This window comes from Oxyura jamaicensis, chromosome 1, assembly GCF_011077185.1.
Source record: "Oxyura jamaicensis isolate SHBP4307 breed ruddy duck chromosome 1, BPBGC_Ojam_1.0, whole genome shotgun sequence".
NCBI classification, from domain to species: domain Eukaryota; kingdom Metazoa; phylum Chordata; class Aves; order Anseriformes; family Anatidae; genus Oxyura; species Oxyura jamaicensis.
Window position 1 is genome coordinate 198,473,460 of NC_048893.1, and position 144,179 is coordinate 198,617,638.

General features: G+C 42.4%; 3 protein-coding genes across 12 annotated transcripts in view; 1 reads left to right on the forward strand and 2 right to left on the reverse strand.

Moving 5' to 3' along the window:
- SYTL2 (synaptotagmin like 2) overlaps positions 1-21,400 on the reverse strand; it is a 55,776-nt gene extending 34,376 nt beyond the window's left edge. The window contains exons 1-2 of one of the 2 annotated variants that reach the window (XM_035329715.1): positions 21,250-21,400; positions 6,664-7,086 (exon numbers count right to left, since the gene is read on the reverse strand). In XM_035329715.1, coding sequence (XP_035185606.1) covers positions 6,664-6,764 — 101 coding nt within the window. In that variant the 5' untranslated portion in view covers positions 6,765-7,086; positions 21,250-21,400. Of the gene's footprint in view, positions 1-6,663; positions 7,087-8,849; positions 8,861-21,249 lie in introns of those variants that run through there. The other variant, XM_035329724.1, reaches the window with a different exon arrangement.
- Positions 21,401-24,582: 3,182 nt separating this feature from the next.
- Positions 24,583-44,411, forward strand: CCDC83 (coiled-coil domain containing 83). 4 transcript variants are annotated; one of them, XM_035329769.1, is made up of 12 exons: positions 24,583-24,623; positions 26,475-26,592; positions 27,742-27,856; positions 32,219-32,303; positions 34,195-34,363; positions 35,048-35,215; positions 37,913-38,004; positions 38,875-38,943; positions 40,849-40,970; positions 42,055-42,140; positions 42,736-42,917; positions 44,150-44,411. In XM_035329769.1, exons 3-12 carry the CDS (start codon positions 27,774-27,776, stop codon positions 44,333-44,335), a joined length of 1,242 nt encoding a protein of 413 aa, XP_035185660.1. In that variant the 5' UTR covers positions 24,583-24,623; positions 26,475-26,592; positions 27,742-27,773; the 3' UTR covers positions 44,336-44,411. The 4 variants fall into 4 exon arrangements, with proteins under 4 accessions (XP_035185660.1, XP_035185668.1, XP_035185639.1 ...); XM_035329777.1 differs by lacking the exon at positions 24,583-24,623 and having other exon boundaries at positions 26,462-26,592; XM_035329748.1 differs by lacking the exons at positions 24,583-24,623; positions 26,475-26,592 and adding an exon at positions 27,516-27,626.
- Positions 44,412-50,016: 5,605 nt separating this feature from the next.
- On the reverse strand, positions 50,017-114,235 carry PICALM (phosphatidylinositol binding clathrin assembly protein). 6 transcript variants are annotated; one of them, XM_035329820.1, is made up of 23 exons: positions 113,825-114,234; positions 86,397-86,539; positions 84,234-84,309; positions 82,851-82,953; positions 80,616-80,709; positions 80,004-80,115; positions 78,732-78,838; positions 77,613-77,654; positions 76,828-76,913; positions 75,662-75,785; positions 75,139-75,275; positions 72,916-73,016; positions 67,849-67,998; positions 65,893-65,973; positions 63,318-63,425; positions 62,303-62,434; positions 62,183-62,213; positions 61,297-61,396; positions 59,805-59,828; positions 57,568-57,627; positions 56,105-56,209; positions 52,400-52,502; positions 50,017-51,476 (listed from the first exon to the last, which is right to left on the reverse strand). In XM_035329820.1, the coding sequence occupies exons 1-22, from the start codon at positions 113,952-113,954 to the stop codon at positions 52,410-52,412; spliced, it is 2,139 nt and encodes a 712-aa protein (XP_035185711.1). In that variant the 5' UTR covers positions 113,955-114,234; the 3' UTR covers positions 50,017-51,476; positions 52,400-52,409. The 6 variants fall into 6 exon arrangements, with proteins under 6 accessions (XP_035185711.1, XP_035185720.1, XP_035185737.1 ...); XM_035329829.1 differs by lacking the exon at positions 59,805-59,828 and having other exon boundaries at positions 113,825-114,235; XM_035329846.1 differs by lacking the exon at positions 67,849-67,998 and having other exon boundaries at positions 113,825-114,233.
- Positions 114,236-144,179: the final 29,944 nt, after the last annotated feature.

Here is a 144,179-nt window from a genome sequence, read left to right on the forward strand (position 1 = left end):
GATAAGGGATTTAGTTTGTGTTTGGAAGCTGATCCAAACAAGCCATTTTTATGCTTTTTGCAGGACCACTCATGCAGGGACAGGAGTAAAAGGATATTAGACAGGGCACTGTAACTGTCAGGACTGGTGATTCGTTTTTCCCCCCTTCTGTGAGAGGGTAAAATAGCCATAAAAGGCTTCCAAGTCAAAAGGAGTAACTGCACACACTACAGTCTGCACAAACACGCCACTTTGCTCATATCTCAGTAAGGCACAGAGAGAGAGAACTCTGGCATTTGCTAGAGAAATGCACCCAAAACTTTTATAAGGGCCAAGCCTGAGCAGGGAATAGGGATTTTTCTTTTTGCATAGCAGCTACACACAGGTAATTTTCAAAAATCAATCCTTATTTGATTGGTATACATAATGCAATAGAATTTTAAACTGGTTGAAGGCTGTAGTAAGAGTCATGCAGCAGACTAGTGAGGTTATACAGCCTTTCCCCACCCCTGTTATGATACCTGATCAGCAACAGCTTAATTCCTGCCTTTGGGGTTTCTCTAAATAGCGATGTTTTGGGTAGGATGAAGTAAGCAGGGGCATGAGGAAAAGGCAGCCTAGTTCTGATTGTGGTTGTGCACGTTGTTCTGTTTTAATACAGCCAGGCTTCTGGATAGGCAGAAGTCTACTGGCAATACCCTGATGAAAATCTCAGCTACCACCTTGCTGTGGGATCCTGGGAGAACGAAACTGGCTGTGGCCAGCACAACTCCTTATGGCTAAGGAGACAAACTGGCATTTATTCTGAAGCAGGAGAGGAAAACAAATTCAGACCTGGAATGTCAGAATGGCTGTACTACACACTTGTGAGACAAGCCTGATTTTGGAGAGAAAGGAGTGAAAGCTGGCAATTCTGGAGTTACTCACTAAAACATGGTCTTTGGAACCAAAACGATGATCCCAGCTGAACATCTTCTTGTGAAACACACAGGGCAGAGTAACCCTGCTCCATGTCATATTTCTCCTAAAAGATGCCAACAGCTGGGACACCAAACTAGCATCTTGTGCCTGTATTTCATTTAATATATGTATATATACACACATTATGCACTGAAAACCAAGTTCTTCATTCTTGTATGCTTTTCTACTACATCTCCTGCAGTCAACACACATTCTCCTACTATTAGTAGCACTGCCAAGCTCAAAATAAGCTTCATTTTACAAGTAATACCTGATAAAATATGTAGATACTGTCCAGACAGGCAGAATGCCAGTTTTCTTGTGCATTTGTTACTTTACACAAGCCTAACTTCATTCCTTTCAGGAAATCTGTAGCAGGGCTGTTGAGGTTGCAGAGCAGACGGCAGGTGTTTCAGGTCTGCCAGCCCTCATGGTTTCTGTTAGCTTCCACCTGCCTCATTTCTCCTACTGCCTTCCAGTGTTTGGTCAGCCTGTTTGCTTTCAAGGATTTGCATCGAAGCTCGCAATGGCCTCCCCTCCCTCTTCATACACAACCCAAATAAACCTGGCAGGGAAAACAAACCTCGAACCCTTCACAATGAAGGAGCGGCTGTCCTGAGACAAGACATCCGTGGCTCTAGAGCCAACAGTACAAGATGACCTGAATCTGAGGAGGAGAGTTTGCTAAAAGTACCTGCATTCTCACACAGGATCTGCCCAAATGCCACATTCCTAGTATGTCATAGGCGTTAAAAACCGATGTATAAAGCCTAAAAAACGACCTTGACCAAATGACAGACCACAGGACTCACACAGCAACTGTAAAGGAACAAAGAACCTGCATTATTGGAATTGATACCGTGTTAAAGCCTGGATTTCATTTTCGGATTTCAGACCAGATACAGCATCAAGAGCTATCTATGCAAAGACAAAAGTTTCTGTTTGGTGCTCATTTGGTCACATCTGATGCTAAAAAAAGTCACATTTGGTGCTAAAAAATGCCTATGAAGCAGGATAATTCCAGAAGAGATGAGCCTGTACTCTTTCCCCAGACAGATGCACGTTACAGCTCCAATAGGATCTTGCTCATGTCACTTTATTCAGGTACTTAACGTACTCAAGAAAGCAGCAACTGTGGGTGCTGCTTGAGAGCTTTCTTATTGCAAAAGGTCTCAGAAATTCTGCCCTGTTAAATCAGAGGGGGTTGGTTATATTAAATTGCCAAGGATAAAAATAAAAAAAAAAAATGTTAAGAAAAGAGAAAGGCCAGGTTTCATTTATTTGAACAAAAGTTATTGGTGAGTTGATGAGCTGGATTCCCCTGTATCTCTGGCAATGAGAAATGCCTCTATGAGCAAAGGAGAGGAGGGTGTGTGCAGCGGGGAAGCGTAGTCTTATCCTCGAGCTCCTTTGGGTGGAATACTCCGGGTTGTTCATAGTGTGATGGATTTCCTCCTGCTTCAGCTGGCCTGCCTGGCTAGAAAGTAGAAAGAAAGGACCCGAAGAGCACTGGGAAAGAGCTTTCAGAAGTTCTTGCTTTGGCTAAAGGCATCTCCCATGCAAGGAGCAGCTGGCCAGTGCGCACACACTCATGTAGACACCCTCACCACCAGCACATCGTGCTTCCTAATGAGTAAAGCTGTTAAAATTAATTAGAGGTCCCTAGTAGAACCAATAGATCCAGGTATATGATTTCAGTACAAATTAGAAAAACAGCACAAATTTCCATCAATAACTATTATTTTCCATTTTTTGCTGTACTATGTCTGAGAAGTATGCGAGAGCAAATTCTATCTAAAAGGAGGAGATACTCAGCTCTCTGTTTGCATTTTCAGCAAGAGTTCAAGTGACCCAATCTTTAGTATCGTACAATAAATCAATATATGGAGGTTTTTTAATCACTAACACTGGAATTAATTTTAGATTAAAAACCTTTTTTCACTCAATAAGCAAACTCCTTGTTGGCACAAGAGTATGTCCTAAAATACAAGAATTAAATTCACTGCAAAGGGAGTTTGGCTTTGTTTCACGTGCTTTTAACAGCTCCACAAGAACTGTAGGTTTTATTTTCTTATTAGTTGCACTTGTTTATTACTAGATTAGTTTGAATCAAAATCCACCGAGGCCTAGGGATGACATCAGTCCCCTGAGAGAAACCCCAGAATCACATTATTAGATGGCATTCCTCTGGCAGGATCTTAACATCCTTATACATAAATGTAGGGAAACTGAAGGGATGTACAGGTGACAGCACTGATCCAGAACCCCAGAAAGCTTTCAAAGAAAGCTCAGTGTGGATCAGAGCGAATGATGGCTAGCCCAAGATACCTCAATTAAATATACAAGGTGTCCCTCTGTTCACTGGCCAGGGCAAAAGGGAGAGCATGTACAAACACACTGTGCTCTTGCCTTGCCTGTGAGCCACATGCCTCTTCCAAGTGTTATTTTTCCAATAATTTACAGACACCCAAGCTTTTATCATGAAGTAGTCCAAAGATAACGTAAAGGGATTTATAAGAAAGAAAGGTGGTGAGCTGAACATCTTTTGCAGAGACTTAGCTTTAAAAATGATCTCTAGCTATCCTTAAAATATTTGGAAGACATACCCTGGAGGCAGAGCAACAAAAACAGGTAATTCTTTTCAGAAAACAAAAGATTAGTTTGGCAGCACCTGAAAGTCAACATCTCCAGGTTCTTTTGTCTTTAACCAGCCCTTTAAACTTGAACTGGTACCCATGTTCAAAACCATTTCCACTGAGAACCGTGCCTCTGTTAAGCAGGCCCTCAAAATTTGTGATATCCATCAGAAAAGCACTTGTGAAGCTTTTAAGACTGCATTCTGATGACAGTCACTGAAAGTCCTTTTCACGTTAGTCTGGTTCCACCAAGGCTAACAGCTCGCACTAATACCTTACATACCTCCCATCCTTCAAAATAAATACACCAAGAAAAACTACTTCCTTCTGACAGCCTACAACACAAGGAGCACTGCCTTGCGAAGCGACTGAATAAAAGGTCTGCTAGGGCTGAACAGGAACTAAACCCCATTTCTACGAGGGATTCCACACTCCCACTGACCTGTAGGAGAAAGTTAGGGCGTGTAACACCCAGCAGAACCCTGAGAGCCCTGGAGCCTTCTCTGAGTGACATCCAGCGCCATACCACCCAATGCATTACGGGGTGCTCTGCAGTCACCGCCCTCCTCACAAACAGCTCCACGCCAGTATTTCCCTATCGTGAGCCTCCCTCATTTACACAAGGAGCAAATAACCCCAACCACAGCCCACAAAGGTGTTTCCAGGAGCTTCTGGGGGAAAGGAGAAAGAGAGAAAGAAGGGGGGAAAGGAGGCGCAAGGCTGGCAGCACCTCCTGGGGTAATGGAACAAAGAGAGGCTTCTCGTCCTAGGCCAAGAAGAGGATGAAGTGTCTACTGATTTCTTTGCATCACACCTCTAGGAATTGGATTTCTCCATCAGCCTTTTGCCCATGAGAAAAAAGCATCATTATCCCCTTTCCTTCTGGAATGGGGAAGCAGGCATGCTGTTCCCCAAATTACCAGCTTAACTCAGAGCACCACAAAAGAAGCTGCAGGATGGGGTGAGCACCCGTTACAGCACACGATGAGCCAGGAATTCAAGCTGTCAGCCTGAAGAGGCTGCGTGGGCAAGTTTTACTTTCAGCCACGCAGCAGCAGGAGCTGTGAGCAGGAAAGGGACTCATCAGGCGACTTGTAAAATTCCACTACGAAGGTGCTCAAAGAGGATTTTGTCATGTTACCGGTTTGACAACACTCCAGAAGACAGCACACAGGCTCCATAGATGGAACAGGTTATTAGAACACCCTTCAAGCCTCAGAATTTCTTTCTAGAGGGGAAAAAGATCACATGAAAAGGGTTCCATTATACATACACACAAACAGCACTTTGTCAGGGTGTGATACTTGGATAACGACATTCGATCCCAGCTCTTAGAGTCCTCCAGGTGTGCAAGGCTGTAGAATTCCAACCAAAAGATTACATCTCCTTGGCTGGAGAGCTAACTGACAGAGTGTTTTAACGTATACCATATTTAAAAGCAAGCTCCATGTGCCACATTTACACAGGAAAATTGGTTTCAGATGTAAGCTTCCAGAAGTTATAATATTTGGAAACCAGAGGAGACATTCAGTTGTAGAAACATGCTGATTACAGGCTACTGCAACCTGCAGCCCTTTGCATTTTCCACCACACCCTGTCGAGCTACAACTACAAATGGCACCAGCCAAGTCACACAGACAAAAATACTTGTTGACAGCGTTTCTGCAGACCACAACTAAGAGCGCCCTTTTGGATTTGCTGCTCCAGGAGGATTCCTTTTTCCCAGATGTTCTCAAACTCATGGCTGCAATTACTTCTGAGCACTTTCAGACCTGGCACTGTGGTGCCATTCCAACAGTGAAGCCAGTATTTTCCTGCCGGGAGCAAAGAAAAGAAAATACCCCTTCTGCTACAATTGTCTCCCACTTCAAAAAGCAGAGAAGGGAGTTAAGTCTATGTGGCAAAAACATCTCCCTCTCAGCTTGCATTAAAAAAGTGGGGAAATGGGAACATTGCTAGTAAGGATTTGACCTCCAGACTCCAGTGAAGCACGTGCCTTGAGCAAAGATGCCTTTCTAACCAGGAGAAGCTACTTGTCTTTCCTTTAATGTTCTCGAGAGAAGAACAGTAGGGGGAATAAGCTAATAACTTGCTGAGTGCAGCTCACCAAGTGCCACCAAGACTGTACAAGCGTACTTAGCAAAATAAACACTGCTTTGGGAGCAAGTGGCAGGCTGCCGTTTCATTTCCTTTTGGGATATACCAACACAGATGACAATCATCAAAAAATATTTCTCTGCAGACAAGAAGCATCGCAGTTAGAGTAATTTCAAAAGATTAAATTAGGAAACATCTCTCCATTGAGAACATCACAATGTGAAAGAATCCTAGAGAAGATTCCTGAATTGATGAGAGAAAATCCAGCCTCAGAACAGAGCTGTGAACATCAGCTTGTGTTACAGCGCTTTGACCTTTCAGCGTGTAAAGTTCCTTTTTTGTTGTTGGGCTTTTTTTTTGGGTACTGAGTCTGATCAGAGGAAAAAAATAAAATTAAAAAGACTAACTGCTAAAATCCTGAGCAGTTAGCTGCCTGCGTTAGCTGAAACCACCATTAAGCTGCTGTTTGTACCAGTGTGAGTGACTTTCCCAAAGCCATCTAGGCAATGCTGTTTTGATGCACACATCTCTACTCATGGTAATTACCCTAACAGTAGCTCCAGGAAAACCTCCCAGCACACAAAGCATCCACAGTACAGCTTCCCAAACAATCCATTGCTCCCTCTTTGCGTTGTGGTGTCACAGAAGGAGCAATTTTCTGCATTAGCCATGGCCTGCAAGGACTTCTTTTGGCAATGAAGCATAGTGTCAGTTCCTCCTCTGGACTGTTACACCAATGCTCCAGGTATTTGAAGTGTAACTCCTTCACTCAGGCATTTTGCTGACTGCATCTACACCGACTCCTTTTGTTTGGGACTCAGGTGCTCTTTTTCAGGCACATACCCCCACTTACTACACAGTGCTTCAGTTTGCAGGTTTTGATACTTGGAAAGTAAATTCATTCCAAGGAAACTAACACAGAAGTTCTCTTCAGATGCATACCAACCGTGTAAGGTCTTCCCAGGACATCCCCGGGTGACAAGTCCCTTACCTGACTCTCTCCTCTTCAGCTTTTTTTAGCTCTGCGTCCCGTTGCAGCACCTTCATTATTGCCTCTTGCTCCTCCTCTGTTAGGAAGCTTAGGTCAATCATCTTGGTGGGAGTAGGTAGGGTTAAGGGTCCAGAATGATCTTAAAACCTGCCAAGGCTAGTCTTGGAGTCCCTTTTAAGGGTATAGAAAAGTCTTTTTCAGCAGGCACTGAGACAACTGGATCCTGTTACAGTCTGTGATTTAAAAAGCCACAGATCTGGCTTCGTTGCCGTGGAGTGAGCACATGATTCCCTAGACGAGAGACTCTGGGGAAGGCTCCACATTGCTGCTCGCCATTGCATCGATGTCTTCTCAGCTCTGCTTTCTGGAGTGACAGGTCATTGATCCAGCACATCCAGTGTTTAGGAGCAGCCTAATCATTCCCTAAAAAAAAGAGACAAGGAAGAACAATCTGTAAACATCAGGGAAGTTGTTTACGTATGTTTTTTTTTTTTTTTTAATTAAAAGAAACAAGTTTTTCAGTGTGATTAAACCCCTTTGTGAAGTTCAAATGGTCACTTCAAGTCAAACTTGTTTTACAGGCCTCCTGAACGAGGTGGTCACAATATATTCCTCTTCAGTATACTGAGTCACGCTGAAACTCAGAACCAAGCGTCATCCAAATGACAAAATTTGGAAATAAGTGCATTTTAAGCTGTCCTTTGAGTCAGCAGAACTCAGAAGGAAGGATTAAAAACAAAAACAAGAACACTGGGGGCTAGAAGTTGGGGGTTTGTTTCAATAGACTGCCCAAACTCCAGGAGCAGAAAACCAACCAAACAAAAGCCAACAGCAAAACAACAACAACAACAAAAAAGCAACCAGCAACAACACCCTAACACTTGAGCTAAAACTCCTGAGCTTGCCACGCTGGTTTCCTTATCATTAGCACATTTCTAGGACACCATTTCTGGCAGGTCACCAACCAAAAAGAGCACAAGATCCATCCCGTAAGGACAAGCCATTGAACTTTTGGACCCTGCTCCACTCCTACCACACTGTGCGCGCCTTGCCCTCCACACCTATCTTCCCACTCCGAGTCTTCAAAGACTCCTTCCTCCTTCCAGGAGATCAGAAAGGCAGCAGTCATCACAAGCCCCGGAGGAAAAATCCTGAGGAAGTCATCAGCAGGCTGCCAAACACAACATGTTGCAGCAGCGAGATGGGAGGAGGCTGGGAATGCATCAGAGGAATTTGTGTGCTCCAGTTCAGACACAGGGAGCGTGTTCCCCAGCGACTGCAACACCTCTTTTTGCAGGATTTTGTCTTGTCTAACAAAAATATTTATCACCCAAACGCTTCTCACTTCTAGTCACAACAACAAGCAACAATTTTACGAGATTCTTTCTTTAAATTCCTCCCAAATGGGAATTTTACAACAGCCTTTTGACCAAAATACTCTTTCCCCCAAAACAAACACTCCTCCTGCAGGGTCAGGTACCACGTTTGCAAACTCAGGATCCTTACAGTACCACGTGAAAACTTCTGGAAGCTGTTGTGACTTCCTGGAGAACAGCTCTGTCATTCTGACCTGCCACCTTGGGCTCAGGAGGAAGGGATGCATTTCCAGAAGACACGTATTGAAGTTTGAATCACTTCCTTTTCCTTTGCACCAGCCCCCGCCTTGGGAAGGAAAATCAGGGTATCCATGGGTGCCACAGGCTGCAATACAACTGAATTCACAAGATATAAATTTGGCTTTTGCTCTCAACATTTTCCTACTAATAGTGTGTAATTCTGTCAGGAATACGTGAGGGCCCAACCACTGTTCTGCAGAACATCTGTACTAAAAGCAAAGTAATTTCACTAACACGAACCTCACTGCTTTGTCCAAACCAAACCGCGTCCTTAAGTAGGAATTTCAAATGCTGCTTTGACCGTGCCCGCTCCCGAGTCTGCGAACATTCAGCCAAGAGGTCAGAACAAGGTACTGGCACCACGCAAAGGGAAACTTCAGCTCTAAAGGTCACAGCATTTCTTACAGATGCAGAAGGAAGCCACGAGCGGGTTGACGGTCATACCCCACTCACCCTGAAGAAGCCCCACAACCTTCTGCCCGTGGTTGTGGTTGGCTGCTACCTGAATCTTCTCCGTGATTCTCATTGGGATTTTGTTCCATGAAGTCGACATAATGGTATCTCAAACACCCTGCCATCAGTAACTCTGGCCTTTTGGAAGCAGATTCAGAAAATAACGATTTATCCCCGAATTAGGCAGAAGAAGCGCTCACTACGGAGCCACGAACACACACAACCCTGATTTTGTTCAGAACCTACAGCAGGTATGGCTATCAGCCTTGACCGTCGTGTGGAACTTTCCAGAGCAGCTGATAAAACACTCAGCATCTGCAGGGCTAAACAAAAACCCTGGATGCTTCCTGGCTGGCATGTGCACACGTGCCACAGTCCCAGAAACCCACATTAAAACCACAACCTGGGCAGCTCTGACTTGGAATCACCGAGGATTTTTTTTCCTTGTCAGTCAGGCAAGTTGTTTGCAGCTGGTCCATGAAGCCTGTAAGGAAACTGCCGCAGGAATAGAGCTTTTGTCTTCAAAGGAGGCTGATAGAGAGAGTTACACCTCTCCATTTAATTCAAATCCCTAAAAGAAACAGCAGGGTAGCCTTTCCATCCAGGCCCGGGGGAAGCGCAAAGCAAGGCCCGCTGCTACGAACCCTCCCGGATAACATCATTCTGCAGAGAAGTTTCCACAACTAACTTCACATTCCCACTTCATTTTTGGGGTTTCTCTCCACCAATTCACCTCTCACCCGGTAGATATGAGGGGATACAGCTCCTGGACTGAACATGAGCAGCACGGTGCCATGTTTTGCTAAGCTTAACACACCGTACCTGGCTTAATCGGGTCATGTTCTCCTCCCAGCTCTTCGGAGGAGGAAAACCCTATGTGAATTCTGTTCCACTTACCCACTTGCATTCATCCTGTACGCAGATTTGCATGGCATTACATTAGCTGGTTTTGCTCCTATCCTAGGTTAGGACAATAAACTTCCCAAGTCTTAAACTGCAGCCCAGGATCCTTTAGGTTCCTTTGCAAAGATAACACCATGATGCTTCAGTTAAGGCATGTCTGAGTACCTGAAAAACTGGCCCCTAATCTCTCTGGATAACCAGCTGGAGAAAAATAAATACATAAAATTCCCCCTTCAATGTGTATCATCCATACAGTGCAAACTATATCACATTTCACTGTGATAACAAGTCTTTAGTCACTGGAACCGTGCCAGTCACAAACAGAAGGCAGGACCTATTTCAGTCTCAGTATAAACGAGACAAAAACCTCTTTCTGTGCAGGGTGTACCTGGGCAGCCTCGGGAGACCTGCTGCTGACACACGCTACTGCAAGGCTGGCTTTCTGCAGAAGATTGCAAGCACAGACAGTAAAACCCTGTTGGCTTTGAATAAAGCACCTGTTACGGGTCAAAGGCCAAATTTCAAATTCAGCGTCTCCCTCCACTCCAAGTCACCCACCAGCACCCCGAGCTCAATTCTTCTGCTTTCCTTTTTCTTCTTCATCTGCACCTCTTTTACACGGACTTTTTCTTAAAGCCCCTGCAGGTGCTGAAAAGAATTGAGAGGTCTCAGCATTTTCTTTGGAACCACTGTAATGGGAAGTTTTCCTTTGGCAGGAAAGCTTTCAGACCCAAGTCCCACATACGACCAAAAGGTCCCACAGAAGACTGATTAAATCAACAGAAACACCACAGTGACTGATTTCTGGAGAAAATCAGTCATCTCGTGTTGTAGACTAGCATTTATAAGTCTTGATATATTTAGCATGATTTTTTTTTCTTAAATCCAAGTGAAACCACACCAAACTGCTCCCTTTCATAAAGGTTTTCTACTCCCTGTAATAAAAGGCAATCTGAAGTCATGTTTTCTGTAATTCCTGCATGAAAGCTTTTGTTTTTGCAATTAAAAAAAAAAAAGGCCTGAGATGCAGTGTTTCTCTCCCCAGCCTCAAGTTGCTCACAACTTCCAAGTGCTTCAGGCCTGGCAACCATCCAGAAATTGTCTTCTAAATGTTTCCCAGAACCTCCTCAAGCGGTTTTGTGTCTCGATGCCTTTAAGTTAGGCTTTACGTTCTTCTAGTACACAAGTCATAAGAGACAGACAACCTTGTTTGCCCTGCACCGAGCCTTATTTTTTCCCCTACCTTCTCCCCAGTAGGGAATGAGAATCTGAAATCTGCATTTATGAGCTACCGTATTAAGAGGTACCACAGTTATTGCTCTGGTTGTTAAGTTTTTACTCCGTGCATACATATGGGATGAAATGAGGGAGAGGCAAGGAAGAGGTCGGAGTTGTTTGCCACGGCTGACATTAAGTCATCACCAGGATCAGAAACCAACCGGCACAACCCCAGTCCAAATCAACAAGACTTCCTTCTGCGTGCAGCAGCCTCGTAACGTCGTATATTTACATTGCAAAGTTGCTTTTCAAGGGCTCCTCAAGCTGCTAACGCTTTGCTTGGGAGAAGCTGCCTTGCATCCAACGCCTTCTCACACGAGGAAGGCGGTGACAGCCAACCCTACGCCTTCGGCTGCTTTTTGCACCCTGGTTTGTGCCAGCTCCTTCAGGTGAACACACGGTTACCCTGGCTGACCAACTCTCACCTTCATCATCTTCACGCCGTAAGGAATTCAGTTTCAAGCAACCTACTGGCTCTTAACTGTAAGCGGATTTGGTTTCCTGACTATTTCTTCACTGCTCCAACACACCAGCGCTGGCAGCTTGGCTGAGCTGGAAGTCCAGACACAAGGCAACAGGAAGCTGAGGAAGACAGATAAACAGAATCGTGCAACTCAATTTGCATCTGCAGAGAAACTCCTTATTCTCAGAAAAGGGGTGACTGCGTTTGTACTCAACACACATGCTCAGGAAATAATTAATCCTTTATTTTTGGAACAAGGAAGCCCAGAACAGTAGGAGCAACGAGAGCTTTGCAGGACTGGCTGCCATCACCCTGGGGAGTAACATCAGGCAGGAATGGGAAAAACTTTTTTACTTTGGGAAAAAAAAAAAAAAAAATAGTAATGCTTTCCTGAACAAATTTGATTTTCCACTGACAATTAGCCAGTACAGTCGCAAGCAACTCAGCACCATCCTAGGCTCAGGGAGTATAATTTCTCTAAATATGATGCAAATCCCTTGGAGGGAGAACAGCTCATTAAGCTAAATGCCAGCGCTGGCACAAGCACAAGTAGTTTAAGACAGTCATGAAGATACTTGTGCAGGAGGTCAGAGCACTACGGAGTTAACTTCGGGTAATGGGGGGAAAAAAAAAAACTTTTACCTTTCAAGAGGGACTTAAGCTCTCGTTCAGGAATTTAAAACATGGTTGGCTGTAGTGGAACGAGCCTGAGCTTCAACACACAGGAGGAGGCCTGTTGTCATTTTCATTCTTGAGGGGGCAGAAGGGAAGAGATCTCCCAGTCAGATATGCATATCTGCAGCCAATCCAACTGCTCTTTCAGGAGGTGTTATCGGAGTGCTTTCAAAACAGTAACAGCTACATGTACAACATAGATCAGATTTCCAGCAGGCCCAGAGATTATCTTAAAGGGCTGTGTTTGCCACCATGTATGTTTAGTCAGTGGGAGGCAGCGAGGTTTTTATCTAGCTGGTCGTGAAGCAGAAGGTGGCGGTGGTACGGGGACCTTTGCAGAAAGAGAGGGTATCTGCAATAACAAGTTGCTCTTACAAACACAGAAATGATTTCTTTTACTCCAATAATAAACCTACATGCTCCCCTGTAGGATACTCATTACTATACATTTAAGGGACAGAACCTGCTTATCTGCAATTATAGTACCAGACAGCTGCTCAAAACAGCCACAATAGGAAGCCAAAAAAGATACAGCACAAACCTTGCTCACACCTTACCCTTCCTTGCTCACCAGTATCAAGATGACTCCAGTTGGCTTTAACCTGCAAAACAGCTGCAACCCTAAAGTATTCTTACTGATGGCCTCATACTAATAATATATAATAATTTTCCAGAACATTTAACATTACTAATTGCTGGGTTTGTAGCAAATGCAACTAGAGTAACACGAGCGCTTGAGGAAAACTCCACTTTTCTCCAGTGATACCTGCGTTGGTGGTCCACACTGCTCTGCCTGTGATTTGCTTTTTCTTGGGGTAAGAAGTCAAGGCCACCATCGCGTTGATATTACACGGGCAATTGTTCTGGTTTACGTAAAATTTACTCTGAACAAAAGAGCAAAGCATTAACAACACGAAGCAAAAAGCTAACAAGTGGAAATTGGAAGAAGAACAATTTGTTTTGGTTGTGGCCTAATCCCTTTAATAAGGCATGGCAGCTTGCCACTTCTTTTCACAGGGCTTGGATATTGGCAGCAGCGCCTAAGAAAGAGAATCTCTCTGCCTACCACGGTATACAGTCATTAGGCCAGTGGTTTCAAAAAGTCATAGTCTCGGGAATGGGAGGTTCATAAATTAAAGAGGAAGCCATGAGAAATACACCTAAATTGTTTTTTCCCTGTGACCATTGTTCAGCAGATTAACCAGAGATGCCAAGCCATTCATTCTAAACTGTCAAACGTATAAAACTACTCAAAGAACTTGAGTTCTTTACTAAACAGCTTCAGAATTACAGATATTCCAGCAAGCTAACATCAACATCAGTATCTCTCATAAATTCTGAGGCTCTCCAATTCTGGTTGTTTTTCCTTACGCATTATACCATACACGAAGAATATGTTCTCAGGACAAGGGGTTGAAATGCAATGGTGAAAAGGGCCCAGTCCTCCAGATCTCTGAAGGCAGAGCCCTGTCTGCTGTGAAACAATTGTTCTCCTCTCCCTGCACAGAAGGAACAGACTCCCTCCAAAATCAGGAGAGGGAGGGGGACTCACAGAACACAAGCTCCCATCAACACTTTTGTCCTCCACGCAAGCACTGCCATTAGATCCACATGGGGTCCTGCTGAAGAGTATTTTTGTCTTGCTTGAAAGAAGATTAAAATAAAACATTGTTATTTAAGAGATCGGAAGCAAACTGATTATGTGGTGGGAAGTTATCTCCTAACCGTACAACGCTTATCTGGCACACTTCTGCATTTGATGGGTAGCTCTTCCTGAACTTTTCCCCAACATAACAGGACGAATTCAAGTCCTAGCTGGGGAGTTTGACAAGGCAAAAACAATTTTCCTCAAAAAAAAAAAAAAATATCAGTCTCATAGAGCAAATAACCGATGAAGTCCTTAAAAGGTTTGGTTAAGATGTTGACACCTTCCTTTCACTTTAAAGGTGGTTTGTTTTACTTCCTTGATAAATTCTGCACTGGAATTGTAGGATGTGTTTTCTACGTCAATTCCCTCAATGATCCCCTTGGATGACCAATGAACAGTGATAAATATCCTGTCAACTGGGTTGACAAGTTCAGGTACTGGATAAATAACCTTGGCTAAACAATCTTTTCTACATGAAAAGAAAAAACACTGAGCTGCAGTTTCTGCAGTCATGGTGCAGGCCAGGCTGTTCGCTGACGGAGAAGGCCTTCGAACAACAGGACTTGACTAAAGGGGCTAGCAGCATCAATGCAAAGAATTCATGTTACTGATAACAAGCACGGATTTGCATCTCAATGCTTCCTTACATTAATGTTTAGTCAACAGAGCTGACAGCAAGACATTTTGTAGAGAGATTTCAGTCTTGGAAACCAGAGAGAAGACCCTTAAGTATTCAGTTTCTGACGAAGCTTGCAACGGGTTGACTGCAAAGCCTGTCCACATGTCTCTGATAATTTTAGCTCATCAATCATAGAAGATTCCAAGCTGGAAGGGACCCACAAGGCTCATCAAGCCCTACTCCTGGCTCCACACAGGACCACCCAAAAATCAGACCCTATGTCCGAGAGCATTGTCCAAACACTTGAACTCCAGCAGCTCAGTGCCTTGACTGCTGCCCTGGGCAGCCTGTCCCAGTGCCCAACCACCCTCTGGGTGCAGAGCCTTTCCCTAACCCCCAGCCTGACCCTCCCCTGTCCCAGCTCCATGCCGTTCCCTCGGGTCCTGTCGCTGTCCCCAGAGAGCAGAGCTCAGCGCCTGCCCCTCCGCTCCCCTCGTGAGGGAGCTGCAGGCCGCCATGAGGCCTCCCCTCAGCCTGCTCTGCTCTGGGCTGAACAAACCAAGGGACCTCAGCCCGAGCTGTCAGCCAAGCATTCACCCACTGCATTATGCGTTTATCTAGCTTTATGTGCAGAAGGATGCTGTGAGAAACAGCATCAAAAGCTTTGCTGAAATCCAGAGGGATTACATCAGCAGGTTTCCCTTAGTCAGCTAGGTGGGTAACTCTGTCATAAAAGGCAATTAAGTTTGTTAAACAGGACTTTCCCCTTGAGAACCCATGCTGGCTGTGACCAACAACTGCGTTGTCTTTCAGGTGGTTCTCAACAACCCCCAGAATAATCTTCTCCATAATTTTACCGGGCACTGACGTGAGACTGACAGGCCTGTAACTCCCAGGGTCTTCTTTCTTGCCCTTACTGGTAACTGGGACAAGGTTTTCCAGCTTCCAGTTGACTGAGATTTCTCCAGATTCCCAAAAACATTGAAAAATAATTGAGAGAGAGATCTCATGATGGCATCAGCCAGCTCTCTGAGCACCGTGGGAGGAATCTGATCGGGCTCCATAGACTTATGCATCCAGCTGGAGCAGCAAATCCTGCACAAGTTCAGAGACAGATGGAAACTTATTCTCACAGTCCCAGTTGTCCAGCTCAGGGCTCTGTGGGTCCCGGGGCCCACCACAAGTGCTAAAGAGAGGTGAAGGAGGCATTAAACATCTCTGCTTTGTCTGTGTTCACCTCACAAGCAGGGACAATCTCACCAAGAAACAGACCAATGTTATTATGGGACCCCACGGGTCCCAACGAGCAGGGGCTCTTTCCCAACCCTCATTCAAGTTGAGTTTATCAGCTGTGGAGGTCCATAGTTGCACAAGGACAGCAACCATCACTGATGCACTGATTTTTCTCCACTGTGTTTCTAAACCCAGGAACTTCAGGCTGCCTCTTTTACGCATCACAGAATTGCTCTAAAGTGCTCTCGCTGCCAGGTGCTCAGGTCACGGGTGGTGTAGCACATCTCTGCAGGAGGGCACACCGTGCCCTTGACCTTGTGCCTTGACCTTGGGCACAAAGCTGCCAAATCAGGAGGGCAACTTTTCCATCATCGTCGCCTCCCGAGGTAGGCTACTGACCTCATAACTTCACCAAGACAGCTCTGCCAGTAGCCCAGCACAAGCCTGAGATCACACAGAACGCTGTGCTCTCAGACACGATTAACCGTATAAACAAGCAGCTGCAGGAGGCAAAGTCAGCCCTTACTCACCCAAAACTCCCAATTTAATTTGTCACTGTAGCCCCCCTACTTTTCAGGCACCAGCCTTGTTACTGTAACTATGGCTTGGTTTAATGACTACTGTGTGCAAACAGCCAGCAAACAAACCAAGCCCTTTGGCTGTCCTTTCTCATGAGCTGACGGACTAACCACAAACCTCGGACACTGCTCAGGCACATTTCTTAGCTTAAAATTACCTACCTAACAATTGATGTAATCTGAAGGCTACTGAGAAAGCTTGCGTCAGTTAATCCAGTCCTCGCTGGAAGACACACACGTGCCCGAAAATAGGCACAGAATCCAAATACCAGCAGAAATCAGGTGCCAGCAGAAAAATAATGGCCTTTAGGAGTCCTGCAGCCAGAGAAGCAATAAGCGAGCTAAAGAAAGAGGTGGGAGAGGAAAAAATACTTTGGAGAAATTTACAGTTAAGTTAAAAACCTAAGTGATTAAAGAAAAGTTAGCCTACAGTCCACAAACTGAACACAGTCAGAATCAGGTCTCACCGCAATCACTAAAAATAGCTCAAGCTTTGCAATGAAGTTTTTAATAGAATCACAGAATGGTTTGGGTGGAATAAACCTTAAAGGTCACCTAGTTCCAAGCCCTCTGCCATGGGCACAGATACCTTCCACTAAGGTGAAAGCTTAGTGGGGTTTTTGCTGTTTGTTTTTAAATACATGAATAAAAAAGCTTGCTGTAGCTCCCTGTTAAGAGGAAAATCACTCATCATCCAGCTAAAACATCATTGTGCACTGGAAATCAGCATAACATAAATATTCCACCTGCTCCCTCAATCCTTCTGGCTAAGAATTCGAAACCAGCCAGCAGCAGCATCAGTCCTCCTTAATAGAGATACTAAATTGCCAGAATAACAGGAAGTCTATCAGCCATGAAAGCTTCACTCATGAGACAGCCCAGCCCGGCCGTGCAAACAGTCACATGCAGAAGCCAGTCTTTTCCCGGGTTGGCACGAGTTTCACGGAGTGCCTGCAGGCAGCCCCAAACTGAGCACCCGGGAGGATGGCTCTGGGCAGCTGGCACTGCGATACGAGAAGCCTGGAAAGGCAGAGCGGGAGCTGAATTGCTCCAGTTGCTACACGTGGGAGGTGAGGAGCAGGGAAGAGCTTCTGTAGCAGCCTGCCATTGCACTGGATGGGGCACAATGTCAAATTGCACCGCCTGAACGGGGTTTCTCACAGAAAGGCTGCTGACAAGCACACAGATGGGAAAGAGGGAGCCAAAGGCTGCGATGGAAATTGTTTCTCAGGTACAGTTAGAAAAATCCCGAGTTTAGTTTGTGAGTATAACACCTGTCCCTGTACAAGGGTATTTGGTTTTGCAGGAGTGGCTCATTCTTGAAGAGGAGAGCAATGCGAGGCATGAACTTTCTCCTGCCCAACGCCTACAGCACACTCCCAAGAAGCCCAAAACCCAAATCCAAGAGGATTCAAACTCACATCCCCTTGTTTACCAAGATATGACAGCCTACGGTTTCCTTTACTTCACTTTTAACCCTCCCTGGGGCTGTGCTACTGAGAATTAAACTCCCCAGCCAGCTGAGGATTAAACTGAATGATTCTTGAAGTTACATTGCAACCTTGCGAGCAGGAACAAGCACCCAGATCTACTTCCCAGAGTTGGGCCACCACGTCACAGACCGCGCTTTCCCTCCTGACTTCCATCCTCACGCTGCCAGCCCTGCCCCATTTTGCTGGGGGATTTGTTTTTAATCCAGGTCTCTCCATCTGCAGAGAAGTCCTCTAATCACTACGAAAAACAAGAAAAATGTAAAGGACGTTTCCACCAACAAACTACTGCACACTTCCAAAAAAGCAACCAACCAAACCTCATGCAGCAAAGGCAATCACAACTGAGAGAATGGGATGAGTATCCCTAGGTGGAGCACAGGGAACCTGCAAATTCAGCAAGGACCGTGGCAGTTTTGTGTGGGCAGAAGCACAACAGAGAGCCAAGGGCTCACTGCTTCAGGTTGTTCGGTTTCTGTCTAGGACTTCAACACATACCTTTCGCTTAAGGAGCCCAAAGTGCAATTACACAACCTTTTTCTGGACCACCCTTAATTCTTCATAACTGATGTCCCATTTTTAATGCTATTTCTGAAGGACATAAATCATTTAAACTTAGTAGATAAGAAAAGTATGGGGGGGGGGGGGGGGGGGAGTTTTAAGATTTAAAAAGCCAATTGTTTCAGCCATTTCTAACACAGAAGCCTTTGAATATTCTGATCTGCTCCTGGAGCTCCAGTTACACAGCTGAGATTACATTGTCTAACTGTAGTCCCCCCCCAGCCTGCACAGGAGGAAGTCACCGACAACTTATCAGTCGGAATCAGGCTGTTAGTAACACTGGGCAATTCCATACTGAGTTTATCGATATTCAGCTTGGTCCTTTCACAGGACAAAAGCACCTAGTAGCAAGTCTAAGGCATTGTTCTGCTGGTTACTCTGCAAATCTGGGTTCTTACTTTTATTTTTATTGATATACACACATGCATGCACAGAGAGGCAGCAATGTAAAATTTCTTTGACTGGGAGAGAGAAAGAAAGAAAAATATACTTTATAAGATTTATACTACAAAGAAAAAGGAATACAGTAAGGTGGAGAAAACCTTCCTCCCCCTGAAGTTGTTTGTTCATTTGGTATATATACACAGAACACCAAGCAGAATTTAATTCAAAATTAGTCTGGCATTACCCAGACTGATAAAGAGCCATAAAATAAGAAGGGATGAAAGAGGAGTTTCATTTCCCCCTCTACACGCTTCCCTCCCTCTCTCTCCCTGTTGTCACTGCAATAAGCAGTCAGGTTACGTGTGGCACAGCAGCTTTACACCATGAGGCAAGAATCTAGCACAGCCAGTTGCTGTACCCAAGTGAATTTGAATGACTCCCAAACACAAGAACGAAGCATGAATAAGTCTGCTAAAACCAGCTGTCAGTCATTTCATGTCCCTGAAAGCTAAAGACCCAGAGGCTGCTCAAACAGCAAATGCAACAGCATTGGCTCAATGTACAGGAAAGCCTAAGTGTTTGAGCACTGGGAGACCAAACAATTCAAGGAGCCTCCTTAAATTGACTTAGAGCAACCTAAATCTAACCTTAAATATAACAGCTGCTGGACTTTGAGCACCAAAAAAGTTACCTACTGCTTTTAGCATTTTTTTAAACTTGGTCATATTGAATTAAGAGCACTTTCTGTACAGAGAAAAATTCTTTACAATGGTACAAAACAAGTCACTACTGAATGAACTGAAGACTGACTTCCACAGGTCAGAACCCTCACTTTTAATTGAGGAAAAATACAATTAAACATTTTTCCTGCTGAGTGACTCTGACTTACTTTTCAGTTTGCCTGCAAATAATGTTTTATTGGTAGGATTTTGTCTGATGTTTCTCATCACCTTTGCAAAGCAGATTCATTTTTGTAATGAGCACAAGAACCACAGTACAATGTAGAAAACAAGCAACTCCTTTGACTTCTTACGCTTTTTAGCCTCCTGGTTAATCTTTCTTTCTAGATGTAACAGCTAATACCTGTACTTCTGTGAAAGCATCAGAGGGTTCCTCCAAGTACTAAACTGTAGCAGTACTTCCACCTGGGAATTCAGCAAGTGCTGCCTGCAGAACGACAAGAACTTATTCCAGAGAATGTAACTGTTCACGGTCCCTACTCCAGCAAAGGGACAAGTTCACACTGCTGTCATTCATTTTGGGGGGCAAAGGAGTGTTGTCTATTTTGGTCTTTGTCAGCATTGGTAAATAACGGTGATCTGTTTCACTGAATTTTAAGAGCCTGACAGTGAAACCGATACTTCATTATTCTCGGCTGCAAGAGGAAGGAAGTTTCCTTCACATGGGTCAGGTCCAATGCCAGGTTTGGAAAATTCCAAGACGTACTTTGTAGCCAAAGCAGAGGCCTGCTTCACCCATAAAGTAGAAGCAGACTAAGCAAGATGCCTTAGCGTTGCCTTGCTTTAAACCCATGCATAAGCACTGTAAAATATGGCAATGGGTAACAGCATACGTGCATCTTGTAACACTGTAGCATCACTAGTAGTATTTTATAACACAGGTATGCATAAATATACAAAAGCAAGTAACTGCAAACAGAGGAACAGGGGTTTGGGGTATATTTGCCCAAGAAGTGCACAGGAAAATACGTGCAAATAGTAGAATTTGCAAGATAAGAGCAAAGGAGGCAGAGCAAGCAGGAAAGAGGTGTGGTGAGAGCAAAACAGACCTGCAGAACAGAGAGGAGATAGCTCTGATGGAACCAGAACAACCCTGCAAAATAAATATGCTAGCACAATTAAGTTAAGTCAAACTTCCCAAAATAATATGAACTATGTAAAAAGCAGATGAGATCACACCCGGGGGGGGGAACATGACATTAAGCAAAAAAGATGGTCATTAATGAAAATCACAGAATTCTCACTTTGATTCCAGCACCTCCTGTCAAAGAGCTCTCAAGCACCTTACATTGACCTCAACAACTAAAATCAAGACCTGTGATTATCAGCTTTAAATACAGGGCAACAGTTCCAGGGTACTGGATATTCGTAACTTCACAGTTTTAAATTTCCTCTCCTTACACCTCTGAGAAAGCTCTGAAATAATCACAAGCGCATTTGACGAACTGCCCCCAGATCTACACGACCTTCATCCTGCTGCGATGATCCTACAAGACAGATCCACAACTGAGATCCTTCTACTCACAGAACTGAGCACCTCAGATTTTAGGGTCAGGTCCATCCCTGCAAGTCCCTCTAGAGACGGATTACAAGATGCAGTGAACTGTTTCAAAGCAAGTTTATTATTTCCACAGAGGCCACTAGCATCTCTCTCAGAGAGCCCTCTCTGAGCAAAGCGAGCCCTGCTTGTAGGGAAGTGGGCTCCTGCAGAGCTAGGTCCGGGGAAGTTGGCACAGTTACTCACCGCCCATGGCCACAAGGAGGTCTCAGCACACAGGGACAAGGTTCTCCACACCGGCCCCCAGCCACAAACCTCTCTTCCCCTCAGCCAGCCAAACCCCTCAGGCTCGGAGCGAAGCTCTGACTCCAGACCCCGCCGGGCACCCACAAAACCCCTCCGGGCAGCCCCAACGGGGCACCCCAACGCCTCTTCCCCGTGGTTTACCCCAGCCCTCCGCTCAGAAGCAGCCCAGGTTCCCTCACCCCGGCGGGCAGCCGCTTTCCCCGCTTGTCTAAGGAGAGGGAGGCGGCGGCGAGAGGCGAGGCGGCCCCGGCCGGCAGCCGCCGCGCCAATGGCGGCGCCGAGTCCCCTCAGAGCAGGGCGGCTCCCCCGGCTCCGGCCCGCCCTCACGGGGCTGGGCTCGGCTCTGGGGCACCTGTGGGCACCGCAAGGGCGGCTGGAGGAAGTGGGGACGGTGTCAGGGGTGTGGGGGACTGCCAGGGGTGTGGGGAGGGTGTCCTGAGTGTGGGGACTGTGCTGGGTGGGGGAGGCGGGAAGGAGTTTGGGGAGTGGGTTTGAGAGGGCACTGCTGAGGTGGAGAGCTGTGGAAGCTGGCTCCGAAGCTGGAATTTCACATCAAGACCACACAAATCACATAGAGTTTTGCTTGACTGGCTGCCTTGAGGGAAAATTATCCGTATTTCATTTTATCTGGTAATGAGTAAGCTAAGAGGCGCTAAGATACGCCTGTTTGCAGTAGACACATGCAGTGATAACAGAGGTTTCAGTCATCTGTTTGTCCAGGAAGCCACTGTAAGTGGATTTCTGTTTAATCGGTGGCACAAAATACACACACTGCCATTTGGTAGGATGTTCCAGCAGGACCTTTCCTCTGAACTGAGCCTTGCTTGGCTGTCAAGGTGCCAAGACTAAGCTGGAGTCTTTCTGTGAGCAGGCTGACAGCACCGACTCCATGTCCTTCAGATAGCCCTCATGGTACTGCTTTTGCCTTACATACAATCTTCCCAAGACATTTGTTTTATATTTTTAATTCTGTCTGGGGACACCTGGAAAACTGCAATCCCTGGAGTGCTGAAAGTAGAGCCTGCGGTGCCAAACCTGCAAAGTTGCTCTTGGTTTGCTCTGGCCACGCTCGCAGGACCCCACTTTTCAATGACTTCCCTCTTGCGTCCGCAGTTTGCATCAATTCACTCCTCAAATCCTCCGTAATCAACACTGTGTTCCTACTCTTCATAAAGGCTTAAATTTCACCTGCTACTCAAACTTAGGTATGGTGGAATAATTTAATGCTTATTAGAAAAGAAGAAAAAAAATGTGGCATTTTTATCAAGAGTCAGTAAATTACATGCATTTTCAATTTTGGCTGTTTTATGTGGGGCTTTCTGTCAACAAAAAATAGAGAATAGAGCATGCTTTATGCATTATCTGATAATATTCTGGATTTTAATGGGGGTTCCTTTCAGTTCACATGGATCAGAGAGAACTGGAGACCTTGTGAAAGCTTAAAACTCAGTTACTCCCTGTAATAATCTCCATTCAAGTGCCTCTTATCCACATACCCTGTTTATTTAGATTAATGCAGAGTACTAAGCTGCATTTATTCAAACCCACGCTGAACTCCAGCTCTGTACACATCGAGAAACGCAGCTTGGTACATTAATTAGACGTGAGGGCCGTTTTGACACTCTTGGTACATGCAATGCATTTTTCTATTGTGTTGAATATCTTTTTCTCCCCGTCAGCCGTCCAAAAGTGGAAAGAGGTAAGCAGTGGTGAGTCTGAGCCTTTTCAGAGCAGACACACTTGTATCAGCCTGCAGCTGTGGGTACGCCTGGCCCCTGCCGGATGGAGCTGGAACTGATGGGCCTGGTGCACTTAGCATCCCAAGCAATCCCCTTTTAATCAAGGGGTTTTGACACAGGGTTTATGGAAAAGCATAAATCAATGGGATCATGTATGCAAGGGCTGTCCCATCTCAGGCTAGTTGCATGTTTATATGTTTGCAATAAAGAGCAAACTGAAAATACGTGAATGACATGCAAGGCCCCTCAGACTGATCCCTCAGTAATCTGAAATGCTAAGAGCCTGCAACCAGTACACAGCCTGTCCCCACAGTTTTTCCGCCCTGGGGTAGTAGATCTGAAAATTCTGCTTTTTGTATAAATGTTGAGTGGCTGTTTTTCATGTCAATCGAGCCTGAGCACTCTTCAGGGTGGCAGTGAGAAGATGAAAACTAGTGCTGGAATGACATGCCCTACCAACCCTCCTTTCAATCTTCCCTAGATAGCCAGACTTACTAAGTTCTCAGCACAAAGAAAAGATATAAACATGCTTTTGATTGCAGTATAATATAAAGTGTTATGACCTCTTCAGGAAAAACAACAACAAAACTGCAGGTATTTTTGTGCAGTGATATTCCTATCAGATTCAGAAAGTGGATCATTCTTCCTTCACCCCCTCAATTCAACAAGTCTTTTCCTCTAGCCATTTTCCAAAGCAGAAAGGAAGGCATCTCCTCTGAAGGAAACATAAACGAGTGCTTTGGTGTGGTTACAGAGCAGCAGGTATTAGCTGAAGAGCCATAACATCCAGTGAAGCGAAGTATCTAACTGATACAGCTTTCCTTCCTCCAGCTTCATCGAGACAGAATCTGTCTCCTTTGCACAATCAGCTGCTAAAATGTGAACTAATGTGAATCACACCTAACTCAGGTCATAAAATCCTAGAATCATTAAGGTTGGAAAAGATCTCCAAGATCATCTTCCCTCTGTCATCTTACCGACAGAAGGCATTGTTTTACATATTTAAAAGCTGTCTTCAAAAACCTTTCAAAAATCTTTAAAAAATCTTTTAAAATGTAACAATAAAAAGTATACACTAAGTGTAAACTGTGAAAGGAAACAGGTAGGGTGGGTAAATTGACTGTATATGGTGCTTTGTGGTAAGGAAGAGATTGGCTTGATAATCATGATCATAAAATAGATGTCTTTAACGATCAAGTGCATGTAGATAGGACCTGAGAGTTTTGCTACTCTTTTGCTCTAAGATGAAACAAACATTAGGCTTGCTGCCATGGATGAGGGCATCTTTGAATTGCAGCTGTGATGCAGCATCACCCTTAAACCCCCAGTCTAGGTGTTGAGGGGAAGCTTCGTGTGCTGCTTGATTTCTAGGAGTTGAGGAGTCTTTCCTCAGGGACTGAGGACAACCCCCTTGTCTCTCCCAGTGCTCTCCCCTATTTTCAGCCCTGGTACTTATTTCTAGCATCCATGCTGGCTTCTTAGCCGTGCCTCCCCCATCAACCGTCCTCCCTCAGCTCCAGGGGGACGGCCAGGGGGACCATCCCCGATGGCCGGGCAAGAGCAGGAGGACGGCTGCCCCTCCGCCTTCAAGCCCTGAAGAAGCTCCTACAAGCCATCTTGCCCTGGGACGAGCCAGGAGAGCTTTCCTCCTGTCAGGATTTTGGCCGCTTTCCTTCCCCGTGTGCCCGCTCCCCGCTAGAGGGCTCCGCCGCTCCTCAGAACTCCGTCATGGCGCGGGGCCCCCGTTGTCCCAGCGACCGCCGGCGGCGCCGCGGGGTAGGCGCTGCCCGACCGCCGCCGGGTTTGGGGACACCGTGAGGCTTGGAGGGGACCTGGGGGGGCGGGAGCCTTCCGAGGGGTGGCTGAGGCGTTGTGTGGGTGCTGCCCAGCCCCTGATGCTGAGCAGGTGCCGGGGCTGAGGGAGCGGTGGTGGTTTACACAGCCCCGGGGGCGGCCCCGGGCCGTGAGGGGGATTTGGGCGGGCGGACTCGGAGGGGTGCCAGGGGTGAGGGTGGGATGTAGCCGAAGGAGGTGTGGGAAGGGGCTGAGGGCGCCGGGGGTTGTGTTTGGGGACTGGGAAGGAGGTTGTGGTAGTTGGTTTTGGGGTCTGCTGGGAATGCAGCTGTTTGGGGTGGAATCTTAGAATCATAAAGGTTGGGAAAGCCCTCCCAAATCATCTGGTCCAATCGTCCCCTACCACCACTATCACCCACCAAACCATGTCCCCAAGCACCACGTCCAACCTTGCCTTGAACACCCCCAGGGACTGTGACCCCACCATCTCCCTGGGCAACCCCTCCCAAGGCCTGACCGCTCTTGCTGAGAAGAAATGTCTCCTCATTTCCAACCTGACCCTCCCCTGGCACAACTTGAGGCCATTCCCTCTGGTCCTGTCACTGGTGTAGGTGGTCACTGCAATGAGCATCTGGGAGTTGTGCCACTTGGGCTGCAGTGTATGGGTCCCTCTTGCTTCTAAGAATTAAGTGGCAGCATTAGTGATTGAAAATGTGCTGCTGACAATAGCAGGGGTCTTTAAAGAATTCTGATTTATTTGTCTGGGAGAAGAAAAATAGATCTTGCCTTCTGCAAATGGTTTCCTGCTGGTTTAAAATCTGCAGTCCATTCTCAGTCCCCTTAAACATGTTTCCTTCTCTCTCTTCTGTATTTTCTGTGGTTTGCAAAATAGAGCAAATCTGTTATAATTGTGTGTTCTTTACGTTGTCCTACAGCTTGGAGGCTTGCTGCTCCCTGTACAGGAAGAAGTTCATAAAAACATTGTTGGAGCTCACCTGGGTCTTGAGTTCCAAAAATCAAACCTTTCCAAAGTACTGTTGCTCAAAACATTTTCAGTTTGTATCCATTTTTAAACAAGGGATTCAATTATCCATTTAGTAGAAGAGACAGAGATCATTTTAAAAAATAAAGCTAGGAATTTCTGTAGTGATCTTCCATGTCTGAGGAAAACCCACAAAACTGATGTTCAAAGTAGAATCAATACCAGAATTAACCCAGTTAATTCTGGACTGGAGATGGCTGTCAGATTATTTGTTATATGTAAATACGTATCCAACACTTGTGGATCTGATCTGGAAATTTTAAAGAGCTTCAGGGGAGTTAAGTACCTAACTCCTTGTCTCAGTGAGATTTTTTCTTAATTCACCTGGTCTCTTGAAAATCTCAGCCTGAATGTTCTAACTTGAATGTTGTAACAATTTTTAAATGTTTCATAAAAATATTGTATTAAATAAACTGAAGCCTAACGAATCAATACCTGTAAAAGTTGTGTTTGAATGTTAAGGAATTATATGGCTTCAGACTTGAGTGGCTGCTCAGATACAAAAGGATTTTTTCTTGGATAATAAATGTTAATCATTTTTACCACAGTCATGGTGATACTGTGACACAGGCATGATTGTAATGAAGTTCAACAATAGAAATCTTTTACTCATATGTAACAACCATTAAAACTTTGAGCTGGGACACTTTGGAAATTCAGTATATTGCTGGTGGGAGTAAGATTTGTCCAGGATTCTATGAATGGAATTAGCACTGTTTGTGACTTAAATAATCAGGTATTGCAGAGACTGCTTTACACAGTTGTCCCTAAGAGTGTGAATTTGTCTTCAGCAGCAGAACAGACAGAATTTGCGCAAGATTTCCAACAGAGTGGGAATAAAATTCGTCTGGATAACATGAAGAAGATATTCTGGGGTCTGGGGAGCTGTGTATTCACCTAGACCCCAAGGTATGTTTTCCCTTTCTTTCACTTGTAGAGCTGCCCCTCAGTGAGCATTTCTATTACAGGCCTTTCTCCTGTAGACTGGCTGTTCTCAGCACACTCACTTATTTCATCAGCAGGCATCAGCTACTCATCTAGGGTAGAAAGCAATTTGGTATGCAGCAAGCTGACCTTGTCTTGCTTCAGGGTATGCTGAATGCATCGAGAAGGCATGTGCCAGTGTATGGATTAGAATGCATGTGTCAATAGTTGGTTTAACTTGATTTTAGATTGATTTGGCAGGCTTTCTGTGTTACTTTCCACTATTTTTTTCCTTGTGCTCATTTTAGTGAGCTGCATATTTACTCACAGAAAAAAAATTGTTGCAATCTTAGCTATCCGAATGATAAAGGAGAGTTCAGAACTTGAACAGAAAAGCAGTTTCAAATGAAAACAGGTCATGTATGATGTTTCTAGTCATTCAGTATAATATTTCCTACATTATATGAACTAACCTGAACTTAACATTTGATGATGTGACTGCTAAAAGTGAGGAACCTTTGTAAGTGCCTTTTTCTTAAGACTTTTTTATTCTATATAATATATGCTACCAGTTCCATTACAGAACTATTCATTGTCAGTTGAATTCTGAGGCCGGTAGTTGTGACAACATACCCAGGGAATACTGCTGACACAAATATCCCTTCAGAGAGTGGTTTTGTTCCAGCTCTGACAATGAAAACTGGTATCAGAGTTGCAGTGAATGGCAAATATTCATAGTGCTAGGAGAACAGAAGGAAAGGGAAAGAGTTGCATATTAACAAGTGAACTTGATAAAACAAGCCTGACAAAGAAACAGAGACAAAGGACTGTAAAAGGAACAACTGCTTGTTTGATTTGCAAGAATGTAAAACAACCCACAGTGAGGGATGCAATAAGTAACTAGTGATAGAGGCCCCTGTTCCTGAACATCTCTGGGCAGGACAGCGCTTCAGGATGTCCCCGGAACATGGACCTGAGTTCTGACACGGGCAGGATTGTTGCTGTCAACAAAATATCTTTTTTGTTTGTTTGTTTATATCAGAATTCTTCACCAACCTTTGATGTTTGTAATATATGACATCATTCTTTTCTCATGTTGTTTCTTCCTTTCTGCTTGCTCTGTCCTCCTTTTAGGTCTGGCTTCCAGCAGAAATACAACAAAAAACATGGAAGAGAAGAAGAAAGAGGAGAAACCAGAAGAGCAGCTTTCAGAAGAATCAGCTTTCCAGGAAGCCTTACTGGAATTTCAGTAGGTTTAATATATTTAACTTTTCACTTATATGGAATATATGAGTGTATAAAGCAGACAGCAAAGAGAAGTATCCAATTCAGAACCTGAACTGATCACTATATTGGTTGTGGCAATTTTACACTATACTTTTATTTCTTATTCTGAGTTTTCAAGGCTATTTTAGAAATATACACTTTTTCAACTGCTATACTATTCCCATAAGAAAGCTTTTAAGTGGATCAGAAATAATTTTGTGTTATTAGGATATAACTTAGGACACTGAGTTTTAATAAAAGCTATAAATGTTTTTGTCTGTTAGTAGCAGATGTTTGATCTGCATGCTCTGAGAGTGCAAGATCACATTTGATTGTACTTTCTGGAATTCCCTGGTGCTCACAGAGGTATGTAGTCACTAGCCAGAACCTCAAGACCTCCAGTTTGTTCCTCTGGTGCAGCTGAGAGTGGAGCACAAACGGATATGTTATGTGCAGTAGACCCTAAGATTAAAATCATGGCCTTAAGCAGAGGTTTGCAGCTGCTCCAGATTGTTCCAAAATCTCTAAAATGACCGTCACTGTAGGGAATCGTCCAAAGAAAGGCCATCACCGTTTTTCAGTCCCGCATCTTGTATGAAAAGTTGTTGTTGGCAAGTTACCTGTACAACAGGAAAAGAAAACCCTGCTAAGATCAGTATTTGATGCAATGTCTTCCTTCGCTGAACGCAGGCACCTCTGCTGCAGCAATACATATTTCTGAGTCGTGTTCTCATTGTGCTCTACCTAAAGCAAGAGCTTTTTAACAAAATTGAAAAGCATTAATAAAATTATCTCAGAGCAAGCTTTTTATCAGGAACAACCAGTCACTGCTTTCTGCTCTTATGTTGATCCAGAGGAAACAGAATCAGTCATGATAGAGCTATAACGAAACATCCTGTGGACTTTATTAATTCTCAGAGTCCCCACCCAGCCAAACTACCTAGAAATTATTTTCCAAACAGTAGTTTCTGTGCTTTCCATGAATTTATATTCAAAATGACACTCAAGCTACTGTTGCCTCAGTGTTAGTCCTTCACATCTGTAATGAATCAGTGATAAAAGTCTGGAAACAAACACAAAATCCTTTACTATCAGAGTAGTTCAGCATCATCTGTTGGGCTGGCTCCCTAGGCAAGACTGACATATATAATCACCTTAATAATGCATTTAACTCTCCCTCACTGGTCTACATACAGCTGAATGGAAGCAGTTGATCATTTGGGGAGCTGAAGGGTTTGTTTTCAAGAGAGTGTAGGCGCAGCTAGAAGAGACCATGTTATTTCTCGTTATGCACACCCAGACTGTAAATTGTTTCTAATTAGCAACTCCTAACTGTGCAGTTCCTTGCTGTATACATTGTTTAGTTCTTGTAAGTGGATAGGAATGCTTTTCTGGCTTATTTGCTTCTTAGTCAGTAACTCTTGCTCTCCTTTTTTCTCTAATAGAATTCAGAGCTGCTGTGAAATATCATCAAAATGTATAGTTGGTGTATGTTGTTGCAAATCACAGGCTAAGTGAAGTCAGAAGTGCAGCTGAGCAAAGCACTGTCCCCAGCTTCTAATGGAGGATGTAGGTGCTTAGTGCTAGGATAGACTCCATACACATTGCACATATTAAGTGATAAAACTGTGGACCCAAAACAGGAACCTTACCCACATAATAGTAACTCTACCCTCACCTTCTTACCTCAGTGTTTAAAATCACAGTTTTAGAGAGGGCCACAGGAAAAATCTCACTGTAAGCTTAGACGGGGAGAAAATTCTGATTTTGACCATCTTTTTGACTTTGAAAACAATGGGGAAGAACCTTAAAGCTTTTCTAAAATCAAGCAGACAACAGAAAGAGCTAAGGGGAATATTCCAAGAAGTTATGTAATAGTCCAATTGATTTGGTCTCCAATCTCTTGGGAAGATGATTGAAAGGACTAAAATTAAGCTCCATGATTTTTATCAGAGATGGAATTTGAAAGAGAAAAACCCCAGCATCCAACATTCAACAATTGTCATCGGTTTTCAAGGAGCAAGGAGCACTACCTCCGTGTAGAAATGAAAAGCAGGGTGAGCAAATGAAAGAGCAACCACGTGCAGTTCTGGTGACACCTATAGGAGTTTACAGGATGTGGGGTTTTCTGTTTCAGTTTACGAAGAAGAGAATAGAAACTTCCACAGTGAAACAGACCAAGGTTAGCTGAATCCTATCACAAATACTATCTTCCAAAAAATCAGCCAAGAAAAAATATTTTGCTAACAAATTAGCAAACTGTATTACAAGGCTGAGGGGGAAAACTGGCTTCTGGTAAACTTACTGTTGTGCATATTCAGATATCCAAGCAAACAACTACTTTATCTGAAGAGTCTTCCACTGAAATGCGGTGTTGTACTGACACATATGTTTAGTTTCTGAAACAGTAGTAGAGGAAAAAAGGAAGAAGATTAGTTTTTTCTTTCTGTCTTTCTCCTTCCCTCTCTCCCTTTCTCTCCTCCTTTGTTCCCTCCTTACCTCCCTTTCTCTCATTCTTTCCTTTTCTCTGTCATCTATAACTTCTCTGTACTGCTATATAGTGCAAAGCAGCCTAATAATACAAGCAAACGTCCTTCCCATTCCTCCTTAGGAATTTTCAGGCATATAATACTTTTTAATTTCCATCCCTTCATTTTCTTTTGCACATCGAAGAATGGTTGCTGTTTACAGTGAGTGTGTTATTTTGCATTTTCGGTACTGTTCTCTAGTTTGGGATTGGATAGGAACAGCAGTCCTGTGAGTTACTTGCCCCAGTAACATCCTATAGAAGATGGACAGAACTCTGATGGTACCAGAGAGGAGGTGGTTTTTTGTTTGTTTGTTTGTTTGTTTGTTTGTTTTTTGGTAGATGAAGAAATATTTCAACTAGCATGCAGAGTAGAGAAAAATAGTATCAAAGGAATCATCAGTCTAGCTTTTGGCTTTTGGAATCCAACAAATACCATGGAAAAAAATCTTCAGAGGAAAGCTCCAATATGTAGTAGACAAAATAGCATATATTTGTTCTTCTCATATGTGTGTTTGACATTAACAAAGTGACAGATAAATAATTCCACTTCATGAAAAATCTTAAAGTAGCAGAAATTAATATCCACATCAGTATTCAAAACACAAAAATTGTTTAATGTGGCAAGTGATTTAGGAGGTCACAGTGTGTGGCCAAGCTCTTACCTTTGTCTGATAAGTAATGTATTTTTGCTGTAGCCATCACCTCCATGTCCCTCCATGTAGCCTCTCTAACTAATATCCTTTGACTCGGTGGAAAACCTGAAGCACACCTGGGAGCACACTGAGAGCAGAGCAGACAAATTTGGTAACCTCCAATTAACGTGACTCAGTCCCTGAGTGATCCAATTTTAGCCAGGAAAATGTGACATTCTTTTAAATATATATATATCTTGGTAGAGAGAGACAAAACAAAACAAAATAACAACAACAAAAAAGAAACAATAACAGTTGAAACAGTAAAAGATATCATGATAATTGTACCATGCCTATTGTGCTGTATGGTGAGTGAATTTCAGGAAGGTAGAGAAAGATTACAGAGAATTTTGCAAAAAAAGACACCATTTGCAGTCCAAAGTTTCTCATTCTAGAAGAGAGATCATTAGAAACAAACAAACAAACAAACAAACAAACAAAACATTTCTTCAGCAGCTGTGGCAAAGAGGATCACAAGTGGTCTAAGAAAACTGTGAAAGCAGTGTGCTAGTTCCTTGAAAACAATGTGTAGATTTACTGAACTACTGCAGTCCCCATTCCCTTAGCACTTCTTAGAGTTACTTAACAAGTTATTAAAGTAAATTTAAGTTCTTGGTGAAAAAAAGTGGTTTCAGGCTCACCAAATCAAAATTTTGGAAGAATTGGATGCCATTTAAGGCTCCAGTTTGGGATTCACCCGGCCTATCTCTGAGTGAGCTGTCTAGGCTTCCTCTGTAGTGAGTGATGAGAAATAAATATTTACAGAGAACAAATTATCTTATCTTAAAAGAGACCTGGACAATAGGTCATCTGAGCCACAGACAGAAAGGAAAGAACCTGCTTCTTCCTCTCTGGTAGCCGCTCTGGTAGCCAAAGGGAGGGAATAAGCAGAGAGTCTGCTTCTCACTATGAGCATGAGATCCAAACTGAGGCCAAGGTCCAGATCTATATGGGAAGGCATTTCTTTCTGCACAGTGAGTAGTCCCAAATTAGTTAATCAATATGATACAAAAAATACATCCAAGTAGCATTTATGTCTAATCTAGCTTAAACATTCCTTTTTCTTGTTTTTTTTTTTTTTTTAAAAAAAAAGGATTTCTCTTTCTTTACTCTTTCCCCACAGAATTGAAACAAAAGAAGCAGCAATTGACCGGGTTTTGTTTTATCTGAAACAAGTGGAAAAAAAGAACAAAGAATATCATGAAAGAGTAAGTGACCGTGCATCCTTCTCCCACCATATTTCTTCCTCCCACCGCATTTTATACATGGTATTTTAACTCACAGATTCAATTTTATTTTTTTTTAATCCAAGTACTACATTTACTACAACTTGCCATTGCAGTGAATCTCTTGCAGTCAATGAAACAAGAGTTAGTGAATCACTGTATAAGGTGAGAAGCTAAAAGGTGTTATAAAATGTAGCTGTCCTAAATACAACCATGCAAAAAAGGAGCTGCAGGAGTAGAGGTGCAGATTTGGACGCAGGAGTTAGTTCAGTTAGGATGCAGTGAGTTCAGTGAGGGTGATTTCTAATGCATATGAGGTACTCAACAACTAGCTACGTATTTACAATTACTCTGCATCAAACACAGGGCAGCAAGCCCACCTTTCACTAGGTATCTTTACTGTATTATGTTCAGATTTGCCTTCTCAAACAATCCTGCAAATATTCCTCAAGGTAAAGAGTACAGCTTAAGCATAAAGGAGAAGCAACAGCATTATCTAAGTGTTGTCGGTAGTATTAGCAGATCTGACCACTGCTAGAGATTTGCTGACCTTCTCTGATTCACTTCCAAGGTAATGAAATCGCACAATTTCAAATTGTTGCAAACTACAAGAGTTTAATTATTCTTTCAAATTTAATTACAATCAAAATTGAACAACAAAAAAAGAGCATCACACTGTTGTCAAGGTTTAATTTTTAGCACTACTTGATGAAGAGACCCGTTCTTGTTGGTTAACAGTTGTGTTACTAGGATTTTTTTTAAATGAAGTTAAGTAACCTCGTTATGATCGAGGCTATAATCACACCTGAGTGACACATATACATAATAGTCTAAGTATGGCACCTGAGAAATGAGACCAGTGGGCTTTGAGAGTGGATATATGTGCAGTCATCTAATGAAAGGGATTAAAATCTCAAAAATTCTTAAACTGGATCAGGTTATCAAACAACGTTGCCTCTTGCACTACCGAGAGCAGTGAAACAGTGAAACAAACAACCTTCTGTGTCCTTCCCATGCCTGGTTGTTCCTCTGCTTTAAAAAATACCCATCTCATTAGTTTGCCTTGGTGTTTGTTTCAGACTTGAAGCCTAGTTCATGGTCCCTCAAGGACTTCTTCATTCTTCAGACTGTACAAAGTGCTTCAGGACATTCTTGTAGTGCTATTTGGGGTCCCTTCTCTTTGGGCTCCCTTCTTTGTTTCCTGCTTAATGTTTCTGAGCAGTTTAGTGTTAATCCTTTTACAAGTGGGGAAAGTTTGAGACTCTCTACTGCATTGTTATTGTTACAGTTTGCCTGGCATGGTTGTTTGCTCCTTCTTGGTGTCCTTTGGGAGCAAACATAAACAGTAATTTCAGATTTTCTGAGTGTTACTTAAAAGGGTGATGGCAAGGGGACGTAATCAGAGTTGTGGAATCAGTAGGTATAACTCATTCCAGCTTTGGCAAGTCTCTCTACTGTGCTTATATGCAAGTGACTTGATTGATGACATTTCTACATGAAGGTGGTAAATTGTCATGAAGAATGTTGAAGTGCAGAAGTAAATAACTTGTGCGTGTGAACAATGTTATTAAATCGACCCACCAGGAGCTTTCTTTCCAGGCAATGGAGATTCATGTGCTGCACCAAGTAGAAAGAATAAGGCAGTCATTTGTTTCTCATTTCCTTGTGGTAATGGACTTGAAGTTATTGAGAAACTTCTGAGACTTGCAAACTCTCCTCTCCCCTCTGTCCTTTTCAAACATGAAGAATAGCTGAGTGGTTTTGCAGTGTGTCCTGGCACCGGTACAGATCTGACTTTTCTTCATTGCTTAAGTTTGTAACTTTTAGAACCAATTTGAAAATGTTTCAATATTCGCCTTTCCAACTCTCATAGAACGACCATCTGAAGGAAGAACAGCAGGCACACATCAGGCGTATACTCAGAGAAACAGAAGAAAAGGAGAAAGAGCAGGACAAAAAGGAGGTTGTAACTAGGGATGACGTGGAAGAATCACTGCAAGCCACATGGCAGTACACTAAGGACAAAGAACAACTTTTGAAAGGTACATTGTGAGTAGCAGAAGCATGGTCTGTAATTTACACACTTGGGATTAAATACTTTTTTGCAATTTAAATAGAGATTCAGTGTCTGTGTTACATAAAAAGCATACAGCATTTCCTCCCCAAACTTAATTGTGGAGGCCTATAAGTAAATCTGTTAATTAAGTCAAATTAAAATTCAAAAGAAGTGGGTCTTTTATAGAAACAGACCTAGTATATTAGCCTGTTTTATTCCTTCCACGTGACATGTATTAGTGTGCAAGTACAGAGGCTTCTTATTTTCCATTACATTGAAATTCATGAGAGCTTTATACCCTGGCTCCGCCGGAAGCTAAAAAATCAAAAATGATGGCAGCAAAAATGACTGGGTTTGGTTGTTGAAAGCTGTGGCTGCCATCCCCATGATTCTCAGTCGGAGTGAAATCACGTGTTTTTACTTACAACATGCCAGTGAGCACTGTTGTCTCCTTAGCAGAGTAAGAGCTGGCTTTTTTTCAGCAACAATGGTGGCCCTTGACACTGTGTCATCATGTTGTAGTGTGCTGTAATGCAGAAGAATCCCCCCTCTTTCCCCAGTCCCACAGAAAGTGTCTTTATTAAAGAAATTGAGAAACTCATAAGAATTATGAACTGTCAGTTTAAGAAATCGGTAACAAACTTGTCTTCTTATGTTCTTATTTCACTAGACCTGCGTTCCCAAACAGAAGAAACTGACCAACAACTTTCAGCAAAGCAGAGTGAGAGGGATTACTGGTTGGAGTACAAAAATGTGGGAAGTAAAACACATGCCAACAAGATTAAGAATCTGAAAAAAGACATCAAGGAAGTCAAAGATGACCTTCACGAGGCTACAGGTCAGTTTACAGCTAGTGTAATGCATATTACTTGCATTAATTAATTAAATTATAAGCTTAGTTTGAGGCCAAGTTATAGTCATTTCTGACAATTTTCAAAACTGTGTACCTAAGCTGGGCTGCATAGTCCTCCTGTAAGACAGAAGAACCCTTTCTATCTCCATGAAAGTCACTTTGTTAACAAGATTAATAAAGTTACAGAAATGATGAGCATTTAAAGAAACTGATAACCTTCTCTTCCGACTATTTTCTTGTAAAATACAAGCAACCAGTTTTTTAAAAATGTTGCTGTGAAGGCCAGCAGTTTTTTTAAAGTGGGTTTATGAGTGTTTAGATCTCCTACACGCACGTCTCCCTTAGCACTCCTATTTGAAAATGTTGACTCTGCTCTTGTTGCTTCTCGTCACGCTTGAAGCACTTTGCATGTTGAAAACTTCTTTGACAGGCTCGTGGTATGAGCTCATTCTTGGAACACCGTCCTTTGAATTGAGCACGCTGGTTTAAATTCAGGACTAGAGGGAGCTGTACAGCCAGTGGTTTCAACTTGGCCTCCTGGTTGCATAGTCTCATGCGTGAGGCCCTGCAAAACTGCCAGTGCAGACATATACAGATCCTGGCAACTGTTTCAACACTGACACAACAGGGGAATTAATTTAAGAGCTCATGTATTCTGCTGCCGAGTGCTTTACGAACCCATTAGATCTCTCTCCTACTGCACTATTTTAAAATCATTTAAATATTTTGCTGGTATGTAACCCGTGATGCTAACAGGAGAAGGATGTCCCGGTTTTCTCCCTTTATGACCCTCTCAGTATGCATGACTACAGCCAAGCAGCTGGTAGTAACAGGCAGTGACACTGCTCTGACAGTCTCCCTATATTCCGTGCCAACCATTACCAGGCACCAGCTACTGGGGATCCGAGCCAGCCAGCTATCTTTTTTTGTCTCGCGAAACATATTTTATCACGATTAACATCTGCATTACGCTTTCTGCGTTGCCAGATAGCCCGGCAGAGATCGAGCTCTGTATTCAAAGAGAGGTCGGTGTTTTTCATTGTGTGCTTTCCCTGTTCTCAATCAATTGAAAACTTTTGCTATACAGCTGCTGGTATATGGAACGAAAAAGATAATGGGCTCTTATATAGAAGGCCAAAACCAACCAATAGCAACATTCAGTCTGACCTCCTGCATAGCAGAGGCTGCAGAGCCAAAAATGTGTGACTAAACAGAAGTGTGTTTGTAGAAGGGCTGTCGCCGAGATACCTGTAGCAGTTGCCTGATTAACATCCCGCAAAATGACGCTGCCAGCGCGGGATGTTAGCATACTTTTTTACTCAGCTTCCTGAAATCAAACTTGTGGCTGGGGAGTACCATCTTCTGGATGAGTTTACATCCAACAAGTTCCTGGTGTGATGCTGCAGCAACCTGGGCTCGTTCGGTTCTCACATGTAACAGGCTTACGGAGTAAGCATAGGTAGGGAGGATCCTGTTTTTTTATGTACCTGACACTGGCATAGTTCTTGTGGTGCGGAGATGACATCCCTAAAGGGTAGAGGCAGCAAAAGGAAGCCTAACATTTACATGAGGTCTGCGGAAAACAATGTTGCAGTGAGACTGAGGGTAAATAGCCTCCCTAGAAAAAAAACGAGCATGTCTGAACAGTTCCTCCTTTGCTTATTCTTCCAATACATCTCAGATTGTTTTGCTGTCTGAAAGAATGAAGAGGTGATTTAATTACAGCATGTAAGCACTTCTCAGTTCGTTCTGCCAAGTCCAGATGGTGGATTGATTAAGGTAGGCCAGGTTCCACCATGCTAAATTAGGAACTAATGCACAACTAATGCACCTTTCTTATTTGACTGCCTTTGATTCCGCAGCGGGTCCATGACCAGACACTCATTTACAGCCAGGTCAGCAGCAGACTGTCTGCAACACAAGTGCAGAGCTAGGCAGAATTTCAAGCTCCTGGAACAAGTGTGAATTGCCTTCCTTCAAAGAAATTTGCTACAATCTCATTAATTCTTTCACAAGGAGAACATACCAAGCAGCGCCGGGCTATTTAGTATAGCACAAAAACAACTGAAGGGAAGGATGAAATAATGAAATAGCGAGAGAACTGAACCTGAAGTCAAAGCAATTCAGTTAGATAGAAGACACACTTTCCAAATAAGGACCACGAGTAACAATGAAAGCAAATAACTGAGGCAATTGCCACATTCTCTGTTTTGTCCTGTTGTCAAAACTGGAACCCCCCTGGAAGGCTTAGATAAGTCAGAAAATTTATTAGGTCCTGTATAGTGATAACTGTCTGAAAAAACGCTGCCATAAGATGATGTAATATGCTTCTATATCTAAAACCTAAATTTTCTACGCACATTGCTTTCGTAACTCCAGGAGCTGTGCTATTAAGAGAGTCAAAATGTAGTGGTAAGATACAAATATCTTAGCGGAGAACTACCCAGCTTAGTAGCTGTTGTAGATGCCAACAGAAAATTGCAAGCTACTTCAGAATTCTAGTTTTTTAGTTAACTCTGCTGTCCTTTGGGTTTAGAAGGACATTTTCTATGGACAAGTTAGATGCTCCACGGGACGGGAGTGACAAGTTCCTCCTTAGGAACAACGTGGCATGTATCTATTTGGTGTCAGAAGACATTGATGTTAGATAATGATGGCTGGTTTTCTTGTTTTGCTTTGAAGAATATTATGCAAATGCCTTGAAAGCAGTGAAAGAAGAAAATGACAGACTAGTTGAGCTGTTCACGAAGAAAAGTAAGGAACAGGCGCCAGAGGTATCCCTTCTGTCTTTTTTTTCAAAATACCAACTGCATGGTACCTATGGTTTATGTACTCTGCATTAATACTTGTCTTAACTGGAATTAGGACGTGGAACTTTTCTAACAAAGTGAGAATAAAATAACCTGTCAGTACTCTTACTGATTATGGCTTACCTTATTACTAATGACATAACCTTTTTTTTATTATATCAGACCATCAATGAGTAGATACGGGGCATTTTACTAGAGGAGTTGTGGGAAGTGGGGGCAGAGATAGTACCTGTTCAAAAACACGTCACTTTTGCTGTCACTTTAATTTTTATGTTTACATAGAGATCAAAAAATCATGTCGTGTGAGAACCTCATCCAAAGGGCTTCGTGTTTACAGTCATCTATATTGGTATCTTCCCTCCCAGTAGTTCCTTTCCTCTCACTGACACCAATAATTAGATAGTAGTGATGGCTCATTAGCACAGAGCTCTCTGTGTTTATGGCACTTGTCAGAGATCAGTGCTGCCTCGGTTGTGATTTGGCTTGTCTTTTTTTAAGAGCCAAAGTTCTGATATCTTGCAAACAGGGAGATATGAACAGTAGTGGGAACTCAGCGGAAAGCGATAGACAAAAAAAGAAAAATTCCTAACTCAAATATAGGAAACTATAAAATATTGGTAAATTGCTTGTCATATAAAGCACGCTGGGCTGGGTGGTGGAGAAGAAACAGCTGGCACTGTGGGCTAAATCTGCTCGTAATCCCTCAGGGGATGTCACAGTCTGTCTTGTGGATGTTTCTTAATTATTTTCTGCTAAAGAGCAGAAGCTTCTTTTTAGAACACAGCACTGTCAAAGTCCTGCTTTCAGAGATGGTCTTAAATTGTGTTTTCCCAGAGTGCTGTGAGATACTTAGACAAAAGCAGCATCAGAGAAATTGAAGAGAATGAGTGGCTGAAAGAAGAGGTAAGAGGATCGCTTGCTCATGGCAGTTCAGGTTTGAAATACAGTGACCTAAAATCAGAGGTGTCTCCGGTCACTGGAGACTTTTTGGAGAAGGGAGCTTCAGGTAGCTTTAAATGGGAGATAATAAAGAAACCCCGGAGATGAGGACACCGAAGAGAGGAAAATCAAAATTGCACAAAGTTGTAATTGGTTCACTGATAGCTTTAAATTGTTCTTTCATGGCAATTTAGAGTTAAATATTGCATATATGTAACTTTTTGTGTCCAGGAAGACCTTTTTTTGTGAGCCAAATTCCTGAAACTGATTTTTCCATGGTTAAAGTTTGATATTGTGTTGTTCCAGTCAATGCAGATTCTTTGTTGCAATCAATTCTAAGCAAGAGACTGGAGGAAGGAAATGCCCTTCCCCATCATTGCAACCACACGGTTCAGAACTGAGCAGGATTTGGGGGGAAATTAATGAATGAACTTACAGTTTTTCAGTGCCAGATCAACAAACCTGGCAGTTTCTCCCTTCTACCTACTAGTTTCAGGTATCGCAGCTTTTGAGGCAATGAGGTTAGTGGTCAGCAGAAGGAAATGAGTTTTTAATCTGCATAAACAAGCAGGCGCTTGAATTTAAATGTCCTGTCACAGAATGTGTATGTAAAGCTGGAGGACTCCCTTCCCTTCTTCTGTCTCCCAAATTTTACACATTATTAGGCAGTGTCAACAGAGGAGATCCAATCTGGAGTAGTCTTTCCTGCTGACAGGCCCTCTTCTCAGACTTGAGGGCTGTGGGTTTCTTTCCTCTCAGCTAGAAGTTTCCAGCGTTATGAATTAGTTCCTTTTGTTATTAGTTTCCTATGGTATGAGTTAGTGCTCTGAATTATTGTGGAAAACAAAACTATTATCACTGATTTCTCCAACCCTCTGAATTCATCCATTCATTTCCTTGGCGTTTCTTATACAGATGGAATGTTTTCCTCCAGGCTGATGTTTATATGGAGCTGACAGACTCTTCCAGGATATTGTTTTAGGGAGATAAAGATTTCAGTTTTGTCCCAGTTCAAAATTTATTTATTTTTTTTCCAGTTTTGACACTGAACTGAAAAAATGAGTTACCAACACAGAACTAAAATAATTTGAATTAACCTAAAAATGTGAATGAATTTGGAGAATACAGCCACAATTTTCCGAGGTTACTGTGTCACACCAAGAGGATACAAAGCTGCATCACCTCATTATGCCAAGCCACCTTATGTTACTGGTTGATGTCTTGCCACTTTCACCTTTTTTAACCCCTGGGTGAAATGGGAAGTAGCTTTTCACTGCATATTTGGATGATTATAGCTGGGTGAATTTGGCCTAGGTGACAACAGAAGCATTCAGGTCACTAAATACTGTTTTCATACATGTGCTTAAAGCAATGATTCTGGGGAAGGTTTCCATCCCATAGTACTTCCACTTCCCAGTGAAGGAGGTAAGAACTTGCTTCAGGAAAATGAAGAGATACTGTGGGAACTGAGTAGCTGGTATCCTGTTGTTAGTCTAACTTTATTGCAATATGGGGTGATTACCAGTCCAAAAGAAAGTAAAACCTGGGGTTTAGACAATGTTGTGGCTAACCTGGACTGAAAGCATCACTAATTCTGGGTAAGAAGGTTTTATGGAATTAGAAAAGCAACACTTGCTCAGCAAGAGCCCGAATTTGTCTCTACAGAGGTTTTTCTCTCACACAGGTCCGGTGTGAAACTGGAAAAAAACAAGATCCAGAGTTCTCTCTCCCGGAACTGTTTGGCCACATGAGAAAGTTCTGCTGTCAGGGCTTTTTTCCTAGGAATACATTATTGATTATTTTACTAGGAAAGCTTTCCAATAAGGTCATAGTCTCGCTAAAATTACTTTTCTTTTTAATTGCCAAAAGGTTAAAATGTACCGCAAGAAAGTGAGAGATTTGAAAGCTTCTGTTCAGCTCCTAGAAGAAGAAAATATAAATTTAGTGACAAAACTGATTGATGGCAAACTTCGAAATCTGAGAGTACCCAGGTAAAACGATGCCTTTACAGACTCAGAAATGATTATGACTTTTAAAAACAATGCCTGCTCCTGCCTCTAAAGCTATTTGGGCTACAATAAAACCAAGGTGATTTTGTAGTTGTGGGAAGGCAGAATTTGACTACATGGGGGACTTGTATCTTTGAAGGACGGCAGTGACCTTGTGATCTCCTAAACACCAAAATTCAGGGACGAATCTTTTTAAATAACAGCTATAAATAACCTTGATAGGTTATTTTTTTTTAATAACCTATAAAGACCTAGCCACACTCACTTTCTTCTATTGGAGACACAACTGGGTGTTGGAAATAACTTCTTTCTGTTGCAATTGTCTCAGACCCAGCTTCTCAGACCAAGTGCTGAGTAAGACATGTTTCCTTTATTGTTAGCAAAACTTTAAAGGATGTGAGGATTAATATGCAAATATATGGGGTTTTGCAGCCTCCAGTGAAACAGATGGCATGTAGCACTGAGATGAAGTAAGGAAGAGGCCTTGGGATTCCTCTCTTTGCAGAGGTGTCCATAGTATTAGTTTGTTTTGTATTGAAATAATTGAACTTGTTTCCCAGAGAATGATTAATTTAGCTGTAAAATGTCATCACCAATGATATCCAAAGCACAGCGTAACAATGGCAATGCCTTCTCTTTGTTCCCTAGTCCCACCTTGGTGATTTCAGCCCTGCTGCACAAAAAAGTTCAATGTCTTAAGTCAGAAGTGAACATTTTTCTCCGCTCTCCAAACTTTGGACTGCTTTTAAGAAAGAGCTGCCAGCTGTGGTTTGAATCTTGGACTGACTGGAGTCTGTAACATTTGTTTTCTTTTAGTCTCATGGACGTAGTTGAACTAAAGCTCTGAGAACAAAGAAGAGCAGCGTAGAGCCACTAAGCTACCTGGCTGCCTCCGTTGCATTTTTGAACCATTGCGCTATCCTGCCTTTGTGGTTAAGCAGCAAATGGCTTTCAGAAAAGGCGCTCTCTCCCCACCCCGAAAGGTTGCACAGGGAGATTTAGAGAGAAAAGTCGGACCTCTAATGTGAGTTTCACTTTTGTTGTTGTTGTTCTCTTAATTTTATAGGCATTTGTATCTTACTCAGGCGGCTGGCTTGCAAGGTGAATTCCCCCAGGATCAAATTAAAGGAGTAGAGCACAGGGAGTACTCAGGTAAGAGCAGCTTGTAAGAACTGAAAAGCCGTTGAACATTTATGTAGCTCTTGTTCCAGTAAGCTGGGATCAAGTCACTGTCCCAGACCAACATAAAACTTGACAGTCTGTGTCCAGAACTGTCTACCATCATGAGAAGTAGTCGACTGCAAAGGTGAGCTGTGCAGGGGAGTTATGAGTAGACTAGCTGTGTCTCAGAGACTTGCACATATGTACATCGGGATGGATACACTGATATAGAAATAAATGTCTTTGCTGTTTTCCTGGTTTTTAGCTAGTTGTGGTTATGCAGGATTTAAGCTGGACTAATAAAAGCTATTTTTTTCCCTGTCCCATAAGCCCATCACTTCTTAATTCCAGTCAATTTCAGTCCCTGATCTTGATCAGAAGTTGTGAGCAGAAATAAACATGGAAAACTCAGTGAGCAAAACCAACATTTGGCTTGGATTGCCAATTAAAAATCCTGCCAAGCTGTTTACGACATGGCACTGGCCAAGCCACAGTAAAGATTGAAAGCAATGCTCATACTGAGTACTAATTCTGATCTTCATAAAGTTTTAACAGTTACATGCACATTATTCTTCTCTTTAAAAAGCAAAGACAGATGGAGAGGAAAGCCTCAGAAGTGCCACAGTGCCCTGTCAGAAGAGAAAATCCTCTCCGAAGATTCAGTCTGAAACAGAGGATGGGAAGCCTCAAGACAGCAATGAGGAGCTGCAGGAAAAATCATTGACTCCACTTCTTAACAGATTGTATGAAGTTGAGAAAGATTTCCAGGTATGAGTTCAGGTAATCGGGTCTTTCACTGACACTAATGGAGCGTGAACTGCCAGGAGAGGTTTTATTCCTGGTGTCGTTACAGCAAAAAAAAAAAAAAACACCTGGACAGGGTTTAATCCTCAAAAGAGGTGATGGCACCTGCTCCAGGAGATCCTCAGCTGCAAAAAGATGCTTTCTGGTTCCAGCCAATACCGCACACTTGAGTTGTGAGAGCTTGAACACATTTGTAAATAAGCCAATTGCTTTTGGAAAATACATTATTATTCCACGTCATGGATTTCTACTGCAAAATGAAGTCATGTGGAAGTGGTACAGACTGCAGGGCTTGCTGTGTAAAGATAACTCTCCATAATGTTTCCTTTCCCTTGAATATTCTATTCAAACACAATAACAGTACTTTTTCTTTTTTTAAACAACTATTTCTAGAAATTTGGCATTGATTTAATAACCTGCAACTTGCGTTCAGAGAATTCATCCTGTTTCTTTGATCAGAGAACGCCTCAGGGAGTGGCTCTGTCCTGAAGGGTCATTGCATGGAAGAGCTGAACATTTCACAAACAGACATACAAAATCTGTCCAGGTGCTTGTTTCCTTGCAGCTGTTGCCTCAGGAGAGGAACACTAGCTTTACTTCTTCCCTTACACCTTGTGCTGGAGGGTTCCTTCTTTCTTCTCCCTAGCCTTGGCTGTACGATCCTGCTGCTGCCTCTAGGGAAGTGCAGTGCGCATCGGCCTCTTCTCTAGCTGATTCACTCACTGTCCCAGCAGAAAAGCCTGCCTTTTTTTTGTTGTTGTTTCCTCCCCTTGAGTTAGTTTTCTGTTGGGTTAGTCACCTGAACTGAGTCAGAGGCCTAGAGAAGGCCAGAGCCAGCACAAACATGGTGCAAGCACCGAGCTGGACTTGGACCTCTCTCTTTTGGCAGTACTGAGCTGTTGGATTAGTTTAATCCTTCTCACAGAACTAAACCTGGGAGCAGAATTTGGGCTGCAGAGAAAACGTTATTGGTGAAAACACACAGGAAAAGAGAGCAGCAGGGTTGCATCCTCCTAGGATTAGCTGGCTTGTAGATTAACCCATTAACACTGAAATAATTGAATATGGCAACCCCAGGACAACACTTGTAGGGTCACTTTTAAGAGGAAAGATGCTGTTTGTTTTGTTTTGTTTGTTGTCGAAGAGCTGCCCCTTTTCTCTGCAACTGCAGAAGAACGATATTTCTTCTTCTTAAGGAATACTTAAAGCTGGGTCCTCTGGAGTCAAAGCTAATGTGTGTGGTTGGAAGAGCCTTGCCTATTCACAAGGAGCCGGAAGAAATGCCAAGCAAGAGCCCCATGGAAGATGGCTCTATGGGTAAATCCAACAGGCACATCACAGCTCAGATGATCAAAGCCTTGACTAAGGAACAGGTTGGTTAAAAAAAACGGGGGAAGCTGTGCTGGTAACAGACATGTAACGTTCTTGGTTCATTAAATATTTGCTCTGTCGTTCAAAGAGTGTGTGGACTTGGTGGTTACTATTTTTGAAGTGTCTGAATCATCTCCACATAGGCATTTAATCAGGGACATGCCCAGATGGTGAACTGAACGGCTGTTTTCCTTAGACTTGGAGGTCTCGCTGGGGCGTATCTTGGGCTTCTCAGTCCCAACAGCTGCACGTGTAGCTAAGAAATTATTACGAGAAGTTATACCTGAGGTATTACGAGCCAAGCTTTTGTGATCCCTACTTCCTGTGTGTCAAATGTGGAATTCAAGCTCGAGCAGACACTGAATGCAGGCTGCCATGAAATACAGAGCTGCTACAAAACACTCAATTCTTTGCTAAATCAGAACCCAGTTTACCCAAGCGCAATTCAAATATTGCTGGAAATTCAATGTTTGAATGTATTTTATCTGTCTGCATGAAAAACTCCACTTAAACATATTGCAATTACTAAAAGTTATTTTTCAAATTTCAAAGGCACAACTTCAAAGCATAAAAATCATTGAAGTCTTTAAATTTGTTTCCGAATTGGCCAAGTATGTTGGGTAAGCCTTTATTTTTGTTCTGTGGCTGGTCTCTCTGGACGTGTATCTCAGCACACGGAGTCAGGGATTTTTTCCCATTCTCACTGTGCATCGTGGACACCCTGCCTGGAGCACATGCTGCAGTTCCTTCCCCAAAGGCACACATCGGAAACGCGTGGGTCAAAAACCTCTCTAGAAACTTGTGCTGGCATTAAATAGTCCAATTTCAACTCTTGAGGGGTTAATCGGGTACTCGGAAGAAAGCTTTTTGAAATTAAATAACCGACCAACCTGTATCCCTGCAGTGTCTCTGTTTAGCACAAACGTTTTGCATTCTCCAGGTGAGCTCAGCCGTTCCTGCCCAGCAGGTGTCTCCTCGGGCTGGCGGTGAGAGGAGCTGACTGCAGCTCCTTGCAAACACGGAACGGAGGAGCCTTCATCTCAAACCCAACCTCACTTGCACTGCCATGTGGTGAGCACTTGAACGAGTTCGGCCCTGTCTCTGCTGTAACCCAGCTGAGTTACAGCAGAGGCTGAGGTGACTCCTAATATTTGCGTGGCCAAAGGGAATCCCTGCTCGTGAGGTGCCAACGTTTTAAGCACAGCAGCAGCCCCTCCGTGGCTACGCTGCCTCTCTTTGAGTGCAAGCTGCATGAGGCGGCGCGCTTGAAAGCGGGATTAGTTCTGCTCAGTGGTTAGTCTGGCTTTTCGTACGGTCACGGAATTAGAATATGGCTTTGCTGTTAGAGAAAAGCCTCGCCTTCTTCCCACCACTCCCCAGAGGGCATTTACAGAGATGTGAGCGTAGGGCCCTTCTCCTGGCCTCTCCGTGCTTATGCCCATCATCCACACCGCCGCGTAGGGCATGTGGCAGGACAACGTAAGCCTGTACCTCAGGAAAAAAGAACAACTTTGCAGCTTGAAGTCACCATTTAGATTTTAACCGTCAGTGCCTGCGTGGGCGAGAGGGAGTTAAAAAGAAATGTGAAGCACGCTAATTAGGGTGCAAGCCATGGGGAGCCTGCACAGGCCAGAAGCAACAGCCTGTAGCAAAACGTAGTCAAGTGTTTCAAATCCCCTTGGCTTCTATGGGCTTAGCATTAGGGCAGGGGGGAGGCTTTTATGGGGGAACAGCGAGGTCTTCAGCATCTGGATTTGATAATTTTGTTAGTGCCAAAAACTCTCAGAAATGAGCAAGGTGTTGTAAAACAGAAGAGCCTGCATGCTCTGGCAGCACGGCTACCACCTCCAACTCCTGCTTAGACAACAGAAGACGGAGGGGGGTTAAACTTGCACAGGAGGAGCATCCTGAAATTCCCTGCGTGCTGAAATAGTTTTCTTTTACTGCAGTTAAAAGCACAGAATGCTAGTTGGGCTACAAGACGTAAGGGTTTTTTCTTTGTTAAAACTGCAATTTTCTTAGCATCGTGTGCGTGGGGAGAGTTGGGACAGACGGACACTTTCCTGCAAGCGTTCACTTGAAATTGAAATTCAAGTTACAGAGCTGTGAGCAGCACCCAGCTGCAGGTGAGCACATGGAAATAAAAGCAGGTTTGGTAGAACTCAAGTCCACGTGCTCGAACCACCAAACACCAATCCACCAAATGGCTAAAAACGCAAAGTAGGGCGGTGTGTACGGCTAGCCTGTGCTCATGGAAGCCGTTTCAGATGCTTACCTCAGCATATGGCTGGTTTGAACCCTCTCCGAGCAATTTCCCTGTAGGGGCAAGCAACTGGAGCACCGTGCTTTGCAGTCGGGCTGCGGGGAACGTGGGTGTTCGGAGAGGTTCGCAGCCTCCCATGCAGCCAGGTTATATAACGAGGTGATCTCCCCACAGGTGCAGACCTGCATGTTTGGAGAAATGAGGGCAGGAGACTTGTTCTGCAGCATTTGTACTCGTTTGCCTGCTTTCAGAGGGAGAAGGTATTCAGCGGAAGGGATTCTGCGGGCAGCGAGGAGCTGCCAGAATAAGGGCAGAAACTGATGGACCGCAACATTTTGCCCAGGACCAGAGAACCGAGTAGCATTAGCACCTAAAGCCACCGATGCTTTAAAGCTGGATGTTCCTCTGAAAAAGGCTTTCCCTTGGACTTTGTGTAGGGGTAAGGATGTTTCCCTGTACCACCACACCTCAGAGCTCGTGTTCTGCAGACTACCGCAAGCGCCGCGTGGTGGTTTAGGACACGGCGTGGTAACGAGACGCCAGCAGTTGTTCCCATGTTCGGCCCACAGAACAGCTCCACAAAATAACGGGGGTTTGAGGTGCTGCTGGTCCTTTCCCCACCTTTAGTGGTTAAAGAGTAGCAAGAAGCTAAAATTGTATCACCTAATGCTTCTTGGCTGGCACAGGGATGTTCAGCACTTATCACTGAACAGAGCAGAGATCTACGCTAGGAAAATAAGCCTGAGACCTCAGCTCTCCTCGTACGCTGCAGGAAGAGCAACGGGTTTGCACCCAAGCAATTTTCCCTGGCGTTATCAGCAGAACAGCTCAGGAAGTTGTCTTTTCCAAGGCTTTGCCGTCTTCGCCTCAGGAAAGTTCAGCAGCAGAGAAGCAAGAAAAACAGCAAGAAGCACATTTCACTCAAAGCCTGATTTATTATCTCGGGCAAAGCATCTCCCCCAAGTAAAATGGGACGAGTTATTTGCTCAGCCTTCGGACACAGAAGGGTAACGCTGCTGCCACCCTGCTTGGTGCCAGGGGAACCCCGAGAGCTCTCCCCACACTCGTTCTGACAGAAGCAGGACGGAGCACACAGATCAAACCTTTCCCTTTGTTCTCCCATTTTAACCCAGAAAACATTGGGAACTCTCAGATTTTTCTCATCGGGCAAGTTCAGTGAGAGAAGCCAAGGCTGTTTGTGCTCTCCTTGCTGCAGCGCGTGGGAGCTGCAAAGGTCAAGCCAGAGGACTGCCAACAGGCCAAGGAGAAAGCTCTTAGTTACGTATGCTCGTTATTTTTTTCTCCCATATTCAGCACATTTCTTCACTGCCCATCGCATTCCCTCGTCAATCTCCTGCTCCCATCAGCATTTACTATCTCTCCCAGTGCTTTGGCACGTGATTCTCACTTTTCTGCTGCAATCTCAAGCTGCAATTCATTTACGTCTCTCCCAGACTTCCACCAGGCTCTGCAAACACACACTTTTCATCTAACAGAGGCAGGATTTCACCCCGTACCCCCCTTTCTTGCCGAAGGGCTGTTTGGCAGCTGGAATTTCAGGGCTTCAGCAGCTGGCTGATGGCCACCCGATGTCACAAAGTCACGCAGTGGCAGTTGTAAGCATTCCCCAAGGTACTGGCAGTGTGACTTTGTTGCAGGCAGCAGCTCAGTTTAGTCTGCAACTGAAACAAAGAGGGTGAGGGTGGTCAGATGCTGGGACATGCTGCAAGATGGTTGGCGCCCCGTGCCTGTCAGCGTGCAGGGGGCACTGGGACAGCGCCCTCAGGAACGTGCCTGAGCTTTTGGTTAGCCCTGAAGGGGTCTGGCGGTTGGACTCGATGTTTCCCAGGGTCCTTCCGACCGAACGATTTGATTCTAACAAGCAGGAGAAGAATTCAGGTTGTCAGATGAACAATCTGCATCTGCGCTTTTAGAAAAGCTGCGAGGTTACAGCTGTTCAGATTCTTGTTGTGGCAACAACAAACGTCTCAGGAAACAAGTCCAACAGTTCTAATTATATAAGTCTCTGATGAAAAATGTTGATTCCTACACCCTAGTTTTCTTCACAAAGCTCTAAAAAGAGCTCCAACCCTCTAACCAAAAGCACAGGAAGCTTTTTCAGAGAGTTTGCTCTTCTAGATTTATATAACCTTTGAACTCAGTTTTGAGGAGAATCAGGTTTTTGCATTCCCCTGCTAATGAAAATGTACAGCAATTCAAAAAGAAACATGTCTGAGCTATGCTTTTTCAATTAAGATACAACTGAGTGTTATTCCAGCAATAATGAAAGCAAACATACTTATTAGGAACAACTTAAATGGGAAAATAATCCTCAGAAAATCCTCAAGCCTTTTTTTTTTTCTTTTTTTGTTTCTTATTCCCCAAAGAGTAAAACTAAAAGTTTATTATCAAAGCCTCCAACAAGAAGGTTTAGCCTGGACAGCATCTGTGCTCTGTAACACAGCAGCTATGAGTTATCAGCAGAGGAAAACAGAGTTACTCATCCCTACAGAAGGGCCTTTTCTGAGACCCCGGAGTTTGCAACCTCAGGCTCACAGCCCCCCAAAGGGGCTATCAGGAATCAAAAAGGTCTAAGTAAATTCAACAAAACAGACTGAAAATACTGCCCAGAGCATCAGTCCTAAAAGGAAGGCTGGTGTTCAGCACACTGGGGTATGGAGAAGGAACACGGTCTACCTGAACCTTTTGTATGAGCTGGGAACAATGTTTCGGAACAAGCCTTTCCCTTGTAGTCACCAATTTAGCCATCAGGACACAAACACCCACTTTTTTTTTTCGATCTAACCTCGACTCAGGTATAATTCACATTTCTCATGTTCTAACTGCAAGCAAAAACTGAAAATAAATTGTTCTTGGGCTCGCAGACTGGAAGCCTCATTGTATGGAGGTAAGGATTTACATGAATTGTATACGAAACTCCCCAGATCTAAGCTCGTGCATTACGCGCTCTGAAATGCGTTCCATGTTTTTATTTGTGCGTTTAGAAAGAAATTCTAAATTACTGATCATTTTAAGATGTACAGTTTTATACCTTCAGGACAAGCTTAGGGTAGTTGAGAAGGAAGTTCCAGTTCTATCAGAACCCCGTGATGAAAACCAGCATCTAAAGCAGCCAGGGGTGTGAGCAGCTGCTCAAAGCTTCTCCAGCTTTAGCTGTCCTGGAGAAGATACCTAAATAACTTTTGGTGCATTTGTGCTTCTTGCCTGGTTATAAACACCGCAAATTTACTGCCGTATTTTGAAAGACTAGAAGATGGGGAAACATCATCTTAAGGCATCGGCTGTTGCCGCGACAACTCCTTACGACGAACTAAGGCCCTCCGCTACGGCACCACCGGGAAGACGTCGCACACATCGTGGCATTGACGGCGTGGTGCACGGCCTGCAACACAACCTGCACGTGTGAAATACATTTGGTATTTTATTAAGTAAACAATGCAAGTATCAGTGCACATCTGTAAGCAGCAAAAAAGAAAAGCACCTCAGACGTTCATACCGTAACAAAATCCTGTGGAAGCTGCATTTTATTTGAAAATCCACCCATCTTTGCTAACATACATTTTAATATTTTAAACAAAAATAGAATCTGCAGAGACAATGCAGCAAGTATGCTTTAATTCATGTACAGAATTGCTTTCATATCACTGACTATCCTTCTGAAGGCCCCTCTCCACCCAGAAGTAATGATGTATTTACACAACGCACCGATCAACAGTGCTGCTTTAATTCTTCAGTAACTAAATTCCCGCTAGGCGTATGTAAGGAAGCTACTTCCCGCTTTGAACTCTTAAAAGGTACGTGATCAGAAACATGGCACTAGCCAAATGAAAAGGCTTCCCCCCCCAGCTCACGATACCTCCATTTTTTATTTTTTTATTACAGAAAAGAAGGAAAGTCTTAAAGTGAAAGCAATTCCTCACATTCATTTTGGAAAGGCCTTATAATGTCAAATGTAAAAAGAATGACATGCCAAGCACAAAGCAATAAAGTTCCTTCCCAACGCACTAATGCTGAATTAAAAATGTAGTGCTTCTTCTAGTCAGTTAACTGTTCCCTTGCAAAATCCTAGGCACAGAATTGACTATAAGGATTAATGCATTTTACAGCTCTTCCCTAATTCCCATATATACTGAGAATTCATTAGATTCAGACCTTTAAAATATTTAGTGCTCTGTATGTCAGCTGAAAAGCATTCTGAATCAGATTCATTCTTTGTGGATAAAAATCAGACATACTGTATACATCCATACTCATTTTCATAAGGAGGTTTTTTTTTTGATACAATATTAATGTTAAATTGATAATCATAAATAAATACAAACAATAATACATAAGGAATGTCTACTGCAAACTGAATATATAATTTTTTTTAAAAAAAAGTTAATTTCCATTACTGCTGTGCCTACATTTGTGAGGACTGAACAAAAGGTAACTGCAGAATTAAGAGTTAGGATTTGACCCTCCCCTCCCCGGAGTCTTGTTTTGAGTTACGGTAAAGGACACATCTCCATTCCAGCCAGCATTTCCAAACACCAATCTCAATTTCCAGAATAAAGGCTTCTTTGTATGTTACCGATTATGGATATTATTAGAAGCTGAAAGTATTGACGTGTTAGTCACCAGGACAAAAAACAGATCTCAGTCTTAACTGATGTCACTTCTTGGCTTTGTGTTGTGTATCGATGCTTTCCGATGGAGCTGTCCCAGGTTCCTTCATTGGTCTTCATCGTGTCGCGGCATCACTTGGTGGAAGAGGAGAGTTTGACAGAGTGAAGTTCAGTTTTTCCTGGAGTGGGGGCTTACTGGTGAGCACATCTTTTTGGAAACGTTCCTTTCTCTTCCATCTAACCCAGTTACATAAACTGAATCTGGAAAGATGAAAAACCTTCACGTTAACATCCGACATCACGAGAAGTGGGATTTTACCACCAACTTGTGCTTTCTTCAAAAGTTTCCATTCCCCAAATGCCCAGGATAGCCACAGTTCTGAAGTTGTAGAACAGAAATTTGCCAAGAAATAAGAGCAGATAAGGACATTTGCCCGACTATACCAGCCTTCAGAACACCTGCTTGCATCGAGCTGCTCCATCCAACCACAAACCTGATTTATCCACGGGACACCACCAGCAGCAAGGTGACACAGATCAGCGCGGCCGCACAGCGAGCTCAAGGCCACGTTCGCTTTGCTCCAGAGGAAGCGCCCAAGGACGAGCAGAACGCGCTGTGCACTAACAGCCTACTCTTTGCACTGTGTATTCTTTATTCTTACATTATTTTAAGGTTTCCCTCATTAGTGCTCCCACCCACCCCAATAACAACATGAACACAAGAATCCCATGGCACATCCGTACTGAAACACGGCCCCAGCACGCTCGGTAGCCCGGTGCCTCCTGCAGGAGGCCGAGCAGTCGGCGAAGGGCGCGAGCAGACCGTCGAAGCAGTCAGGTGCGTGCTGCTAACCCTGAGCCCTCAACGTTTTCCTGACGTTTATGTACCTGTGAACAGAGGGCAGAACCAGGCCGGTCTCCCTAGCAAGTGCTGCGTGCCCTGGCTCCCGCAGCGCAGAAGGGAACTACTAAGCTGTTGCCAGCGGGCTGAAGCAAAAACCACTCTGCTCGATGAGGCCCTTGAACTGCCAAGGACACTGCAATTCCCAGTCACTTCCACAATGCTTCCAACTCGACTGGATTTTATTAGCGTTTTCTTAAACCACTTCGAGCCATAAAGCATGGGTTAGAGCTTTAATTTCTACGTCACAAAACCAGCGTCTCCCCAGAATAATGGACAATACCTAAGTTGTTCTACAAGAAATCCTGGAGAGAGAGCTCTGCAAAGGGGTCCTTTCCTGAGGCTCTGTGAGGACTCTGACTGGAAGGGCTGGATGCTGCAGACAGCTAGTAGGAAAGACGACAGAGAAAGGGAAAGAAAAAGAAAAAAAGGTCTCAGAATGACAGAATATGAAAGCTGAACGTGTAATGAAAGGACAAGGGGAGGTTAAGAGGCAAACCTGGCAGAAACCAACTATTAAACCAAGGTTTTGATCACATGGAAAACAGAGAGCCTCGTCATGGTTGGCGTAATGTGGAAACGAGCCAGATGTGTCCCTCCAGAAAGGCAACTTGAAGGGGTACTTCCCAAACAAGCAGATAACCTTGCACCTTCCCAGCAGTTTTCTTCAAAAGGAGATACAAAACCTGACACTCCTGGGGAACGTCAGCGCCCTGCCTGCTTCCCAGGGAAAGCTGTGGAGCCGTTCCTGGCAGCTGCCCGGGGATCTTTCTCCTGAAGAAACAGCTCTCAGCACCTTTTCCCCCTAAAATATGAGGCATCTAAAAAGGGGATGGAAAGCACCTAACAGGTGGTTCTCAACTTGGGGCCTGAAAGGAGAGCACAGGATATGTTGTTGGGGAGAGAAACAAGAGTGTGTCAACTGCTGCTGTTTACCAGCAAACTGAAGATCCCACAGGAAAGCCACGTATTTAAAGCACTCCCCCACCAATTCAGCCATACAGCCACGTATTTAAAGCACTGCACTGCCAATTCAGCCGTACAAAGTGCAGAATTTACAACAGGGATGCTGGCTTTTCAGCAGCCACTGCTGGAAGGAACCAATAATCCCCAAGCTGCAATGGCAGCAGGATCTGCTATTTGTTTCCTCGACTTTTTAAAGCTCTCTTCTCTTTGTTGGTGCTCTCCCAGTTACAAATGGTGCTTTTTTTACACTGTGCTTACAGAACTTGCCTGGTTTTGTGGTTACAAATTAACAGTCAGCTTTCTCCTCTTCCAGTTCCACCACTTTACTCATAACCAAGTCACAAGTGGCCAGTGCACACCCGTACCCAGTGCAGACCCCCCTGTACGGAGGCGTATTTCCTTCAGAACCACTCAGCGCCTGCCCACCTACGTGTGACAGGGAACACGCTTACAGGGACTGCCTGCAGCAGTGCCCGGAGGGTAAATATTGCCATTGCAAAATTACATTTTTCGCATTAATGTTTCAGAAATCATACAGGGAGGAGTTCTTTTAGGATTGATACTCTCTACCAGGACTGCAACCTGTCTCCTTCCTGAAACCCTGCTCCCAATGAGATGCCCTGACCCAGTCCCCACAGACAGGTGATGGAAGAGCCATGAGACAGGATGGGAAGCGCTCGAGAAGCCGTTTCAGGGTGTCAGAAGCTCTCCTTTCCAACCCGGTTCTTCCCTCTGGAAAGGTGCAGCTCCCACCCCAACACCACTCTCCAGGATTTGAACCAGGCTAATGAGACCAATGACAAGTCTATCAGAGTCCTAACCCCAGCAAGGCATGCCCACTGCAACTTGATTTCATGTCACAACCTTTCTCTTCATGGTCAAGCGACTCCAAGCTGCACATTAAAAACCCTGTTAAATGGGTATTAATTGGAAATTTACCCAATCAAGTCCGAAGAAATGGCCCAGTTTGAAAGCAGTGTGGAAGACTGGTAGGTTTAGAGCTCTGCCATTTGCCTAACATCGGCGTGTAACCAGAAATAGAGGTGAAATTTCAGGAAGTCCATTCACATCAACTACTGGGAAAAAACCTTGAGAATGGCACTTCCTGGATGCCCCAGCTAAAGGCAGACAAGACAAAGTAACTTAGAACGAATACGTATTTTAACAAGACTCTAATTATTAAAAAGGAAGCCTAAGACCAGTGTAAAGTATAGTTAGAGGAGGTTTCCTACCTCTATCGCATCTATCTACAATACTGCTTATAAATACATCTAAACACCAGAATGCACCACAGAAGTTTTTTTTAGCAGAAGCATTTAAGAACAGCACTGGCCGTCGGTTCCTCTAGCACCAACAAGTCTAGAGCTGGATTTCGCCTCCTTACTGCCCGGTGCTCCTGCCATTTGAAATGCAAGGCTCTGTGAGGGACCAGACCCAACGCCTCACCTCCAGCACCTTCTGCTTTATTGAAGTCAGATTTCTGAAACGCAGCACCTGCAAGCACCACAGACTGGGTCTGAAGGACAATCCTTCCTGGTCATTCAGTAAGTGCTGATTCAAAGGGCGTGTTTTCAACCAAATTTATTTTTGCAGGAACCAAGCATGCTGTCAGATAGGCACAATAAACATAGCTCTACACACCTCGCTTGTGATTAATTCCTCCTTTTCCTGTTGTGACAGCCAGCTGGGATTCAACCTAGACCAAGCCCTGCAATGTCAAATGAGGCAGGAAGGCTCAACCCACCTACTGAGACCCACCTACCTGGTTATAAGCAATTAGACAGGCCTGCCTAATTAGGCAGGTCAAACATTTTTTCCATGAAATACAAAAAACCCCAAGCGAAAGATGCAGGATCACTTGCCTGAAGTGACAATGAACGTACAAATCTGCTTTCAGAAGTCCAAAAGAAAGTCGATTGTAAACAGCATTTCTAGGTGAAGAAACCTAACAGGGGCTCTTTCACAGAAAACCTTTTAAAAATAAATCTACCCACATAACTCTAAAATGAGAAGAGGTTGGACACTGCCCGCTGGAAGCATAAAACACCTTTTCCTGTTAAGGATCAGACTAAGGCACTGGAGAAAACTTTGAGGCTTTTTTCCCTTCCAACTTACTGTTCCCTCCACACCCCAGAGGCCCAAACACACACACACCCCCATACACAAGTTTGGCTGCTTCACCTAAATGAATAAATACCTGCATGTTTTTGAACAGCCACCTACCAAGACAGAACTTTGATATGATTTTATAGCAAGATCAAAATACAATCCCAAAATATTACATATTTTTTAAAAATAGAATCACAAAGTACAGCGTGAACTTCAGGAAACATGTGACCGGCAAGTAAAAACAGGCAGCATTAATACCGGAGTTCCAATCTTCCAACTAAACTTGGCTCCACCTTACTACACTTACTAAATATAAGTATCTCAATAAATTCTCAATGATCTCACTGTTTTCTGAAAATAATATGGAAGCATTCAACATTTATTCCACCCCGGCCCCCGCCCGCCCCCCCACCCCCCATTTCTTGGTCTGAGTCCAGGCAATCTTCCCAGTGACAGAAGTTTGCAAATGAAACAAGACAAGGGAAGAATTCAGGAGCAGCATGGATAGTCTGCTACTGTCGGTGTTCAGAGTGTCGCTTCATCACAGCTTTTATTCCAGTCAGCTAGGACTGGATCTATACAGAACATTACATGAGGACCAAAAAAGCAGGCACACGTAGCAACTTACTTACAGGGAAAGAGCAGAGTGGTTTGTACAGCTATTGAATGTCTTCACTGTGCCGTAAACAAAGGAAAACCTCAATCATACTTCCAGAAGAACAATGGCTTAAGATGTCGCCTGCTTTGCTTTTGTAAAATAAACCTGATGCCATCACCCTGGACGTAAGAATCAATCATCACATGAACTAACGTGCTTGTGCATTTATCCAAGACAAGATATTGAAATACCTTTAAAGAAACTGGCCCGGCTATAATTGGTTCCTTCTGAATTTGGAATTTGGAATGTACACACCTGTGCTCCTGGTACAGGGCCAAAAGGGTTTGGTGGTCTCATGACGGGCTGACTGTATATTAAAGTTGGCTGTGTCATTACTGGTATTCCTCCCATCTGTGATGGCTGAAAAAAATCAGGACAATATCAAGTCACACGTAGCGTTAATATATTTCAACTAATTAAGAGAAAGGAAAATAGAAAATGCATGAAAAGCCTTGGTCGTATCTGAGATGTGCAATCATATAAAACATTTCTACTTTATTGCACAAGTACAGGATACTAGTAAGAAACAGAGCATTGCTAAGGCATATTCACAGTAACAACAGAGCCCATTTAATCTCTTGCTGCAAAGATGTGAAACACTGAAATACTTGTTTAAACACAAGCATTTGTGCTGCTCATCTTGCCCCCAAAACTGAGCTCTGACGACACTTCCCTGTCCATGCCTCCAGAAGCATAAGAACAATTTTACAGAGCTGGAGGAGTTCAGGAAGAATTCAGAACTGAGAACTACACAAAGTTAATGGAAAGTGCAATCAAAGTCAAAAGTGTTCTGAGACTCTGGCTGAGCCAAATTAAGACTTTAACATATAATAACGGTTTTAGGAGCGATTTACTGCTCTTCGGAAAAACTAAAGAGTAGCTTGTAAAACAGGTCAACAGTTATGAGATTCCTAGCAGCAAATGTCTTAAACGTGAATGAGCCCAAATGATTTTCAGGACATGTTCTAAGGCCAATCAGTCATTCTGTAACGGTCCGTCTCATCCACCTGCTCAGATGTTGCATGGTTTTGAACAGGTAACAGCAACTCAGAACAGCAGAGCTCCGGCTACTATTAATTCTAGTTGCCATTTCCTACTGGCATTTAAAGCTGCTTTACTGAAGATTACTTTCTAAAGATGTTATCTTCCCCAGCTGCTCAATCAGAATCACCAGGAAAATGCTTGTTGGACCTGCAGTGCCAGGTTGTGCTGACCAAGTTTGCGTCAGCACTAAGGCAGCTGAATCACAGCGACTTTGCACAGAACACACCACAGGACTTAGGGGATGGCTAATGGAGAACACGAGACCCTCCAGAACAGCATTTGCCTCATTAGCTGTTTGTTTACTGAAGGCATAGGAATTATAAAACACGAATCAAATTTGATTATATGATAAAGCATCTTAGCTTATTTTCATTATACAAATCAGGAAGTCATTTAGGAAAATAGGTGCTCTAGGAAAACTCCCTCCCTTTTTACTCAACTCAAAGCTGTGCTCTATCAGTCCAAGCATACTAATAAAGAAGAGTTAAAGCACATCACTTCAGAAATATTTGCAAATGGGAGCTAAGAACAACGCTCCAAACAACTTGTCGGAGCACCAGGCAGCAAAGCCAGGTCTGTATCACAAGCCTCGCGCTACACGCCGCCGCTATGCGATAAGCAATGAAATCCTAACCGAGTGTCTGACCCGTGGGGGTGACAGCCGCTGTACTTACCATCCCATAGCCCATCATTCCTGTCGGTGTTGTGGCAGGGTACGCCATGACGGGTGGTGCCTGAAGTGACAGACAGGGGTGAACTGAGAGGAGGAGGCCAGCTGCACGCTGCTAACGCCGCAGCGCTTTCGCACGTTATGAATATAGCAGAGTAATTGTGCACTGATTAGGATTTGCAGTCTTGTGTTAAAATGTACCCAGACTATTGGAGATCGAGTAAGCTAAAGCTTCTAGATGACCTTGACAGTTTTGTAGTGAAATATTTGCTTTTAAGCTCTTTGAACTCTGGCTGACTAAACTGCAAGCTACCATTCTCCTGGCTTCCTTAGCTTTCTCTTTGAAGAACAAAGTATGATAAACAGAAATTTTAGGGGGAAAATTCAGATATTTTTTTTTGAATCCCATGAAGTAAATGTTTCTATTTCAAAATCAGAACTTAATGGTGCACAAAGGATCTCAGGAGAGAATGTTAAGGATCGAAAGGCTAAATTACCGTTGCTTTTGCAGACATGACAGGAATTCTCATCTTTCTAGCCAGGGGATTTTCCTACCATGTTTCAGTATAAATTCAGCTCTAACGACTGGGATGGTAACTAGACTGGCTTTTCTTGTCTCTTGCTCAGTCTCAAAGTAAATCTAGCTAACAGGATAGATGGTTAGTTCCAAAGCTACAGTGGGATCATTCGCTAAAGCAGACAGAACTCCAAAAATAATCTGATTTACATCTGTGTAGAAAATGTGAATCTGCACCTTACGTTCCCCCTCACTCACCCACTTAGTGCACTCAATTTGAATAGGTTAAAAATCCTCTTAATACTTTATAGACATGTTTTTATTACCCGTAACCCACTCGTAACTTTTATCAAGTGACAATAAGAATGCTGTCAATAGAAAAAAACTGGGATGCAGCTACTGCTTATGAACAACTTGGCAATATGTAGGTAAAAAACAGCTCACAACTCTTAGAACATAGGAAAATATATTAAAAACAGCTCTTCACATCAGAACCACTTTGTGTTTTTTTTTCAGTTTCATGGGCCACTTTTGAAATTAGTATGAACTCTTACAAGGACAAAAAATGTTTTGTTGTTTTTCTGGATTTAGAATTGTGCTTTTAAGACTAGAGATGGCTTGCTGTCTATCCTCTCCACCTCCTGTTAGCTTCTCTTAAGAAAAATCAGTTTAATTTCCATGTCCTGTGCTGTGGGGAGTACTGTTCATGACGAGACAAAGACCATAAACATCTCTCAGTACACAGGAGATTGTTAATACAGAAAAAAGGGAAGCAGCAAATATCCATAAAGCTGGATTACTTAGGGCAGACAAATGGTAACCTAATGAGTGAGACGACAGCAATGCTGCTTCTGGATTCAATTCTGAGTATCAGCTACCTGCTCATGTACAGTGGCTGGTGTCACCGGCATTTCAATTGTCAGCAGGACAGATTTCCCCAGTGAAGAATCATCTACGCTGCCTACTACCCAGGTACTCCACACAGCAGGAAAGGCTGCCCTGAAGGGTTTTGTTTGCTTGTTTTTCCTTTTTTTTTTTTTCTTTCTTTCTTTTTTTCTTTTTGCTTACACACTTACAAACATGCTGACTCAATTTGTTTTGTGAGTGCTCAAGTATAGACCTACCGTCTTTTATTAGTTACCCTGCAGTGAAAACAGGATACAGGGAAAGACCAATATTTACATTAAAAAACCTCTGAAATGAAAAGAAACTGCATTCCTCAGACAGCAAGCACAGGTTACTGCTTGCCCATTGTGAACTGTCAGCGTGGATTTTCTTTTTTTGTAGGAGCATTAATGGCATATTGGTCTCTCCCCACTAAAAAAAATTCAAGATCTACCATAAACGTGGATAAAGTGCCAAGTATAACAGAAGCCCGTGAGATTTCATGCAGTTATTCAAACACAAACACCTTATCTTCATTCAAAAGTCACCAAGTGCATTAAAGGCAGCACAGACACACACCCCAGCTCTCTGGCAGCGAATGGTACAGTTTAAAGCAAGGAAAAAAATCTCGGTACTTCCCATGCCATCATTCGAGTCAAGAGCCTGCAGAACACCTATGGAGTTTGTATATGCTAGGAAAAGCTCAATTTTTTGGCACACCAAAGATTTTAAAAATGAGGAATGTGTAAATAGCAAGAAGGTTATGAGATTCTGCAACAGCAGTGGTTAATATCAGCATGCCAGTTGATTGCAAAAAGGCTGTGGGTTGTTTCACTTACGTATTGTGGAAAATGCATGCCATTCTGTATTTCCCAGGGAGAACAATTACATAATGCAATAACACTGGATTAGAAGCAAATACTTACACAACGGAATATACACAGATAGCATTTTAGTTCACAAATACATTAAATGTCTACCCCAACACATTCTTGTAATTCAAGTCATTTAATGAGACAACGTACATCTGTGATACTGTCACCAGTAGGTCTGTAACTATTTTGCATAGTCCATTTATTTGATATATGCCTTTTTTTTTCTGAAGGCAAGAAAGCCTTATTTTCAAAAGCATATTTATTTAGCAAGCAGCAGCAACTCCACAATAAATAGACCAGCACAGGATGACAAACTTTCTTCTACATTATTTCTGTTTCCTTTTTTTTTTTAAAATGTTAACAGAACAGTTTCACAGGAAAAGTGTCTCAAAAGTATCTCTAAGGAATAAAAGCTGTTAAGTTTAATGACTTATCACAAGAAGATGTGCACACAAGACACAAGTTATTCAACAGATCCGAGCGCACACGGAAACTCAAACCACCAGTCTTTAAAGCAGGTGAGTAGTCCCAGTTTCTTCAATCCCTACGCACCCTCCAGTAAGGCCCACAAATATTTCTGCCTACGTGACTGAGTTGGTAATGGGCACCCACTAGGGAAGATCTGGTGGATCCAGAGAGAGACTCTTTCCTAATCCACGATGTTTTATTATTATCCTGTGGCTTCAACCTCCCCCAGTCAGTTACAGCTGCAATAAATCCTCAGGGACTTTTTGCTACCTGTTCTGTCAGTTCTCCAGGTCATTGGTGAAAGGGTGAGTAGGATTCACATGCAAATGTGTTCCATTAGCATTGTGAAAACTACCCATATAAACTTGGTTTGGGACTCATTAGGAAAGAAACCTTGCCCTGCACGCTACCCAACCCCCCTTGCCAACACCCCATGCTACAATAGACACTAGGAAATGGACACCACCAAAACTGACATGCATTAAAAACGATCGCACACATCAGGGCAGGAAAGCAGTAGTTACATACACTAAGAAAGCTGCAGCCTGCATTGCTGCACAGACACCTGTACAAGTACCCCAGGATTCATCTCCCAGCCCATCCTCACTCCCAGAGCAGGCTACGTGTTGTAACTTTAGACATGCTTGACATAGGGATGCACCTTAGAACACACTTCTCACGCTTCTACTTATCCAGACTGTGAAGTGCCCTCCCACATCACCTCAATTCACAGCTTTATGTCAGTTTAGTGAAACACTATCTCACCGTAAGAGAGACTGGTCGAATAACAATTTATGCTAAACTTGCATGTCACACTGCAACTAATTTACTAGAACTGCACAGCTGATGAAAACAAATCCAAACACACATCTCAAACTGACTTCTTCAATATTCTACTGAAACTACAGGTCACTTCCAAATTTCAGTTATTTATCAGTCCACACATCTAATTACACAGAATTCTATTTTAAAATGAGCATTTGCTTACCAACGTCGGAGCGTTCCACGCAGTTGTAGGTGCAATCTTGGGTTGCCAGTTGGAACCACCTGTTAGTTTCTTTTCACCTGGCTGAGTCCAGTTTACATCACTTCAAATAAATTTGTCAATGGTTAGAAAACGATGGATTTGCTTACAAAATTCCCTCAGGCAAACACCATTTCCTCTTTGAAATATGATTTTCATTCAGCAAAGGAGTTGAAGAAAGGTCTCACGGCAACTTGTTTTGGGTAGGAAAAGTGAGGTGAGATGTCTAGCATGAGCCACCTCAGCTTTATCTAAGCTCAGTCAAGTTCCCCAGTCTGGGTAAGTCGAGCTGACTTTCCTTGGGTCAAAATAGTTTAGTTAAGAACAACTACATACTGTATTTTTCAAATGATTTCACAATCAGCATAGAATGCCCCAATAAGTCTGAAATTTGCTGATCACATTCTCAACTCTGCTGCTAGAACACATATTAGCTATTCTAGAATAAGCCCTGCTTTGAAATTCTCTTCTCTGAAGGTCAATGTCAAGTATGAGGTTCTCGTTTCACAGTCGTTAATACAGCTCTACACACATTCGAATCAAACAGTATCTATAAGGTCTACTACAACATTTAGATCAATTCATTTCCCAAATATGTGGAAAATCTGAAAGGAATCATAGAAAGGATGACACCTTGCCTGGTAGCATCACTGCCATTACTACTCAGCCTACAATCACCTTCAACCAGCTTTCAACAATTTATTGTATCTCATATGAGAAATGAAGCACTATCCCAAGCATGCTCTGAAGGTTAACATGATATTGTTATGGAAAGGTATGAACCTGTACTTTCATGAAATCTCACGAGCAAGAAAATCAAAATGCTCAACTTCTGATTAGGCATACTCACTTTTTAGCAGTTCCATTTCCAATGCCCAAATCTGTCACAAAGTAGGAAAAGACACCATTGAAATTCCATTCACTTAGAAGAATTAAATAAGCATTTATATGTAAGTCATTCAATACTTACTGCCTACAAGGTTGGCTAAAGATGAATCCAGATCATCTGACACTAACTTGTTAGGTGGTACTTTGGCAACTGGAAGACTCTGGTTTTGGGAGGCCACTGTTGGTTTTAGGAGACCACCTAATTCATCAAAGCCTATGAATGATGAACAAAATAAGCAATTTGAGTCACAGGCCTCCTGTGAATGTACAGTTAAGTAGACAGGAAGTTCAACACAAAAGGCTAAAATACAAAATTTAACCTAGTGATGCTACGAAGTACAAGAAGTTTAAGACTACTATGCCTATGGATAAAGGAGATATTTACTACAGAAATTTTACTCTACTGGTTTAACTTATGTGACATCTGTTTTACATGAAATGGATTCACAATGTCTACAAAGCAGTGAAAATGTAAAAGAAAATTAAGAATATCTAAAAGATTCCAATCTTATAAAAATATGTATCTGCTTTAAGCAGATCACTGGTTTGGCCAAAACCAATCCAATACCAAAAGCATCCAATGTCAAAAGACTAGAAAGTATTTCCTTTCCAGATGCTCAAAAGAACATACGATTACAATCCAAATCAACTGTTTTGATTATTTTCAGGAAATGATCATATAAGATAAATCATCTCCACATCCAAATACAATACATCAGCAAATAAGTGTTAAAAAATGTGTTGCACATTAAATCAAGAATCAACATTAACTCTGCTTCTAACAACCATGGTCTCCAAGTGCAAACTTAAAGTTGACAACACACAAATGAAAAAGGCTGTTCACAGTGCGAAGTGCAGGAAATAAATGTAAACATTTCATTAGAATGCATACAGAAATAGCACGTAAGGAGAAAGTTTTTGATTGTCCAAGAAAGAGCTGGATGAAGAATGCTGTTATTGACCTTTTAAAGCCTGCTTTCTTTTTTTCAGCTGGAACATTGTCACAGCAGTATGGGTAAAAACAGATTAAGAGATTTATACTTCAAGAATAAATACAATGTTAAAGGACATATGTCATCTATTTTAGTACGTCTTACCACCAGAATCTAGGACAACATTAGAAGATTTGTTTCCAAACACAGACTCAAAGTCAACATTAAGGCCAGCTGATGGCTGCGGTTGAGCAACAGGGGATGGGGTGAACCCTGCGGGGAAAAAGAAGGAAGTTTAATGTTTTTGTAAAGTATGCTTCCCATAAATTTACCTTCTTATGCAAGATAAGCCAAACAAACATGTAGATTATGTAAATACTGCAGAAAGATTAGGAATACCTCAAATACCCAGATTATACCCTGACATCAAGAAGTATATAGGGAAAGAGCTAAAAGCAGTTTAAAGTTATTCCTAAAATAATAATAAAAAAAAGCTTCTCTCAAAACATAGGGCAGACAGGGCATGGCAGACCCTCTCGCCATTGCTAAATCTCTGCACTATTTATAACGTCCTTCTATTTTTTACAAACTACTAATAGATGTATTAAGAAAGAATCACTGTGCTTTTGCAGGCAATGCAGCTGGCTGGACGCAGAATTTGTTTCAAGATGAGCTGCCCGCAGATTGCTCCCTCCATCTTTTGTGTTAGTTGAGCTGCTCTCAGATACAACCTGAGCAACGTCCGTACTATCCCAAGATGCCAGACTCGTAACCCCTCAGTCAGAGGCTCCTAATACTAACATTTTTATAACATTTGCTTAATTATATTTGAGAACACATTAATTACTTTGTCTCCTCTTGTGCATCTGTAAAGCAGATGCAGTCTGCTTGTTAAGCGTTCTCCAAATACGGATTTTTTTTCAACACTTAGTTTATCGCAGCACAAAGCATTGAGATTTTGGGGCAGTATTAAATAAAGTTGATGGCTCAATAATATGGAAGTGAATACTGAGCTGTTTCTAAAATCACATTTTCGATGTTATGTACAGCACACATGCAAGTCTACGTATACGTGTGTGCCTCTACACCTTGACATGCAGGCAGTTACAGAAGTAGTTATTCCTTTTGTATGAGAAGCACCAAGAAATGCAATGCCATCCTGAATACCAGCTTTTCTGTTCTCTAACAGAAAATTTGATGATACAGAGAAATGAAGGGAAAGGGTGACAAATAGCTCGGTAATAAAACATCTCCACGAACTGATGTGTCAGATTTCATGTAGTGTGCTGTGACAGCTCATTTCATCTTATTGTTCTCCTGAAATAAGTGAGCTTTCACCTACCGATTAATAACTATGTGGTGCTATCCTTGTACACACGCTTCACAGAACAGACCAATTTGGATCACCTTTCCTTCTTATTTGTCTTAAAGGAACATACAAGTCAAAAGCATCCACCGCTAAGAATTTATACAACTTACATTAAAAACAAATCCAAGGGAAAATTTTGGCCAGCATACAGCAACACAAGGGAAGCAGTAATGTGGGAGAAGATAGAGGGTAAATAAACAACAAAGCAAAATGAGTATCTTTGTGACAAGTATACCGTCAGGTTGTAACAAGCCATTTCAGAGACTCTGAACTGCAGATAGGAATTCCTTTGATGGGATGTCCTGCAACTCTTAAAATCGTGCCTGTACCGATAAAAAATGTACTTAAAATAGCTCTGATTTTTCTTTAAGAAAATGGGCTTAAGTGGTACAAGCTAAACTGCCTGCTCTCACATTTTAGGATGTTTCAAGCTACATAAAGCTAAGCCAGAAGACAAAATGTTACATAGGACTTGATTGAGTCAGGGTCTGAAAAGATCTAATCCCACTCCTGGTAGGAACCATCAGTCCAGGGCACGTTGTCTAACCTACATGATTAGAAAGGTGCAAAGGCCAGACTGAGCTCCTTTAAGAAAGTAAAACAGGACTTGACAGGAACTAATTATTCTATTTTTTTGGATATGGAACAAAGGAAACAGTGACATGGAGTATTTACCCTTTCATTAAATGACTCTAGCTGGTTTCCATTTAAAGACAGTAAAACAAAACGATTTACTTTATGTGCTTCAGAACTAACTCCTCCACAAACCATTCACTGGAGGTATTCCTGGCGTAGCAGTCATGTTAACACTCTTTCCAGCTGGTTTAGATGGATTATCTGTCACAGTCCGCAGCCTGGTTAACAACTGTCAGCAAGGTATTCCTAAAATAGCATCAGTGTCGAGTCACTATGCTGACATTACAAAGCTGCACAGGCGATTAGACGGTAATTTAATGCAGCAGATACCTTTGGCATGTTTTGTTGCAAATCTTTGTTTTAGTGCACTGCTTAAATCAACCAAAGTGGCAGAAGCAGCAAGAACATCCCAGTCCCTTCATCTTCAAAACAGTGAGGCTAAGAACGATGAGAAGATACTTAGAATGTGGAAGCCTTTCAGGTGGTGTGTGGCAACATGGGAACTACAGGAAATCCTGAAATGGGGAGATACTCATTTCCGATACTAAATACTTAGCACAAGCTGAAAATAGATATGCCACTTGTGACAACACATCTAGCGTAAGCACTACTACATGAATCAAAGTTGGAGGCAAAGTAATAACACACTTCTGTAGCCCGTAATACCTACTAGCTCTAGGCACACAACACATTCAAATTTCTGTACTCGTGGTGAGGCTGAATCCCATTACCTACCTCCAAATAGACCAGCTACAGAAGAAGGCTCATTGCGGAAATGAGAAGCATTAGGGTAAGCTTGAGGACCACAAAAAGAGTCTGATAAGGCATGGCACACAAAAGAGAGAAAGCCAGGAAAGGAGAAGAAGGAGAGTTACAGAAAGAGAACCAAGATACACTCTAGTCGCTATTCAAAAGTTTAATTTCAGGTTAGCCTATAAACCCACATTTAGTCTAATAACATAGAAATAACACAATGAAATTAATGCACACAAGACATACAAGAAACAAGTTTGCATTATCTATAATACTAAAGGGGTAAAGAACTGTTTCGACATCACAGCTATGTTAGGAGAAACACATTTCGCTTTGCTTTTCAAGCAAATGCCATGTTTTACACCCTTGGAAAAAAACAAGTGTAAAAGCTTCAAGGCATTTTTATTTTTTTTTTAATATACCTGACGTATAATGATACAGCCCAACAGTGGATTCATATTTGGTTGCCACAAAGGGATTTAGTTCAGTAAATGGATTGTAATGATCTAAAGAATCAGAAAAAATTATTTTAAACCCACGTTCACATTAACGTAGCACCATGCCTGTGTAGCACTACTAAAGCTGTGTCTATCTGCCAGGAAGTCACACTTTGGATCAAGATACAACTTTACAGAATGAGATGCTGGAAGGGAAAGTGGTGTCACAAGGCCATCCATCTCCGGTGACTTCAGGGCTGGAGTGTGATGAATGTGACACCAAACTATCCCCAAAGCCCACCCAGCTGCTTGCTGACAGCCCTGCACTGACACAGCTTTTTGTATGGCTGCAGAACAAATGCACGGGATGTGGTGGAATAACAACCCTACTGAAAAAGGTGTACTTCAAACAGTCATTCTCCATCCGCCTGCAGCCATACACGTTTTCTTGGAAGCATGGCAAAGAGTGATTAGAAACAGGCCAGGTTATCCTGCAGGAGTAACAGCTTCGAGTATCTGTAAGCTCCTGCCTTAGCCAGCTAACCTGCCCTGGGAATTCTAGACAGGAGTTTCACAGCACAAGTTCTGCTCTAGAGACTTGCTCCTCCTTCTGTCCCCACTAAGATGAGCCAGGTAACTAGGCAAAACATTGGTGGTATGCCTATCTCTGAAGCAATCCTTTGTTTTATCCCTGTTAACAAATGTCAGAGCTACCAAATCTCTCTTAAAAGACAGCCTGGATTCTTCTGAGAACTATTCTAGTGGGGTTCAACTTGAAAAAAAAAAGCCTTGTTGGTTCAGTGAGGCTGTCCTTAAACTAAACCTTGCTTAAGAACAGAACTGACATGTAACTAACTGATCTTTACTAAGAAAGCTAAAATTCAAAACTGAATCAATTATTAGGTACCTGAACCAACAGAAATAGCAGAGGGATTTCTAGTATGACAGCACATTGAATCACCTCTGAACTAAGTTATTCATAGCTTTTAAAAGGTGAGTTCTTAGTCAATTGCCTGGTAGGTAGAGTTTGAGCACAGTATGTACCAAAATGCCCAGGGCTTTATCAGTTTTGTTAATGCCAAAACAACTGAAAAAACACAGGAGCTTACTTTTTTTTTTTCTTTTTTTTTTTGAAGGGGATATTTATAAGGAATATTTCAATGTGAGGAACAGAAAAGTAGCATTTCCTTTCAATTCTCAGGCACACAGACCATTTTACCTTAAAATTCCCAAGCATAAAAAACTGTGTTGAATGATACTGAAATGCAGCTGCTTTAACTCTAACCAAGTTTCTTTACATCAAGAAGAAAACCACTTAGGCAGTCAAGCAAGGATACTAACGCTATTTTCATGGCACAGCTATAAAATCAAGTTCCAACATAGCACAAAAGCCCCAAATGAGCAGCTTTCAGTTCCTCTAAAGCCCCACAAATATACTTTAGAAACCAAAATACTATTAAAATTTTAGGAAACAGGTAATTAGTTTAAAACGGTACTTTACCAACAAACATTTCATGTGTGGGTGTCCTACTGGTGAAAGTAGAAACATCAGAAGACACAGACAGATGAGCAGCATCGTTAGTTTTTGTAAGGAAAGGATTTAGGTTTGGAATGGCATCATCAACATTATCAACAGTAGCAGAAAAAGGATCTGTCCAATTCCAGAGAGCAAGAGAAAGAAGAAAAGGGAGATGGATTTAGTTATACGTTGCTTCCTAGGGATAGGAGAGTAAGAATTCAGAGTAGGCCAGGGAGTATAGTTCTCTCCTGGACATCTCTAAATTTGGGATGACCTAGCTAATCACCTGATTTTCACGTTGTCCAGAACTATCCACTTCCTGCTCAAGAGAAAGACTACACGTATTAGCCACTCATGTGATTTTAAAATAAATTAATACCATCCTGGTGTGCTTCTTCCACAGTTTTACATGGAGAATTAGCATGTTACTTCACTTGGTTGTGTTTACAACCAGCTTTAGCCTGCCTCAGTCATGCCCTCTGATACCTGCAACAAATTCTCCACAGCAGTGACTGCCTCCTACCACAACAGAGCCCAGATGGGAAGAAAGGAGTCAATTTTACAGATGGATTTAACAAAATAAAGAACATTCCCCAGGTCCCAACACAGAAGCCGTTAACCTGCACTTTTCCATCTCCTGATCTTTAAACTTTGTTTATGGATTTCTTGTTACTGGGCATCATGTAATTCTTGAGAGCTTTACCTGCACTGAGGTAGGCACACAGGGCAGAAGCCTGTTCCTTAATGCCAACAGCCATTAGCTGCGAGCAAACAAAAACCTCTTCTGCTTCGAGGGACAACAGGCAGGAGCAGTGTCAAGGGAAGAGTTCCTTACTAAAAACCGACGGACAGTAGCGGGAATAAGGGAAGTACAGATCTGTGTGAGTGACTTCCTAGACACAGAAGAGAGTTTTGAGGTTTCTTGAGGACGGATACAGTGTTCCAGGATCCAGCATATAAAAAGAAAAGGAAACACAGCTAGAGTGAAATAACTTACTGACAAAAAGAAGTGAGGCTTAGCTGTCTGGCTTCCAAGCACATGAATCCTTGGTGGAAAACTCCAAAACTCCCTGGTGAGATCAGCAAGAATTGCATCTAGCCCTGCATATGACTGTTTTATCACATTGCCTAGAACTGCAGCTTACTCTTCTAGACAAAATCACATACAGAAACGTTGGAATAATAGCTGCAAGAGATTTCTTGAGCAAGAGATTTCTTCACTGTTTTGGCACATTTTTCTTTCAAACCTGGTTAGATTACAGCTTACCCACAACTCTTGCAAATACTACAGTGATGTAGGCAGCAGTTTCAAACTAAGTTACTTTCTCTGCCCAAATCTGACCTTCACAATTCTTAACTATAAATCCTAAACAGCCTGGAATCATGTAGCTTTCAGTCATATGTAAGTGCTAAAGAAAATGAAGTCTTTGAATCATTATTTTTTTGCAGGCTTAATACATACTTTCCTTTTCTGCAAGCCTGACATCTTACTATGTCAAGTAAGACTTGACTTTTCTCCCAAGGTGTCTGGCTACATCACAGGAATTAGTACCTTAAAAGACTTTTTTTGTAAATCATTGTTATCAAAATCACAGTGCCCAACGATGAGTTAAGGATAAGCACCATCAGCTAATATTGTATTTGTTATATACACCAACAACACAAAGCCTTCTACTGCCTTACGCATATTTTAGACAACCATATTACCACTTAATGTACTTGTGGACATGCCAGTTAGTCAGACACCTGAAACTCCATCCTTGCTTGCAGGTACTTATAACTGCTGTCTGTTACGAATGCTGTTTCAGAATGTGCAGAACAAACAGATCTCACAATAAAACAGATCAGATTATTCTGTAATCAACGCCTGCTCGCTTGTTCTGTTGCTGCTTCACATCCTTCTGATCCTATTGGTTCTCCTTGCAACTGGAAAAAATCCGATCAGATAGAGCAAACTGATTATTTCCACACTGATACATTTGCTGTGCTTCTTAAATTTAGTCACAAATTGATAACTGGCAAGTATACCAGAACAAATACTGCTGGAATGGTCTTTGAACAATCCCAATAAACAGCTCTGATAAAAACTTCCTTTACTCTTTGTAGTGTTTTTTTGTTGTTGTTGTTTTGTTTTTTTTAATATTGGTTTACAGTATCTGTTTGTATCTACTATCCACTGAAATTAAACATGGACAAAATAGGAAAACTGTTAAATACCACCTTCTGTTCCCAAATGCCAAGACTGCCTATAAATTCATGGTTTGGCTAGCAAGACCATGCAATGCAACTTGATATGATCAGGATTTTCTCAGAAATGTAACCTGGTTTTAGATTCTTTGCTGGTCTGTCTCATTCTAGCTCTAGCCAGCGTGTTCAAGTCTCAAAACCTGCCAATGCCTGTGACAAAGGTAATTGAAAATTAATTAGGTTGGGGTAATTCACATCCCAGCATATTCAAATTAAAAATACAATGCTGTCTCTCCTGACAGCAACACCTAAACATTTCTAGAGCCTAATTTCATCCTTGAATACACATGGCATCTGCTTGTGTCAAGGGAACCACTCCACACCTTCAGGCTATCTGGAGGCATTAGTGATTCAGGTGCGTTTAAAAGAAGTAATCTAGATCTGGCCAACTTCTATCTTTAAGTTATCCAGCTAAAAGTATCTTACCCGAGATAAGAATGACAAAAGTTTTTCAGTGGCATCTCTTACAATTTGAAAAAAGAAAACTGAAAATGTGATTACAGAAGCTATTCTTTGGGAGTTTTTAACCTCGTTATTAGCTTTAACGCTTTTTCAGGATGACAATGAAAGGCAGCAACCCAAATATAATGCCTCTGTAATAGTTTATCCTTTTATTACATACCTAAGAGTTGCTGCATGGAAGTCACAATCTGTAACTGACTCTAGTCCATCTGCACCTGGTCTGGTAGTCTTCTCAAAGTCACCACGTACACCAAATACAAACACCATCATGTCAGAAAATTACCTAAGGGAGGGATGCTGTGCAGTGGTTAGAGCACAGGACTGGAAATAGTTCAGGTTCCATTCTTGGCTCTGCCACTGACTGGCCGTATGACTTCAGGCAAGTCAGTTAACTGCTCAGATTTCCCCATCTGTAAAACGTGGAAAGCACTTCTTACCTACCTCGCCTATGTGAAGTGAGGGTTCATGTCTGTAAAGCCACATAGATTCGTTTTCTTTTAATGAAAGCTAACAAAAAAACCCTGGTGATCTCAGAGTTCTGACCTAAAACTTCAGCAGACAATCTGTAATTTAATCTTCAAAGTATTTAAAAACGTGTCGTTAGTAAGCAGATTATCAATGGCTATTGCTGAAGATTCTTACCAGGAATAACACACAACATTAAGCAGACTTCCAGGCTCTATTTCAGGTTGTTAATACCAAAAATAATAAAAATAATAAAAAAATAGATTGTGAATGGTCTTCATGAGGAAGGTAACTTCCCTGTCTAATTTCCACCCATGAGATAATTAGGACAAGCTGAAACAGAAGGTACTCCCAAAAGCAAACAAGATGAGCCAAAACATTTTTCTCCACTTCTAACTGGAAGCTTAATAAGCACTGAAAGTTGTATGCATAACTTGATATGCTCCCCACTGCATCTTTCTCAAAAGATGCTCTGCTCAGCCAAACTGAAGTAAAGCTGTGATTTTTTTTTGAAGCTAGTGCGTATATTACTAGTGCTTCCATCACCCAAAATCATGTGTTATTTCCTTGCAGACCAGCACAAGAAGATACAAGACATGAAGCACACAACAAAAGTAAACAGGAAAGTAGAATACATACACTGTTTGTTATGAAAATAAGTTAGTTAACTGGAAAGATGCTTTGGGAAAGCTATAGCTCAAAAAGAAATTGTGATGTAAAGTTTCAGAATAGTATTTTCCAGTGCCTCTAAAGCTTTCCGAAGCAGCACCTCCCACTGTTTTTTTTTTCCACACCATAAAAGAAATTTGTTATAAATCAGATGCTTGTTAAAATGTTTATCTGGAAATGGCCACAGAATAAAACAGTAAACTCTGGAACTAAGCGTCATTTATGTAGAAAGGTAAAAAGAAACATCTTGTAAGAGATTTTTAATCCTCCACCAGTATAACCAACAACGCAAACAACCAGCATGTGGTACCTACACAGGAAGCATTCTGTAACATTGCAAAGCAGCAAAGAATGGCAGTAGCTTTGACCAAATGCCTTAAGATTAACTGATCTTGAAATAACACTCATGACTTTTCTAGAATACTCCTGCCTTGCCTCCCTGGTTTAAGGGCATGCCTGGATCAGTAAGATCCTCTAACATCTCATTCAGTCCATCACAGCAACAGGGCAGAATGACAATCTGCATGTTCTGAAATGAACTGAAGAGATTCCCTTTCATAATTTAGCTCTTCAGTTAAAAAAAAAAAAAAAAAAAGAAAAAAGCTTTGGCTGGATCTTTGCTTTAGCCACAGCTGATTTGCTTTTGTAGTTAAATACAAGTTTTCTGCTGCATTTCAAAGAAGTGCTTTGTTTGTTTTCAAAAACTGCTTTGGATTTTCTTGCTTTTTATACACATTTGTCTCACTATTGCCTCATCTAAATTCTTCCCTATTATCACTTGCAAAATTGATTTAACTTCACACCATTTAAAACGTATTTGAAAACTTGCATATTAGAGTCCAGTACATGATACGGTTCAGTATCTGACAGATATCTTCACAGAAATGACTTCTCACAGCTAAGCTTCTGCAGCTTGCTGTGTGACCCCTGAAGACAGCAGTTATAAGGCTGACTCAGCTGGAACTAAAGGAACGTTTTTATTAACAACTCTTATGTCAAGATTGTTTGTGATCACCACATGCTTCTACATTGCTTTAATCTGTACCTGGATCTGACTTTTCCCCTGCTCCTTTCATCCATTTCTAGCTTGTCTTTGCAAGTTCTCTTCACAAGTTTTTCCTCAAGAAACAGCCCACAGACTAGGGAAACATTTCACAGGAATCTTGCCACAGCAATTAGAACCTTAATCTGAGTCAGAATTCTTACCTCCCCAGGTACTTCCTACTTGTGGAGCAGCAGATATTGGATGTACAGATGGATGAAACGTTGGCTGCAAATCAAGCAGATCATTTGGCAGTTTTGAAGTGCTACAACGACAAATTAATACAACTGTTTGAACCGCACCGCAGTTTTCAATACAAGGCAAACACTAACAATTGCCAACAGTGAAGCTTTGTTACAAACTGGCTGTTACAAAACAGATGCAACTAAGCCAAAATCATAAAGCCTGCTGAATTTCACATTTTCAGTTTTGTAGGAAAGTATTAATATAGGAAGTTCCGTTATACCAAGTGACTTTTGTCAAAGCCAAGACAAAGATAACCAGCCTTCTCATCTTCCTCACAGTCTAACACCATGGCTGTAACTTTTAAGTTCAGTAATCTTCAGCAACTTTTTCCGTCATCTTGTGAAAGCCCCACAGTGTAAAATCAGGCTGATGGAACTTACTTTAATGGGTTGCGCCATCGAAAAGTTACACCTAAAATTCCACAATCTATCAGATCTATCCACTCAGATCTAAACCAAACTAAGATCCAAGAACATCCTATAGACATGAAGAGTGAAGTCTTAAATACAACTCTTGCAATGACTTCAAGAGTAACAGGCACAATAAAATCATCCTCCAGCAAAGAGTTAATTTCAAAATTAAATTCTTCCTAAAAAAAGATATGGAGCACTGGTGTTCACCTGGAACTTTTCGGCACAAACCAACATCTGCACACTTGGCTATGGACAGAAACTGAGTAACTGTGGCCTTCAAGGTTCTTTTGGAATGAGACTGGCAGAGTTTAAGTGCTAGAAGGGACATCCTAGACCTTTATCTCTTCTTCTGACCCAATTCCTTGCATCATTCAGTTCTTACTATTTCACTTCAACAGTGATCAAAATCACATTTTGCCACCACTGCTTCTATTAAGAAGTAGCATGGTCTGGCACAGCCCTGTTAAGTGAGCAGGAGCGTTAAGATCATTTTCAAGTAAAACTCGTTCTGGTCAACAACTCAATGGGAAACATTCCATCTAGTAGCAAGCAACTGAACTTACAATCCAACAAACCCACTTCATGGCAGCTTCTGTTGTAAAATCTGTTCTTTGCTCATTAGCCGTACTGCCAGCAACTGAATTTAGAAGCATGAAGCACGTCTAGCCAGATATTTCTATATTTCAGACCACGTACCAAGGAAAATCAGGCATTCAAAGTTTCTAGTTCAAAGCATACTGCCATTTCAAATATTTTGGCCTCTAAAAAACAATTTAAAAAAAATCAAGGAAACCTTTCAGTTACAAACACTGACAGATTCTCAAGCTCCTTATACATGACTCAGCTATTTGCTACATATGTGGTGTCAATTAACTTCCTACAATAGTTTTCTAGTGGGACAGAAGGCTGTAGAAGTGCTGACTCCTTTTAAAGAGCTGCAAAGAGCAAAAGGGGGCAAGTAGATTCTTGCATGAGTTCTAATGAAACTAAGCAATTCTTCTTCAGGTTTAGGTTCAAATCCAAAGCAAAAATATGCCTTGGGAGAGTTATTTCCTTCTTCCGTACTCATAGAAGCAGCGTACTCTCTGCTACTATTTGATTTGACAAGTATTTTAGAGAATAAAGTGCACACACTTACTCATACCAACAGTTCCTGCTAGTCAAAGAGGAGGATTAGCAGGCAGTGAGTACTCCTGCAGTATCTTTGCAAGTCCTTACAGACAGATGTTCCAGAGACAACTCAAGACTGTAAAAACCTGCCTTTCTTCTTTCAAACCCTGTTTCAGGCTGTCCTTTTTCTGAAAATCTACCCAGAACATTTGTTACAACTCAACTCTGAAGATATCGAAATGCAACATTAAATTCTGTGTTATCTTTAAGACCTCCCATACTGAATTTTTATTTGACTTTTCCTAAAATAACTTGGAAGGTTCTCTGGGGGCAGGGCATGTGCATTTTACAGTTTCAACTGTCTTGCTTGCCTAACTACAAATACAAGAGCTGTCAGCAGTTGGTTCTTATCAGAAATTATTCTGCAAACAGAGGATGAAAAACATTTCTACGTTGTTATTTGTGGCAATAGGTCATTTTCCCATGAACACACAAACCATTTCAGTCACTAACGAGCTCTACACCCCACCAACCTTCTCCAACGTACACTCCTCCGAAGTTTAGAGGAAACCCTGGCTGCGCCCCATCTCACAGTGAAGCAACACCATTGAAGCATACCTGTTTGAAGAGCTAGGGGTAGAAAAAATATCAATGGCTGGTGTAGTCATGATGCTTCCTGCTGCAGTCGACACGGGAGAAGCTGCAGTTGTTAAAGAGGTATGAGGTTTCTTTGCAAGTTCTTTTAGACGTTGCTCCTGTTGGGAAAGTGAGCTGGCATAAGAAATCCAGAAACAACATTTGTGTACATGAATTTAGAGGTAAGTAAAACAAAATCTATAGATTGCTTTTTTTTTTTAATTATTCCACTTATTTATTCCACTTAATTATTCCATTATTCTATTAGTAGCGTGTCAGTTACTTAAGATGGTTACAAGACAGTGGTGCCCCAAATCCTTCAGAAACTGCTTTAGCAAAGCCTTTACAGGTCGTACAGGGTATGTATAAGAGTCTACTTCCAGTGCTTTGCCACCAGCACCCATTCAGTATTAACAACACTGGCTTTTCATTCTGCTCCCTCAAGAACCTTAAGCTATCAGTAAGAGCACAGAAGTGTTTTCAGTTAAAAGTTCTGTATGCCTACCTTTAAAGCTTTCAAGCGAGCCTGTTCCTCCTCTAATGCAGCTTGTTTTTCCCTTTCATCAACTTTTGTCAGAGACAGGCCGGTGCTTGCAAGGGAAGAAACTGCATTGGAAAGGGTGGTAGCCCTAAAGTAATTGGACCAGAGAAAAGCTGGTTGTTAATAGGTGACACGTGATATCTGAAGAACACTTTGCCTGTATCCACCCTCCTGAAAGTCTCCTTTCAAACTCTTTAAAACACTGGTTACATCACTGTACAACACATCAGTTTCAGTAAGATTCACTGTATGAACCTGCAAAATAAAAATGCCTAGAAATCACTCTATTCTCACATGTCGGATCGTGGGTTTCGTTTCCTTAAATGTTTCCCCTCCAAACTCCGTCACAGAAATCTTCATTTGAAGATTTTGCTCTTTCCCTATTGACTTAAGACAGCATTATGTGTAGATGCACAGAAATCTCTGATGAACTAGGTTGCAATTCAAACTGTTGCTAACTTAACAGATTTAGTTAAGAAACCATCAGTACAACTAGTAAAACCCAGATGAAGTCTGCAATTTATCATGCTTAAGAGCATGCAAAAAGATTCAAGTTAAATACTAAACTTCTAAAACAGACTAAAGTAACACTACAAAAGCTAAAGAAAAAAGGTGCTAAAGTCCTAAAATTGTCACCACCATAAACAAGAACATGCAAAATGTTAGTGCCTTATTCTTTGAACATGAAAAACCAAATGCTGTTTAATTTTGCAAGTCTTTTCCCCCATCCTCCAGTATTAAGGGTTTTTTATTTAATCATTATCAAGTTAGTCGCCTAGAGGATTTCTCTAGATTGTACTTTGTCTTTTAGCAAGCATTCAAAAACTAATGAATGCTTTAATCCCCAATTACTTCAAGCATCCATTTTTAATTTAAGGACCTCTGGAAGCATTTTCTTGCTTCTGACAAAAAAGGAAAGACTCTTTCTCATCTGGAATCCTAAGGACATTCATAAATATATGCTCCATAACTTATAGGCGTCTCAGTTATTAACTTGAGTTTCTTCAATAGCTCAAGATGAGATGTTGGAAATTTAACTATTACACGTGGGATTCTACAGCAAGTTTTCGCAGTTCCTTAGGTTCTTTTGTTGACAAAGAAGAAAAAAAAAAGGACAAGGGCATAAGCACCTGCTTGCAGCTGTGGAATCTTTGATTTTCTTTCCTTCTAGAGAAGCTAAATGCTGCTCCAAAGCATCAAGAAGGCTACTTGGTGCCTGGAAAGAGATGCAACAGGGAACAAAGCAAGTCAGTAGCTAAAAGACTATCAGAGAATACAACTCTAAGGCAACTCGTAACAACTCAAAATACTTTTATCACATCTTGGCAGCCAGTTGATATTTAATTACTTTAAGCATCAGGTGATTTAGTCTCGTCACTGCATTATTCTGTGTCATAATGACTCACCCGTAAGGTACTGAAATATGTCAAGAGATGTAAAAATTAACAGCTAGGAAACAGTAAACAGACAATCAGAAGCAGTCTGTATTTCTGGAGACTTTAGGAGGGAAATTGTACCTAAAGTCATTTTTATGTGCATGCTCTGCAAACCTTCACAAATTATTTCAGTGGGCACGTTGCCAAAAACCAGCTTGCTAAAAATTGTAGCCTCATAACATCATGTAAGAACTTCATTACGTGAACTCAGCGACAAATTGTGTTATCAAGCATGATGAAAATTACATTGTCTCAAAACTCAATTAGAGTGCGAAATAAACAGCCTGTAACGTTTTAAAATACGATCACTGCATATGAAAGCCAGGCTCTGACAGGGTTTGGATTTAATCACAAACTTTGAAATAACTCGGTGACAACATATGCAAGAAAGCATAAGTGAACGCTATAATGCCAAATTCTTCTGATTATGCAACCCCAAAACAGACATGTACTGACAAATGCATAATAGCTTTATCTACCTGTGAAAGATCTGGTATGTCTCCTCTGTCAATTCCAACTTGCTGTAATAAAACAAACGAGCTTTAGAACCTTGTTTGCATTTGTTACAGGCAGAGATGCTCAAAAAGCAAACAACGTTAAGACAGAATCACGTAAAAAGCATAAATCTGTCCAGATAAGTTGCAAATATTGACCATCTGAACTCTATAATGGTTGGTTATAGTAAATTCTTTTGTTAAATGCACACACGTTACAGAGATTTTAAACAGATGTGACCTTAGAAACAAAACAGAATGAGAATCGAGTGTTTTAGAATTGTAAGGCTGGAGAACTTTGCCTATCCCAGGAGCAAGTTCAGACCTACTGATACAGAGATGGAAGTGCTAAAATAAAGCACCTTCAAACCTTTTTAAAGAAGCTTTATTTAACTAATGCTGTTTTCTAAAATGCACCAACAGAACATTCTGCTGCAGTATGTACTCTGTTACAGAAGAAACTGAACACACAACTGAAAACAAAAAACAAGCTTTACTGTTGAGAGTTTTGCAAAAAAAAAAAAAAAGTTATGAATAGTAAAGAAAAGTAAAGCAAGAGCAGCAGCACAGCTCAACTGGAAAATTTCTTAATACTAGGACATGCAACAACGCTTCAAAACGCAACAGAATAAATACATTAAACACGTTTTTCTTCTATGAGCATGCCTATAGGAGTTAGTCAAAAGATCTTTAAAAGATCACAGGTTCACCTACTTATCTCAATTTCTTATTTGTTGAGCTGTTATTGCATCTAAAACTTAACATGACAGAATTGTGGGTTGCAAACTAGAATACATAGAAAGTAGCAGATCACCTTGTTTACAGCAAGGCTCTTTTCAAGGACTGCTAACAATGTTACGTAACCGAGGAAGTTTTAAAACAGTGGTTTATCTTTCGCTTAAGGAGGATGTATAAATATAAAAGCATTTTGTAGTCAGGTTTTTCAACACAGTCCCTCAAATGAACTGATCACAAGGAAAGAGACTGACAAGATGACACTTTGATGGAAATGAAACCAGACAGGCTGAAAGGAAGCAGTATCTGCTTTACAAGAAAATAAGCACTTTCCTATTTCAACTAGAGGACTCAGTCACTGAGGTTTACCTCTGCAACTTTGAGGAACTCCGAGATCCGTGTCATTCTAGTGAGGAACTTCTTATATATATCAAGACCTTCTTTGCACTGGTTCTTTTTCATATCAAAGTATTTTTCTACAAACAGTAAGAATATTTGCATTAAATAAATACGAGCATCCTGCAATGTTCCTGTGTGTATTTCAAAAGTAAAAGCAAATAAAATAAGGCAAAGAGAAAATGCCTGCAGACCCTGAAGAGGACTGTCAAGCCTAAGAATAGGTCACCCAAAGAAATGTAAATTCATCCTCCTCATTAAAAAAGTTTATGATCTGACAGTCACAAGTCTACACTATTTCAGTAGCCAGCTATCAGGCAAGATTGTGGTATTTTCTGCAAGACTGATGCCTCTTTTTATAGCGTGGCCTACAACGAGATGCAACAGATTGCAAAACACTGGTGCTAGAAGTGGGAGGTTCTACCCCACCTTCTTGAAATAGTGCTTTCAGGCCTGTTTCTATACGGGGCTTCATTCAAAACATCAATCAAAGCAACTTTATCCAAGTTCTTATCACTAAGGGAAAACAACTTGACAGGGACTCTAAATGTATCTGTCCTTCATTGACTAATTCTGGATTTTACTTCCCATTTTGCCAGCACTAGTAATAGCAGCAATCAGATAGCTTGATCCAAAATACAACTAAAATCAGGCATATCATCAGGCTACTTTCAGCTTATCTATTTCTAGACTTTGTCTCCCCTGTATCTGCAGCGTGTACAAGTGAAAAGACCTGATGTGGGAAATTATAACTTCCCTTAAAACACAATCTATGCTCTAGAAACATAGCCAACCAGTTACTTAAAACAACCAACATTAAAGCTTCAAAACCACTCAATCAATCATTGATACTGTGGCTGCAAACTGGTAACTGACAGTAACCTACTCCATTTATCAACAAACAAAATGTGATTGTTTCTTCTTTCTTAAAAAAAAAAAAAGAATCGGTATTATAGTTCATATTTGCAAAGCAGTTCAACGAGAAACGAAACACTACAGGAAAACAAAATGAGAAAATCTTGAATTGGCTTTGCTTTCAAAAATGTACTGATCCCTATATACAATGCAGTGAAAAATGCAACCAGACAGAAAATCCTTGGAAATAAATCTGACTTGGGAAAAACAGTATTATTGTAAACACAGTAATATTACCATTTCATTTTCTCAAAAAAAGAGCAGATGTTTGCAATTGTTTACTGAGCTCCCTCCCCAAAATGCAGCATTGCAGAAAGCAGTTATATTTACCCAAGAGGTTAATAATCCCTTCGTTATATGCAGCAAACAGTCTAATGGCATCTTTGAAGAGAAGCATGAAGGCAGCGTTAATTACACCATTTGTAAGTTCATTGCTATTGACCTAGGAAGATCAGAAAAAAGTTAATTTAACTGAATTGATCCCTTATAGGGAAACTTAGAGTTGAACTTCAGCAGTCTGTCCCAAAGCATGCTTTCCGATCATCTCATTGGATGTTACTGGAAGGTAAGCAGTAAATCAATACAGGATCCCTCGGCAGACAATAAATTCAATCATTTTGATAAACATCTGTGTTAACTAATGTTAACAATAAGTAACAGAACTGAAGAGAGCGCAGAAGTCATCAACTTTTACATGAATAAAATTACTATACAATGTGCACAATTAGCACTGATTTAGTATGAAGCATTCTCTCCAGTGAGCATCACATTTTTTTTCTGGTTTCTTGGGGTGTATCAAGGAACAAAATGCATTTTGCTTTGAACAAAAAGGAAGAACATGGAACCAGGTTCAAGACCTTTAATCTTAACCTATTCTACAAGCTTGTAGATGTTGTACCATAGTCAATAGCGTGTTTGATGTGTACACACTGCTAAACTTACGTTGAAGTCAAGAAGTGCATCCATTTGATTTTGTATAATTGGTACAGTTTTTAGGAGTTTTTCTGTGCTCATTGTTCTCATCACTCCGTCAGCCCTGTTTGCACAGAACAAAAGAAAATCCTTCAAGTTAATTTTGAAGGCAACTGTTAGCGAGAAACGGAATGCAGAAAATAAAACAGGTCAGTGAGAACATTTAAATTCATATGGCCACACAAAGCAGGCATTTTGATGTTTAAAAATGCTGTCTGGCCAATACAGCTGTAATAACTGCAGCGCACAAAAGCAGCAATTTTTATTTGGCCAAAACATGACTCCAAAATGAATATTTATTCTCAGGGAATGAAACTGATATTGCTTAGAAATATAGCAGTTATGACGCATCAGGTAACCAAGAAAACACTCCCAAGGTTGTTTTCTTTTTTTCCTGAAGCACATTTTTACCTATGCTTTTCCCAATAACGTGGTTGTTTCATGTCACTCTAGATTATTTTCTTTCTGACTGAAAGCAATAAGAATGAAAAAACAAGCTCAATAGTATGCTTTTCAAGCTTTTCCAGAAAGGTTATAGAGATTACACGACAATTCCTTTTCATGGTGAACCACCAATGGTTGTTTAATTGCTCAGGACAGACCAAGTGTTATTTTGCTGTCTATTTGAAAAAAAATGGATGAAATTACTATTAAATATCCAAGAAAAGCAACAGCCAAGGAAGAGGTTAAATCACCTCAGTGACCAGAAACAACTGCTGCCTGTAAGACAAATCAGCCAGCCTTACTGCCCATCTGCATGCGCACAGCAAACCAAAGGTTTCCTGGAAGTGCAAGTCTGTGCATCTGCACAGAAAGGCTGTGGCTGTCCTCCAACCTGGAAGGCAACAGGCAGCTGGCTGTGGTCAGCTTTCTGCTCGAGCAGTTTATTCCCTCCTGACAGCCAACAGCAACTGCAACAAGCCCAGTGTGACAGGGCATGGGTGCAGTGCCCTGGAAAAAACTGAGGTGTGGAACCAACAGAACGCTGTTCCCAGAACAGGTATTTCTCCTAGCTCGTGGAAGAACCTCCAAGCACATGCTGGGGGCTAAATAATTCACCTCTTAGGCCTAAAACATCTTGACTATGAAACAAGTGTGCACCTCTGGTGGGTCTGCAGCTACCTGACCTGCTGTGAGGTTAAGAGTGTGGTGCTGTAGGGACTCCAACCATCTCTGAAGGCAGAAAGAGCAAAAGGAATCCAAGTATTCCCTTTTTACTTTATCACTACAGTTTAAAACAAAATGGGCTCTACAGTATTAGCAATGGATTTTGACAGTGTTCTCAGGCCACTTCCACTGCTGCAAGACAGTGGCAGATTGCACAATGCTATGATTAACCCCCTACTTAATTTGAAATTAAATTTTGTGGGTGAATCAAGATTTTAGCAACACTAAATTATCCTGTCTATAGATGATAAGAATGTCCAAATGTAAAACCGTTTTTAAAACTTTAAAAAGCACTGCTTACAGAGATAATGAACAAAGAAGGACTTTTAGCCATGATCGGTACACCCTCTCTGGCCTCTCATGAAGAACATCTCCTGATTAATAATAACACACAAGTTATCCAATTACTGGTGCTCTGCATTGTTATTTTGCATACAAAACAGGTACCTAGTTCCAAATAACCAATTCCTCTTGAAGGAGCTCACTTTCAAGGGAAATTTTTAATTCAGGTAGACAAAAAGAAACTGCCAAAATGTCCTCTCAAAAGTATGAGCTGCACTACCTTTACAAAGGCAATCAACTTGCCCCAAAATTGCTGTGCGAAGAACAGAGACACACCAGGAAACCCAAGGTATTGTTTCACTAAATACATGTCATTTAAATACAGAGCTAGATGCACAAGTAAGCTGCAGTCCCATATACTGCATGCAAGGTAAAGCAACTTTGTGATGTACCACAGAAAATTCACCCACTTTCCTTAATATACTTTGATGCACACTGTTTTTCATTTCTATATATTAAACTCAAAGTTTACAAGAAGTAAAATTGCAATAATTGAAGTCAAATATTCTGGCAACATATAGTACTAGAAAGTTGAGTGTGTGTGTTATGGGGCATATCTAAGTGAGGAAAACAGATGTTACCGTGTAATTTCACAAATAGTTTTACGCATACAGCACTAAGCTCTAACCAACATATTTCAGCTTTATTTATGTAAGACAAAACCTCAAGATAAGCAAACCAAAAAGCAGTTCTTACCCTCTTTTTACTTTTGTGAAGTCAAAAGCCACCTGTCTATAGGAAACTGCCTTTTCATTCAGATACCTGCTATACCGCCTGATAAATGTTGACATGTCATACCCTGAAAAAAGAAGTTTCAGAAGCTTATTACTTACCTAGTCAATTAAAGAACAAAAACCTTACTCTAAAAGTTCAAGATACTAACACAAGACAGCTTCATTATATTTCTGCCTGGTTTTGCCAGATTAGTCTGTGTTACCAAGAATTGTGAATGTCCTTGCATTCAGACAATACTGCAAACGTGTAGAAGAACCAAACGATGTAGAAGTTTACACTTCACTTCCTAAGGAAATGACTTTCAAAAGCAAAACAGAGTATTTTTATGCAAATTTCCTAAAATTAGGAGTGAAATTGCTACAAAATAAAGAATACATGATGCACTCATGAGGATGTTTGCATCAACTCCACAAGAGAAATGGATTGAAGAAAACTAAAGAAGGCATTGTAGGAAACATTAGAACGTGATAGAAATTTTACTAAAATTAAGACAGTGTTGACAGACTAACAGTTATCAAAATATTTCATAAGGATGCAGGCCAAAAAAAATCTGTTCACAATTTAAATTGGGAGCATGGAAATTGAGACTCAATAAAATGAGGCAATTTGGTAGACCCTTGGCAATCCCTGCGAGGGCAGCCGTCCCCAGGCAATCACCCAACAGAGCAGGGTTAGGACACTCACAGCCAAAATTACAACCAGCTATATAAAAAGCAATGCAGAAAGCAAAAACACCTCATGGGGAAAAAAAAGAGGAAGACGGCCACACTTATGATCAGAACTGCATTGAACTGTAGTGTAACGGTTTGGAAGAATATTCCAGTTAATAAATCTGAACCACGTAAAAACTCATTTACCCAGAGAATTTAAAGAATTTAAAGACTATTTAATTCATCTCAAAAATGGATGGAATAGTCTTTAAGCAATTCTGAAATACATTAGGTTGGGTTTTTGCTTGTTTTATTGTTTTTATTTTAAGACGGCAGTTCTTGTCTCGCTGACATACTGAATCCAATGCACGTACGATACATTTTGAAATTTAACTTCCAAATCAAAATACACCTCTCCATATGGAGAAGTCTTCTCAGAAATTGCAATACTAATTCAGATCTATGTGAGGAAGACATTCGAAACATTTATAGAAATTATTTCTAAAAGGCACAACAAATTCCTCCAGCACCTAACTTCTGGTATGCTACAACAGCATTCTAAATTAAGAAATGCACTCCGGGGTAAAATGCACAGAAAAATTACTTCTTCAATGCCAAGGGTCCATCAAAATTACTGAGTTGCATTTACTGCCTGCCAGCACACCACTAATTTTTAATGAAAGATATACCTTACCTTGTAATCCGCTTTTGTCTAGGAAATTGCTCAAATTAAACAATGTGTTTCTGGACGCCAGATACTGGATAAAACGCTAGATGAAAGGAAAAATTTGAATTCATTTACTATAATGCCAGTGGAACTGAGGTAACAGCAGTAGAAACTCTTGTTGTCCAGGTTATAAAATGTAGCTTTTAGGTCTTAGGATTTATTTCAAACCTGGGAACTATTACAAAAACTCAGCGGAATTTGCTGAGTTTGATATGTAAAAATAGTAAAAATCTGTGAGTAAATTAAAGACACAGATATCGCATGAAGGACTGACTGAAAGACTGTTTATTTTAAGCCAGAATACCATGCAGGAAGCTTCTAAAAAATCCCCCCAGATCATCATTCTGTACACTCAAAGATGTTTTACTAATTTCAATTTTAAAACAGTGAATTTAATTTTACCAGTCTGCCGTGGAATCTTTACTCAGCATGTAATTTTAATAGTACTTAGCTTAAGTATGTAAATAAGGTAACAGAGGTTTATTTGCTTATAAATTAAGCATTAAATAAACATAATAACCCATATAAAACATTATAGTACCATGCTTAGTACCTCTCAGGTTAGTTACACGTAATTCCAAACTGTTTCACAAAACGAATGATGTGAAACATCTTTTAGAAACATCTTTTCAAGACATTTCAGATCACTGGCAGCACATCTTCGGCTAGCAGGAAAAATCATTTTATGAAACACTCTCTAGGGAGTGGCTACAAATATAATCCAGACAATCATTCACTTGTAATAACATTTTCACTGAGGAAAAACAGTTCTGATTAGGGTAACACGTACTAAATTATTTTCATTAGCATAAATAGATAATAGACTAGAGGAGGGTAATGCACTCAGTACTCAGCCATAAATGAATTAAGTGAAAGCTGGAGGACCAAACACTTCTCAACTTTTACAGAGGGATTTACAGATTCTTGATCACCTTTTAGATATTTTCATCAGCATTCAATGATTTCCTAGTTTATTGTTCAAGTACTATTTCTAGCTGTGAAAAGATTAATCTTGAGCAGCACTCGTCCTTGTAATTTCTGGAACACGTTTGTCAATCCAACTTTGGCAGTTTTGTTCTTAAAATTTTAAGCATTTCAGACAGTGGTTCTATGAAACCCTTTAATTACTGTAAAGTGCATCGGTATCAGTTTAAAACTTATATCAAAAAGCGCAAGCACAGCAAAAGCGTAGAGGCTATTTTGGAAAGTATCAATTAGCCCAACAATGCTTAATGTCAACATGAAAAGTTTGCCCTCTTGTGGCTTACTTAGCTTCAAAGGATAGATCCAATGTGTTTCACCAAGACCAAAAATGCTCTGCAGCTAACCTGCAAGTGAAAGCTGTGCGTGTGTGTAAATGCTTATATTTTGGTACATATTTACGCAGACTTTTTTTAAAAAAATTTAAACCTCACAACCCAGGCACATGAAATACAAGATGCTGAACGCAAACTGAAATTAAAAGGTTTGGTCCTCTCTACAGAATTCTACCTGTAATTTTCTAAAGCTATCCCTCAACTCCAAACTTCACATAGCTTATATTATACTGTTTGCAGTAACAAGCAATGTTTGCAAATACTTTCTAATAAAGCCTGAAAAGTACAGAAAAGCTTTGCTGTTTTTTAAACACAGAAAATCCGAGCAGCTGCTATGCTTGGCATCTTGGAAATTAAAGCCCCGTAGGAATTCATGTTGTGGAGCAAAACAAACTTACTGCTTTTTGTTTAAATTGGGGTTTTATTCATTTGTTTAATTGTTCCACAGGATTTGGTGTTACTGTGATGTTCATGCTCAAAACCAGCTCACAGGCATGAAGTTCCATTCACTGCAAAAGGCTGGGGGGGGCGATGGCAGAAATCTGTTTGGAGTTGAGTTTTAATTAACTATTATAACACTACAGGAAAAGGTACCTGCAGCATTCAGATCTGCATTTGGGAAAAGCACTACAAACTTCAAAGCAGAAAAAACTAAGCACACAAATACAATAAATCTTACGTCCATGCAAAGTTGGACACAAAAAGGCTAAAATAAAGATTTTCTTTCAAAGATAACCAGTGGAAGAATTCAGCTGACATTTATAGGAATGAAGTCTTGTAATTGTTCTCAGAAAAATACCGTTTTCTGTATTACCTCATTTCCATACACCATTAGATGATGGGTTGTGATGAGAGATTTGAAGACCACTACCCAGCTACTGTTGGTCGTTCTTTCAAACAAACTGTCCGCCAGCTGTGGGATGTTCACATTCATCTCATTTGTGCACTGGATTAAATCTGCAAAACAGGTATTTTTTTTTTTAATCATTATTGCATGTTCTATGGCGGAAGATCAGTGACATCCAAAAAAATCAGTACACTAGTTTTATAAATGAATATTTCCAACAAAAATGGTGGGGCTTTCCAGGGAAATGAATAATTTCTTGAAAAGCATCATGTCTCTGGTCCACCAGAACCTCATAAGATAAACTTCACTTTCCTCACTGCCAAGATTTCCAGTCCTCCTTTGTTTTCTTGCAGTTGCCTTACAAGGTCCTGGAACAGAAGCACCAAAATAATTTTACACTACCTCTGCTAACAACTCCCAGCTTCAAATATCCAACACTTTAAAGAGCAAAAGAATTCTTACTTGCTACTATTTAATGAAGCTTTGCTGGAAGACTAGAATTAATTTTAAGTATGAAACCTCAGACTTTTGGCTTCCAAATGGGCCAGTAAAATCTTCTGAACAATAAAAAATTCAGACTGCTTAGTCTTGATACAGTGCAATCAACACCTTCAAAAGGGCAACAGAGGAAGTGTCAAAGAACACACCTCTAGCTATAATGCCAGAAGCTGGCAGGTTAATTTAGTTAAAACATGGTTGGTTCTTACCAAACCATGGTTAGGAGCACCAAGGCTGGCTAGCTGAAACAAGGTTATCCAATTTTTATTCTGCGTGGACTTCCTATAGACAAGACCGAGTGAATCTTCAAACTGGTGTTTAAAAAAGTGACCCTGCCTACCTTCCTTCCAGCTTTACTAGTGTCACAACCGTCACCAGAAGACAAGGTTGAAAAACTGATGAAATAGTAAGTAGCACTCCAGTAACTTAGTTTCAAATGCTGATGAATGAAGAGGTGACTTCAGAGCACGATGCTACAGTAACACACACAGAAGCAACTATTAAGATCCAAAGGTGACATAAGGCAGCTTGCTAGCACTGAATATCAACCTTTAACTTTGCTCTCCACAATTACCGATGACCTTTTACTACTCCTATCACCCCGAATGTCAGTCACTAGCACTCAGACGGTGGTCTTACCAATAGGCATTGCTCTGTAAGGATCAAAAAATCAAGCCCCGTGCCTGTGTGTGGTGTACTGGGACTTGAACTGGAGACTTTCACCTGAAAGGTTTCATTCACCCCTGAAGGCAAAGCTCTGTCCTGCCACGATCCATCTCTCATCGCAAAGGACTGGAGACAGACGGGAAGCTTTCTTCAGACGCACAAAGCAGGTAGCACAGCCACCATAAACTCGGAACCAATGCAGTCGGAACTGGAAGAGCTGCCATTTACAAGTGTAATTGCTAGAGGAAGCATGCAGGAAATGACTTCCCCATCCTAAATGTTTTGAGACGGAGAGATTAGCCCTTCCTTTATCTACAAGTCAAACTGGGATGACTACAGGCATTCATGACCTCATCCTGAAGTCACGGTTATCTATTACCGGGTGATGACTTTTGGTGTAAAGACAATGCGAGGATATTACTCAGCAAGAGAAGTGCTCTGAACCGGATCATTAAAACCAAGCCCTGCAGCTTCATCTCCAGGCCCTGCCACCTAAGGAACAACCCGAGCTGTTCTGTGCGAGGCTACCTGGCAGCACCACACATCAAACACGCAGGTAGGCATCGTGGGATGGCACATTTTGCTCTAAGAGGTGCAACACACCTGAGAAGGCAAGAACTTCTATGATTAAATTCAACATTTGCCAACTAGTCAATAATCCCAAAGAGGTGGCACTTGAAAATGCACTACCTACAGTTACTGAAGAAATCCCATCCCTCCCGGATGGGATCTTCTGCTGAAAGAAGTGCTTAAAGGAAGACTTGAGATCAGGCTTTGGGATCTGTTGCTGTAAGAGAAAACAGGCTCTGTGACAGCAGCAGCAGATCATCCCTCACAGGACTGATGAGCGCTTGTGTGAAAAGCATATGAATGAACTTGGGGGTGGGGGAAGAGAGGGCAGGCACGTTAGGAGGGAGAAACATCAGCCAACTGGGAGAAAATGGGCGAGAAGAGAAGTAAACAGGCAAGTCTAGCCTTGAATGGAAGGAAACGCATTTGCAAATGCAAACAAGGGGAAGAGTCACTGCGAAATAAGTTACTACAAAATAAGTTTAGCAAGATAAGAAGCTTCTTTCTATATAAAATGCAGGTTGAACAGATGCACAAGTGTGTTAAACAGGATATATTTTCATCAGCACAGATGCTTAATCGCCTGGTACGTCCTTCTACACTGAAGTGCCTACGTCAGATGTATTCTGGAAAAGTTAAATCTATCTGAAAGCTTCTTTGAAAGTATCTGCATGAGGAATACTCATCAGGTAAAGAAATACAGCAGCGATTTGTGTGCTAGGCAGGGCACGAGAAGCCAGCAGCGAGGCAGCGGGAGGGGACACGGCGCCCCGCATCCTGCTGCCTGCACTGGCTCGCCAGACAGAGCGTCACACGCGGTGTTATTTATCCTACCCCACAGACAGCCCTCATTAAGGGAGGGAACAAACGTATAATTAGTTTCAACATCCTACGCCTTACACGAGGTGTCTCACGCCCGCCCATGAAAACACCAGCTGCGTATTTGGAAACCCAAGTGCCCAGAGCAGCGGATCTCAGGCCCCGGTAACCAACCCCACGGGCAAGGCACTAAAAGGAAGAGGTTTCACCTCAGAAAAGGACAAAAAAGATGAAACAACCCTTGGTGAAAGAGTGGTGACTTTCAGGGTGATGTTTTAGCTGTGATCTTGTTGGTGCAGGGGAGGACAAGGAGGGTTGATTCCTTACCCCCACCTTTCAAGCTCCAAGAGCTTCTCCAACTTCCACAGCACGCGACACACGGCACAGAAATGTGAAATAACCAGCAGGGATCATCGCTGCAAAGAAAGCAGCGCTCAGCAACAAGAACTTCAAGTTCAGCTTGTCACTGGCTGGGACGGGCGTACACGGGAGGCTCAGGCTGCAATTAATGCACGGCCACGGAGGTAGCCGGGGACAGACAGACAGACAGGCAGGCCATGGGGATGGCCAGGGTTGAAGCAGGAGGCTTGTTCATCTGCATAACACAAGGTTAAAGGGGTGGGAGCACAGGGAGGGAACATACAGCCTGTCTTTGGTTCACAGCAGGTTCCTGGAGGCAGCAGATGTCGCAGCAATGGGAATCCACACCACAAAAAGGGGAAGGTCCGCGCAGTGGAAGCAGTCAGGTACCAGAACCTGTAAGAAGTCACGTTTTTAAGCTTACCCTGGTCAAATAGTGGGATGATTTGTGGACTTTCTGAGGACTTTCTATGATTTTACGCCCAGTCAATGTAAAGAGAATGAGAATATGGGCACACAAGAACAGAGAAGCGATGTACAACTTAAGGTAAAGACTAGAAGAGTGGAATACATGTATTTCTAATAAAGGTTTCAAAACCTTAAACCTCTAAGTAACAAGACTTAAGAGTTTAAAGAATTCTGTTTCACCTACCTACGTTCAATCACACACCAAATTTCGGCAAAGCTTTCAAAATTACATGATTTTCTTAGAAGAGGCCTTTTTAACTAGAAAATACTGAATCACTTTTATTACATCAGTTGGGAGTCATTTACCAGTACAGACTTTATGTAATTTTTTTTTTCCTTTTTCAGCAAAGACAGATCTTTCCAAAGAATCATGACAAAGGTCTGGCCTGCAGACTTTCTAGCGACACTGAAGATGTGCAATTGCACCCACACCAAAGCAATTCTATTAGTTAAATCTGCTGAGGTCAGCTGGCACAGCCGGTGCAGCATCGCACTGTAGAGCGCCCTGGGTGGGAAAAAGAATGTATTTGCTCTCCCAACCCAGATATCTACAATCTTTACAGCTGCTCGGCCTTCCTTACGGGACAGGACCAAATGATTCATTGTTTTTACTAAAGCATTACACATCGATAGCTGCTTGTGCAGAGCAGTACAAAGGTGAGAGGCACAGCAAGACCGAGGATTCACACCCAAGAAACAAGCGGCTGTCTGTACACAGGGCTGCTTTGGGGCAGTGTCTACAACACACCAGGCATGCAGCTGTGGATTAGCCAGCCCATGGCAAGCGATGGCACGGACCCAACGAGGCAGCCAGGCTAGGCAGTTAACGCATCAGAGGCAGTGCCACAAATTATCTAGAGAGCATGCGTGCTGTCAAGATGTGCCTCTGACAGTGCAGGAGGAGCGGCTGAGGGAACTGGGGGGTTGGTCTAGAGAAGAGGAGGCTCAGGGCAGAGCTTATTGCTCTCTGCAACTGCCTGACAGGAAGGGGTGGGGAGCTGGGGGTCGGCCTCTTCTCACAGGTAACCAGTGATAGGAGCAGAGGGAATGGCCTCAAGTTGCGCCAGGGGAGGTTCATGCTGGAAATGAGGAGACATTTCTTCTCAGCAAGACCAGTCAGGCATTGAGACGGGTTGCCCAGGGAGGTGGTGGAGTCACGGTCCCTGGGGGTGTTCAAGGAGAGGTTGGACATGGTGCTTGGGGACATGGTTTGGTGGGTGATAGTGGCAGCAGGGGTATGGTTGGACCAGATGAACTTGGAGGTATTTTCCAACCTTAATGGTTCCATGATTCTATGACCTCATCCCGCACGAAGCATCCTCAGAAGACAAAGGCATGAACAACTACTTTGCTTCCCCCACATAAAGCAGCCCCAGGTTACCTAAGCACGTTTTTATGAATTTCTTCGTAGAATCTTGCTCACATTAACTCAGTGAGATTAATAACATTTGGCTTGAAAACAGACTTCACTAACTCCGACCATCAGCTGCAGTAACCTGACGAGACGACTCGAGGCAAGCCAAAATTACATCATCAGGCACTGTTATGTGCTTGAGGTATTTCCAAAGGTTTCACTGCACCTCTCATTTTTAATGTTTCTAAGTATTAACATGAAAATATTTCCAAGAATTGGCTCTGCCAGGCCAAGAAGCACACCTACACTTCCAGGCACTCCAAAATAGCTGAAAGAACTGTGACAAATTCTTATTTTGGTATCTCTCGTTTTCTCATCTTCAGTATAATGAAAGATGCTATCTGGAGTTAAACACCAAACGCAAATACGCTTGAACATGCTGAATTATTTTGATCAACAATTACTCGCTCAATTTCTACATCTATGGCTAATTGAATCTGAAATCATGTTTGACTGAAAGCCCCATGACTATTCTGGGGGAAGATTCAGCATCTCAGCTTGCTTGTAACAAGCTCCTGCAAAATACCATTTCTAACGCTCTTTTTATCATGTGGAAATAACTTGGGAAGCTGCATTTGAACAAGTGATTTATGGAGCAATGCTTCCAGTAACAGTTGTGATGAAGGACCTCATTATCCCTGTGTTAATAAAAGAAGTGAAAATATGGCAATACACACTTTTTTTTTAACAGATTGGCTAAACTTGGCTTAAAACAGAATCATATTTTTTTTTCCTGAATAAGAGTGCTTTGCTCTTCATTGATAAATGTGTGTGTATTGCAGTTTTATGAAGCTGACTGGGAAACAACTAGGAACCAGGTGCCTTAGCCCTGGAGAGCAGCTCACAGACAACAGTCAAACCAGCTGCTACTGGGAAAAAAAGCAAGTTGCAAGTCCTGCTAGAAATTCAGACAGCTTGCACTGCAAGAATTAGCCCAACTTCTTTATTTTTTAAAAGCCTGTGATAAAACAAAGCTCCAAAAGAAGGGTTTCAGAAGATGAGCAGGTCAGTTGCCTATTGCTCATGCTTAAAGGATCCGAGTTTCTTCCCGAAGCCATCCTGTATGCGAGGGGCATTGCCTGGCTGGCGGATTTCCTCTTGCTCCCTAGGTGGTAACGCTGTTAAGTCTCCACGTCCTCCCAGCACAGCTTCTCACGGGAGTCAAGCTTGTGTTTGACGCTGCCCGCTGGCACAGGAATCAGTGTCACCAACACAGCATCGCAGCTACGTACAAGATTTAGTACAGAAATGGCCATCTAAACAATAAATGGGGGAAAAAACCACCCTGCTGCATACTTTAACTTTAAAAACCTTTTGATTAAACTGTAAACTTTTTAAACCATTTGATTTCTGCCTAGCCATGAGGAAAGCAACACACGAAAGACACCAGTGAGGATCAGGAAAGCACAGGACATCCTAACACCTGAGCTTACCAGGATACGCGCGCACAGCTTTGGGTCCCATAGGAGGCTCCAATCTCCTCCCCATTTCTTCTGTGATCTTCCACAAGCACACACTTAACACAGATGTGCCCAATAACAAGTGCTATCGATGATTAGTTTCCTGACTTTTAATTAAAAGTTAAATAATTTTAAATAAATAATTTTGAACTTATTGAAGCACCACCCTGGTGATCAAATAGCTAATGCCTTGGTATCATTCTTCTGGGGCAGACATACGTGTCACACCTCTACCACAAGCCATCGTCAAAGTTTAAAGGTCCTTTGGAATGGATTACACACTTTCCAGATAGCACATGCTTCTCTAGTTCTGATAAACTCAGTGACCAGACAAGGGAAGTACCCTGCCAGGAGGGATACACCTAGCAACTCACATGCGTTAAAACTTTCACTAAGAATTCTTAACGCCCTACTCTTCCAAAATAGCTAGGATCTATTATTCTAAAATACAAACCTGCGCAAGCTGTAGCACCCTGGGGTAGAAAAAGTGAAATTATCCAAACTCCATCAAGTTGTCAGGAAGTTCTCCTTTGCCTTAGCACTTCATCTTTAAGGGGAGGAGAGCCAAAAGATACTATGGATCCATCAACGTACATGAAATTTAAGTACAAGCCAACTATGCATCAGATCAAGTTTATCTAACTCGAACTTACAGCTATAGCCAAAACACACAGTGAAGGCATATATTCATTTTTTAGATATAAAAGGAAATTTAAAACATTTCTTGAATGGATTTAGTGATTATTCCTTTGAAATTGTGTCAACATAGAGGAACTGAACAGAACACGATCCATTTAGCATATGGATTAGCTTTCAAACCGAAGAGATAACGCACGGGTGACTGACATTCCACTTGCATGAGGAAACGCTTGTGGCTAATCATTAAAGGCAGAACACGGGACAATGTCTCTACTTGAAATGATCCTACCCAAGAGTCCTCATTTGTTTAAGATCACCCTTCCCTTTCGCCTCCAGCTGTACCAGTGGATTTTAGTTAAACTCTTGAACTAAAGATTTGAACAGCTATTGATTAAAGATCCCCACCATGGGAGCAGTTTCTCCAAAAACCAAACATCCAAGGCTAAACTATTTGCATTTTATTACAGTTTTGAAAATCATATACAGTGGGGAAATTTTGGTGCCTGTACTTAGCCCAACAGTTGAAACAGCAGAGCACAAGCTATTGTTTTTATAGGACTTCAGTTCAATTCCCTTCTCTAGCTGTCTAGATTTCTGTTCTTACAGCTCCCAGGTTATAACCCTTGCTGCTGTGCCGGGCTCTCGTTTTCTTATGTTAATATTTTTCACTCTAGGCAAATATTTGATCACTGGAAAAGAGTAAGAAATGTGAAACGTTCCTTCAGTTGGTCTTCAATCTTAAATGCGATGCAAATGCTGAATATAAGCAGCTATGAAAGGGTTTCACAGCTAGGGAATTACGGAGGGCTGGACGAGGATCTCGGCAGAGACGTGACTCCTTCCCTTCTGACCACGCACAGCATCGCAGCAGCTAACGGTGTCAACTTTCTAGGAATTTGGTGAAAGAAATCAGAAGCCAGTAAGCTTGCCTTAAAATGGTTTCTAATCTGAAATGATCGGATTTATGCTGTAAGTTGGCCACTAGATAAAAAATATTTCCTTTGATTGCGTTAAGAATACAGCTAAAGCAAGCACTAGTGCTGGTGTAAAACTTCACTTTTATAATTTCTAAACAAATGTTATATGTTTTGGATTAACAGTCCCCTCAGAACAGCCACCATGATGTATATATCCGTGTTGATTTTAAACATCCCCGTCACAGGCTCAGGCGGGGTGCACATGCCTGCCAGGTCTGTCTTTTCCAGGACACAGAAGGCATTATGCAATAGAGAAAATTGAGGGAAAAAAATAAATGAAGACTGTGGGTACATTAAGGTAGCATTTTGCAGCAAATTTCAAATGAAGTAGCCACACACTGTAGCAACAGCATCAATATTTTCCGTAAGTCAGGTGTTTTTATTTTTGTTTTTTTTGTTTTGGTAATTTTCTGATCTAAAACTTTCCTTTTAACCCAAGTTTTCACACTTGATCCCAGCAGAACCCCTCAAAAACAGAGCATTTAGCACATACTATTCTTCAGTATTTAAACACTAGAAGATTTAATTGTGCCATGAAAGGGTTCTGGACACTTAATAAAACGCAGGAAACCAGAAATACTAAAGTAAGAACAAAATATGGAGGTTGGCTGATCATTTAGATCTCCTTTGACAGGCTAACAGTTGTGCTGACTGCAAACCCTGCTACATTCAGATCTGATTCTACACATTCCCATCTGTCTTAAACCCAGACAATTTAATGTATACATATGGTCAATTTCTAACTTATTTCCCAACTCTTCCATAGATAATGCCCTTATTTAATTACGGGAAATAGGGTTAGAAAGTTGCTGGGTGTAAATAAATAATTCTCATTAGAGAACCAATTTGTCTAAAAGCAATAACCAAAATAGCTCTTTTGAATGAGAATTAATCCAAGCACGCCATCCTGACGATTCTTGGAAATTGATTTCTTCCTCAATGAGATACATTTGGTAACTGCAAATGAAGCCTGTGCCAAAGCAAAGAAACTCCAAATGACATACTTAAGTGGTCAAGAGAGAAAGAATGATGTTAAATTTTAGCATGAGCCAGTAAGAGAGATTTTTATCTGCCAGAAGGATATTCCATAACCCGCATGTCTTTAATGACAGAGTGAATACCTAATTATTTTCACAATTACCAGAAAGTATCTACATTTGAAGTTGAAAACAAAATATTCCGTAAACTGCATTTCTTCTCAACTTAGTTGTGGCTTTTCTTTTCCCTGCTATTCTGAATTAATGTATTTGTACCAAACTTCTTTACTAGATGGTGTTTTCTACTGCAGACCTCCCAGTGCCTTCATCCAAGTCCCCTCAACAGGGGGACAAGGAAATCTAGACAGTTATTTCTCCTAACAACAAAAATTCCAGCTGATGACTCTTCTTTTGCGCATCATGTGTTTCTAAGAGCCACATACACTGACTCAGGAAACAATCTGCAGAAGAGTTAAAAGAAATCCAAGAAGAATGACTGTTCTGGGCTTTCCATGCTAACAAGGAATGTGATTAATCGTATTCATATTAGATATGCAGAATAAAAACGGCAGAAGGCAAGTTTAATATAATGTAGAATAACTTGTTCTACAGCCAACAATTTATATTTTCATTTCATCAAGTTGTATCTTGCCTTTTTTTCCCCCCCTTTCCAGTTCAAATAGAACTAAACTATTCCCTCTCTAGCTAAAACTGTAATTTTCATCTGCAATTCTTGGAAACTGCTTTGTGTTTCTATCAGTAAGCCTGCAAACTCAGCATTACTGCCTCGGTACCTTTAACAATCCAGATTTATTTCTATGGCAGCTCTTTAACCAACCTTTACTTCTTGTGTTTGAGCACTGTAAAAGCTGTCCAAGATACTTTGTGTGTGGAGTAGAGTAGGAGGAGGTTCAGCTGGGTAAATGCTTCCACAAGGATTTCTGAGCAAGATCAGGAGCTTCTACCAGCAAACAAAGCATCAACAGATGAAATAAAATAAAGGAAACAGATCAAAAACCAATAGGTAGGTCACACTAAAAAACAGGGAAACTTTTCCCATTAGTTCCCATGTACAGGGAGATTGCAAATTTTCATTTTGATCCGATATTTCTAATTGTTTTTCAAAGTTCCCCACAGTTACAACCACTGGAAGTGACAAGTCCGACTGAAGACCTACCAGAATACTGCTTCCTCTGTCAATTCTTACCTTCAGACTTACTGAACATCCCCGTCACGCTATTAAGGCTCACAATAAAGCACTGCTTCAGCCACACATGTAAATACAATTGTCTAGCTTCAGGTTTTTTTGGTCTCATTAATTGAGAAACAGTTACAGGCATAATTACACATGATTAAGTGTACCATGATGGCACATAAACAAGCTAGAGCAATTTACAAGCTGAATATACCAACACCATGATTCTTCCCTGCTCATCTAACTGGATACATTTCTCCTTGAAAAAAACACATTGATTTAAAGCTATTCCATTTATCCCACAAGCACCATCACATCACACCTTTGGACAAGAGATGCTGCTGGTATTCTTTCAGGTTCAGCCAGGAGAACCACCTGAATTGCCAGCACATCAGAGCACAATAAAAGAAACAATTTGTGTGTCATGAGGCTCAGCTTGGGTGCTACCCAAGTTGGGCAGCACCTCCAGAGGTCATCTACACCAACCCCACATGCAAAAACAAGCAGGTCCATTTTGACCAGTTTTATGATTCCACCCCGCCTGTTTTACACAAGAAAAAGGCAGTCAAGCTCACATTGAGCAGACTTGAAATTAATAAATCCGGCTTAGGTGGCTGCTGCTACAAGGCAACTCACTCCTCCGCTCCCCCAGCATCACTACCCTGCAAGCGAAACACAAGCCACAGCTTGATTTACCTAGATCTCGATCCAAGATTAACACCTCATGTAAGTTAAAGGGCTTTTTGTGGGGGGAACAAAACAATTTCGTAGCAACAGGTTAGGTGCAAGTTACACAGAGTAGAAAAACCAACAGGGAAGCAGGTGAGATTTAAAGTACGCTTTCCTTCTGACTCCCTCACCTCACTACCCTTTATAACCATCTTCCTAACCATCCAACCTACCCAGCTGAACTCTGCATCCTCTCCAATTTCACTTTTTCCCCCTCCAAAATACAGTGCCCCAAATGGTGTACTGCTCCCCAACGCCAAACATAAAGGAAAGCTTTTTGCCCCACACTACGCCCCTCTAGGGTCACCCACCTTTACTGCAGCCTAACACTGGTGCTTTATAATGAAAGTGAAAAGAGCCAAAGCCTCTTGTTGTGCTCCGGCACTGCCAGATAATCCTTATTTTATACTCAACCTTGACACCTTCTTCACCCATTTAGGGCTCCGTACTTTCAAGCATTCATGGAGTACTGCTACGATTTCTCAGCGTAACTTTGCCTTCTAATCTTGTCCCGAAGAGCAGCTGCAAACAACGCCACCGCATATTGTATGCCAACATACCACTTGTAAGTATCATCCAGCACAAAAGAAACACATAAAGACATTCTCCTCTTTAAATGTCTTCCAGTTTGATGGCAAACTACACTGTTGTTCCTCAGACACTCATGCAGAAAAACAACATCAAAAACCACTCTTATTCTTATTACCTGTACCCATCGAGATCAGGTTTTCTAACAGGAAAGACCTAAGAGTCCATGTGAAAAAGCAATAAATTATGTAAAAGGTAATCGTCACCTTCCTGGAAGCAGTTTCCCAGGTCCTCTCCCTACAATTCCTTTTTGTCTGCTGTTCACAAGTACTCAAAGTTTCATAGAGAAAGCTGCCAAAGATTTATGAAATTACTTGAGTTGGAATCAAGAAGTTTATTTCAGGGGACGTTTACCAGGTCCTGCCAATCTGAATTCATCCAGCTTAAGTATTCCTTAACATGGCAGTGGGTAGGGATCTCTGCAGTGGATGTGGCATACTGACAGAAGTTACTTCAGATGAAGAACCATTAGTGATAAGACATTTTTCCACAAAAACTGTTTGAATTGCATGAACTACATCTCTGTGAGGGATTTTTGGTGGTGTCCAACCTGGTCTTGGGCACTTCCAGGGATGGGGCATCCACAGTGTCTCTGGACAGCCTGTGTCAGTGCCTCACCACCCTCTGAAGGAAGAATTTCCTCCTAACATCTAACCTAAATCTCCCCATTTTTACTTTAAAACCATTCCCCCTTGTCCTGTCACTGTACCCAAACAACAAGTCACTCTCCAACTTTTTTATAAGCCCCCCTGAAGTACTGAAAAGCTGCAGTGAGCTCACCCCAGCCTTCTCCAGGCTGCACAGCCCCAGCTCTCTCAGCATTCCTTCAGAGGAAAGGTGCTCCAGCCCTCCAAATAAAAATCCAAGCCCTGCTAAAACAACTGAATGCTTTTGCTCCATGTTCAATTACAACAGTACCTTTTAAAAGCATTTTATCACAAAATTAGCCCTAAATAACTGTTGGTTTCCCCTGCCAAACACTAGCGTATTATTCCCACTGAAAGCATCCGTAAACTTAGAGCCTTGATCCTATCTTTACAAAAATGTGTAATAATGAGCTTACGGAACATATTTTAAAGGTGATTCTTGATTACGAGATGAAAACTGCCTGCATCTGCCAACTCACTTGACAACCACCGCATAAGCAGAATGTTCAAACCCGGCATTTAACCCAAGGTCATCTTTAAACCAAGGAAGAAAAAATACATTCTTGCGCAGTGATCACATGCGCAGTTTCAATGAAGAATAAAATTACCAACAGTTACTTGTTCAATGTTGCGTTGGTATTTTCAGAGAGCTGAACTGCAGACAGTTGAGGATGCATCCACTTCTTTAGGCTCCGATAAGGCAGCCACCTGCTTTCTAGTGTCCTACTGTTTGAGAACACATTAGGTCTGCCATCAGAAGAATTCTTTTGGATGGGCAGGCTTTGATTTTGAATGACAGCCATCCACCTAAATACTGAAAGATTAAGCATACGGTATAAAATTTAGTGTGGACAGTTATACAGCGGTTGGATGGAAGTGGATCGGAGCTGGAACACCCATCTTCCTGAAGACTGATTACTTTAGAATTGTATAGCTTTAAACACTTCCATCTCCTGCTGACAACAGGGAGCTATTCCAAGCCATCAGTCTTTATACACCCAAGTTCTTCCTATAGTTTACCTTAAGGTGCTCAGAGAGGGTACTAGCATGGTTTACTGGTAGCTGGGAGAGATCTGCATGTTATGCCATGGATACTGGCCTTCAGGTCCCTTTATCAACAAGTACACACTGCATGTGCTATCATACTGTTTCTTCTCTGACATGAATGGTGCCCAAGCCATCTCCTTTTACATCCTGTCCTTTTTTGTTGTAGCATGCACTTACAACCTTTTCCTTCTGCTGCAAAGAACTCGAGCCTGCAAATGTCCCACAGCTCTTCACCTCCGCACAATAAGAAGTTGTGCTGATTGAAGTGCGTTAAAAACAAAGCTTGTAAAACATGCAGACAAACCACTGCTGTACTGCCAGTAGCAACCAGCCCTTGCAGACTGCTCTGGAACACCTCCTGGACTCATGCAGGACATTACCTTAACACTGTGCCCTTACCTGGTAGCGTGCTATCAGCAGGACACCACTGGAGTCCAGCCTACTGGGACAGAGAAACCGTTCTGTACACAGAAGACACCGCAGGGAAAAAATCCTCACCGTGTAGAGCTTTTGCAGCAAGAAGGTAGAATTTAAATATACCTACGGTTTCCTCTGATATTTGTGACTCACTTAATCCTACATTAGAGAAAAGTACAGAGAAAACTTGCCTGACTTTGAGCCCAGACACATTTTGTCAGTGAACACCTCCTCCAGCAGTGTTTCTAAGCTTTAAGTATTTTTTATATATACAAAGTATTCACACAATTGCAGTTTAGGTGGGTTTTGCTGCCATTTAGGTGTTTGGCTAACTTCTGCATCATTTTGTTCTAAAGGATGCACAAGAAAACAGTTCTGTAGTGACAGTACACCATCGTTTTCTAGCACAGTGTAACTTAAACCACCACCGAATGCCAGCCTGATTTCCTACCACATCTCATTGAACAGATTTTCAAGCCACAAAATTCTCCCTTTAAGACCAATCATTCACATGCAATTAACTTGTTTTCTTTCTTTCTGAAGAGCAGTGTTGCATCTTTTAATTAATTTAATAGACAAAACCGAAGATGAGAAATAATCAAAGCCACCTGATCTGAGGTTTTCCTCCTTCTCATTTCACGGGCTCAAAAGCCTGATTTGCTCCAGCACAGTCATTTGGGATCTCTCTTACTCTCCTCCCATTCTTAAAACAGACTTTGGAAATTGGATTTCCTTCTAAACAAAATCTAATTCAGAATATCCCATTTCACCTACATGTCTTGGAGCTACAAAAAGAAACACACATTTGAGTGGAAGGAGCTACGCCCCACGTTGGCCTGCCTCCATCAGTGCTGAAGCTGCAGATTGAGATGCACAGATCCACCTCCTGATAGCAAAAGGGTTCAGCCTCACCATGACCTTCTCTCCATCAAAGTTTTCCTGTTTCTGGGAAGCACTCATCCATAGCACATCCTCCCAGACCGGGCGATGTCCGCAGCACACCGAGTAGTAGCATACCGATGTCCACAGCAGAGCGGTAATTACACAGCCAAGTAAATTCAGTGTAATTAAAGCTGTGCATTGTAATTGTAGAAATATTTCAGTGCACGATAGGATGTCTTTCGTGGCAGTTGTCAACCTCTACAGATTCCCCTACAGTAAAGAAAGGGTTGTCCAGTTAATTACTAGGGGAAAAAGCAACAAAGCAAACCTCAGACACGATTTTGCACAAACACAGCTGCTTCTGTCAAGAGTGCACATTCATTTGTTGCACTAAATAAGCTGTACTGTCAGGAGACTCCGATGGTGCAGCACCATCTATTTGAGTCCCTTTCATCCCCGCAGAATATCAGGTAAATGGTGTTCTTAACCAATCTTACTGAAACAACAAGAGGCAAATGAACTTAATCCATACCAGTCATCTGTATGTGCTACCAAGTCAAGCTCTGGAGTTCAAGAGCAACTTTGAACACACAGCGGCGTTCTACATACGAAGAGCAATACTCTTCATGTACCGACCTAGCAGTCAATCCCACTCTGAGTGCTGTAGAAATGCAAAACTGGCTTTAGGTAATTTGGGTTCATTTGAACATTGGAAGCACCAGCAGCTGAAAACTTACTGAACCACCACAAACTTACCGAAGTGGGTGCATTTGCTGGCACGTAAGAAACAGAAGCAAGCCCAAGCTATTTAGAAATATTTTTATTAGTCCTGTTTATTACAAGACAGGGCTATGCGCTTTTCCTTATAAATAGCGCAACTCTTGGAGCAGAACTGCTCAGATGTTCGGCTTCAGCCCAGACTCTCGCTATGAATAAACTTCACACACATCGTGCCACAGTCCAGATATGCTGTTTCCTATTTTGGGTGCAAAGTCTGTATATCCTACTTTTCTGTCGCTCTCACAAAGTACCTACAGCATGCCTCCACGGTGCCCAGTTCGCTGGTTTAGCTGTTGAAACAGAACTTCAGGAGTCTCAATGAAATCCGCAGCTCCAAGTTCAGCGCCTCACAATAGCTCCTCATTAATAGTTTGTAAAAAAGGACAGAAGCATCTCCTCAAATGCAGTCTATTTTTCTAATGGGTATTTGATTAACAGAACTCAGTTGATGACTGAGGAGGAAAGCAATTTCAATTATTTGCCAATCACATAACCCTTTTTCCTAAAGGAAAAGTTCTGACAACTGATTTAATGTGAACATGCAAAGCTGCTAATAATCAAACTTCAAATATTTGTCCTTCAATGAAAATCAAACACCAAGCTTCAATTTGCTGATGACAAAACTGAGCAGAGTGGCTGGCCCACCAGAGGGCCGTGCTGATCCAGAGGGACTTCATCAGGCTGGCAGGAACCTTGTGGGGTTCATCAAGAAGTAGTGCAGGGTCCTGCCCCTGGGGAGGAACAGCCCCAGGCACCAGGACATGCTGGGGGGCCACCCAGCTGGGCAGCAGCTCCCCGGAAAGGGCCTGGGGGTGCTGGTGGGCACTGGGCTGAATGTGTGCCAGCAATGGGCCCTTGCTGCTAAAAAGGCCACAGGAGGTTCTGTGGTTCCGTCTGGACATCAGGAGGCACTTCTGTGCTGGGTGGGTGATGGAGCATGGGCACAGGCTGCCCAGAGAGGCTGTGGGGTCTCCTCCTTGGAGAAAGGATATTCAGGAACTCCAAAATCCACCTGGATGTGGTGTGAGGCAGCCTGCTTTGGGTGTCCCTGATCGAGCAGGAGTTGGACCAGGTGGACAGAGAAGAAAAATAGTGATGAAAAATAGTTGGCTTCGTAACAAAGCATAGGGACCAAGAGGATAGCGTGAAGCCTGAAATGAATTCTAGACATTAAATTAAGAAATAGGTTTGCCTTCCTTCTATTCCATGTTCTTTCCCCTCAATCTCAAGTGATTTCTTCACATGAAAGGCCATCTACATACCAGCCCTGTACATACACCTTCTGTCTACTCCTAAGAAGGACTAACCTTCAGTATTGCCATCAGGAATAGGATAAAAATACTTAAAACATGAAGCTGCTCCTTCCACGTCAACATACTTGGTGACTTGTGCTACATTCTAGCAATATTGGTTAAAAGAAATCTCTACTATTCAAATAACCAATTTCTTTTTTAAGCAACTAAAATTCAAGAGACTCGGATCCAGCGGATTTCTTGCAGCCATTTTAACACAAGCTCCACCAATGCTACAGCACATTTCACACTTTGCACATAAAGGAGGTGAACTCATTAAATGAGATTTACCATTGACAGCCACTTTCGTATCTTTATTCTTGGGCAGCGCGTGATCAGTTTTTGACATGAATTGTTAAACTGAATAGAGTACAGCAGTTTGAAAGGAAAAAGTCACCTCTCCCCATCAACGCAGATGTATCTTCATAAAACTGTTTCAAATGAAACTCGTGTACTCTAAGTGCACAGCTCTCCTCTGAAGAGAGGCAGTCAAGTAAAGGAGCAGATAAAATCCTTCAGTCTTTTAATAGAAATGTTGGAAATGTCTGCCTAATTTAGCTTTTACTTCCTTCTTCAATTTAGACTAACATCTCCCATGAGGTATGTGGAGCTCCCTGAGCAAACAAAACTCATTTTGGCTCATCCCAGCACAGCTTCAATGCACATTTAAATAGCACCGTTCTACAAGGATGCAACAGCTAAAAGATCAAAACCATCCTTTACAGCCCATGCCAAAGCTCTTCAGAGTAAAATCACAAAATATATTGTGATATAGGTCAGGGTGGAGCAGAAATAGTTTCAATTGAGACCACAGAATAAAAGTGAAATTGTGTTTTTCTAGCAGCGTACACTAAGCTGTACTGATTTCAATAGATAAAGCAAGGGTCCATACAAAGGGGGGCCCTGTTACAATAGCAGTGTTATATTTGGGCTCCATAAAACCAGACCAGTTCTGCTTTTATCCCCCAAGTTCGGAGATTTTTCACGAGCACTTTATTAATGATCATGTGGTTATCAAGTTTCACAATGTTTCAGAGAAAACCTGGAGCTCCAAACCCTCGAAGCTTGAAACCAGAGCAGTAACGGAAGTTGTAAAGTGAAAGAATTCCTCCGGATCCCACAGCTTCCAGACGGGAATTTCTGTATTTACCATGCAGAGACGAGTCCAGGTCACAAACAGCCTCTAAGATAAACTAAAGCCAAGAGTAGAAGTAAATACCATCTGCCTTTTGGTCCTCAGTAAAAGGGAAGATGACTTCAGACGTCCTATCTTTAAAACAGAGCTGTTTTCTTAGAAGAAAAGCTCTAATAATGAAATAGCTGGTTGGTTATTTCATCTGCTTCAAAGTAAGAGTCACACTTTGGTTAAAGCCTCAGAGGACTAGAGGGACATGGGGCCGTAGTGAAACTAGGTGTTATGGTATCCTTTGTGTGCCCTGCTACATACCAAGAGGCTGAACACATTCCTATCTACAAAGGCTCCTCATTAACAGTTGTTTTTTTTAAAAGGACAAAAGCACCTCCTCAAACACATTCCTTTTTTACTTACAGATAATGACATCTGAAGAAAGTCTCCTCATAAAATAACTGAGTGTAAACAAAAAGTAAGAAAAGCAACAAAACAGAAGAATCAATCCCCCAAAAATGTAAGCTTCAAGTTCATCACAATGCCATTCCCAACATCCCAAGTTCAATTAACCACGCTGTTCCCTGGCATCTGAGCACAAAGGCTTCCCTGGATTTCCATCTGCTTACATGACAAATTAAGCACTGAAACAAACTGTACGTATTCCATATTTTTGATGCAAAGTAATCTGCTAGGAAATTGCGTTAGCTTTGATTATGTTGGATGGTAATGACGGTGCTGTTTGTGGCAAAGCATTTCAGCTGAACAGGTCTGGAAGGAAGTTTCAGCTAGTTCCCTATTAACCATCCAGAACTTAAAAAAAAAATAAAATAAAGTCAGTATTCAGCCCATCATTTTTCCACAAAGCCCAACACTGTGCTAGTCCTGTGCTTCCAACAGCTTACAGCTGGCAGTTGTGCATCTTGAGCTTTTCCACCAGACAGCTAATCAAAAGCAGCAGCTTACAATGCGTTTCATAGCCTCGTTAGAAACAACTACAGCCCAGTCATGCAAAAGTGCTCATATTTGGTTTCCATCGACTTTTCTTCCATTCCTATGATTAAAATCCTCCTCACATACTTTTGATGCTCTAGATTTCATTCGGCAATGTTGTACAGTGACACTCCGGGCTGAAATGCAAGCACTCTGGGGAGAAATAACTCCTAGTGAGTTTAACAGAGACTAGTGATATAGTAGAGACGATTTTATTGAAGGTTAATCAATTCAGATACAGTAGTTTGAATAAAAACAGTTAATTAGAACATATCTGTATCAATGAAAGCAAGGCAACATGGAGTGTTACCCTAAGAAGCAATTCAAAATTAAAAACATACCTCTGGATTCCACTATGTCTCTAAATAGTAAACAAACTTTGCTTGTCAAGAGAAAAAGAGAACACAAGGATATTGTTCAGAGAGGCATTTTTTCCTGACTGCAACTATTATGATTTTAGCAGTGCTACTTCTAGTTCATGAGTAAACATTAACTGCAGGTAGAATACCCCAAACATGCAAACTGACATCATCATCATTATGTGAATATTAAAATTTAAGTATTCCTTGGAAGAAAGAAGAAAAGGGCAAGGCATTTTATGAGGAAGCTAGACTGAATTTCTTTATGTAAAGAAATGAATTGCTTGGAGATCTACAGATCTATTCTCAGTATGGTGGCTTACCCACCACAATAGTTTAAACAGCTTTTAACATTTTACATCAAAAACGAGGTCAGGTCAGGAATACAGAGAGTTGTGGATCAGAGAAATTCATAGTTTGAAATAGGTTGCAGTGATGGCTGCAATTATTACAGCAATACAGTAGGGGGAGGAGGGGATGGGGATTTAAAAAAAAATCAAATTCAAGCTCAAGTGTGACCCAATTTCCAATGAAACATCAACCCATTTGTTGTCAGGAGCAGAGATACCAGCCAAATAAACCAAGTCCAACTGCAGATAAATTTAGGTGAAATGCTGAAGAGATTTCTGAACATAAGCATTAGGGGAAGGGAAGCACTCTATAAAATAAAACTAAACCCAAAATAAAGTATACAACTGAAAAGCAAGAGACAAATACAGAAGGTCTCATATCACCTTCCAGCTGTTCATTACCCATCCCAGAAGAACCCAAATAAAACCAAAAGCAAAGCAAGTCACCAACAGCCCTTAAGAAGGCCAAAGAGCATGAAGGCACCTATTCTTCCTGTATGATTGCAGTGGTACTCAACCTTCTGATGTGGCAGCTGCTACCACAATCATTAAGTTCTGGTCATCCAGAGCTTCTCTGAGGGGATTTGCTGCCAGATTAAAGGTGGAGAGAGTTTACAGCACTCTGCACTGGTGTGGCCTCACCCCTAGCACCGGGTGCAGGTTTGGGCACCACAGTATAAGGACATAAAACTATCAGAGTGTCCAAAGGAGGGCTACGAAGATGGAGAAGGGTCTAGAGGGGAAGACTTATGAGGGACGACTGAGGTCCCTGGGTTTGTTCAGCCCAGAGCAGAGCAGGCTGAGGGGAGGCCTCATGGCAGCCTGCAGCTCCCTCACGAGGGGAGCAGAGGGGCAGGCGCTGAGCTCTGCTCTCTGGGGACAGCGACAGGGGAGGGGAGGTGGACTGGGACAGGGGAGGGTCAGGCTGGGGGTTAGGGAAAGGCTCTGCACCCAGAGGGTGGTCGGGCACTGGGACAGGCTGCCCAGGGCAGCGGTCAAGGCACTGAGCTGCTGGAGTTCAAGGAGCCTATCTATGGACAATGCTCTCAGGCATAGGGTTTGATTTTCAGGTGGTCCTGTGCAGAGCCAGGAGTTGGATTCGATGATGCTCGTGGGTCCTTTACAGCTTGGGACAGTCTACGATTCTAACAAATCTTTAAAAACATGTTTACTTCCACTGGTAACCTGAGTTTAGTTTAAAACTTGGTATTTTGTCCATATGGGGTCCTGAAAACCAGTTTACTACCGTAACTTCGGGAAGTTACAAGTGAAACTTAGCTGGTAGTCTGGTGCACAGCATTTTTTTGGTTTGGGTTTTCGATCGAAACTAATTGAGGAATGACATGAATGTCATTACCACCCTTTTAAAATGGGTAAAACACAGTTTTAGAAGATATTAACATGGAAAAAAATATGTTACATGCTTACTAGGAAACTGTTAATGGAATTCACATGGTTTAAATGTATTAAAATCAAAGGTTGCAAACAATAGGGATGTTTTTTGATGTCATAGTACCAAGTTGGCAACTAAAACAGCTGAGCTACATGCTACTGCAAGTACCATATTTAGAGTAAATATGTGAAATAGCAGAGCAGTTTCAACCAGTGCAAACTTATCACTTCCTACATAAGCAAAGGAATTGCTGCTTCTAGAATGACACTGCTGCTACAGCGTGCAGCCACAGGACCTGAAGAACTGCTTGCTTGGGGAGAAGTAATAAAGAACGTTAATGAGGATTTCAAAAGTGTCTTTTCAGGAACTTGAGTGGAAAGAGGAAAAATAAGAGCATGACGTGGAGAGCTCTTCCTCAGGAAACTAACACAGGTGTCAAAGAAATCACAGAGAAGAGCTCAGAATTAGAATATAACTCACCTTTTTGTACTTACACATAGCATATACAAACATACTGCATGGCATGAAATAAAATAAAACCAGAGGATTTCTCCTTGTGGCACTACTATTCTCCCCAGTATGTTTACTTGTGCCTCATCCTAAGAGCTGACACTCCACATTCATTTTTTGGTGTGGACCTCATCATTTTACACCTTTTGTTTTGGGGTAGAACTAAAAACAAAAACCAGCACTAATTTACTTGTGTATAACATTGCAAATGATCCAAATAAGCATTACTTTAATAAAGCTCCTTTAGAAAAATAGCACAGGGATGGTTTAGTCAATCTGAAAATCCAGCACATTTGTAAAGTCCTTATGAAACGCTTAACTTAATGAAGTTCTTTTCACAGACACTTAAATACAGCTTAGTTCCCCGATTTCTCAAATCTCAATACCCGATTTGTCACATATTACTCATAACTTGGATTTGCCACTCATAGCCGTGAGAGGAGCACAAGCTAACACCAAATTTACTAGCATTATTTTGAGGTTTACAAACCGCCTGCCAATTGATAAAGCTCTATGTGAAGCTGAATTTGAAGTGCAACAGTACTTCTACTTACTGAGTTTAAAAGAGTACATCAGTTATTGAAAGTCCACGTCCTGCCTGATCAGAAACATATTTCATAATGGACATAACTTCTGGAAGTGCAAAAAAAAATCAGAGCAACATTTTTTAAATCAACATCAGTTTCTTACACTTCTGCTTGGCTGTTTCTTGTTTATTCCTACTCCAGCACAGCCCTAATCAGCAACAAAATCTCTCTCCTACCTAAACCTTTACAGGATAACATTCAGCCCTAAATTACACTTACTTTAAAGGTTAAGACTTCACCCGGCAGGAAACCCGAAAGGTTAAGCTCACATACTGATGAACGTAAGAGCAGGGTTTTGACAAAATGAGCTTTTGTCCAAAACTTCTGTAAAGTTTCCACTGCTGCAGCGTAAGAGTTTGCTAAGATACTCAGAAGTAAGATCACTTACTGCAGATTATTGCTTTAAACTTGTACTATGAACTACTTGGAAATCTTTAATCACATCCTACTACAGGGCTTCAAGCCTTTATGAACAAGTCATTTACAATACTCGATTTCTTCTAAAATGCTTTAGGAACTGCAAGGTTTACCAAGGTTTAAGAGCGCGCATATCTGATCAGCAGTAACGGGGCTATGTTTGAAAGAGTAATTGGTGTTTGAGTATTAAAGAGGGAAAAGACTTTAAAGATACCAAGAAGCTTGCAACTAAGAGGGCTGTTAAAAAATACTGAGCATTCAAATACAAAACACCTCTCTGCTTCAGAAAATGGGTGAGTTTTGCAGGGAGGGCAAGATGTCAGGAACATTTTAAAAGTGAATTTTCCCAGCATTCTACCAGCATCTTCCTCTAGCATTCCTATACTTTGAATAAGACGATGTACACAAAGATTGAAAAAAAGGAAGCTTTAAATCCCAGCTTGGATAAGGCATCTCTTTTGTATTATTATGCAAAAAGAGCATTACTTTGACAACTTTTTGTCACTAAGAACAGCTTAAGACTTTCACATCTAGAGACTGAAAACCAATCTGCAAATTACAAACTAAAGACTGAAATAGATCATTAGATCACAGTCTGAACTGCAGAAGAATGCCTTTCTTGAGCACATCGCTTTTAGAAGATTCAAGAGACAACTGCACCACCAAAAATCATAGCAAGAGCTATAGCCCAAAGTTAGGTGACACCTGAATAACCACTGCCAAGGCAGCACAAAGATTCCCGGTAAGCTGATTGCAGGTGTCCTACAGCTTCTCCTTCTTAGTCCCTGCCTCTTACTTCATCTGAAGTAGAATACCGCTTCGGGCTAAGTAAAATCAAACAACAGCTGCAGAACTAAATGGCTATTCTTTCTGCAAATGAGCAGCTGTGGTAGAAAATCGGCCCTCTGGCAGTCTAGAAGAGTATGATAGTTCTTGTACTCGACTAAAAGGCATAAATATTGCAAAGGAATTCTAGTAAAAAGTTTGGAAAAGTTGGCCAGGGAAGTAACGCTAAAGGGATCATGGAGGAACTTAGAGAAAAACAACTACTTCAAAAGAAAGTTGTAATAATGTAATTATCTGCATTTGACATAATTACAGTTACACAGAGCAGTTCTAAGCAAAAATAACCATGGACTGCCTCCAGAAATTTAAGTCAGATATAAAATAGGAAGCAAAGCCGTGAGAAACTTCAGGTAATCCTGGAGGAAAAAAAAAAAATGGTTTTGGTAAACTTTTACAATGCCATAAAGGGAACAGGGACACCGATTTCTACTAGAAAACACAGCAGTATTTGGAGACCCCGGGAGTTAAGTCAGGGCACCACTGAAATAACCCAGTTAAGCTTCAGTCTTCAAAGGCAGATGAGCACTTAAAAGGTTGATTTTCCCAGCTTTACCACAAATCTGTGAGATAGAGGGAAAAGCAGTGATTCCTGGCCCTCAGTTCTACAAGATCCCCTCTGCTTACCCTCATTCAAGAGTAGAAGCTGTCCCCAGCACAGGCATAAAGCAAAATTTTAGATGGACTTTTTATCTTTCTTCTTGTAGCAACCTCTAAACAAAACCAAACCAGCTGACAAGAGGGACTTGAGAAAGAAGTTCCAAACAAGCTCAATTAAGTTTACTTTCACTCACAGAGCTTCTCACAAACACCTGCATGACGCAGAGCAGGGTGCTGCTTTACTGTCTTCCTTAAAAATACTCATTTTCTTCCCACTAAGAAGTCAAGGAAGCAGCACTCTGGCATGACTAGAGAGATTTCCTGTTAAGAATGGATAATTACAGCATTGCAACTTCCTCCCAAGCCATCCAGCCACATTCTCCTTTAAAGAGCACTACTCCAGTAGCCACAAGCAAACAAGGCTACAAAAACCCAGCCCTAACCAGGTTTCCCATCAAAGCTGCTGTAGCTACACAGACTTGCACAGGTACACAAACACCTCTGTGCTACTGGGATATCACAGCCCCATGGGTTTTACTAAACTGACCCTGTGAAACCTCCTAGTTTGTATTAAATGTGTTATCCTGTGGCTTTCCTAATAATTACACACCGCATATATGGGCACAACTCCCCCCAGCCGGACACTAGGATCGTAAAAAATCTGGGAACAATTTTTCCAGCACCATTTACATTCAGAAAATCTACAGCACTTGTTCTTGGCGTCGCTGCTCAGCACTGAAGACAACAGACAACAAGTAGGTATGAAAGAAGTGGCTGTGTAGATCTCCAAGTAGAAGTTAAACTCACAAACTAGTTCTGAGCTATCATTGCTCAGAGAGGTGCAAAAACTGGGACAAAGTGCTAGAGAAACTAGGTTTTCTGTTAAACAAATTTCACGGACTATGCTTTGAGAGGTTTCAAGACTATGAAACCCGATTACTATAAAACAAGTAGTCCATGGTTACAAAAGCAGCACCTAGATTACAAAACAGAGAATCCTTACCCCAGTTAGAAGACTGGACCAAACCAGGAGGATATCTAGAGCATATAAATGGTCATAAGATGATCGATGCTACCTTACCACAGCCCAAATCCACTTGTAAATTCTAATTTAATTATTTCTCCCTCAAACCAAACAAGCAACTAAACCTGCAATTGGAGAGGAGGAAAGTTCTTTGGAGCAGCTTGCATTTCTTATCATTATGGGCCAAGATTTTTTTTTCCCCACAGTGGTCACGGATGGAAATACAGAGGCAATAAACAAACACAGAATGGGAGCCCTTTAGTTTTGGATCTCCACAGGAGTCAAGATAAATAAGAACAGGAATGGTCCTGAGTACAGGTACTTATTTTCCATTTCCACCAGTCATATGAGTTAGTGCAAGGCTGAGCTACTTAAATGTGCTCATGATGGCTCAAGCCTAATAAACGAAGTTTCAGAAACAGAACAGTCGGAGACTTTATAATCTGTATAAGCAGTGCATTACACCACATGAAGAAAAACATGCCGTGACCTCAGAAAACGCTAAGACATAAAAAACTAAGACATAATTCCAGGAGTCTTCAAAAATTCAGCTCATCAACTTGTTTAGGAGACAGTGCTTAACGAAGTTAAGCTTTAACTGCCATTACTGCAATAAACATTAATTAGAAAAAAGATTTAAGAAGCAAGCTGCCTATGGAAAACTAGTATATTACTTGTTATTCACAATGAGAGGTCAGTATTTTGGATTTATTTAGTGGGAGGGAATTAAACTGTTTATAAAAGGAAAATATGTGCAAATAACAGAGGTGGGGCTTGAGTCACAGCTTCTGAAAAAAGCATTCCTTTTCAAACATACAACCATAAACAGTATGAACAAAGAAAATTTTCAAAATATGGAATTGTGTCATTTCCTGATGCCAGGACCAGAGACTCCTGACGAACTTATTAAGGGCTGCATGCAAAACCTGACCTATCCAGGAGCTATTTTTATTGTTTGAAAAAAAAAAAAGTGACAGCAGCAAAACTCATGAAAAACAAGTTCACATTGCTCTGATACAAGAATTATCTGAGCAAGAGGCTGAACTGGGACTTTTCCCAGTCGAGAGCAGACAGGGGAAATACTGAAATGGGCGTCTCACCCAACAGCTACCAGACGGCTTTCCAAGGAAGTTCAAAGCATGTCAAGCACCCTTCCACGACAGCATCCTATGCGTCTTGATTAGGATGTCCCCCAGCAGTCACATTCTGCACACCACCGTGGCACACACTCAACTCTGAGGTGGAATCAACTGGTCAGGTTGATGCTTCTTTTTAAAAGGTTTATATGGTGAAACGATTCAGCTGCTCTATGTCCTGTTATGAACGTGTGCTTTTTGTACCATTCCAAGCTAAAGCTGACAAAGGTTTCTCCCAGAAAGCCTCCCTTCTGTTGTGCAGAATCTAGCAGCACCGTGACTTCATACATCAGCTATATGACAAGGTGCTTCCTCTATCTGAGACAGTTACATAGAGGCCAAGGATCTCCTCAGCCTTCTGCTCCTCTGAGCTGGCAAAAAAAAGTCAGTCTCAAGGCAAGAGATGAAATGGAAGAGGGAATACCAGCAAGAAGCTGCTGCAGCTGTTCCACTGATATCCTAAAAAATGGACCACGTTCCTCTCAGGTACTCACAAATCAAGAGTTCCTTTACCCTTCAAGTCAGACATGTTTTGGTGGAAAAAAAATAACTACAGTGTCCCAGTGCTATCATCTGGTCTTGTCACTTGGACAGAGCAGGGACTCAGAAGGCACAAATTCAAGACACACGGAGACCCGGCCTTTTCTTCATACACATGGATGGGAGGGAAGGACAAAGCATTCATACAAAGGGCATATATATCTACAGGACTCTCTCCAGCATCCTTCTTTATAGATGGGGCATGGGGGAGAGTCCTTAAAGGGCCTAGAATAAATGGATGTGATACAGACAAGTATTCAAGCTATGGTCCTATGACTACAGATGACTTCCAGCTCAGTGGAAGACCCACTAAGATGAACTTCAGTGCTCATCGTTCTCTTCCTAATCACCTGGATGGCACGGAATTAAGAGGAAAACCTTTTAAGCCTTCCCACTTTAGGAGCATTTTAACAGAAGCTGAAAAATGGCCTATCCCTGTATGGGATGTTCAGCCCGGGTACTGAAGGTCTGAAGAAGTCCTCTTAGGCCCATCTTCCCCAGTGAAATAGACAGACTAGAAAGGATAAGACTAAGAACAGCCTTACAGAGGCAAATTAGTCCCTCAAGCACTCATTTCACATCGAAGAATACAGGGCATGGTTTTAAGAACGGTAGAAAAGTAGGCTTTTTTTTTTTTTCCCCGCTACTAGACTATTTTAGAAAGAACTAAGATCAGCTATTCCTTCTTGAAACTCCCGCATCTCCTCCACAGAACGGGGGAGCAGAAGACGAATGAGACCAATTAGTAGGGAAACCACAGCCCATTCCCTGCTCGGTTCTCCGAGGGGCACGGGGCAAAGCTCACATTGCCTGGGGTCCTGTGCACGAAGAAAAGCCAACAGGGTCTCTTCAGCAGAGCACACAGACCATGAACAGCCTCTCTCCGGCACTCCATCGCCACGTCCTCGCTCCTAACCACCCCGGGGCACGTCCTATACCGAAATACACTGGGCTCCTCCACCCAGCGAGGCTGCCCGTCCCCGTGAGGCCGGGGGAAGGAGGGAGGCAGCCCCACAGCGGCCTCCCCGTGCCCGAGGAGGCCGGGCAGCCCCTCAGCCTCCCACCCCCCCAGTAGGACAGGAGGGTACTCACAGTCCAGGTGCTTCTTCTTGGGCCCCATCACCTCGTGGGTCGTGGCCTTGCAGACGGTTTTCGACACGGCCGAGCCGGTCACGCTGTGCTGAGCCGCCGTGATGCGGTCGGTGAGGCTTTGGCCGGACATGGCGAGGGGATGGGGGGGGTGGGGGCTGGCGGCGCTGGGACCGAGCGGCGGCTCCGCTGCCTCCCCTCACAGGGGCCGGGCCGGTGGAGGGGGGGGGCACGGAGCTGCGCCGGGGAGCCCTCACCCCGCCGCTCCGCCCTCAGGGACGGGCCTGTCACCCGAGCACGGAGCCCTCCTCCTCCTCCTCCTCTTCCTCCTCCTCCCGCCCCCCTCCCCCTGCCGCCTTCCGCCGTGCCCGGGGCCAGGACAAGGGGGGGACGCGGGCCGGGCGCCGCAGCAAAATGGCGGCGGCTCCTCCTCGGGGCCTCAAGGCGGGGGCCGCCCCCCGCACGTGGCGCGGCGCCCCGCCCACGTGACCCCCCCCCCCCCCCCCCCCCCCCCCCCCCCTCCTCCCCTCCCCTCCCCTCCCGCCCGCCCGCTCCAAGCGCGGTAACGGGGAGGGGGCGGGGTCACGTGGTACAACCCCCTCCTCCTCTGAGGGGAGGCCTCAGCCCCCCACCGCCCAATTCCCCCCCCCCGCCCAGCCCATAGGGACGGGCACAGACCCCCCCATTTCTGGGACACAATCCCCCCCCCCAAATTCTATAGCCACGTCTGTGCCCCCCTCCCCATTCCCATCAGACGGGTGGGAGAGCCGGTGGGCTCGCTTTTGGGCTCCCTTTCCCTATCAGGTTCTTCCCCCTCCTCCTTTTAGGGGGGCTTAAACCGTGAGGAGAGTTGCCCAAAATAAAGTTTTCGCGTTCCTCAGCTCGGTAGAAAGTCCTTCGGTGTCACCTTGTGCAATGAAAAATTCAATAAAAAAAACCCTTTCAGCAGCTGCGAGGAGTTGAGAGCTGCCTTTGCCTTTTTCCTCAGAGTTACCTGAAAGCCTGCCAAAAACTTCTCAGATGTGCATCATGGCAAATGTTTAATAAAATAAAATAAAAAAGGTCTGAAATGTACACCATTTAAAAAGAATAAATAATACGGTTTTCAGATCTTTCATGACCAACCTCCCCCTGGTTTACTACTCAGCTCATGCTTCTCAGGGCTCTTCGATTTACTCAGTGGCTTGCTGCGGTTTTGTGCAAAGTTGTGTGGTGATTTCCTTTATAAAGTTCGCTACCTGTCCCTTAAGGTGTCCCTGGAACCTACATGACCCTTATAGAGGGGTGGACGATCACAGAATCATTAGGGCTGGAAAAGACCACCTCCAAGGTCCATCTGGTCCAACCAATGTCACCCACTGAACCATGTCCCCAAGCACCACGTCCAACAGCTACTCCAGTCGTTACCCCACGTGTTGCCAAATTGCCATCGCAGCCACCCAAGTGTCTGCAGCACTCATTACGTGTCCCGACAGGGTGCTCCTCTCCTTCCCAAGCATCCTGCAGCGAATAACACAGCAAAACCACAGGATTCCAGCAGGCAAATGTTCTTCCTCTCCTACAAGTGCCTCCCGATGAGTCTTCTTGGAACTGTCACTGCTCCGTGAAGCCACTGAAGTATTTATTAGGCAACTTAAACAGAAGCAGTATACAAATGATGCTCAGCTCTGTCTGCCTGACAGGACACATAAGTAGGATTATCTCTTTATAATGCGTAATGAAAATGTGTCAGATGAAGGACATCTGGTGAAAGCTGGACCCAAATAACGCCATTGCTGTGTATGTGGAAAGAGTGCTTGCACGAATAGGACTCTCTTCCTTCGTAATGCCAGGCTCTTTGAAGATACTGTCATGTTTGCATTTGAAGATACTGTCATGTTTGCACATTTTGGCTCTTTCTGGACTGTTTCTGGAGTCCCAGATACCCATGCTGGAAATAAATAAATAAATAAATAAAAATTGCTGATATATATAACAGCAGACTCTGAGATAAGACTGCTCTAGCATAAAGCTTCGCACAATGAAAATACTAAGACCGCTACGGGCTGTTGATACAGCAGCACATATCGCTGTGAATACATCATCTTTTTGTATTGTTTTCAAATTATATTGTAAATCAGAGATTACAATAATGTTGACGCTGTTTATATTTTTCATGCTAACTTCAGCTAGGACCAGGATTTCAACACCCCACTTCAAGAACTCTGCTTGCTACTTGGAAGAGTTCCATGGAATTGGCCTAAGAAATTTGGGCTCCATCAGTTCTTCTCTGACTGTGCCCGTTGCTTTCTCCAGGAACAGTGAAACTATCCAAACAGAGGATGCTTGTGACTGTGGGAGTTACTGAGACCAGATTTGGACAAAATATCTCATTCCTACGGGGACAAAAAGTGACCTCGGTCTTAAAGGTCCAAAACCAAAAATAAATATAGCCTAACTTTCGACAGCTCTTCATTTGCACTGAAATCTTACGGTTTAACCCCACTCACTTAAACATTCTACTCACTTTTTTTTTCTTAAGTAGAAACAAGAGAGAAAAGTGTTGGGAGGACTTTTTTTTTGTATTTGTTTGTTGTTTTTTAATTGCTTGGGAGGCACTTGATACCATTACAGTGAGGAGCTTGAAGCACTGTGTTAGATAATATCTGAGCACCTCCCAAAGATTTGGAAATTGAAATCAAAATACTAATCTCTTTTCCTTTCCAACCTGAAGAAAACAAGTTTGATTAGTTTATAACTCATTTGTTTTTGTTTGTGTGTCTGGGTGTGCTTGAGAATGAAAGAAGAAAGGAGTACACATTTGAAGAGAAACTAATCCAAAGATATGAGTCCTATATTTAGTGAAGTGGCAAACCTAAACAACATTCTTTTCTCTTGTGAAGAGGTCTTCCAGAGTCTGCATCCAGCTCCTGCGAAAATGCTGCATCTTGCATTCACAAGCTCCCCAAAGTGTCAGTGATTCACTGACATCCAGCTATCCTGAAAGGACAGGCAAGCTGACAGAGCTGTTTCTCCCAGTGTGTGCTGCCCAGCACTGAAACTCTTGCCTCAGCATGACCTCTGTAATTTATTATGTATATCACTTTCTTGCAACAGTGTCGTTTCTGCTCTGTGTGGTGCCTGCCACGCTGTAATGTCTGCAGTCCAACTGTGTGCTTTAATGCTCACAGAGCTGCTGGCATCCACGCTTTCCTCCACACTTCATACTCTTGCTAATGCTCGGCAAGCTATTAGGAAAGCTGTGGTTCGAGGGGCATTATTAATTGGGTGTAGCTTCAGATTTAAAAGAGGTGTTTTGGCTGAATTTCAAGTCTTTTAGAAATCAGCCCTTCTTGGGCACAAAACCTGTGAGGCAACGAGCTGTGCACATACTTATAAACTGTAGCAGATTCATGCTAAGACTTTGAGGGCATATCAGCAGCAACAACAACAACAAAAATCAGCAACCACAATCTGGGAGGTGAAAGAGGCTGAAAAATAAAACTGGCAGAGGCAAAAAAAAATAAAAAATGAAAACTGAAATGGGGCTGGTTCAATGGAGTGGTGATGGAACGACTGAGGGGGAAGTTTAAGAGTGACAGTGATGGGGCGAGGAGGCAATGGGGAGGAAAACCAGAGGCAGTGAAGCCATGATCAGGAAATGCTGTTTCAGTGTTTTATAAATGATTTGGAAACATGCTACAATCGAAATATTTCCTATGACCCATTTCAAGGGTTGCCATAGATTCATCTGCTGTTGAGGACTGCAGTGTTTTCCCCAACTTTTAAGGAAAGGGAGATTGCCGGCCCAGTAATTTAGCATCTGTTTGAGTTAGAGGTAGAAGATATAGGAAAGAACAGACTGTAGGAAATGGAAAATATCAGCTCTTTGGCTTCCCCAGTGTAGCTAGATGTGACATATGCCTGTCATGGTTCATTTCTGGTGCGCCTCTGGGAAACTCTGGAGCAGCTGATCATCTAGAAGCAGAGCACTCACTGATTTTATATGGCCTTCCCTAATGGAGGTGGTTTATTAATACAGCCTAAGGTTATTGATGCACTTTTAAGCAGCCTGATTTTGCCTGACCTAGCAGAGCACTGCTCATTTAACTGCAGCATAATAATCTCGAAACCATTTTCAAAGAGTTTGGCAAAGATTTACCCAATGTTGCTTTTCTGTGAAAGACATCTAGAGTAACACTCTGTCTTGACTATAATAAAAATTCAGTATCATTTGTGTCACCATAGCAACTTCATCGAAGAATTTTATGGACAATAATTAACTTGCATTTGTAACACCTCTAAGAGGAGGATAAACATATTTCTGAGAAACTGTGATGTAGAAAGGTTATGGTCAAAGTGACACTTGTTAATGGCAAAATGAAATGGAGTAGCCCAGGCATGTGGTTCTCGTTACTCGTTCGTGCTGCCAACATGATCAGGCAGCCAGCAGAGGTATGCAAAGTGGCCAGATTACATTCGGGGGGAGGAGGAGGGATGGCCATTGAGGACTGCTAGAATAGTGTGAAATTTATACCCTTTCCACTGCTCCAAATGTGCCGGTTTACACCCACAACATTTCTCTTGTCCACATGTAACGTGACGGCCCACCAGCTTTAATTTTTGTTTCTCTTCTATCGAATTCATGTGAAATTGTATTTCTGATCCCTCAGATTTTAAGTACTCAGCTCCTTCCTTTCAGTCCTAATGATCGTTATTCCATGCTCCGTTCATTCCTGCTTCAAATACATCATTCTCTACCTAAATACCACCCTTGAGCCTATCCAAAATGTTCCTGCTGAAATTACCCATTACTCTGCATTCCTCTCACAGCACCTCACATCTAGTTCAAACCTCTTGTCCTTGCAGACAAAGCCAACTTCATCAAGTCCGTGTTGAATCTGACAACTCTTTTTTACTTCTCTTCCGTCCTTCTGGAAGTGGTGCCAGCTTTGATATTTCTTTCATTGCTCTCACATTTCCTCTTTTGTGCCTCTCTGTGTAAGACCAAGAGCCAACATCCTTCCTCATACATGCTTTTTGGAGCTCTGGAGCTGGTGCCACCTCCTCGTGCAGCTCCAGCTAACTCGTCACCAATGTCCCTTGCTATTCTATTCCCCCAAAGGAAGACTTTGTTAAGGAAGAAAGCAGCAGCCCAAGAGCTAACATAACTTTGACATGGGAAAAGGAGATAGAAAGGGAGAAAAGCGAGTCAGAATTGTATCACAGAAGGGGAGTGATCAGAACTAATTTTACTGTGTTCACTTAGGAGTAGGATATCTGAGTAGGAGCTCCCATGTCATGAGCAAATCTAGAGCTGAAAAACAAATACGATGCTTTTGAATTCTGTTGTGTGTTACAACACCCTTCTCTCCTTGCCATGGCATCAGCCTTAACACATTGCAAAACTAATCGTGTCATTAATGCTGTAAGCAAATGCCTTCAAAACCAGGATTGCTACCTGCAAGACAAATGCATGTAACAAATGCCTTTCAGAGTGTGAGATAGAGAGGAAACAAGCTGCCCTACATTTTGTTCGCACTCTCCAGTGGAAGTGTCAAACACTGACACCTCCGAATAGCGAGAGGTGTGCTGTCCTCTGTGTCTGCAATGCACTGCCCATCAGCAAGCATTCCTAATGCACTCCTGCTGCTCTTTCCTGAAGTCTTTTCTTTCACACATCCCTTCTCGGCAGTGGGCATCTCACAGTAACTCACTTGGATGCTCCAAGGGGAAAACAAGCCTTGCAACACAGCCTTACCAGAGTGATAAGTGCACCGATAAACTTCCCTAAATTTATGGGGACTTCTTTCATGCAGGAAAAACAAGTGGCCTGGTCCCAGCTAGTGACATTGTCTCCATCCCTTCCCTGTAATTTTGTGTTGAAAAGCTGAGGCCGTGCTGCCAAATACTCTTCTCATCATCATTCCAGGCTGGCAGCGTTCATGAGACTTGGCAGGAGATAGCATTTGATAAGAATCCTTCTCTGGGCACTTCTGAGAGGGCACTGTCAATCGTTTCACTCCCCTGCCAGTTCACAAGCCCCAAGCCAGCAGGGCGAGTGCAGGAGGAACCGCATTCCTTTCAGGCTCATGTAACTCGGAAGCAGCTCCTATCATTTTCTTCAGTCACCTCTGAGCCAAAAGCAAGCATAGGGCACTTCAGCCCCAAAGGAATATTTTTAAGGAAAGTTATAAGCAAACGAAAATGCAGGGTATGAATGGAACAGCCACTTCAACCTGCTGCCAAGCTATAATTAGTACCTATGGTCACACTCCTGCACACACATACGTGCAGCAGCGCTTAATAGATCCCCTCATTAATGTTGAGGCTCATGTGCTCATGCTCTATGTCTGGGAAAGCTTTACACCCACATGAATTTTGATGTGGAGCTGAAACAAAAATGTTGATGCTGGCAATGCCAACGCTGCAGAGTAAATAGCTGGGTCCAGTCCTGCCAATGCTGCCTTGAATGGGGCTTCTCACCCAGAAGAAAACCTATGTGTGAAAGTATTCTCAGGTCCAGGCCTGCACAGCAAAAGTAAATCCTGGTTGTCCTCCTCAAATGAATAAACCCATTTATGCCAACGAGTCGGTTTCGAGCCTTGTCTAGGTAGGTTCCACCGCCTGGTCTTAGTGTGAGATCTGCATCTTGCCCGCTGGGGTGAGGCAGGCTATCAGTGTTTGGCTCTGTGCTTCTGGGGTCAGCAGCTGCATTTCCACATGGGCAGGCTTCGTGCTGATTAAATCAAACTGCTGTACTGAAAAGGACATGAACTAAATGCCTCCTGACATCCTGATGGGGTATAAGCTATTCAGAATCGTAAAATCGATAGAGGGTTTGTCCTAATTAATTCCAGTACACACAAGTACATAAATGAAAGTGCTTTCCATTCAGTGGAATGAAGGAAATGCATAAAAGAATAAATGAACTGGATGTTTAAGTTTCTTGGTTTTTCATGATCTGAGAAGCAAGGAATTACAAGTTAATACAGGGGTGACTGTTCTTGCCTTCTCTGTCATCCTGTGTTTCCTAGTTTTATTTCTCAAAGTCCAAAAAGCAATACTTCCTGAGCAGCAGCAGTGTGAGCTTGTCTTGATAATGTGCTTCAGCCACGACCCCTGTCTAGAAGTAATCGGATTATATGTTCTGCTTGTTTCCTCCACTGAGGCCAGGGACAGATGCAGGCCAGATGTGCATGAATCATAGAAACACAGAACCATTGTGTCCTTCCAGTTGGAAAAGACCTTCAAGATCAACCATCAACCTGGCCTACTGCATCCCATCACTAAACCATGTTCCAAGTGCCACATCCACAGGTCTCTTATAAAACATCTGGGGAAGGGGACTCCACCACTTCCCTGGGCAGCCTGCTCCAATGCTTGACTATGCTCTTCTTGAAGAAATTCTTATTAATATTCAATCTAAAACTCCCCTGGCACAACCTGAGGCTGTTTCATTACATTCAGTCCCTTGGCACCTGAGAAAAGAGACCGACAGCCTCCTTGCTGCAGCCTCCTCTCAGGTAACTGTAGAGAACAGTGAGGTGTCCCCTCAGCATCCTTTTCTCCAGACTAAACAGCCCCAGTTCCTTCAGCAGCTCCTCATAACTCATTTTCCAGGCCCTTCACCAGCTTCACTGAAGTTCCCTGCACACACTTGATCAACTCCACATCCTTCTTGAGGTGAGGGGCCCAAAACTGACCACAGCACTCAAGGTGGGGTCCCACCAGTGCCACATAAAAAAAGGGACAACCGCTTTTCTAGTGCTGCTGGCCACACCACTTCTGATGTAGGCTAGGATGGCACTGACCTTCTTGGCCTTTGAACAATGGTGGGAACCCCACAATTCCTTCACAAACCCGTGACAGGCGGCCATATTTCTGCCAGCTCTTGGGCCTCAGGAGGATGATACAGTGCAGGGAGAAACTCAAAAGAATGCATACTCCTGGTTCTGCCTCAAGTTGTGCCTTCTCTTCGGCACCCCACAGCTTGCAGATGGGGTTGAGGTACCAGCGAGAAGATGAGGTTTTATGCTGGGAACAAGCGAGTTGCCAACACTGCAGCAGGGACGTGGGACAGGGGCAGCAGCAAAACCAAAATTCCCTGGGTAATCAACCAGTAAATCCGTATCAGTTTAAGGCCATGAGTGAATCTGGCAACAAACTTCTGTGACTTCAGATCAGAAGATGCCTACTGTGTTAGAAGCTGCATGATGTGAACCTCTGGCTGGCTGCTGGTGGCAGGCCAGCAAATTCAGTTCCCATGGATCACAAAATCATAGGAATCTTTACTGGTCACTTTTTTCTGAACACAAGAGTAAGGAGGAGCCATATCCCATTATTAACACATCCACCTCTCCAGTTCTTCTCTTTGGACCACTTTTTCTTTGTGCTTTTGGTAATCAATTAAGCCCTCCCTTGTCTTTTTATACAGCGTCCCTTTTCATTGGAAAGCCAGACGTTGGCAGTGCTTGCTACTGTAGGAATGAAGAAGGAATAATGATCCAAAAGAAAGGATTATAGTCTCTCAAAGTGCCCTGGGATACTCTCAAGTTCAAGAGTAGCCCTGCATGTGTTGGTGTTCGCTTTTAACGTTCTCCAGGAGCCTGTTCATTGCTAAAGATTTCATGCATTGCAGCAGCAACCGAGATTGAGGAAGAACTGCAAAAGCAATACTGCCGAACATTCTGTGTACCTGTGTTTTTCAGCCCTCACAACCCAAAAAAATAGCAAAAGATAAAGGGCAAAAATGAATATCAGATGCATTGAACTGATTCAGGTTATGTAACCCATTTGGAGGAAATGGGAGAAGATAAGTTGTTTTGTGCAACATTTTGTTGATCTGAAAGATCAGATGCATAAAAGAACGTTTAACTAAGAACAGCTGTAAGAAAAGCGGAGTAGTGTAGGCAGGTAAAACCACAAATCAAATACTTTGCAGGTCCATATTTCATCACATGCAGTTGCGCTTTCAGATGCCAGATTCTGTTCCTATTGAATCTGTGGCAAAATGCCCACTGACTTCAAACAGAATAGGTTTTGTTCCTGTAAGCTAAGAGTATGGTCAGCAATACCAATGCGGTGTAAAAATAAACTGTGTAGGTGAGAAGCAGGGAGCGGGTACTGCAAATTTAGTGCCTGCCTGACCTTAATGCTTTTATTTTCAAATTAAGAAAACTATTTCACGCTTGGGACATTATATCACTCGTATTTTAAGGTCTGGAATATTTCAAAGTCTGACGGCTGGAGTGCTTAATGCTAATAAACTTTATTTAGTGAGTAATTTAAAAAATGGTTAAACAAAGCGTAAACATCAGAAACATTCTTTTCAAAACAGACCTTTCGGGTACCATGGCAAGTTTTGTCCAGAAAAGGTTTTTGGTGTTGGTGTTGCTTTTATTTATTTATTTATTTATTTTACCATCTCCTCCGTTCCATCACATTCTGTTTACTGATATTTATGCAAACCTATATTCTTAAGTCTTATCCTGAAACTGCATTTGAGAGATCTTTGTGCTTGTTTGGCATCTCCTAGCTTTATGGTACGTATCCGAGTGGGGGTCCGTGCAGGGATGCAAAAATGAATGACTGAAAACAAACTGCTGAACTTTTTGCACAGTTAACTAATTTTGCATCAAAACAAGTGAAGTTGCCAGCAGTGTAGCTGTAGTATTGTAAAATTAGTTAAAAATAGGACAGCTGTATTCTTTAATTAGCATAGCTGAAAGTTGGCCAAATCGGCTTCGGACACAGCAGGAGATGTACAGTTTGTCCTGATTTTGTGGGGAACAAAAAAATGTAATACTTGGCAGATGAACTAACTATGCTAACCCAAAATGTTTCTAAAGCATATTCAACTAAATCAAATATGTTGGTTTACCAAAAGATTAGGCCACATATTTTAACAGAACAGAAGAGCACAGTTTCAAAGCAGTGGGCTACTGAAAGAAACAAAATCTAGAGAAAGTGATTAGCAGCGATATGAAAAACTTGAGGAAAACTACTTATGTACTGAAATCAGTAAGCGACTTTTGCCAAACCCTGGCATTCTTACTGACACAGAGGAACATCATCCACTGGGAACAGTTCTGTTGGTTTGGGAATCCGGTCTTTTATTGCAGACTGAAATCACAAAGTGTTTCAACTTGAATGAACAATTTCCAATGGTTGGATGTTACAAGCCACTGCTTTTAATTGCTGTATATCCAGTTGCTTCAGACAGGTTTCCATGAGGTTAGATGTATAATATTAACATGGGATAAATTGTTTATTAAACAGGAACAAATAACAACGGAGTAAACACTTAATAGTGTTTACAATGTCTGGCCTAAGATGTAGTCCCTGCCTTTGCACAATGGAACTGCAGTGTCTAACTAAGCAGCTACTTTCTTGTGCAAATTTAAGGGCAGATTTCTAAGGGATGCAAAGCCTTTGCAACTTCGTCATTCTCAAAGCCACATCCTTAAATGGAGATACTCTCAAGAGTCATGAAAAACTATGAAGGGCTCTTATGATGAAAGTTCAGTAAGAAAACCCTTGATGAAATCGGGTGTGGGCTTCAAAAAAGTCCTGTTACAGAAAGGTAAAACTGATTCTTCATGAAGCTGTAAAGACTGAATCCAGAGAAATTAACCTGCCAGTAAGGTTATGAAGGATATGCAATAAATTAGTGCATGTGGCAGCTACTCTCATCATTCACTTCTCCGCAGAAAACCCAGCTCAATTTGGAAACAACTCTGGCCCCTATACTAGAAGGCAATGTGCAGCCAGCCAGCTAAGAACTGTACTAATTACCAGCCTTTTCTGCCTTTAGAAATGCTTACTATTTTTTTCAGGAACATAACGGTGAAGACTGCCTCACTCCCAGATGTGACATTTCACAGTTTTCGAAGAAACAGTTACCTGAAGAACTTTTACAGATTGCATCACAGAGACATATTTTTCCGTGCTTCTCTAATCCATGGTATTTTGTTTCCTAGAAAGGACAGCTCGTCATTTCACGGGACTGACTTTCCCCTGCACAGATGGTTTGCTTCTTAAAAATTAGCCTTCAGAACCTGCAGTAGAACATGAGCGCTCTTAGGCAACAGTTCCCGGATTCAGTTTTCTGATCCTCCATGAGGCTGTAGCAGTCCTGAGTGAGGTTGTGATAGTGGCTGAAATTAATTCATGTAGGCAGTTCTGGCGTGGTGAGCCAGACTGGAGAGAACCTGCAATCAGAAGCCAACTGGACCATGTCAAATTCATGTATTAGCTTCCAGCTTTTAAGACTTTGTTGATTATACACACCACACTGACTAGAAGATGTATCTGATAGTCTCCGTGGGTGAAGACTGTTATAGCCCGTTCTACAGACAAGGAACACCAAGATGGGAAGCACATAGACAAGGGAGGCCCCGAAGACCTGAGGGTGAGGCAGAAATCCTACCTCTCCTCAAGACAGGTCCATTGATTCAGTTTGCAACCCAATCCATGGGGCTGCTTAGGTGACAGACACTTGTGAGGTACCCTTTCTTGAAGGTCCTTAGACCTCTTTTCTACCCCAGTCCCATATCCCATTGGTGAGAGGTGGTAGGATGGCTCATCACTCCAAAGGTGATCACCCCTCCCTGATGTACATGCTCAACAAAATGCATCCAGGTTCTCTGGTAGGTAAAGGGATGTGTGGGAGCATTTGTCCCCTTAGAGGCTTACAAAACATCTCATGGGTATAAGGAGCAGAGCTGAAAACACAGACCTATTCCCAGCGCTCCGCAAAAACCTCTGGCCAGCCCCGTCTCTTAAAAAAAAAACCACAGTGGAGGAATGTAAACATGTGTTTGGCCAGTAAACGAGTCGTTATATAAATGTTAATTATGAAAAGGATTTCCCATGAGCAAAGGGCTTTCGACACAACTTTGATCTCACGCAGGACACAAGTCTCAGGAGTCACATGCTGTGCCTTGGAACTGAGCTGCCACTTCTCCGGCCCCAAGAGGCTGCAAGGGCATTTGCTGTAGCACAGGAACAGAAGAAGCTTTGATGACTGCAACCGAAGCTTGCCCAGCATCATGCCGAAGCAACCCTCTGTTTAATTAAAAAGTCCCATTGGGTGGAACATGTGCGTTTCTTGCTGTAATCCCTGGGTGGCCGATGCATAAGAAATTCAGTAAAAACAAATTCTCCTGTGCCACCCGAACTCTCTCCTCTTCCCCATGATCTAGGTAAACCAGCCATAAAATCCCTCTCTCTTATCTGCTCAGCCAGCTATTTTCTTCTCGCCAGCTTTAAGTGGCTTCCTTTGCTCTCCCCTCTCCTCCTGCACCTTATTGTAGGTCTTCGTTTTTCTTTGCGAGGCCGATGCCATTCGGGTTACACCTACGGAGCACACTATAGCAGCCTGCTAAGCAGGTAGGTGGAGTAATGGGACGGATCGCTGAGCTGGAGCACTCGAGGTGCTTACAGCAACTATATGGCGTAAATGCACCCTTAGGTCTTGTCTGTCTCCATCCTGACATTTCTTCCACCTCATCCTCGCTCCCTGGGCCCTCCTCTTCCTCCCCTCTCCCCTGCTTACCCTCCTACCAAAATTGCTTGTTCCTTGGTCATCCTGTGCTCCTAATCCTGATCTCCACTTTGCTGCTCTCCTCTTGAGACACGTTTTTAAAGTAACTTCCACTGAAAGCTGCTTTTCCCTTAATGAACAGCAAACAACTACAGCTAATTAAAAAATAATAATAAATTAAAGCAACACATTTGGCATAGCAAGGGTGGAACAGCCCTTTTCTGTCATCTAGTTGTCAAATCCTATCCATCCTTCTGGCTCCGTCCCGTGCAGCCCTGTCAGAGTGTGATAGCCGTGCTCAGAAATCTGCTCGTGCTGAGCTCTTTGTGTTTTGATCAGAGCCAGGAGGCTGGGTCCTTAGTCACGTATGCGATAGCACGCCGTGCATCCCAAGCCTCCAGTGAGAAGCCAGATCTGGGAAAAAAAAAAAAAAATCAGCAAAGAGGCTAAGGAGTCATTGCATTTCTGCTGTTAGGGGCGTGAGATTCCGTTTGCTTTCAGCTTTTTTGAGCTGTTGGTCTCTGACTTTCACGCTTGCCTCCACAACCAGGAGGGTTTCAAGCTAAGTTGACCTTTCCAAGCGGACGCTGAGGTTCTCACATGGGTAACATGATTCCCACAAGCATCACAAGGACGGGGGACAACCTTAGGCTTTCTTCGCCGTGAATAGTTCCATTTAGCGAAGGGAATGACTCACCGTGTCCGAAGGGAAGCTTGCCCTCGCATCATCGGGGTGAGGACATCAGAGGACTAGCTGAATAATCAGCCTGTCAGCGCTGCTGGTGGGTTAAGCAGACACTGCGACATTCCTCGTTTCCACCACGGCCACCCCTTCCTCCTGCCACGGCCCTTGTGCCTCTGAATCAGACCTGGGAACCCATCTAGCCAAAAAATAACCCCGGTGTTCATTTTTCAGTGGGATCAGAGTTCTCTAATCCAGTTTGCCGTGTGGCTCCAAAGCATGCCGGCACGGAGCAAGGTGATGAGAATGGGAATGTGCAGGCAGGATTGGGAGCTCAGGGATGCGAAAACCATGCAAGAGGGCTTCAGCTGTCCACTCAGTGACTATTGAACCATGCTTTGGGACCGAAGCCTGCTGTCTGCCTTGCTTGTTAAACTCTTATTACATGTGGTGCTCTATAAATAATGCCTTTTGAAACTATTGCGAGGCTATTTTGAAAGAGAAATGCTATTACTGATTTTCCACTGTGATTTATCTTCCAGCTTCCCAGTCCCTCGTGGCCGATCGTCTCATTTATGTATTTAACAAATGGGAAACAGAGTGCCCCACTGCTTTTCTCCCCTTTCTTAAAAAATAATAATAATAATAATAAAAAAAAAAAGATGGTGACAATTCAACCCTTCAAAGGGACAAAGCAAGGCAAAGGGACCTCTGCTGAGGGCGAAAGACAGAAATTTTCTTTTGAAGCTCTTGAGGGTTTCAAATAGCAAGAAAAATTTGGAACATTATGAAAAAATAAAAAACACAGAATTCTTAAGCAACCTCTTTTAATGGAGGAAATGTTTTATGTATCAGATTTTTTGCTGTATAGGAGTCCTGAACTTGCAGCAGAGAGTTTGTAGTCACAGGGTAAGATATTAGAGTTGAAAAGAGCATTTTTATGACAAACTGTAAAATGTGAGTTACAGTTCTGGAGATGACAGAACTTGAAGCATGTTTATTTGCAGTAGAAATCTGTCCCTGAAGGAGGAAATAATGGTTTGTTGATAATATTGATCCTGAAATAAAGAAGCTGTGATGTCAGAGGGCCAGCTTTTCCAACAAGACGTTTCTTTGAGCACCTTTGGTACCCACGGAGCAGGCAGCAGACAATCCATCCTTGAGCTATGGCTTCTCACCAGGCTACCTTTTCTTCTGCTGTTGTAATAACATGCTCCAAAGGGGAGTCAGAGCCTCAGCTGTGTTTAATATTGACCCCCAAGCTTTTGGCACAGGCAAGCATAATTTCCCAATGCCTCTGACACCCAGGAAAGAAGGATGGCTGTGAGAACTGTAAATCTCAAAGTCCTGTGTTGGGCATAGCGGAGCGAAGGAGAGAAAATGATGACAACGTAGCGTTTACATGGTCAAAGTGCTGCAGCTGTAATAACATCCCCAATACCCTTGTAAAGTTAAGGAGTAAACACTATTATCTCTTTCCAGAAGCTCACCTAAGGTGATATGCCGTGGAATTTGTTTTAAGTAAAATTGAACTCTGCAGTTCCTCTCGAGAAACTAATGAAGAGTTGCAAAGCAAGCCTGTAGCAGGAGTAAGAACAGATCCTGGGTCTTCCTGGGTTTTAAGTCCCCACCATCTCACTGCCTTCAAAATCTCCTGTACAAGAGGAAGCTATGCTAAAAGCTGGGGTTGGTTTGTTGTTGCTGCAGAGTGGACCAGTTCTCTGGAATTCGGCTCCTTCAGATTGTCCTTCACTTGTCATGTCCCTGAACAGAAGCAATCCTTGTTTCCACCTTGGATGATGAACCGCAAGTTAAAACAAGCAACTTTTCTCTTGAGTGCCAAGCAGCTCTCATTATACAATTTGTTATCAGATCGAAGCAAACATGACCTTAGCCCTCGGTCGGCGCATCGCAGAGCCATACCTTTCACAAGGGAAGGAGGAGGAGGGGAGAGGAAAACACACACCCTGCCTTGCTGCCTAGATGTGACTGCAAGTATTTTAAAACCTAATTACGGAACAGACTAAGCTGGTTGGCTCTCAGGCTGATTGGGTGCCTCTCCTCCTCAGTCTATTTCTGGGCACTGTAAATATTGCTGTTCAGCTAGCAGGAAAGCAACCGAGCCACAGCGTTGACTCAAAAACGTGCAGACAGATAGAAGCCATACCTATTTCTGAAGTCACCAGCTCAGCAAATCGATACAGATCTCTGCTGGCTTTAGACCTCAGCAGCAGTCCTCACTGCTTAGAGGTGATTTCGCGTGTGCGGGGTCGTGCTGTGGCAGGTGTCCTTCCCTCGATCAGAAGGGGACAGACCTGAGCCCAAACTTGCCACCTGGAGGAAACCTTTGCCAGGAGCAGAGGATACCTCACCGAGCTGTTAGCTCTGCTGTTGGCATTTATAATTCCCCGCATTTTACATTAAAGCTTCTGGCCTTGGGTGGTTATGGGAGAAATTCAGCTTCTGTTTATTTCTTTGGAAGGCATTCAGGTTTGCGAAGAAAGGACTTACAAAGCCAGGCCTCAGAAGTCAGAAGGCAGGGGGAACCCCTCGCCGCAATTGCTACCTGTAGGAAATGTAGAGACTTTTAGGCAAATTTCATGGTAATGAAACCTGAGTCATGATGTTTTAAGATCTGGGCCGCTGATAGTGCCTTTTTTAATGCCCTTTGCATAGTCCCACAGACTCATGTACAGCCGGTCGCAGACGAGGCACAGCGTTTGTGCTGTGTAATAGCAGCACAGCAGGTTTCCTGCTACCTGCCTGCGTCTCAGAAGTCGTGTCAGCTGGGCTCTGCTTGCATCTCCGCAGCTAGCTATTTCCCTTCTGAGCAAAGAAAGAGCTTTAGGCCAACATGCATGGCACTGCCCACAGCTGGTGGCTTTCCCCTGCTTTCCTCAACATAACATTTTTATCAGTGATAAGAGCGAGCTCCAAACACAGCACTGCTTGACTTAAAATGGCTCTCTCAGCATCGCTTTGCCTCTGAGTGTGATCCCTTTTCCCTGTGCTGCTCACACTTTTCGTTATAACATTCAGAGCCATTACAAAATGCTTTACAGGTGCTAACTAAATAATCCCTCACAGCACTCCTCAGAGGTGTGCAAATGTGTATTATCATCCCTCCTTTATTGGTGGGGGACCCAAGACATGGAGACCAAAGGTGGTATTCTCTCCTTTGTTTCCGTGCTTGGAAAGGAGCCAGATTTATTAAACTGAGGAAGGAACATCAGCATGTGGGGGCAGGTCCGGGATAAACTCTACCATTGCTGTGAAGTGTTGAAAACAGCTCTGCTATGGCCTTTGCAGGTCAGGTCTCTATGAGGTCCTGGGGAGGATGAAAAGAGGCAAGAGAGGTTCATGACGGTATGAATTTTCCATCAGTCTGAGAGAATAACATTGCTACAAGAAGGTTGCAGCTGGTCACTGCGGAGATGGGAAGCAGGCAGCAAATGACACAGGGTTTATAAGGCAGAATATTCTGTATTTACAGAAGCATTGAAGTGGCCGCATAGTGACGGGGCCTCTTGCAAGCTTCAGCAAGTTGAAGTGGACCTTGAGATGAGGAGCCCCAGCCAAGGAGTGGGGAGCAAACACGTTGAAGAGCAGGACCAGGGAAGCTTTGCTGTGACACCAGTGAGCCATCCCAGCTCTTGCTGCAGCTCCTGGCTCCCAGAGGAAAAGGCCAATCCATTAAGAAAGAGAAAATGATGCTGATTAAATCAAGCAGAATTTGGAATGCATTTGTGAAGACGGACTCCCGGTGAACAAGATGTGTCATCTATGTACAGGAGGCCAAAACAGGGCCCCTAACTTAATAGAAATAATATACCCTAGCAGGCGAATGTCACAGTGATAGATAGCTATCTGCCTCTTACCCCTAGGATGTGGCATTCCTCAGGGGAGCTGAATAGGCTTCCCCTAGAGAATTATGAATTCTATGCTAGATAAACAACTCCTATCCTTAAAATCATCCGACCGAGTCTCCAAAACAGCTGGTACCTAGTAAAAAAAAATCTGTGTTCTTGTACTTAAATTTATGCCACAAACCAGCCTTTCTCCATCCAGCTTTGCCTCAGTAATGACTCCAATTTCCGGAAAAGGAAGAAGATGCCTCTATCCATCATCTGTTTAAGACTCGGTTCACCCACCACTGTCATTTCAGAGAAGCAGAGAGAAATATGTGGTTCTTCTGAACTCGAGGACATTCTGTAATTTGCTTTAGAGTTTAGAAAACAAGGTGATTGATGTCTTCTAAATGTCACTGATAAGATAGATAGGTGTTCCCTCCTTAACCTACCATTTTCTTTCAAAGTTTCCCTGTCTTTTTTATTGTCTCTTTTTCTTTCCTGTGTCCATTGTGAACACGAGGGCCAAGGCCTGCTGGTCTATACAGCACTGACAGTCCTGTGGTCAGGATCTCTGACTGCTCAGCACTTCCAAAGCTGTAATGATAACAATGCTAAGCTCCGCTGAAAAGGCAAATAAAGAGTATCCAGTCGTCATTCTTGTGTCTCAGGACCTTCCTTTCCTGTATCCAGGGGAATCATCAGCCAAGACGTTACGTCCTGAGACTGAGATTTCTTCTTCTTCTCAGGATCGTATATTCTGATCTAATTCCCCTCACCACTGTGGACATACAGTGGAAAATTCACCCACAAGCAGTGGACACAGCTATGTTCATAGAGGAGTGTTAGCTGTTTCTTGACGTATCCCTTTTTTTTTTGCAAGATGAGGCTTAACACACATGTATGTCAAGTTTACCAGGCTGCATTCCCTCTTTCAGCTCCCCAGGATGTCTTCCTAATGCTGCACTTTTTCCATCACCTTTTCATTTTCACTCATCCCAACTAAGACCCCACCACATTGTGGGACCCCCTCATCTACGTCCTTCTGGCCTTGTCTGGGTTAACTGGAGGAATAAACTTGACGGCCCCCAAGGCCATGGGGCTTGTTTCTGTTCTTCCTTCTGTCTTTCTCCTTCTGAGCAGAATATCAGGGCTGCTTCAGCAGCTTAGGAGAGTTATGGGTGCTATCTTTTGCTTTTTCCCCTTCTCCGGGTCTTTACTTTTACATTTTTAACCTTTTGTTGCCTTCTGTTTGCCTTTTGTTCATTCACTGTCTCCTGGGGTTTCTCCTTTTCTCCCCTTCTCTTTCCTTCTCCCTCCTCAATTTCAAGTTGTTTCAGAGATGGGCTAATCCCTGTCCCTAAAACAGGCAAAAGGGGCATGAACCATGTCCTCTAGTACCCCACCTGGCCTCTCCTAGCTTCACCTGATGATCTCATGCTCTTGCACTGGACAAAGCAGTGAAGAGCGGCCTAAAGATTTTGTCTGATGTTCTGTGTCTGGTAGGAACTGTAGGAAGATTTTGAGCAGCACTCAGCCCCTGTGTGATTTAGGCTGGATGTTCAATGCAGCTCTTCCTGAGGGCACACGGATGTGAAGTTCTTGTGGGATGAAGGACAGGAGGTAAAGGCAACATTCAAATAAAAGCCAGAGGTGGCATGAAGACAGTTTCTTCACCTCTGCCCTTCTTTCTCAGCTTTGTCCTTCCCTCCTCCAGCTCTCTCTGCTAGGGACTAGGGCAGCCAACATGAACTGCTGCACCCGTGTCGCTGAGAGAAAGAGAACTTACTGTTATAGGTTTACTTAGGGTATTATTTATATGTGCAGTGCTCCATATAAAATAGCTACATATATGTAACGGGCCAATCTTATGCCCTTTAAACAGCTCTTTAGACAAAAGCCCCCAACCTAACATCACTTAATTCGGGCAGCCTGTATCTGATATCCACCTTCAGCCACTGTTGGAAACCTATCTACTGACTAATGCTAATGACTAATGAGGTGCCCAGGATGAGCTATTCCCAGGGTCCTATAACCCACACAGGGATACTGATCTCGTTAATATACCAAGTTGGCAAATGCACTTGCCTGTGCTGTGCCGAGGCCCCCAAGATGCAGCTTTTGACTGACGTTAATCCTGAGCTACCAAAAACCCCATAGGTACAGGAAAGGCAGCTCGTGTTCTGCAAATCGTACACTGGGATCTCGCCAAGTACAAAAGAAACTAAACAAAAGCCACAGCCAGGCCTTTGAAAGTTAAACTATGTGAAATATTTGCTTCTGTTAAAAATACTCTAAACTGCTTTTTGTGTCAATCCTCCTGCAAAATCGTTTGCCTCTATGGCCTTTTTTTCCCCAGCTTTGGACAGAAAATGCACAATGTGGACAGCTGCCAAAAGGGTGAGGTAGCTTTCCTTAGGTCACTCGGAGAGGAGATCTGAGCATTATTGGTTGGATTTTGTTGCACAGTGAGGGGAATATAAGGTTTTTCTGCTTCCCTCTTCAGCCACTCTTGCGATAGTTGAAGCAAACCATGTTTTCATTGCTTTTCTCAGAAGAAGCTGTATGATGAGCTAGCCAGAAAAGTAAAGCCAATCTGGTTATCTCACACAGCTTGGAACATTATTAAGAAGCCGGTTCCCTTGTGACTAAGATTTTCCAAAGATATTGATTTGAATGTGCTAACATCTTTAAAGTCTGAGTGACCTCCTCAAAATACCTCAGAAAGCCTGGTCTTGGAAAAGCTGTGCTCCTCTGCTGTGAAAATGAGCTCTTCTAAATTGTCACAAAGTAAATTGGTAGTACCAAAATCATAGACACTTTGGAAAATCTTGGCAATATTACTATTTCCCTTTGTATTTACCCTCCTCAGATCTGTCTTATTTAGAGGTGGATTTTAAAAAGCATATAAGATCTCATTTCACAGAACCTAGAGCTGGTTGCAAGGGATGACATCCAGGTGGGTTTTGAAGATCTCCAGAGAAGGAGACTCCACAGCCTCTCTGGGTAAGCTGTTCCAGTGCTCTATCACTATAAAGAAGTGTTACACCATATAAAAGTGTTACCTCATATTCAGATGGAGCTTGCTGTATTTCTTTTTGTGCCTGTCACCTCTTGTCCTGTTGCTGGGCACCACTGAAAAGAGCCTGGCCCCCTCCTCTTGACACCATCCCTTCAGATATGTATACACACCGATAAGATCCCCTCTCAGTCTTCCCTTCTCCAAGCCAAACGGACCCAGCTCTCTCAGCCTCTCCTCGTATGACAGATGCTCCAATCCCCAGTTTAATATAAGACTTGGAAGTACTTCAGGAGAATTATCAGTGATGGCTTTAGCCTCTTTCCTGGGGTAGACATGAGCAGAATCATCCCTCTCCCATTAACTTCCCAGCTCCTCCATGAAACACTAGAGAATTAGATTCTCTGTTGCCAGTTTGAACAGGAAGCATTTAGTGCTGGTGCACAGTATTTCCCATATGCAAATTTGCTTATTTGCTGCCCCTAACTTCTTGTTACGGGAAGGGGTCATTTATTTTGCTTAAAGCTTTCCCTAGGAGTTATTCAAATTAACAAGATGATAAGTGCTTTACGGAGGAGGGTCTTTAATTTCCTCAGCTGGTACAGCTGGAAAATCCATGTATATTTATTCTGTGCTCAGGAACGACTGGGACAGATACATATATTTGCTATGTAAAGTATATTGTTAGTTTCTCGGCATGTTTCATCATGCTGGGTCAGAGTTAGGAAGGTTAATGAAATGTTTAAAGTGAATTTTCACATATAATTTTTTTTGGTGTTGTAATGGATGAACCACAAATCCAAGAGCATGTATGTGTAGGGTAGCCCATCAGTTGTTGTAATCCTATTTAATGCATAGAACATTGTTGAGATGTTCTTACACAAGTTGGAAAAGATTATGCTGTTTATAAATAGCCTTTTAAATGCAACTTTGAGATTTTCTTGTAAGGGTCTATTGCTGGAGTAGATCAGTAGAGTTTATGTCTCCCCGTGGGTGCTTTATTTACTGCTAGAGGCCAGATTGGCTCAAGTTGTTTTTAGGCCTGCGAGTTTTGTGTCGCCCCTGTTGGTTCAAAAATCAGTGGAGCCCAAGGGGTATGAATCTGGCATGTATAGCAAGCACATAGCGGTCACAGAAGCAGGAGACATGGATAGAAAATACAGTATTTCTGCCTAGCTCCCCCCATTCAAGACATTCAGATCGATGCACTGTATAATGGGGATTTTGTCTCCATGCATTTCTTTGCAGAACTCCATGAGCAATGGAATTCCTCGAATTTCATCAAAGGAACCCAAACCCAGATGTGGGCTGCTCCTGCTTGAGACGCCACAAGTGAAAACAGCTTTCTGCAGCTTCACAGACTGCAGCGAGAGAAGGGTTGAAACCTGAGTTATTTGAACGCCATGAAATTACCCCCAAATGGTGCGGTGGATATGTTCACAAGGACTTTTGCAAATAAACAAATAAAAATGTCACCACTTTCACACAGCGTGGCTTGAGAGGAGCATGCCAAGATCAAATAGCAGCTGTACCCACTGGAGCTGGGACTGAAACAATCTGATCCACTTCATTTGCTACTTAACAAACAAGAAGCTTGATTGATAAAAATGCTCTTGAGCCTTTCTAGCCCTGTGGTAGTTGCAAGATTGCTCCGAAGTAGCTTTGCAGGAGCAGGCTTTACTGGCGGAGCGTGGAGACCATTTGACTTTTTCTAAGCAGTGGGTTTGGCATCTGCTGAACAGATCAGAGTGTGCAGACACGAGGAATGGGACCAGCACTACAAGCCAAGCACACAGTCTGAAAAAACTTTACGAGGCCGAATTTCTGTTATATTTCTGTCCTGCATTCAGAGGCAGAAGCTGCCATTGTCACTGGGGTTGTCATTTGCACGGATGAGAATGATATGGGGCAAGTCTTGGACCTCGCTTCTGCTACGGCAACACTAAAGTAATTCTGACTCTAGGGACGCTTTTCCATGGATGAGCACTTTTAGGCATTTACCTGATTATTTAGTCCCTTCAATAAACCCATTGATATCAACAGCAGCAAAGTATGGCTCCAGTTGGCCAGTTATTACCTAAAGAAGACAAGACTGCAGTTTCAGGGGAATTTGCCCCATGCACCATCCCTGATCTTCTCACAGCAGAGCGATGTAGAAAGACAAATGGCATTGTGTTTAGCACTGTAAGAACCAGGGGTCTGAGTTAGAGACGGTTTCACTTGTGTATTTTTAGAGGCATCACAATCCATTTACTTGGGAATTTGTTTGATGTTATCTTTTAAAAATCTGGAAATCAGCTTTTTCCTTTCTTTGTTTCAGCAGAGAATTTTGCAGCAGTTTCAGCTGAATAAGTATAATGCATGGCATCTTGAATGCTTTTCTTCAGAGTGCATGTCAGAAGCTGGACTTAATGGATAGCAACAACAGAAACAAATGAAAATTCTATGCTTTAAAGGGTGGTCAAAATACTGGATCTTGTTAAGTTTCTCTCTCTCTCTCTCTTTTTTTTTTTTTTTTAATTTTGGTTACTTATATAAGGATTTTGCAAGTTCTCCAATCTCTTCCCCAGGATAAATGTAAAACAGACGAAGAGACAAACAACCCTCCTTTTATGTCTTCTGTGTTCATCACAAAGAAACAGAGAATGACATAAGCCTCAACAATATCCAGGTGACCTAGATTATCGGCTGAGAAACACGTTGCTTAAGGACCAAAACTTTCACCAGCAAACTTGACCATTTGTAGTTGCAAATAACCCAGCGATGCTAGTAGGCAGAGCACTTGATATATATATATATATTTTAAACATTATAACTGGATATGCACAACAAGTCAGTGTGTGCCTTAGCAAAACTAAGGAATCCACTAACCTAGAAGGAAGATTGCATTACACGTGAAGGGAAAAACCTGTTCAATTAAACGGTTTCATTTGTACCTCGCAGCAAACTGGATTCTTTCAAAATCTCCTCAAGGGAGTGTGGCATCACGAAGCCTTTCATCAGGGGCCCCAGCCTGGGCTCTGCTTCAGACTCCTTCAGAAGAACAGAGCAAACATCCTCCTTCCACCGAGCCGGATGTTTTCTGAAGGTGGAACAAGGTATCCACTGTACCTCAAAGGGGAGGAAGGATCACATAACGCCAGCCGTAAAAGCGGAGTTCCCAGTTTTCACAAGTTTTATTATTGCTACTTTTTTAAACCAGGAAGTTTTTCCACATCCCTGTTGGAGCTGTGAAGTTCTCCGGGTTTCCTCTGCTTTGCATCTACTGACATTCAAGCCCTGGGCTCTCCAACACAGTCATTATGTGCTGGGCATCTTGACAGAGAGAGTGGCTGGTAGAACATTTCACTCTCACAGCACCCCTGTGACAAGTACAGAAATGGCGTGCGTGGAAAAATATTTATCAGGAAGCATTTGATGTATTTTTAGGTCCTCATTTAAAGCAATTTAGTGGCTGGAAAGCAAGGGAGAGCAGAGCAAGTTCCCTGCACAGTGCCAGTAACTCCTCCGGAGACTCCGGTTTTGGAACTCGGTGCTGACCAACGGCACAAAAACTTCTTGGGAGCTGTCAGCAGCTCCGATCAGGGCTGAAGCACCTCTCTTATGGCACCATGCTGCTGCTGCTGTTTGCTTCCCTCAACTCACTGTCCTCTTGTTAGGCAATAGAGAAAAAGTCATTTTATGAACTTCCGATCACTTTTGATCGACTGCTTTTGATCACTCTCTAAACAGATTTGTATTCCCGTCATGGGGTTCTCCAGGATGATGGAACAAACCATGGAAAGGGTCTTTTCCTTGAGTAGACTTCATCCATTTCAAGATGGGATCTCTGTAACACTCTGTCCCTTTTAAATAGCTCACATTCCTCTGGACTTTTCTGTCAGTGCTCTAAGGGTTTCGCATATTTTGCCTGTACATGCAGAAACATTTAGATGGAGATGTTGTTTTAAGCATTCTGGAAAATCTAATTTTTTTCACTCGTGCCCAAGAGAGGAAAGGGCCTGATCAGCCCAAGGGATTAGTAAATGTGATTTGAAGTTTTTCACCTCCTGGTGACTCACTTCAAGACTGCAAGTTGTAATGAGTTCATGGCTGGCCAGAAGCACACTAAAGAAATGTTTCAAACTTGCAGTCCTGTTTCTCTAGCTGGGAACATGCCACAAACCTCACACTGACTAGCATTCTGGGGCACTCACAGGCATTTCCAAGCCAATAGACTGAAAACTAAAGGGTAGGGAGTTGACCTACCCCTTACCTTTAGAGGATATGTCTCAAGGACAGGAGAAACTCACCCTCCAGTCCTCTGTGCTCAGTTTATTACGTTGATAATGAAAGTTGTTTTCTTTTTTACATAGTCAGGTTGCACTTCCCATAAACTCATGTTTACAGAATAATGTGTCTTTCTGGGCATGATTAAAAACAAGAACTGCACAGGCAGCAACAATGCAAGTTTTAGCATCTCCTCCATCCCACATGCGCCAGTCTTTATCTGGAGGGACAAGCTCTCAGGGAGAGAAGGTAATTTCCTTAATACACTGGCTGAATATTGGCTTCTCTGCTAAGATGCTAATGTGTCCTGGAATAACGATAATGTTACCTAACTGCTAGCAGTGAGACATGATTCCCTTTGTAGAAGCTGAAAATGTTAATTATTTTTTTTTAAGTAAGTGCCTACTTTAAACTTCTGCTATCTACTGTAGAGGGAATGTAAATACCAAACTCAGCATTGTGAATTACATTCCCCGAGCTACGCACTTATTTCTTAAGCTATGAGGAGAATCATAACATGAAAATGCTTTCCTAGACCTGGACCATAACCCAGAGACACTGAAGTCAATATGGAACTTCCCATGGAGTTCAGTGTGAGTTATACTAGAACAAAATGGTGAAGTTTGGTTCTTTTGGAAGACTAACCAAGTGGACCAGTAGATTGGGAAAGTTACTCAATAACAACTGTGATTATTAGCAGTCTGTTAAGAACTTGAGTCTTTTTTCTCAGAAGGTGATGACCAGGGTTCCTACGTCTGCACAAGACGTCTGCGGCAACAAAATGAAGCTACAAAAAGAACAGAAGTGATGTCCTGAACCAAATTAGGGCAGTTTCCCAGGCAGACCCAATCATCAACTTGAAATGCTCTGCAGAACTGCTATGAAAAGGAGAGAACAGACCAAGAAGTGCTGATAAAGAACAGACTCTTGGCTCAGCTGGCTTCAGAAGATAATCATGAGCTTTCTGGAAGCCAATTTAAGTGCCATGCCAGAGCACAGCCTAATTTCTCTGTTAAGCCCTTTGCCAGGAAATAAACTATTTCATTCAAGTGGTTATTGCATTAAGCAGAAATGACTAAGGCTGAGATTCTGAGATCCAGCTCACTGCTGAATGCTACCTCACTTGACGAGCAGACCTTAAATAACTAGAAAAACATTTTGAAAGTGAGCTTTTAATCCACATATATTTTTAGCTGGGCCTCCTGCTAACCCCTAGATATCTTGTTTCTTATCAGAATGAATTAAAGCTTCATGTAGCATGAGATAGAGGAAAGCTGAACTGCTACAGCACATGGCTTTATTTACTGAGTAGGATCAAATAGGTGAGGAACTGGTGATGCTGGCTGTGAAGTGGCTTCCCTTCTCTCCTCAGAGCAATGCCCAAGTGTGGTAGTAGGCAGAATCTATTGAAAAATACAAAATGTCAAATGTACTCACAAATACTTTAATGAGTTTGTCTTAGTCTGGCTTCTGCAATCAGAATTATTTGCAAATAGTTGGATGACAACCAGATTTTTTTTTTTTCAGAAGAATGGCATTTCATTGTTCTGCTTTAAAAATTTCCGTCATTCAATTAGGGAGCTGAAACAATGTCTTGGACAAAAATGACATGTTCGCTGCAAAGCAAACAAAAAACAAACACAAGCCCAGTGGTTTTTTCCATTAAAATAGCTATCTTTCTCCAGCTGGTTATCCCAGTACAAATCCTAATGGAGGCAAGTAACGGCAGTTTCTAACTTGAAACTCAAGGTTAAATGAAGCTGGGGGGGAGGAAAGCTGATCCAGGTACCTCCAAGTGGAGAGCAGACCCCTTCTGCAGTGAAAACAAAGCCCCAAGCAATCAACCGCACGACGTGGGTGATGCATAGTAAAGTATGTAAACAAATGATTCACAAATAAGCCATAGGCTGAGAATTATTCATTGATTTCCTCACTGGATTCTGACACATGCCACGTTTTTGTGAAGACTTCATAACCAAAAAAGGTATCCTATTTGTGGCACATTCTTACCCAGAACTTTTGTGTGCCTGGAAAGAACGGGGTTTCTCTGAATACCTTCCTTTGAATGAAACACGAGGCCTTGACCATTTTTTTTTAATCATTGTGACTACGGCACTTTTCACCAAAGTAGGGTGTTAACCTCTGAGACGTGGCTCCGTTCCAGCTCAGATGTTTTTCTTTCTTCCTGCGTTTTCTCTGTAGTTTCAGTGGGATGACGTATTCCTCACTTCCCTTCCTTTGTGTAATCCTGGTGGCACAGAATGGGAAAGGTTGCTGTGCTTCCCACCACAGACATTGCCTGCTGCTGAAATGCAAGTAGAGAGGGCTGGCTGTGCAAAAGGAACCACATCCATACTCTTTAATGCATTCAAGAGAACCTGCATATCTTGGAGGCAGACTTTACCCATGGTATTAAGCACGATGGTGTTCTTGCTTATAGTATCGCAGAAATGGGGAACGTTGTTATCCTAAGGGTTGTGAGCTGTCCATTCCTCATCTGGAAAACAAGGGTTCTTTGCTCCGTGCCTAGAAAGTCAGAGAGGAGACCATGATTAGCTATTAAATTCCAAGTTAAAAAAAAAAAAAAAAAAAAAATCCAAAACAATTTGACTTGTAGGTGGTCTGTCTACACGATACGTGAAAGAAAGCTCAACATGTTAAAAAGCAGTCTGCTCTGCTTCTCTCCTTTACATTAAAACTTCTGCTAGAGTATAAAAATCTTTGAAACCTTTCTCTACCACGTCATTTAGTGGTGCCTTTCTCAGGTAAAGACTTATTTCTCACATATTCTCACAGCACTATCCTAAGATGGAAGGGTACTTGTCTTTTCTCTAGGCAGGAATCTGAGACATGGGCAAATTAAAAGCTTCTCCAAAAGGTCTCTGAAAGGTCTGGGCTAGCAATCTTCCACTGTACCTCCAGCAACCTCCTAACACAGCTACGTTTCTTGGCCTGGAATGAGCTTACCTGATATTTCGGCCGCTCTCAGCTTAGAGGGGAAGGATGAAGAAGCACTCGGGGTACTTTTCAAGAGCCTAGAAAGCCTTTCAGTAAAACCAGGGCAAAGTCGGGCTCGATATTGCTAATATTTCACAGGAAATCCACCTCATCCCAAGATCTTATTGCTTCACTTGATTTTTATAACCTGTAAGGATTTCTCTGTGTACTACAAAGAGAGACACAGCCCTCGCTCCTTGAGGATAACTTCTAAATCTGCTCCAAAGAAGTACCAGGGCAATACCCCTGGGTCCAAAGGCTTCAAACTTTTGAACAACCCAGATCTGACGTTTGTGGCTCAGGTCCATCCCTGCTCCGAAGGCCAGAAAGCCATTCCCCTTCCACCGGTGTGATTTTAATTTTAAAAGCAGTTTCTCCTGGCAGGCTCCTCTACCCTCGGCCGATTACGCAAAGTAAACTATTGACATATGCAGTCCAGTTGAGGCCGTTTTCTCCGTTAAATTCAAACCTTGTTTTAAAAGTGCAGTTTTAACATGTTGTTCTTTCTGAAATATTCCACAATATGTGCTTTCACGCTTGGTTATATAACATTACATTCTTTTACAATAATAAAGCACAGTGTATTTTGGAATTGTTCGCAGACTGAAGCTGTTTAGCAAATGGGACACATCCAGATGTGAAAACGTTCTGTGGCTTGGCTAGACATGTTACTAAACCTTTGAGTCAGACGTCCAAATGACGCTCAGGATGAATTTAGATTTCCTTTCTGAAAGGGACCTAGTGCTTTCCTATTATGCACAGAGGGAATCAGGGGTTCCTGTTTCTGATGCTGGGGTTCTGCACTTTAACACAATTTATCATGCGTTGTGACCTGGATGTTAATTCAGTAATATCTTAAAAGTGTTCATGAGCTTTATTTGGGTACTTACATAGCCTGCTAATGGCCTCGATGCAGGACAACACATCATCAAACAATAATGTTGTGTTGAACCTGACGTCTTCAAGCTTCACACTAGGGCAGAGGTGACGGGTGAGAACGTGGAAAGAAAACTCTGCTCAGCAGTTTTAGATGCATGGGCAAATTCCTGTGACTTTTCCACATCTGTAGGTGGGTAACACAAGCAATAAGGGAATCTGCTGTTCTAACAGAATAAATAAAATCATTTCTAAGTATATGGGGTTCTTCTATTTCAGGAAGCTCCTGAGAGGATGTGACCTAGGCAGGGTCCCCTGTTGGGTGAAGGTGGGCAACCAACAAGAAGAGATTTTAGCAGAGGACACCTTAGGCCATAGGAACGACTTTTCATGCTCCTGCGGGAATAGAAGACAGCTCAGGCCAAAGCTGTGGTCTACATCTCCAAACAACCATCTGAGAGCACTTACAGAGCTTTGCCAAGGGTGTGAGATCATTGGCAGGAGCCTTGGCGCAGAGGATCTCTTGTCCAGCTGCCACCCCTGTTCGCCTGCATTTTCGCATGTGGCTGTTCCTCATGCAGCTACATTACCTGCACGTTTGGTTATTAAAGGATGATCATTCACTCTGGCCTCATACTATCTGCAAATTTAGGCTTAAGACCTTACAGGATAGACTTCAAAGGACTTTTATATATTAGCCCTGGATTGTCTTTGCATAAGGAGAAATTCTGTGGGCTTCAGGAATTTCACAACAGCTTCATGCTCTGAGTCCCAGCCCTCATTGCTCCTGTTAGTCCCTGAATCAGCTCCCTGACACCTGATTTATCTATGGCCTGGGAAAGTGAGGACTAAAAGGTCTCCACTAGGACCGAATAATCTGCTTCAGTTGGCTTACTCCAACCTCAGGTTCTGGTCTGAATCAGTCAGGACCCGTCCCATTAATTCAGCAGCTTTTCCACTGCTATGAAACAATGGGTCTATGTCAACAGCGTGCTGGTCTGGGTTTCCATCACACTGAAATCAGAGCAGTCACAATGTCATCGCCCTGGAGAAGCACAGTGGTGTGTTCATCCACAATTTTTTTTTTAAATTTGACTTTTTTTTTCTTTTTTTTTTTTTTCTTTTTTTTTTTTTTTTCTGGGCTGACTTTGATGGAAAACTCCGGGCTGACTGCCTCTGGGATTGCTATTTTTTGTTGTTGTTTGTTGTTCTGCTTCCTGGTTGTTATTAATGATATCCCATCATTATCCAAATACTTTCTAACCACAGGAATTAGAGCAGCTACAAATTCCCTCTCTCTCTCTTTTTTGTATTTCTCCCCTTCCTCTGTAACTTAAGAATTGCTGTTTATTTGTAGGGGCCAAAAGTCACCAACTGCTTTCATCCTTTCCCTGCAAATAAGCACAATTCAGCGATTTATCACATAACCGAAAACTTTAGGTTTATTACTTCACACTATTTATTGTTTCATTTATTCACACAAATCTTATTTACTCGTTCAGAGGATTCATCTCGGTACAATTCAGTTTATTGCACTGGTGAGGTTCTAACACGAATGTTGAGCTTTGGCTTTCTATATCAAAGTTACCGCTTTAAAAACATGCTTATCTTCAACTCGCCTTCATCCACAGCTGCGAGATATCTGGGTGGGAAATGAGAGACAACTTAAAATTGCCTGCCAGATCTGCTTTATTTGCAGATGTGCAATGTGCACAGAATGGCCACCTGTCCTTCCTAGCCTTAAAGGAAACATATATTAATGTCTGCACTGAGCTTTGCAATGCTTAAAATTTTCTTTTTGAAGAAAATAATAATAATAATAAAAAACTGGACATTTCATGCACTTATATGGTATTTTGCGGACTTGGTACTTTAGAGCCAAAGGAAATGTCCGTGTCCAAGCGAGCTTGCTGGATGTGCAGGCAGTATTCTTGGAACTTGGTTAAACTGTAATCATCAGGGAAATCACTTTGTTGCTTTCCTTATGCTAGCATATCCAATGTGAAATGCAGCGCAAGCTTCCATCCAGACTGGGGACTTTTCCATTCTTTCTGGAAGCAACAATTTCATTCCTGGTGGATCGGTGAGCAGCACACGCACACACAAACATGCAGGGCTTTCTTCTCTTCACACATTATCTC

Excerpts from the sequence above, each read along its gene's own strand:
- PICALM (XM_035329820.1), bottom strand. The coding sequence starts at position 113,954 with ATGTCCGGCCAAAGCCTCACCGACCGCATCACGGCGGCTCAGCACAGC. Across the intron at positions 77,655-78,731 it reads AGTTCCTCAAAGTTGCAGAG|CAAGTTGGAATTGACAGAGG; the intron begins GTAAACCTCAGT and ends GTTTTATTACAG. Across the intron at positions 52,503-56,104 it reads GCCCTGTACCAGGAGCACAG|CTGTCTGCAGCATCCAGCCC; the intron begins GTGTGTACATTC and ends CTTTCCTACTAG.
- CCDC83 (XM_035329748.1), top strand. The coding sequence starts at position 27,575 with ATGGACCTGAGTTCTGACACGGGCAGGATTGTTGCTGTCAACAAAATA. Across the intron at positions 34,364-35,047 it reads CAAAGAACAACTTTTGAAAG|ACCTGCGTTCCCAAACAGAA; the intron begins GTACATTGTGAG and ends TTATTTCACTAG. Across the intron at positions 42,141-42,735 it reads AGAGCACAGGGAGTACTCAG|CAAAGACAGATGGAGAGGAA; the intron begins GTAAGAGCAGCT and ends CTCTTTAAAAAG.